General features: G+C 43.6%; 5 protein-coding genes across 8 annotated transcripts; 2 read left to right on the forward strand and 3 right to left on the reverse strand.

The window, feature by feature from the left end:
- Nucleotides 1–509: 509 nt before the first annotated feature.
- LOC108924122 (vesicle transport through interaction with t-SNAREs homolog 1B-like) lies at nucleotides 510–7,638 on the forward strand. Of its 2 annotated transcripts, none has more exons than XM_018735308.2 (6): nucleotides 510–727; nucleotides 4,760–4,815; nucleotides 4,906–5,100; nucleotides 5,790–5,963; nucleotides 6,041–6,102; nucleotides 6,272–7,638. In XM_018735308.2, exons 1-6 carry the CDS (start codon nucleotides 631–633, stop codon nucleotides 6,363–6,365), a joined length of 678 nt encoding a protein of 225 aa, XP_018590824.1. In that variant the 5' UTR covers nucleotides 510–630; the 3' UTR covers nucleotides 6,366–7,638. The 2 variants fall into 2 exon arrangements, with proteins under 2 accessions (XP_018590824.1, XP_018590823.1); XM_018735307.2 differs by having other exon boundaries at nucleotides 511–727; nucleotides 4,757–4,815.
- A 2,478-nt stretch (nucleotides 7,639–10,116) lies between these two features.
- Nucleotides 10,117–14,049, reverse strand: LOC108924123 (cofilin-2). Its single transcript, XM_018735309.2, has 4 exons — nucleotides 13,803–14,049; nucleotides 12,269–12,576; nucleotides 11,990–12,066; nucleotides 10,117–10,826 (listed from the first exon to the last, which is right to left on the reverse strand). Exons 1-4 carry the CDS (start codon nucleotides 13,803–13,805, stop codon nucleotides 10,714–10,716), a joined length of 501 nt encoding a protein of 166 aa, XP_018590825.1. The 5' UTR covers nucleotides 13,806–14,049; the 3' UTR covers nucleotides 10,117–10,713.
- A 1,927-nt stretch (nucleotides 14,050–15,976) lies between these two features.
- LOC108924021 (papilin-like) lies at nucleotides 15,977–28,605 on the reverse strand. The gene is made up of 17 exons (XM_018735118.2): nucleotides 28,563–28,605; nucleotides 27,896–27,961; nucleotides 27,397–27,508; nucleotides 22,524–22,584; nucleotides 21,908–22,010; nucleotides 21,627–21,757; nucleotides 21,252–21,375; nucleotides 21,075–21,155; nucleotides 20,741–20,913; nucleotides 20,477–20,600; nucleotides 19,672–19,798; nucleotides 18,435–18,639; nucleotides 18,191–18,344; nucleotides 17,735–17,909; nucleotides 16,927–17,011; nucleotides 16,448–16,574; nucleotides 15,977–16,335 (listed from the first exon to the last, which is right to left on the reverse strand). Exons 2-17 carry the CDS (start codon nucleotides 27,954–27,956, stop codon nucleotides 15,977–15,979), a joined length of 2,202 nt encoding a protein of 733 aa, XP_018590634.1. The 5' UTR covers nucleotides 27,957–27,961; nucleotides 28,563–28,605.
- A 17,440-nt stretch (nucleotides 28,606–46,045) lies between these two features.
- Nucleotides 46,046–50,935, forward strand: LOC108924078 (enhancer of rudimentary homolog). Its single transcript, XM_018735208.2, has 4 exons — nucleotides 46,046–46,161; nucleotides 47,803–47,890; nucleotides 48,063–48,183; nucleotides 49,199–50,935. The coding sequence occupies exons 1-4, from the start codon at nucleotides 46,159–46,161 to the stop codon at nucleotides 49,299–49,301; spliced, it is 315 nt and encodes a 104-aa protein (XP_018590724.1). The 5' UTR covers nucleotides 46,046–46,158; the 3' UTR covers nucleotides 49,302–50,935.
- A 101-nt stretch (nucleotides 50,936–51,036) lies between these two features.
- LOC108924076 (protein numb homolog) lies at nucleotides 51,037–96,702 on the reverse strand. Of its 3 annotated transcripts, none has more exons than XM_018735206.2 (11): nucleotides 96,680–96,702; nucleotides 67,209–67,345; nucleotides 65,293–65,367; nucleotides 62,165–62,197; nucleotides 60,709–60,783; nucleotides 58,355–58,495; nucleotides 58,053–58,257; nucleotides 57,503–57,799; nucleotides 52,901–53,044; nucleotides 52,599–52,730; nucleotides 51,037–52,317 (listed from the first exon to the last, which is right to left on the reverse strand). In XM_018735206.2, exons 2-11 carry the CDS (start codon nucleotides 67,332–67,334, stop codon nucleotides 51,602–51,604), a joined length of 1,944 nt encoding a protein of 647 aa, XP_018590722.1. In that variant the 5' UTR covers nucleotides 67,335–67,345; nucleotides 96,680–96,702; the 3' UTR covers nucleotides 51,037–51,601. The 3 variants fall into 3 exon arrangements, with proteins under 3 accessions (XP_018590722.1, XP_018590721.1, XP_018590723.1); XM_018735205.2 differs by lacking the exon at nucleotides 96,680–96,702 and adding an exon at nucleotides 96,552–96,673; XM_018735207.2 differs by lacking the exons at nucleotides 62,165–62,197; nucleotides 96,680–96,702 and adding an exon at nucleotides 96,552–96,673.
- Between the last annotated feature and the right edge of the window lie 9,689 nt (nucleotides 96,703–106,391).

Raw genomic sequence — 106,391 nt, forward strand, 5'->3', positions numbered from 1 at the left:
TTCCAAAAATGTCACGTGCGGCTGTCACTCTGGAAAACGGGGCGTGGCCACTGTGTCTATGGTAAGTGGTAGTAGTACTCGTTCGTACTACGTCCTTCCGCTTTCGCTTATGAATAGGCTTTATGGCTGCCTGTGGTGCTCACTAACCAGTCTTAGGAAGTATGAAGTATCGGGATAAAACAGTCTGAGTATGATACACTGCTTGGCACGCTTCATTCGACAAACAATTTTTTGAAAATGAAATAAAAAAAAAACAAATCTTAAACATCAAACGCTTTTGTAGAGTACTACATAACCCACAATTCTTTGCGGGCGGAGGTAAGAAGAGTGCCTGAAAAAATATTGTAAATTAGTATCAAGGATTGGTCCTTGAGGTTTATCTTTACGTTGTTTATGGCGTTTTAAAAGAAAAAAAAATCAGCCTTGCAAAATACAGCCATAAATTTACATTTTTTTTCACAGTTACGTTCATGAAATATATCGGACATCAATGGACATAAGGACCCCTATGAAATTACGGAAGTTGTAAGATAATTGCTTTGCTTTGGTTCGGATGTTCACGGGCTTCCGTAGGAAACCGTACGGTCTACTGTGAAAACTGAAAATAGACGTTCAAAAAGTGCTGCAAAAATGTCGTCGGAGGAGTTCGAGAAAATGCATGATATCTACAAAAGCCTTTATGACGAGCTGAAAGTGATGCCGGAGCGAATTTCTCGGTGTCATGGAGGTAAGAAGCACTGCAGCTCATACACGACATTAAAAATTTGTGTAGAGACGGAGGAATCATGTGTATCTGTATCATATTATATATATATATATATATATATATATATATATATGTGTGTGTGTATACGTATGTATAATTACATACACTTAATTTTTTATGACGGAAAGTACACGGTCACACCTGACTGACATTATTAGTTGAAGGCGTTTTTTTTTCCCATAACAAGCCGCCGGCTTGGGGGAGACGGGAGTCGATAGGTTAATAATATATATAATAATAATAATAATGAAGCAGGTGACATTTTAATCAGTTTACTTATTTATCAGAAATGATATATTCACTATGTAGTCTCTCGTGAAGATTTGTATTAGTGAACATGTGAGAACACTATTTTATCGCGTTTCAATTGACTGCCGCATTGACGCGAGAGTGGCACGTGCACACGCCACGGTGAGTTATTGATCTGTGTTTCCATCCATCCATCCATCCATCTTCCTCCGCTTTATCCGGGGCCGGGTCGCGGGGGCAGCAGTCCGAGCAGAGTACTCCAGACTTCCCTCTCCCCGCACACCTCCTCCAGTTCCTCTGGGGGAACCCCAAGGCGTTCCCAGGCCAGCCGGGAGACATAGTCTCTCCAACGTGTCCTGGGTCTGCCCCGAGGCCTCCTCCCAGTGGGACAAGCCCGGAACACCTCCCCAGGGAGGCGTCCAGGAGGCATCCGGAACAGATGCCCGAGCCACCTCAACCGGCTCCTCTCGATGCGGAGGAGCAGCGGCTCTACTCCGAGCTCCTCCCGGGTGACTGAGCTCCTCACCCTATCCCTAAGGGTGCGCCCAGCCACTCTGCGGAGGAAACTCATTTCTGCCGCTTGTATCCGCGATCTCATTCTTTCGGTCATGATCCAGAGTTCATGACCATAGGTGAGGGTAGGAACGTAGATCGACCGGTAAATTGAGAGCTTCGCCTTACGACTCAGCTCCCTCTTCACCACAACAGACCGGTACAATGACCGCATTACTGCGGACGCCGCACCGATCCGTCTGTCGACCTGCCGCTCCATTTTTCCCTCACTCGTGAACAAGACCCCGAGATACTTAAACTCCTCCACTTGAGGGAGCAACTCCCCCCTAACCCGGAGGGAGCAATCCACCTTTTTCCGACTGAGAACCATGGCCTCGGATTTGGAGGTGCTGATTCTCATCCCCGCCGCTTCGCACTCGGCTGCAAACCTCCCCAGTGCACGCTGCAAGTCTTGACTTGATGAAGCCAACAGGACCACATCATCCGCAAAAAGCAGAGACGAGATCTTGCGGCCACCAAAGCAGACACCCTCCGTTCCCTGACTGCGCCTAGAAATTCTGTCCATAAAGATAATGAACAGAATCGGTGACAAAGGGCAGCCCTGGCGGAGTCCAACATGCACCGGGAAAAGGTCTGACTTACTGCCGGCAATGCGAACCAAGCTCCTGCTCCGGTCATACATGGAACGAACAGCCCGTAGCAACGAGCCCCGAACCCCATAATCCCGAAGTACCCCCCACAGGATGCCACGAGGGACACGGTCGAATGCCTTCTCCAGGTCCACAAAACACATATGGACTGGTTGGGCAAACTCCCACGAACCCTCCAGCACCCTAGTGAGGGTATAGAGCTGGTCCAGTGTTCCACGGCCAGGGCGAAAACCGCATTGCTCCTCCTGGATCCGAGGTTCGACTATCGGTCGGATTCTCCTTTCCAGTACCCTGGCATAGACTTTCCCAGGGAGGCTAAGGAGTGTGATCCCCCTGTAGTTGGAACACAATCTCCGGTCCCCCTTCTTAAAAAGAGGGACCACCACCCCGGTCTGCCAGTCCAGAGGCACCGTTCCCGAACTCCACGCGATGCTGCAGAGGCGTGTCAGCCAAGACAGCCCCACAACATCCAGAGACTTGAGAAACTCGGGGCGGATCTCATCCACCCCCGGAGCCTTGCCACCGAGGAGTTTTTTGACTACCTCAGCAACTTCAGCCAGGGTAATGGACGAGTCCCCCTCCGAGTCCCCAGCCTCAGCTTCCTCTACGGAAGGCGTGTCGGAGGGATTGAGGAGATCCTCAAAGTACTCCTTCCACCGCCCGAGAACATCCTCAGCTGAGGTCAGCAGCGCACCACTTCCACTGTAAACAGTGTTCGTGGAACACCGCTTCCCCCCTCTGAGTCGCCGGACGGTTTGCCAGAATCTCTTTGAGGCCGACCGAAAGTCTTCCTCCATGGCCTCACCGAACTCCTCCCAAGCCCGAGTTTTTGCCGCGGCGACTGCCAGAGCCGCGCTCCGTTTGGCCCGTCGGTACCTGTCAGCTGCTTCAGGAGTCCCATGAGCCAGCCAGGCCCGATAGAACTCCTTCTTCAGCTTGACGGCATCCCTTACTTCCGGTGTCCACCACCGTGTTCGGGGATTGCCGCCGCGACAGGCACCGGAGACCTTATGGCCGCAGCTCCGAACCGCCGCACCGACAATGGAGGAGCGGAACATAGTCCATTCGGACTCAATGTCCCCCACCTCCCTCGGGACCTGGTTGAAGCTCTGTCGGAGGTGGGAGTTGAAGACCTCTCTGACAGGGGCCTCCGCCAAACGTTCCCAACAGACCCTCACTATGCGTTTGGGCCTGCCAGGTCTATCCAGCTTTTTCCCCCGCCATCGAATCCAACTCACCACCAGGTGGTGATCAGTTGACAGCTCAGCCCCTCTCTTCACCCGAGTGTCCAAGACATATGGCCGAAGGTCAGAAGAAACGACTACAAAGTCGATCATCGACCTCCGACCTAGGGTGTCCTGGTGCCAAGTGCACTGGTGGACACCCTTATGCATGAACATGGTGTTCGTTATGGATAAACCGCGACTAGCACAGAAATCCAATAACAACTCACCGCTCGGGTTCAGATCAGGGAGGCCGTTCCTCCCAATCACGCCCCTCCAGGTATCACTGTCGCTGCCCACGTGGGCGTTAAAGTCCCCCAGTAGAACGACAGAGTCCCCAGTGGGAGCGCTTTCCAGCACGCCCCCCAAGGACTCTAAAAAGGCCGGGTACTCTACACTGCCGCTAGGCGCATAAGCACAAACGACAGTGAGAGACCGTTCCCTGACCCGAAGGCGTAGGGAGATGACCCTCTCATTCACCGGGGTAGACTCCAACACATGGCGGCTGAACTGGGGGGCTATTAATAAGCCCACACCAGCCCGCCGCCTCTCACCTTGGGCAACGCCAGAATAGTGGAGAGTCCACCCTCGATCGAGTAGAGTGGTTCCAGAACCCAAGCTGTGAGTGGAAGTGAGCCCGACTATATCTAGACGGTATCTCTCAACTTCCCGCACCAGCTCAGGCTCCTTCCCCGCCAGTGAGGTGACATTCCAAGTCCCAAAAACCAGAGTTGGCGCCCGAGGTTTGGGTCGGCCGGGCACTCGGCCCCGACCACCGCCCAACTCACAATGCACCGGCCCCTTACGGTTTCTCCGGCAGGTGGTGAGCCCACCGAAGAGCGGCTCCACGTTATGGCTTCGGGCTGAGCCCGGCCAGGCCCCGTGGGCATAGACCTGGCCACCAGGCGCTCGCATGCGAGCCCCCCCCCCAGGCCTGGCTCCAGGGTGGGGCCCCGGTGACCCCATACCGGGCGGGGTAAACGGACGCCTTGCTTTTTCCTTCATAAGGGGTTTTTGAACCGCGCTTTGTCTCGTCTGTCATCCAGGACCTGTCTGCCATGGGAGACCCTACCAGGGGCATGTAGCCCCAGACAACATAGCTCCTGGACTCATTCAGGCACTCAAACCCCTCCACCACGATAAGGTGGCGGTTCACGGAGGAGAGTCTGTGTTTCTTTTTCTTAAAATTGATTTCGTCCAGGTCATGACCCGGGCTTTTTCAGATTGCTGCATCCGTTCAGTTTTTGGAGGCCAGAATTAGCGTCGTACAGCTGGGACCATCTGTGTTCCAGGGTTTATGTATGAATGCAGCTCACGCTGCTCCTGTGTGCCTCACTCTCTCTGGTGTGTTGCAGAAGAAAGGAAGAGGTTGGTGAGAGACTTTGATGAAAAGCTGGGAGAAGCAGAGGAAATGGTATGTGAAAATGTGCATGCCTTTTTCCTGTCACGGTTCTCTGTGTTTACCCACATGATCATCGTGTGTTTGCCTGCCTTGTGCTTGCAGCTGCAAGGCATGGATAAGGAGCTGGTGGTGGCACCTTCCTCCTTCCGGAACGCCATGTCCACCAAGCTGCGCCTGTACCGCAGGGACCTGGGCAAGCTACAGCGTGACATTAAGAGCTCCGACCCCATTCTGGGCTTATCTGGTCGGCCAGGCGACAATACCTACAGCATCTATGCTTCCCAGAATGAGCAAAGTGTGAGTTTGAGCCAAGCTCCCACAGCTACACTAGGCATGCGTACTCATTGATTCTGTGCATGTCCTCGTAGTCGGTGTAGTCTGTGGCTGCCCTGATGAACAGTGTTCTTGAGTCATCAGCAGGGCAACATGTAGTACAGTGTGTAAATAACTGACCATGTGACTGAGAGGATGCCACTTCAGCTCCCAGGAAGGTCTATGCTGTTGTACACATGAATACACTGAAGATTTTTAAGAAGAATTTATAGCTGCATGAATGTGTTAGAGCTACTGCCTTTGGACCCAAAGGTTGCAGGTTCAACTCGCACCTCTAGCTGTAGTACCCTTGAGCAAGGTACTTACCTTTAATTGCTCCACTAAAAAAATAATTGAACAGCTGTATAAATCGGTAAATAATTCTAGCTATCTCAATATTGAAAGTTGCTTTGGAGAAAAGTGTCAGCTAAACAGATAAATGTAAATGTAACATGTCACAGGAGTCTTATGAGATGTTCGTTGTACCATTGAGTTTTGTTTTTTAACACAAAGATCAGTGGGAGGGCAGTTGTCTGCTCCAACACGCACACGACAGACTCGGTGCTGTGTACAGTGTGCTTTGAACTGTTAAGAGACCTGTGCTCTGTTGTTCAGCCCCGACAGTCTCCAGTGTAACAGCAACACAGTAACACGGTATTTGTGTGCATGTGCAGACACAAGCACAGTCCCAGCGTGCCTTGCTGCTTCAGGGCACAGAATCCCTTCATCGTGCCACACAGAGCATAGAGCGAAGCCAGCGCGTTGCTGTGGAAACGGAGCACATCGGCACAGACGTCATCGAGGAGCTGGGAGAGCAAAGGGAACAGTTGGACCGGACTCGTGACCGGGTCAGTGAAAGCAGCGCAGTTTTGAGTGCTGCAAAGGAAACGATTTTCTGAAATTTATACTTTGTGTTGTCTTTTAGTTGGTCCATACGGGTGAGAACCTCAGCCGGAGTCGCAGGATTCTGCGTTCCATGTCTCGCCGGTGAGTGACAGATACAGTAGGCCCTTTGACATTTACAGCTCAGGTGAAACCTTTGGATAGTTGCAGCAGAGAGCTTTTGCAGGCTTGGCAGGACTTCTTTTATTCTCTCACCTGCCCCAACCTCCTTGTTTCCTACTCTTGTTAAGTGTGCACTTTCCATTCTCCACAGAATTGTGACAAATAAATTGCTGCTGTCAGTCATCATCCTGATGGAGCTGGCTGTGTTGGGTGCAGTCGTCTACCTCAAGTTTTTCCGCCATTAGGAGAGCTTGAGTGTTACCAGAGAAGATGTCCTGCATACCTGAGCCAGTCTTTTCTTGCACACTTCTTTGCTTATTCTCCCACTGGATCCTTCACTTAGCCAACAGATGAGCTGGAAAGGATGCTGAGCAAGATGGCCCTCCCCACAGTTCCTTTGTCCTTTGACTGGAATCCAGCACAATTGTACCAAAGGAACGTGCAGTGCTGCCGGAGCCACGTGAACTGCTTGATCATGTGCATCCAGAATGCTTCTGGAACTGGTCCGAAGTGGTCTTGAATCCTCCCTCTCTCATCTACCCACCCGGTGCCGTGTGCACTGAAATGAAGTGGTGTGCAAATGCGAAGCACATGGCTTTCACTACTGTTACATTGACCCCTCTTACCAACCCCTTGCTGTTTAATGAAAGAGCACCAGAAGTGTTTACCAGATCAGATGTGGTCAAGCACAAAGTGCTGCCTGCCTGGCAGCCAGCAGCCCGTATTCAGACCCCTTGTGTGGCAGTTCTTGTCGCATCTACACTTCTCAGCTCCTTTGGAACAAAAATGAGGGGAATGTATATATGTACTATGTTGCAAGCTCTGTTGATCTACCTATACAACCCACTAACCAGCAAAGCATTAATTTAATTGTATTTTTGTTTAGAATAAACTAATGTCTCTTGGGGTTGCCATAAGTGTGTAATGGCAAGTGTTTTCCCATTTCTGCTGTGTACAGGAGCATATACTGTATGATGGTGTGTTGGGTGTCTCAGGGCAGAATTTCAAATGGCATTCCTGTCTTATTTAATGACCAGTGAGGTGTCAGTTAGCCGAGTGTGGTCACTCCACCTACTGCTGGTTTACTGCATTGACTCACTAATCTTGGGAATGCTTACCCTGTTGGGGAGGTTTGCAGCAGCATTCCTAGGTAGCCATTGCCAAATGTTTTGAAAAGGATGGCTGTTTCTGTAGTGCACAACTCGACAATATTATGGGCAGTTTGCTTTGGAGTTTAATACTTTGCAAAATACATTTTTTGATATCTGTATGGTGCCCCTGGTTGACCTGCAGGAATGTAATGCACAGATGAAGGATACTTTGTAATATGTCTGATACTGATAGTAAGTTTTTAAAGTTGATGGAGTTGATGATTTCAGTGTTTTAATCATAGCAGTGAAATATTTTCAGAAATGAATCTTTGCCACAACTGTTCTCCTTTATTCTGATGAGAATGGGACATCACAAATATACAGTAGGTTTAAGTTTTATGTGGGGCAGTTGTAAAATTTGTCTTTAAAGACAGATTTTTTTTTTTTTTTTTTTTTTTTTTTTTTTTTAATAGTTGTGCGTCAATTCGGGTTTGCTAACTACACTGCTTCTATACAAACTTTAAAATCCAAAAGTGAGATAAAAACTGATTTGTCTTTTTTTTTTGGTTGAAAGTTTGTTCTTCGGCAGTTAGTGTCTGCTGCGTTCTCATTAGGTATACCTGAGCTGACTGCATTCCATTCCACAAAGTTTTTTGTTTATATGTGACTAACACCAGTTATGAGGTACATGCTGCGGATGCGTTGGGGCACATAATCAGTGATGTGACCTGGGGTCATCAGGTGTTTCGGGTCTTTCAGCATCAGACACCCTCGCCCAGGCGATCAAGCCCCGACTTGCGTTCCAGCAGCAACTAACCACAGATCCACTCTTTTAATACCACCTAGTGCTTCTCTCTGCTGCTTCAGTATCTGATCTGATAGAATTCCTCTTTGCCTCCCCTGTGATGCCCAGCACTGTTAGAGTTTTCCACAATGAGCGCTCTGCAAGTCCACATTAATATTTATTATAATAATAATCGTGAAAATATAAGATTTATTGTGCCATTAAATTGGTTTAATGTTTCAAAAAGTTAATCTCTGGCAAAAGTGTATTTTTTTTACTTGGTTTGGTGCATTACTGGATAGACTGCTTAAGTGTTATTTCTATAGAAGTGCATATGCAGGTAATCCTGTTTAGAGAAATTATTCCACTACTCAGGACTAAGGTGTGATTATAAATCACTTTGTTTGGTTTAGATGCCGGTATTTAAGTTCTTAAGTAATGTTTTTCTTTGATGAGATGATAATTTCCAGGGTGTAAACTGCCTCGTGCCCTGTGCTTCCAAGATGGGTTCCAATCCACCGCAACCCCTGCCTTTGTAACTAACAACCCCACTGCAACTGATTGTTGTTACTCAGTGAGTATAATGGTTTAATATTTTAGTTACTTCAGCTATTTGCTTAAAAAAAAATTACACAGTTAATACTTCTATCGGTAAGCAACATGGAGAAGGACAATATTATTGGATCACTTTTTGGGATGTAACTTTATGATCCACTAGAGGGCAGGAAGGGCTTGTGTATGCCAGTATGTTGTGAGTTCAACTTTGATTCTCTCGAACAGAGCTTTTGCTCTGCTCTCCTGCATTATGCAACCAAGACCAATGCAGCAAGAAGTATTTGTCTTGCAGATTTAACTGGAGTGTCTCATAATAATGCCATGCTATGTGTGTAGCAATTGACCTGTTTATTTTTCTGGACGATGGACATTAAACCGAGACCTTTGACCAACAGGCTGTAGGCCTACGGGTAATCAAGTTAGTTATACTGTATGAGTAGGTGGGAAAGTCCTGAGCCAGTGACTAAACATTAGACCCATGTATGGGCTCAACACACCTTTCATTCATCACCTGCAGACATGCTCTAAGCACACAAGCAGTAATTATTGTAGAAGTGCATTTCACTTAGTTTACATTTTTGTGTGAATAGTGTAAGAGTGTAAAATATCAGTGCAGCTCATAAAAGGCTTGCAGCTGTGTGATGAAAAGAAGGTTTTTAGAATTAATGTAGCATTTGTTCGAAACTAAAGGTCCTGTCTTTGCCATTGCTTTTGAGTAAGAACAATGGGGCGGAGCTTCCCTGTTGTCACCACCGTGATCGCTGCCACTTTTGCCATCTATGGATGAGAACGACAAGGCACAAAAGCATGTGTTTGCCATAAATAGTGCCGGCTGATGAGGATTACGCTCCAAACGCAGATCAAATTCCATGCAGGGTACGGCTGCCCCTGGACTCTACCCAGGTTCCAGTCCTACTGGAATAGAGCTCCCGCAGGCACCCGTCACCCCGAAAACTGAAAGCCCTCAGCACAAGTCTGTAAAAGGCTGGTTTAGGTTTTTACGAAATCCATGCATGGCAGTATGAACTTAGTCCAACAGATCAGGTCATAGTTATTTAAATTTTAACAACTGTTAAAAGGGAGTGAATGTGTACGTCAAATTAAGTTTTAATGTCTACTAAGAGCTTTCTCGTGGTAAACTGCTTAACACTAAATACCAGCTAAACCAGAGTTGGAACTATCTCTATGTGCTGTTAACACATTCCTGGGACAGTATAGCATAAGGGTACATGTGCGGTGGTCATTAAATAAACAGGGTTTAAAAAAAAAAAAAAAAAGTTGTTGTGCAGTTGTCAGCCACTTGGTTTATCGTAACGTGCTTGTTCTGCTAATACCAGAAACAATGTCCCTGCTGAAGCGCCATTCAAACACAAAGTTTCACCTCAACACACCATGGCTTCAGTGAGTGTTCTCAGTTCACAAATGGGGCTTAACTCCCCCAACATGCCACAATTTGTGTTTTTTTCCCTCCCACAGTATACATTCCAAAAAGACCAAGCAGACAATGGAACCTAAAACACTCCATTTAATTTCCTTGAAAATAATTTTCTACTTTATTTCAATACAGGAATTCATGTAGTTCTCTATATTTTTCACACACCTGAAGGATCTAAACAAGAGATACAAAAAGTGCTTTGTTTGCTTAGAATGTGATCTGCATAGTTAAAAACCCAGAGTAAAGAGGTAATATTGCCACACGTATTCTCTGACAAAAACTATCCAAGGCCGGCTAGTTCGATCACACTTGATATTGGCAAAATATTGAATGGTAGCCTTTACTATCGAGGCATTCCGATAGCATACTTGTTCAGCGCTAAGCAAGTCTATTGACATAAAACCATAGCTGTGAGCGTGTGGCACCAAATGCGTGCAATGCCACTTGTGCGCATGGACTGGCTGTCGTTCCTCTCGAGGGTGGTGCTTTCATTTTGGCTGTTGTTCTTCTAGCTCCGGGAGGGCACCTAGGTTTGAAGAACGCTCTGAACTTCAGCTGTGCCATCTGCTAGGACTGGGACACATTGACTGGCAACCACTGGTAGGCTTTTATTAAATTTGAGATGTCCTTCATGCAGGGAGAAAAAAACTATTCCAATGGGATATAAGCATGTGTAGAAAGTGCTGATAAGGTGGGAGTTCTGAAGTCCTGATGGCACTTCTCTCAGGTCACAAAGGTCTGCCCTCCAGGGACACAACCACACTTCCGCCGAGCTTGTCCGCAAGGGTGGATCGGTCCTGAATGTCATCCAATCCATTCACCTGCCATTCATGTTTGATGCCTGAAAGGAAAAAGACACTTAAGTGTTACAGGATTCTTTGTTAAATGACTATTAACCAAAAAAAAAAAAAAACAGATATACAGTATGTAGTTATGTTGGTCAGAGCACTGACAGTGTTATGAACACAAAAATCACTGCTTTCTCATTTTCTTGTTCTACAAAGTTCATCCCACAATTATGACTCCCACACCAATTTCAAACTTAAGCACTGAATTTTGTGGTACACTGAATTCCCTCAGCTGACTTCCATCATGCTAAATGCTGAGTTGAGGAGATTTACCAGTGAGAGCAATGGAAACTCACTATAGGATGTTAAGTGCTGTTTTACTTTCCACTGTCCTCAAGTATAACAATGAATCTCAGTTGTTGCAATTATACATTGAAGATTTGTTTCCAAGGCACAAATCCTCCCATTTTCTGAAAAGGCTTCCAGTATGACCTTTAGTTCCACAATCAAATCAAAGGCTAAAATACATTTCCATTTAAATGCTCTCTAAACACCCAAACTGATAACCAGCTAGATATTTTTCACACACACACACACACACACACACACACACACACACACACACACACACACACACAGACAGCCCAAAAATTAAGCACTGAAGCAAAAGTAACATTGTGTAAGAAGTAATTTGGAAAAATATTAGATGTGAATCTTCGTGAAGCAGCATTCCCCAGTGACTAGTCAGTGGTTTCATTCATAGGAATCATGAAGTACCAAGATATTCAAAATGACATACCGCTGAAGCACTCTGGGAAGGTCCTGTGAAAAGCCATAGGAGAAACTGTCCATATGCTACATAAATGTCCAGTTAATGGACTATGAAACCTCAAGGGTGAAACTGCAGCTCCTCTCAGGACTACGGCAGCTGTGGGAGGGTGTATGTTGCCTACACACAAAATACACTGCCGCAAGAACCATTCCATTACAAGCTGTGCAGCTAGGATTTGAGTAAATTTGGTAAATGACCTCCTATTGACAATCTCATCCTCTGCTGCCTTGAAAGGACTCACACGAGCGTCAGTTATGAACAAATCAGATGGTACACCGTCAGCGTATCGGCGTCACAGATAATTTTGAAAATGCTAAGCAATAACTTAGGTTACAAAAGTGGAAGGTGAAGGCAGCACTAAAGTCCTCTTGAGAACCAGCTCACCTGTAAACTTCTTCTTGATGGCATCTTTGGAGCTGGCATAGATCATCTTGCTTTTTAAAGGAGCATTTTCAGGGGCCCTGTCAGAGAAAAACAATGAAGAGACAAAGAACACCACATCTGCACCACATGCAGTTTGCTCACAGAGAGTACTTGCACACGGCCTGTTAGGTGAAGATGCGAAGATCTACGAAAATTCGTGCATTTTCCACTCCAAGCTGAAGAACAAACTAATTTTAGCCTGCTTGCCAAGTTCCTAATTCGATCAGGCAACCAACATACCAAAACACGAATACCAAGTCTTCTTTCTTAGACTCTTTCGTCTCGTATGTTGCGTCGTACAGGCCGTAGCGGCAGTCGTTGAGAGGCAGGAGCTTCACGAAGGAGGCGTACGGGTCGTCCACGGTCTCCCCTATGTCGCCGACCAGGATCTGCTTGCCCTGCTCTACGATGATGGTCTTCTTGTCATCGCTGAGGCAGAACAGCACAGCCTTCTTGCGCTTTTTGACATCTTCCGACGACGAGGACTTGCGCACCTTCATGTCGTTGAAAACCTTGATGACTTCATCGCTGACTGTGACGCCAGAGGCCTCGGTTGAGAGAAAAGCAATGTTCTGCAGTTGCCACCTCGGTCATCTACCGTGTGTCCACACTTAAGACAGAACTATACTACACCTGGGGTACATAATGGCACAAGTTGTGCGGCAGAAGTTGTGCTCAAGTTAGGACTGAATGTCAACAATGTGCACAACACTTTTTTTTTTTTTTTTTTTTTTTTTTTTTTTTTTTAAGTCTGGAGATCATTAATGGACTATGTAGTACAGATGAGGGAGAATGTCATACAGTCAGCTCACAAACATACCGACACGTCTCTTTTTCTCAGTTTGGCTCGTGTCACATTACTTCTACTTTATTACTAAGAATCTACTGAAATTTAATTCAAACTATTTTACAACCTTGTCTGTGCTGACCAACTATTTTTACCTCATATACAGCCTAATGGACTGAAAATAGTGAAAGTTCAATTGCTAAACTTTACATTTATCAGTGTAAATTACTGTTGAAACCCAGAAACTGCATTAGCCCGATAATAATTTTAATGACAGATTTGTTAAACGTCTCTTTAACTGGAGTATCAAAAATATGGTATATACATGCACACAAAACGTAATTTATTCCGAGTCTGAAATGGGAACTTAGCTGTGGAAGGTTACAATAAATAAATTAGCAGAAATAAAAAAGATTTTATTTATTCATTAATAACGTGTACATTCATTTGGCTGACTGAGGGGTGCAACTGGAACATAAGCGTCAGGAAGGACATACATACAAAACACATTTTGTGGTAAACGTGAACATTATAGTATAGTATCAGTATGATTTCCCCCCTAAAACGGTGTTCCTCACACGCAGCTCCGTGCAAACGGGATTTAATCGCTTAGTACTTCCACACGCACACTGACTTTCCAAACCCCAGCAGCAGCTCTTCCCTTCACCAGCCCAGTTACTTAGCATAATTACGTCTGTCTGTGGCGGTGACTAAACGACCCTCTCAGAAAAACCGAGAATACCGTTAAACAACGGAGAAGATGACTCGCCCGCGGGGCGCGAGGCTACAATTGCACCAAAATGGCCGCCCGGACCTCACGGCTCGTTTTATTATAGTGCCGCACTTGTAATCACCGCCATCGGTGAGTTTGGCGCGAGCGCGTTTTCCCTCGCGACCCGTCCCGCAAAGGCGACGTAAACCCACGCACGCGAGGCACCGCGCGACTGAAGAGCAGGGCTGGCCGCCGCGGGACGTCTCGCTGCTCACCATGATGTTTCCAGGCGGCCGGGGCCGGAGTCCGCGATGCACTGCGCGGATTAGGGCGGATTAGGGTGCGGGAGCGCGGCGGCGGGCGGCTCGCACGAGACACGCCTCACGGGCGCGGGGTCAAGCACCAAAATCCCACAGGCGCTTCTGCAGCCGCTGACGACTCGTGTTTTGCGCGGCGCGCTTCCAATCCTTCACTGCCACTTTATAAATCCGCTGTGTTGAGGTCGCTGTTTGGGACAACCCTAGGATTCCGTTCCAAAGTGTTCATTATTCCTGTTGGATAAAACAATACAGCGACTCTTTCCCAATACCACTCGCCTAAAATAATGAAATGTGTTGATTAATCTAAAAGAACACAGCGAGGCTTCAAGGTTTCAAGATATACATATTGTTACCATAACCCTGCGTTAGATTTTTAACCAAAATTCCACCCATCCATCCATCGACATGAGTAACCATCCGTTCAGTGCAGGGTCATGGCAGTCGGGATGCCTGACCCGAAAGGAGACGGGCCGAACCAGGGTGCACCCTGGACCGGACAGCATCCTTTGCAGGGCAATCACACACGCACTACTGGCGATTTAGCGTCCCCACTTCGCTCGAAACACATCTTTGGACTGTGGGAGGAAACCGGAGCAAGGTGAGGAAACCCAGTGGAACTCGAGGAGAAACCCCTGCTCGGACTGAGCGATGATCTAGGTGTACCAAGGCCCCGGCGCTGCCCGCTGGCCCACTGTGCTGCCCAGCTGTAGCCACTTGTTTAAGTTGTTAAAAATAGATTGTAAAAGTCTTTTGGGACCAAAGCATCAATCAATCGATTAAACAGTAACTTGAGCTTCAACTCTCAGTGACAAACTAATTAAAATGTCTCCTAAAACCTGTCCTCTAAGAACAGTGCTGCAAATTCCTGATTTATAGAGATATTTTCATTTTTATAAAAGTGTAAAGGTGCTGAAGTGGCTTTAATGCCCTATTCTGATTTGTTGTTGCATTACTGATGCTCTGCTTGACACTGGGGGATTCTGGGAGGTTCAACAGGTGATCCTCTAACCATTGTGGCAAGTGGGAGGGCTCAGAATGAAGTGGCAGAACTCTCTATTATCCAGCAGTTTGTTTTGTACTCTCTGTTGTGCCTTTGTTAAGGCTGTTTTTGAAAGACTTGGTGTTTGATAAAAGCAACTGTTTCAGAACTCTGTTTGTAGTAGTTCTATGGTGGGACACTGCTATATTAACCTTAATTTTTAATGGGTTATATTTAAAAAAAAAAAAATTGCTGGGTAAACTACTTAATCACTGATTTTATCTTGAAAACAGGGCAGTGCTCTATGGAGAGTCAATTTGATTTTTGTGAGTAGTCTGGCTTTTTCAGGACAGATATTTCTCAAATTCTCTGTACTTGCTTTTATTTGAACTGAAAAAAATGAAATGTACTGCACTTATTGTATTTTTCTGTGCGATGTATGTTGCTTTGGAGAAAAGAATCTTCCAGATAAATAAATGTAAATATAAATGATAGTAAACAGCCATTTCCTACATTTATCTCTCTATTCAGATAAAGAGAACAGGTCCAGAGGTCTGGAAGCTCTCAACTATAGTTTTTGCAATTTACAGTTAGCTACAATTATGACTGCAGTTGATACATGCATGTACCACTGTAACAATTCAGTGGTTTGAAACGTTATTATTGTTGCTTACAAGGATGAAAGCACAACCAAGCAATGAAACATTTTTATTTACGCTTTTTAATGACACCATAAATTACAGGAAGAGCAGTGAACAAAATTTTTAGGACTGATTAACAGAAGGCACTACGGTGAAAGATTTGATTCATGTGGTCAAAGCTAAATTAGTCAGATAAGCTAATTACTAATATGCCAGTTTAATCTGTGTGTGTTCAGAATTGTCACCATCCTCCACTGATGATGTACTTTATATTTTGAATGCTGTCTTATTAGCCGACTACACTGTTGTCCTTCAAGGCTATTTAATGTTTCTTGCTTCTCACCTTGGTGTTTCCATACTGGGATAGTAAGAGTGTGTGTGTGTCTGTATGCGTGTATTCTTCTGGACGGGGGAGAACAGAGCTGTTGACTACATGCTCCTTTCAGATCCCTTTCTTTCTCATTCTGTCAGAACCAGTAGACTGTGTAAGCCCAAAACTATGTGGCAACCTACTCTTTTGTATGGTAAGCACGAGATGAATGCTTGGTGCCATAGCCGCGAGGATGGGCTACTACTTTGACCCGGTAGATTCCAGGTCTACGACCATTTGTGGTACCATGACGCACTGCAGGCACCTTCCTGGAGTCACGCTCCAAATTAGGCATAGGAAGGGTTCTTGCCCGAGTTCCAACCACACCGTGGCATTGCCTCTGGCACTCCTCTCGAGTGGGGAAGTTGTTAGAGTTGCCGTGGCAACCACCGTACCAGAAGTGGGTGCAGTGGCCTGTGGCACTGTTGTAGTAGTAGCGGGAAGCCCAGGTGCTGCATGGACCAGGACTGGATGGCAAGGAGCATTTTGCTTCATGATCTGTAAATGGCAGAACATAAGTTATTCCCCTTTCAAAAGAATGAAAAATGAAGACATCAGATCAACAGCAGTGTTGATAACGGCATCCTGCAATTAAAGTTCTCATGCTCACCATCATTGGGACGGTTATGACAGCCCTCTCCGTTGGATCCAGAGGCAAAACCCAGCTGGTCATAACAGCACCCATAGGTACTTGTGTGACATTCATCCTTGGACTCAGCCTGGGACGTAGAACGAACCTAATAGTAAAATGAAAAATAAGAGAAAACACATGTACATTGAACAGGACTGACATACAGTTTCTTAGTAGGTTTCGGACACCAAGACGTTGTCTGGAAATAATGACAATGCATATAATACTTACAGTCTGATCTGTTTGTTTATATTTAGTGAAATGGAAAAATCCAAAAAAAAGTCATAATTCATCATTTTGTGTTAAATTTACCGCAAGAATCTGAGTATATCAGTAAATACACGCTAGGTGTAAGTAAAGACAATGGAAATACTTTTCATTCATTAAGACAAGAAGAAAGAGGTCCTCATAATGCAAAGGCGGTACAAGGAGGACCGTGGCATTGGAGTGACCCTTACTGTAGAAGTGTAAACATTGTCATCCTGACATCCCTCTCTATTGGGACCGTGAGCAGCAGTCACACCATCACGGCAGCATCCGTACCTGCCCAACACCGAAACACAGAAATCAGAACATCTTAGAACTGAAACTAAACCTGAACAATGAAAAATTCTCCATTAAAAACAAAGACATATTTCCAGATGATAACATGAGGGATAGACAGCATAAGTACAATGTTAGATCCCTGGCACAGATTTACCAACCTGGTTTGTACTTTATTCACCTGTACACTTTGTACACTTAGCTTTCAGCAAAAGGGCTCCTGTATAACAGAAATCCGCTACAATGGCTTATGAAAAGGTATATCTTTTATCATACAACGTGCTTATGATTCAGTACGACGGCATTTTTCCAGGTAATTTTATTTCCACAACAGCTTGAAAAAGAGTCGATATAAGAACGTCAGTCACCTTTTCACTCTTGTTATTTCAGTCAGTGGCAGGTTTTTAAAAGGAACTGTCACAAAGGGAATCTTTCTAATGGAGTTATTTTATGGAACAAATTAACCTTACTATGTGAGGAATGGATTAATATTCTTTCTTTTTACACTAATGTGAACACTCCTGTATATATCAGTGGACATTATATATAAGTGATACTTTACATTAGCTGAAAGGTAATGATGGTAAACAGCTTACATTGAATGCAAATTTTTTTGGAACTGTAATTGCTGTGAAAAAGTACAGAAACTCGATAACTATGTGGAACACAAACTCCTATGGGAAGACGACATATCATCCTTTCCAAGCATGGTGTCTGAGATACCTGCTCTGTGCACATGTGTCCTGTGGACAGCCCTTCCCATAATGTCCCCTGGCTGCAGTGTGCCCATCAGGGCAGCAGCCGTACTGGGACTGGCCACAGTGCGGGCCATGGATGGTGCCGTAGGGGTCGTACACCGTGCTGACGGAGGACGTCTCCGTACGATCTGGCCTGTAGACTGAGAGGACCACAGTGTCGCATGGCACACAGGTCTAGGGACAGAGTTCTACACAGAGAGGACCATGATTCTCATGCAACACAGGGAGGAAGTGTGGGCTCACACTGTAAGCAACACAGAGAGAAGATATGAACAATAGCTGAGAAAATACAGACAGTTCTTGAGCCAGAGATGGCGGCACCTACTTAGTTCACGTATGTTCAGACACAGCAGATTGATAAATACAAGGCAGGCAAGGGATAGTGAACCTAATGTAAGTCAATGAGAAAATGATGAGCTACCCATCAAGCGGCTGTCGGGGCACTCTTCTCTCTGGCAGGTTTGAACGTGGTGTGGGCGAGGCTGGGAGCTACAGGTGTAGTCTGGGACTCGGGCTCCACCCACTGTGCAGAACACCTCCCGTGTCTGCTCCCCTGTCCCACAGGTTACTGAGCACTGAGAGACAGGGCGCAGGACATAGAAGAAAAACAGGTTGTTTTCCTATTCCGAAGCATCATCTTCGGACACCCGATCCGTTACACTGACCTCTCCGAAGCTGGAGTATCGGTATTCGGCACACGGCTGCATGGTGCAGGCCTGCTGGCTAGGTGGGCGTACAGCATACACGGCACACACGGATTCCTCCAACACGCGTCGTCCCGCCCTGTCATGGGATACGCACTGCAAGCTGCGGGTCTGGACCCCCTCGCCACACGAGACCGAGCAGGTGCTCCATGCCCCAGTCTCGAATCTGGAACAACATTGGTAATACCCAGGAATAGAGATCAGGGTTAAAAGACTCGATTCTGCTCTGTTGGTTCAAAATTCCCCAGTGACTCCGCGCACCTGTTGACCACCATGACCGTATGGGATCCTCACCTCTTCATTGTTAAATCAACATAACATCAATGGTCAGCTTGACCATCTGTAGAACATTCAAGATATTTGCAACCACTGCCCCTAATTTTAGCACAAGTCTATTACAAAATAGATTCTACAAAAGAAATTTTTTTCAGTTCAAGCTGTATGAGCAACACAGGGAGCTAAGTGTTCTTTCTCTGGTACCAATGAACCTCATGATGACTGTTTCCAGTGCTGTTTTTGTGCTGTAGCATTGTACAAACCATAGCGGACAAGTATATTCACTCACGTGTATGAGCGAGTGCATTCGCGTAGGTTGCATGTGTGGTTACCTGGCTAGGTGAGCACACAGGTGCTCTGGGTTGGTTGTTAGGCTTGGTTTGTTGGCTTGGTTTTGCTGGTGGTATGGGTTGATGGTTCTGAGTTGATGTGTTAGATTTGGTCTGTTTGGTTTGATGGTTAGTTTTTGTGTTGGTGGGAGTAGGCTTGGTTGGTTTCTGTTGGTGGTTCTGACTTGGTCTGTAGATTTGGCTTTGTTGGGTGTTGTTTGGTGGTTGGTTATTGTTAATGGGTTGTCTGGATGGCTGGTTTGTTGGGTTAGGCTTGCTTTAGGTATTTTGTTGGTGGGTGTGGTTTGGTGTTTTGTATTGGTGGGTTAGGCTTGGTTTGGTTATTTGTTGGTGGGTTAGATCTGGTTTGTTGGTTTGGTTTGTGTTGGCGGGATTAGCTTTGGTTTGGTGGGTGGGTTAGGTCAGTTAAGCATCTTGGTTTCAGGGTATGAAGATGTATGTTGGTTATGCTGGGTGTTGTTCTCTGTGGTTTCGGGTTGGTGGCTGAACTGGGTCCTTGTGTATAGCCGTTGAAAAATACGCACGAGGTATAACATCTTTTCCTGTGTATCTTGAATGAATGAATGACTCACGTGTATGAGCGAGTGCACTCGCGTAGGCTGCATGTGCGGTTGCTCTGAGGCCTGGCTAGGTGAGCGCACAGGTGCTCTGGAATAGCCTCGTGGTTGCTTGTGCAGAACACTCGGCGGGACTGGTATCCTGGTGGGAAGGACCAGAGGTCAAGGTTTAAATGGTACTTTCGCAGTTTTTGACAAGCAGCACGTTAATTACACTGTCAAGCCCTGCAGATTTAGATTTTCTTTCCACACTGATATTCCAAACTCTGAGTACAATACTTTCCTCCTGTCTACTAAAATGGAACAAGGAGCTTGGAAGAACAGTGTCATTGTTGGGCATCTGGGCACAGATGTGAGCAAAATTAAGAATAATAGTCATTATGAATGGAAAATTGCTAGTTTCATGAGTGCCACTATACCTGTCCATGTTTACATTTGTTTGTTTTGTTGACTCTTTTCTGCAAAGCAACTTGTAATGTTAGTCTACCTACAACTATTTATCCCGTTGTACAGCTGGATAATTTTACCGGAGCAATTTAGGGTAAGCACCTTGCTCAAGGGTACTGCAGCTGGAGGTTAAATTCAAATTGGCAACCTTCAGATGCAAAGGTAGTAGCACTAACCACTACACTACTTGCTGCCTACATGTAATACACCAATATAAACTTTCAAAAATTTGGAAAAGGTGAAAATAAATAAATTATTCCAACTATTCAAAAGTTGTGAAAATTTCTCAAAGACTGAGCGGTGAAAATTAATTGCATCTGCCTCATATTGAGAAGAAAGGGGAATGTTTGTGTGGAAGTGGAGGGAGCATCACCTGTTCCACAGTCACTGCTGCAGTCTGTCCATGGTCCATAGCTCCACATGTAAACCACCTGCTGCCCTCCTTGGGGAAGGTAGTACTCGTACTCTATGCCATGGTTGCTCTCCTGAGTAATCAGCTAAGGGAGGAAAAGATGGGTTTCAAATCACTGCATAAAATCAAACCACTGGATGAACTGAAGGCATGAGACACTGTAGTGTATAATGATAGAACACTATTTCAGTGTTTTTATTTGTTTCTCTCTGGCTGTGTTCTAACCTCAATGACCAGCTGCTCTGTCGTGGGCCCCCGTGCAATAATAGTTTCAGGGACCATGTCACTCTCTGCTCGGCGCTTGTAGTACAACATGGTGCCAGCAGCAGGGATTGCTCGTGTAAAGTCAATGAGCCCGTGTCCATTCAGATAGTACGCACCATGTGAGTTCTTGATGGCTGGAACATCAGTAAGAACAGCAGCATGAAACATAAGTAGACCTAAATATGGGCACCCTGTTACCTATCACCAGAGTTAAAATGGCAAAGGCAGTAATGAGTCTATCAAAAGTACAGAAAATATTCTTTTATATATATATCTTCCCCCTCTGAGCACTTACCCAAATAGTTGCGTGAAGCAACCATTTCTCGGATACGGATGGTAGTGGCACCTACTGGGATGGTGACTATCTGATGGTAGCCTGGAGTGATAAGGAGCCCTCAGTTACAGGTTCATCGCAGTCACATCCTTCGGGAATGTGCTAAAGTACCGCTGGACTCTAAACACTCATACACACCATTGGGAAGGTCACGTGTGGAGAAGGTGTTCCGGACAAGGAAGCAGGACTGTCCATCGCCCCCACACTGTAGGCACGGGTCCTCCTGTTTAGAGGACTCCAGCACATTGTCGCAGCCCAACATCTGCAATGGAGAGAAGTGACATTTATGTGAGCCGGAAATGGCTCACATGGGCATTTCATAACATAAAGTGACATGTACAGTCAGACCCATTCTGAATCAGTAAAAGCAGCAACACTCCTCCCTAGGTATGGATGAGGATGGATTGACACCTAAAATGTGGTCCACAGCACTGAAGTTTCATCCCATTTCTCCTTTATCTGTGCAAAGGCAGTGCGGTCCGAGAGTTAAACTTGTGCAGACCTCAAACATACCTTACAGACCCCCTCTACACAAATGTCCCTACTGCCTGGGTAGCAAGGGGTGCCGTCCACCACTGCAGGGCGATGCCGGTAGAAGAAGGTGCCTCCTTTGGGGATGCAGTTCAGCTCACAAGGGTTCACCGCTTCAGAGAAAGACACAGACCATTTTTAGAGTTAGAGCCCATCCACTGTGAGGTATTAAGTAATGATGTCATCCACAGAAATGCCCCATCTCATCACAGCCCTCACTTTGATTCCTCTCAGCACTTTACAATAATGTCCCTGCATCATACCTCCATAGTATGGCAGCCACGTGTGGAGCCTCCCTTCAAACTTCACTCCATCGAATTGTGAACACTGCTGCTCCCGGAAATCCCTGGATCCTGGTGAACATTCCTTCATAGGACACAGCAAGGATGCAGTTGAGAACAGTTCTATACAGGGAACCAAAATTGGCACAAAACTAATAAAAAGTTTTATATACTAGGGGTGCAAAAATTCACAAGGTATTTGAGTGACCAAAATCTTAGCAATATTACTCAGTGCAGTTATGTCCAAATACTGGGGGCACACAGTAAAGCATATTTAACACTGTGTCTTTCAACGTCTATGTTTTATGTATGTGTGACAGTATATATTACTGTCAAATATTACTGAAATTTTCAAAAAAATGCAAAAGCATAGCTTTGTCGTTATTTTATTTGCCCTGTCAATATAATAAACATACAAACTATAAGCCTCACCGATTTTATACACCGTGAGTATGCATGCTAGCATTCAGTCACTTTCGTCTGCCAATCGGTTCAATAGACATCCTGTAAGCAGGTGGTTCCAGAATACAAATGTACAGCACAATGTGTGTGTTTCTATTTACATCTTGTACAAGTGCGATAGAGTGTGTGTTTGTACCTGGGTGTTGCAGGAACGGTAGGCTTTAGCTGGTCCTACACAGTTGCCTCTTCCACCTGTCCTGCCAGTCCAGAGAGTAGATCTGTGAGATCCCGAGCCCTGTCTTTCACCTTATCGCCTACTGGAAACCTTGTACAGTTACAGCTTTAAAAGTTCACAGTAAGTTACATGCTGTATGCCAAAATATACATGCCAAAGCAACTTTATAACACTTACTCATATCTGTGTCAATATGGTTTCACCCTCCAATAAACTTTGGTTGACTGAGTACACAGTAAGATATATTTAAATGTGGTAAACATAAATATTACTACGCTTTTTATGAATACTTGGATGCCTTTATAAAAGAAATATTGATAACGTTCAATTTCTGCATCAAATTTTGATGTGATTGCAGGTGGCAATACAATCATGAATATCTAAATTAATCACTTAAATTGTGGCAGGAAAATTTGCACGAGGAATGTTTGCTTGTTTGCCTACAACAATAAATGAATAATGATTATAAAATGATATGATCCAGAAGTCTCACAACAGATGATTACTTGGATTATATTCCAGTCATAAGTACAGAGCTGCTTGAAAGTTTGTGAACCCTAAAGGGATGGTCATTATTCTTCTGTAAAACAAAGTAAATTTATAAAATCTAAATCACAGTCTTTGTATTTTTTTGTAAGATGTATGTCACTTTTGAGAAAAGTATCTGCGAGATGAATAAATGTAAAGGTAGATGTATATCCTTAAATCTTAAGTTTAATTTATAAAATGAATAAATGATAATGATTTACACACCAGATTCTACTTACCTGCTTTGCTTAACCAATGCAATGTGGGGTTCACTTATTTTTGCACCTGCACTACTTCTGTGCTTCTACTACACGCATGATTTCCTCTAAAGCAACGTATGGGGGAGGCGTGGTGGTGCAGTGGCGCAGCAGATTTGGCTGGGGCCTGCTGTTTGGGGTTAGGGGTTCGGGGTTTGAGTCCTGCTTGGAGTGCCCTGCAATGGACTGGCGTCCTGCCCTGGGTGTGTCCCTCCCCCCCAGCCTTGTGCCCTGTGTTGTCGGGTTAGGCTCCGGCTTGCCGCGACCCCGCTTAGGACAAGCAGTTGTAGACATTGTGTGTGTGTGTGTATGTGTGTGTGTGTGTGTGTGTGTGTGTGTGTGCAACATGTGGAATTGGTGATTACACACCTATTATGTCAGATGAGAAAGACTGCTTCTCATGAAGTGACCATTTTGTGGTAAAACTACTGCACTCAAGGGGTTCACATACTTTCAAGCAGCACTCTGCATATGTTCTTAGTGTCCTGGATTATATTGATACTTTTACCTATTTTTGCCATATTTGACCATATCTTCGATTCATTTAATACTGATTCTGTTCACTGTCAGCAGCACCAGCCCTTGTTTTGACATTTTATGCTATACAGCGATATCTTGACTGACCAAACATATTCTGCTTCATGATTATCCGGTCCGGTGAAACAGGGAACACCCTCAACGTGACATCCACATGTTCAACGTAATTATGGACAAAAGTCTTGGGAAATGTTGGACAAGGAGCAACAGTAGAGCAGAATTCCCAGAGCCTCCAGGAATGAAGTGGATTCTATTGACCACAAGCCAGTGACAACTTTAAACACATCCTTTTTTTGTACCATAATGTCAATCTCCAGCCCAAGAGGAAACCAAGAAAAGACATAAAACATCGTCAAATCAGAGACCAAAGTGGGCTGAAGAAAAATTATTGTTACATATATTTATATGTGCATTAACACATGTAAACAGAATAATAATCATTATCTTCCCATGACATAAAAACTCATAAGTTATATAACCTATAACTGGGCAGCAGGTAAGGCAATGGTTAGAGCTCTTGCACTCAGTGAACCCAGTTTTAAATCCTACCTCCTGCTGTGGTCATAGTATTCACCCTGCTTCAATAAAAGTTACCTAGTGGTATAAATGGGTATATAATTTTACGTATCTTAACAGCAAAGTTCCTTTGGAGAAATATATCACCTGCATAAATAAATTAAAATAAATTATCAGTTAGCATCTAATAATCTGCACTAGTCTTTCTTGAAAAAATTAGGAGGCTACATGGAAATGACTACTGTTACTGTTCAGCTGAGATTTATTTCTGAAACCCTAATAAAAGCTGTGTCTCCAACAGATGATTATACCGTGGTTCAGCAGAGTATGAGATGAGAAGGGAGCTTTTATAATTTCTGGAATAAAGTGCAGTTTGAAGCAGTGGCTTTTGCAACTCAGATAAGCATCTTAAAAGATTAGGAACAAAAAACCCTAGTAATGTGATTCATCAGTTAACTCATTTTACAAAAAAGTGATATCTTCTAAACAGCAGTTAATGCCAGATGACATTTTTCTTTATTTAAGAACAGCAGTAGAGTAGGGTCATAGTTGGTCATAGCTGCTGTATTTCTTAATTACATTCTATACCGACCTGCATTAGGTTACACCCTTACTCGTTTCTTTCTTACTTTTTACATATGTAAACAGATTGTACAATCTGGTACATTTAAACTTATAAAACTGAACATGTCACTGCACGTGTTTTTAATTTTGTAGTTTGTTGTTGTAAATCTGCTGTCATTGTCTAGTTTGTGTTATTAATATTTTAGCATTGTATTAGCAATATTAGTATTATAGCCATTGCAGTAGAATTTATAACTGTACATATGCAGTAGAATTTATATATGTATGTCCTTTTGTGGGAATGACAATCAAGTTAACTTTAAACCAGAGTTGATCCCAGAAGCACTGGCCACAAGGCTGAGGGGATACACCCTGGACAAAACAGCAGTCTTATTGCAGTGTAGCCACACACACACACAATTTAGCAGCACCAGTTCATCTGAACTGCATGTCTTTGGACTGTGGGAGGAAACCAGAGCATCCGGAGGAAACCCACACAGACACAGGGCGAACGTGCAAACTCTGCGCAAACTGAACGGGGATCAAACCAATATTCCTACACATCACCCACATCTTGTGATGGAGCAGCACTACTCGCTGCAGCACTTTGCCGCTCACCATTTGCATCATTTGTTCTGTTCAAATATCCTGCTGTAGAAACGGATAAAATTCGCCTAAAATCTGAAAGGTTTGCTCGGTGAAAAATATAACAGTATTCACGCAGCCTGACAACAGTGACTTTAGCAGAACACTCCTACATTTATTCATTCAGCTGACACTTTTCTCCGAAGCAACTTACAACGTTAAGGTTACAATTATATACCCATTTATACTGCTGGGTAATTTTACTGGAGCAATTCAGGGTAAGTACCTTACTCAAGGGCACTAAAATCAGAGGTGAGGCTCAAACCTGCAACCTTTGGGTAAAAAAGGCAGTCGCTCTAACCACTACATTACCAGCTCTCTTCTTGAGGTGTGCTGCCCATCCTCTAAAATCCTTGTAGTGTCTCCTTCTCATCCCCACACAGGGACTCCGCAGCACTAACCTCAACACTTTCTACAGCCATAAAATAAATGAACTCGAAAAACTTGCCCATGTAACACTGTGCGGCATTCCTGCACGACTCTTTGGCAAAACTCATCCTGTGTCATGTTTCGCCTATGATTCACCCTAGGAGCTAAACCACCTTCCAAGTGATATCTTCTTTTCATGCTTTTAGCAAGACACGCTCAATTATACGCCGCAGCTCAGAACAGCACAAGCCACAATGCCTCATGAGGAACAACACATCGTCATGTTTGTGATGCACAAAAAAAGTCAGGTTTGGCCTCTACTTGCCTAAATTACTCTTCCAAAGCCTTCGCTCTAAAGCCTAGACTCTGCAGTTTAGATCATGACTCATACAACAGCTCTATTACTGAGGAGCCCACATCTGCTGCCCTCTGCTTCTTGATATTCATAAAGGCGTCACTGGCAGTCTGACAGGGAACTGGGAAACAGACATGAAACTTCTGCATAGTCATTATTGGCATCCTAGACCAAGAGCCCTGGAGGGTGTTTTTGTTTTCTCATTAAACAGAATACAGTGCCGTAACATCTTAACAGCTAAGCTAGAACTTTCCATCTGTGGACTGGTAAGAGGGCAAGGGTGGTGCAGTGTTCTGGAGCCTATCCCTAGCCTGGGGGGATTCATCAGCCTATGCAGGGCCACACACTCACTCTCCCATTGACATCCTAAGGGCATTTTAGCATCTCCTATTCACCTGTACTGCATGTCTTTGGAGTGTGGGAAGAAACCAGAGCACCTAGGGGAAACCCTCGCAGGCACGGCGAGAACATGCAAACTCCACACAAGCTGAGTCGGTTTTGAACGGGCACCGTCAGGTGGCAGCACATGTGAGTAATCAGTATTTTAAGACATTAATTGAATGCATCTAGAATGGACCAGTGTTAGGGTTCTGAAAAATGTACACTAAGATATATATCATGAGAAAATATGGTTTTAATTTAGATATAAAAAATGTTTGCAAAGAAACAGCTACAGTTGCACAAATGCTGTCATACTTTAGGGAGGGATATATTACTGTTGGATCGATTAGGTTTTCACACTTTCTTAAATAAGAGAAAAATGTTATAATTCAACTTTACATTCTGACTGACAAAGATTTTGTTTGCATAATAGGGCATTCCCGCACAATTTCCATTTGGCGTTTAATGCAAAATAAAACTGACAAGTGAAGAAGTCAGATGTCATACATTTACACATTAACAGGCTTGTGCCTAAATTAGCCATTGGAAATAACTCATTCGAGGAACTGGTGGAGGTGTGTTGGGAGTGAAGAGAATAGTCATTCCCATGTTAGGAAAAGAAAGGCAACATTTAACATGCAGTACGCAGTGTGATAATGTGACATGATCGGGGGATGTGTACCTCTGTGAGACACATCGACGGGTTCTGACGGCCACCCCAGTGCCACAGCTGCGGCTGCAGGAACCCCAGGGCTCCCAGGCCTCATAATAGTCTCTCCGTGGTGGTGTGCCCTCTGGTGCCTGGAGCAGAAAGCCACAGCAACGTGCTGCTTCAATTTGTTTTCACGCAGATGTACCCCTCGACATTCCATGGCTTACCTTTATGTATGTCTGTGTGTATTTGAGTTTGTGTGTGTGTCTATGTATAAGACTGTTTCTCGTACAGGACTCTAGTCTGTCATATATCTCTGTATAAGACTGTTTCTCTTATAAGACTTTGGTCAATTATATATCTGTATAAGACTAGTTCACTTATAGGACTCGAGTCTGTCATATATCTCTGTATAAGACTGTTTCTCTTATGGGACTCTGGTCTGTTCTATATCTCTGTATGACTTTTCTATATAGAATTCTGGTCTGCTATATATTTCTGTATATATAACATAGAACTGGTGTTCGACTCACAAAAAGAGCTGGATCAAGGAACAGCTGCAGAAGAGCAAGAAGCAGAAGGATCTTCATTCTCTCTGAAACATACATTCAGGAGTTAGCCATTGTGTGCAATAAAACAAATGCAAGCTTTTCTTCATATATTAAATAAATGATCTTTCAACCATTTTCATCGCCTATGTAGGAAGAACCATCAACTTCATAAATCTGCAGGCCTAAAATGTGCTGAATAAATTGTCATGTCTCACATGATCTTCAAGCTTGCAACACTGTTGAAAGTGATTAGCTAATGAGAGGAATACTGTTCAGTAGCGTTTATAATAGTTTTTGATCTCAGCAGTATCTTATGAAATTTTCCCTCACTGGTAATAACTATATACGTTAACTGGTAATAACTATATACGATAACTTCCAAGAAAGGTTGCTTCTAAAATAAAAAAAAAATACCTGGCTGAAACACCATCATTAAAATTGCTGGATATGTGGAATGAAATCATGAATTTATTTAATGATTCATAAAGTATATACGGATAATGCATATATGTATTAATTGTATGTGTGTATATATACATATTATATATATATATTATATATATATATATAATATATATATATATACACACACACATAGTATATATAGACCTTTGAGTAGTTAGTATGAAGTAGAAATTGTATTACCAATTATTGTTGGTCCTGGATGCTCACTGACGTCCCAGTCCGCAGTCGAGTCTGGTTCTGTTTCACCTGTCAGGCTCTCCGAACTCATTTGTTCTTAACTTCAGGAGACATCGGGTGTCATGTATCTGTTAACTCTTTCTGTTCACACCCATCCCTTTGCAGAAAAATTAACAGCGAAAAACTCATTTCTGGAACTAGCAATTTGGACAAATTTTAATGAATACCCTATGATAGGTAAATTAAATTTCATATAATTAGCTTACTCAGGATTTATAAATGAAATGTTTGACCAGTGGGGTTATTACAAATGCATCATGCTGTCCAATAAATTTAAAATTGCAGTCTATAAAAATGAGTAAGGTTAAAGTTGAAGATCTGTATACATTATGGCAAAACATCTACAGTGCAGGCCTGAAATTTTCAAATTATTCTACTGAAATTATTCTAAATATGATCATTCTATTAAATATTGTAAATATATTATTACTTTTATTATCTTACTAGAACATGTAGTGTTGCATATTCATACAATCCACTTGTTTGAATTGGAAGCCCCAACATTTTTATCTAGTTGCATTTAAAATGTCTTACTTTGTTTGACAGGAATGATTGTTTTGTTTTGGGGGTGCGGTGGCGCAGTGGGTTGGACCACAGTCCTGCTCTCCGGTGGGTCTGGGGTTCGAGTCCCGCTTGGGGTGCCTTGTGATGGACTGGCGTCCCGTCCTGGGTGTGTCCCCTCCCCCTCCAGCCTTACGCCCTGAGTTGCTGGGTTAGGCTCCGGTTCCCCGTGACCCCATATGGGACAAGCGGTTCTGAAAATGTGTGTGTGTGTGTGTGTGTGTGTGTGTGTGTGTGTGTGTGTGATTGTTTTGTTTTTTTTTTTTTCCCCCAAACAGCACCACAGTAGTTGTTTGAATTGTTATGTTAGTGTTTATTTCTAAAGTTTAATTCTGCTGAAAGGTATCTGGTCACTAATGTCTATTCATAGGTCTTTGAGGTTCATTGTATATTTAGTTTTTTATAGAGTGCATCAATACATTTGTTAACGTCTGATAATACAGCAGATATACCAAAAATAAAATCAGAAATGTGCATCTGGTCTTTTCAAACTGAGAAATAGTTAAATAGTAGTTAGAGAAGTGGAATTAAAAATAATAATACTTTTTAAAAAACTGCTAATTCTAAGAATCAGAGGTTTGGCTTTTCGTTTAAATATTTAATGTGCTGCTTTTCTGTAAGTGTTGGGGAGATTGTAAACTATGATGCGGTGTTGTTAGGGTGTGTCAAGCTAAATTAACCATTTTACAGCAGAAAGAGTTCTATGGTTAAACCCTGTGACTTTACTAAAAAAAGCTTGTAGATAAATTATAGAGTGCTAGCTTTATGAGTGCAATTGATTTTTTTGCAGACCACAGAGGCATCATTTTCTCTGATTAGTACTTTCTTGTCTTGAGTGGCATGCTTTGTATGAAAGTCGGCATAATTATTGTTGGTCTGTTAAAATACACATCACACTTTTTGATATGTGAAAAATTATTTATGATTCTTTGTATAAGAGTTTGTACAGTGCAGTTGGTAACATAATGTTTGGAGCTGCTGCCTTTGGATCCAAGGACTGCAAATTCAAATCCCACTTCCAGCTGTGGTAGCCTTGAGCAAGGTACTTACCCTGAATTGCTCCAGTAAAATTATCCAGCTATATAAATGGGTAAAAAATTGTTGATAGCTTAACATTATAATTTGCTTTTGAGAAAGTGTCACATAAATGCAAATCTATAATTTTCATTACATATACAGGTAAAAAATAAGCAACTTGAATAACTTGAAAATAGCAAGCATCAAACTCCTCATACTAGTAACTAACACGTTGAATCAGGAAGTGTATAGAAACACAACATGCAATTTTAAGGACAATACTTAAAAACTGCAATATATTTAATATTACAGTATTGAGGTATGGTCATGATGGACATTGGATTTCAAGTTGAATTCGTAGACATGGCTCGTTCAATAACCAGAAACAGTATAGCCCTGATTGACTCCTACATTCATCTATCTCGTGTCAAAGGTCTGAGAACAGCAACAGAGAACAGCGTTAAAGATGTTCCCCGTTACAGTGATAATACGGACTGAAAAATGTTCAGTCTATGGAGAAACAATGTAAAGCAGGCCGATTTTTCCCATTTGCTGGGATACAGTGGAGAAGCCTCCGCCGACCACAGGTACAACCCATGGAAGAAATTAAGCAATGAAACATCAAGCAATTTCCCCATCCTTCAAGCTACCATACAGCAACAATGCCATTATTACCTGTAAACTAACTTAGAAGTCCTATTTAATCTAGAATGTCCAGGAGAGGTTGGGAGGCACTGGCACTTGGACCCCCAGAGGTTTTTTTTTCCTCCCTTAACTTTCAGTTGGGAGTTTTTTGTTCCTTTTCTCTGTGGCCAGTAGGCATACTTACAGCTTTATAAAAGCATTGATAATGTATTATGCCAGTCTGTAGTCAACTGTCTTCTTTGTTTCTTTATTTGATGTATTTGTTTCTTTGCTCTATTCCGGTGTTCAAGCGCTCTGTGTCACTGCATGAAAAGAGCGCTCTATAAAAATAAATTGAATTAAACCTTTGTGATTTTGCTTTTAGACCTTTCGTGCGTGGGACCACCAAGTGGGCAGAGGTGGAGGAGCGTAGAAATGTGGATGGGGTGTAGTTATATTTGTTATAATTATCCCCTTTAGATAACCAGCCAAGTTGCGGTCAACCGGGGTGGGGGGGGGACACACCCTAGACCGGACTCCAGTCCACCGCAGGGCACCCCAAGGAGGGCTCGAGCCCCAGACCCGCCACACAGCAGGCACCACACCCCCCCCTCCCCCCCGCCCTTTGAATAACCTGTATCTTTATATAATTATAAAGTTATAATTGATCAGTTACAATTTAACTTGCAAACAGATATCGGTACATGTCATGTTTGCAGTTTGGTAGTTATCTCTCCATGAGGAAAACACTGGATAAGTGCAAGTTATCTTTAGCCATCCAGCAGTTTCTCAGCTTTTTGTGTACCCACTTACTGTACATAATCATATACCAATGAAGTGCCCTAAATTTGGACACATACTTTATTATGTGGCCATGTGGTTTTCCAGCCTAGCATGCGTCACAAGGTCCACAGAGTTCATCTCAGCAAACTCATCTCAGAAAACGATAAGGCAGCACAAAACAGTAGTAGAGAGAGTCTCCTCTCCATGACTTTAATAATTACTAAAAACGTGTGATTTGTACGTGATTCTACCCCGACCTGAAATCACTTTAGCGACATCGTTAAAGCTTTCAAACAACTCAAAATTTGCTGAGGTTTTGTTTTTCCAGTCAACTTAAAGGTGTCTCCAGGAAGGAAAGATCCACCTGTTTGACCCACTGCTTTCCAGTTTATCTGAAGGACTGAGACAGAGGAAAACTTCTTTTTGTTCTGTTCTTATATAGCTTTTTTTTAGTTCCCGTGTTTCACCACATTTTTCATCTTGCAGCAATTTCTTATTAATATTATTTGTCGGTGGTGCAGCAGGTTTGGCCAGGTCCCGCTCTACGGCAGGTCTGGGGTTCAAGTCCCGCTTGGGGTGCCTTGCGACGGGTTTTGTTTTTGTTTGCCTTTTAATCCTCTGTTTGCTTATCTCCTCTGTCTCTTTCTATCATTCTTTTTTTCTTTCTCTCATTCATTTCTTACTCTTTCTCTGTTTTTTGCTTCACTGGGTCACATGTTCCAGGTGTCTCACAACAGGGCAGACTGTACTTAGGTGTCTATTTAAAGTAAACCTGAGTTTCCATTTAAAATTAACATTATGGGGTGCTAATATAATTATAGGTTGGAAGTTCCTATTATGCTGAAATATACTAAATGTAAATCCAGTCTGTTCACAATTTCATTGACATCTGTAACTGAAGTCTTGTTAGTTTTATTTATTTATTCTTAGTAACTCACTAGTATTTTGTAGTTTATGCTATACTAGTTTATGTTTTGTAATCTATAATTATAGCTCTCTTTATACCTAGAGGATGTTAGCGAAGAATTGTTCCTAATGAAACTTGATCTGAGCGACAATTCATGGGTTTGTACTTCCTTGGACAGTCGAGTTAGATAATGGCTATTTATCACTTCTATGAAATATTGTTATTTGATATCCTTGATTTGTGTTTGCAGTTCCAATTTTACTCTGTATTGTTACCACATTCTGTATTTTGCATTGACCCAGTACTGACCCCAGGCTATTTTTCCCTGGAGAAATAATGGATCATATTGTGGATATGGACCAGTGTAACAGTTAAATTATTGAAAATCATGCAAACTCTTTCAGCTCTTCATATTTGTCTGAGAGTGTCTTGGACTCTGTTTGGTTTGGCCAAACTGTATAAATCTATAAATTTTGTGCAGGTACCAGTACCAAACATTGGTGTCTGGACTGTATTTAGGAAACAAGCTCTGTTTGGTTTCTAACCGTAACTCCAGAGAAACAGAGTGCCATGGTGACACAGGTGCCTCGAAGCTCCTGCGCTGAGGATTTAGATGTGTTTGAATCTGGATCAGGCTTTGCATTTGTATTTTCTCTCCGTGTTCGTATAGGTTTCTTCTAGGTGCTCCAATTTCCTGCCACAGTCCAAAAATGTGTTTCTCTGGAGAGGTGGTGTCCCTAAATCATCCTTTGCATGTGTATGTATGGGTGAATCAGTGTGTGGTGACTGCACTCTAATGGACTGGCATCCCCTCCAGGGCATACCATGCCTCTCTCCACATGCTCACTGGGGTAGGCTCCAGACCAAGGTGGCCCAGCACTGGATAAGTATTCATAGATAATGAATGTCTGAAGTCTGAACTTTTATTTAATTTGATTTTTAATTTTGTTGCTTTATGTTGCTGTTGTAAGATTATAACCCATTTATCTTTCTTCTTTATTGTAAAGCGCTTTGTGAATCTGCTTTTCAAACGCACTAGATAAAGTAAAAGTTTTCATTATAGTTCTTTTGATTTACATTTATTTATTTAGCAGACACTTTTCTCCAAAGCAACTTCCAATGAACTCTGTGTAGTGTTATCAGCTCACACACCTTATTCACCAAGGTGACTTACACTGCTAGATATACTACTTACATGGGGTCACTCATCCATACATCAATGGAACACACTCTCTCTGTCACTCACACTATGGGAGAACCTGAACAACATGTCTTTGGACTGTGAAAGGAAACCCATGCAGCCACAGGGAGAACATAAAAACTCCACACCAACTGAGTAGGGATTGAATCTACATCTTCTTACACCACCCAGGTGCTGTGGAACAGCAACACTACTCACTGTGCTACCTAAAGAGGTCATTTTTACTTTAGCTGATAGCTTTCTCCAAAGCAATTTTGGGATGCTAAGATCACAAGCTTACACTTATTTGCCCAATTACACAGGTGGATAACTTTACTGGAGCAATTGAGGGTAATTACCTTGTTCAAGGGTACTACAGCCAGAAGTAGGGCCCAAACCTGCAACCTTTAGACCTAAAGGCAGTAGCACTCACCACTACACTACCAGCTGTCCTGGGTGCTTCTTAGTTTAGCTGACACTTTTCTCCAAACCAACTTGCAACATTAACCTACAATTATTTACCCCTTTGTACAGCTGGGAAAATTTGCTAGAGCAATTTAGGGGAAATACCTTGCTCAAGGATAATACACCTGGAAAGGGTCCCTTGACTGCAGAGCTGAATGTCTTGGATAGAGGGTTAATTCCAGGATTTAGGTCAAGTCAGGGTTAAGATTGTCTGGTCTAGGCCAGCCAAAGGGAAAATATCTGTTATTAATCACTGCTAATGGTGCCAAGGACTCTGCTGACAATGGATGTTGTACATGTTGATGCTTTGTTACAGACTGAAATGTTAATGTTGGGTGAGAGTTTTTCAGTATATCGCTGCATAGATTTAGCGATAATCCAAGAATCATATACAATGATAGGGTTTACTTTGACATCTGTTTTCTAGAGTCTTTTGTTGGTGGATATGTTTATATAAATGATATCTGGCTGATTGGCATTAGCTGTGACATTAATTTGTGCAGGAAGTTCCAATAGAATGTTCTGTTTTGCAGGATTTCATGCCACTCCAAATTTCATCTCTACCATTGGCTTGACACTTGGAAGTTGTTATCCTTAGATAGAGCCCAGTGGATATATTTCGTCTAGTTGTTACAGATAGACAGGACATAGTATCCAGTGATTCAAAAGCGCTAACAATATGATAGACAGTGTCACATTCAAACAACCACATCGTTTCCTGGATGTTTAAAGATGCATTTTATGTAATATTTGACCTTCACTGTCTCATCTTGAATGGCAAAAATACTGGCTTTAAGTGACTGTGTGATGGGATGCCGTTTCACAGAGTAGAATGACTTCTGACTATCAGCATGGGCCTTCTCAACATACTTTCAAAAGTGTCTGTGCATTGCTTTCCCCTTCCATTTATGGTTACGTTGCTGGTTTTTATGATTTTGTCACATTTACTCTAGCTGTCTCCCAGCTAACTGTTCAAGCTGAGTTTGAAGGAGATTGCTTTACAGTCTTTTAGAATGGAATAGTTGGACTTTGTGAAGTTTTATTCTGAGAACACATATCACCTCATCCCCTCTTTTTTGAGATAAAGGGCATGGTTGACTATTGACCTTTGGTAAGTAACTCAATAGTTGTAAGCCATCTCCCACCTTTCTCTGTTGATAGGTATTACACTTCTATCTCAGCTTTAGCTTTTTGGCACTGATTGAGAGTGAGGAGTCTGTGTGTTCTTGTGTCCAGTGACTGCATGTCAGAGGACTTGTAGCTGATTATTGTATGAAACTGTACGTTAATATTGCAGTTGTATTTGCTGCCTTAATCATATTTTGGGAGTTTAATTTTTATCCCCTAGTTTATCCCCAGACTCTCTTTGCCAGCCTGGCAAATGCTGTGACAGCTTTTCCAATGTCCTTGTTGATTTTGCTTTCAAGTGACAGATTGCCTGTGATCATTGAGCTCAGGTACACAAATTCACGGACGACTTCCTGTTCGTAGTCGAGGATGCTGATGGACAGCTGGATGCTGATGTCTAGGCTCATCACCTGTGTCTTCTTTTAGCTGATCATGAGGCCAAACTCCTTGCAGGCATCCACAAAGCGGGACATCAATGACTAGCTTCTGCTAGGTGTGAGGGGCGACAAGTGAATGATGAGCAAAAAAAGAAATCCCTAAGGCAGACCTTGGCCTTTAGTAAGCGCCTTGGTCTTTGCCCTAAGTCTCAACAGTCTGAAGAGATTCCTGTCTGATCTTGTATGGAGATAGATGCCCTCTATAGTAGTTCCTAATGCGTATTTGACTATAACTGCAAAGAAGATGCCAAAAAAGTGTTGGAGCCAGGATACAACCCTGAGAATGTCAAAGGGCTTCATGGAATGATCTGGTGAGGCTGAGCAGAACTGGGGGGCAACCAACCTTAGCTTGATCTTAGCCAGGATCTAAAACAGGCCTTTTCTGCTGACGAGGTCAGACGCCTTGGTCAGGTCAATGAATATGATATACAGGGGTTTATTCTGCTCCTTGCACTTTTCTTGCAGTTGTCTGACAGAGAAAACCATATCGATAGTGGACTGTTCAGCTCTGAACCCACACTGAGACTCGGGGTAGATTCTCTCTGCAAAAACTTGGAGCCTCTTCAGGACAACATGTGCAAATAGCTTTCCCATGGTGCTGAGAACGGACATGTCATGATAGTTTTAAGAGTCGCTCTTGCTGCCCTTGTTCTTGTAGATGGTGACAATGTTGGCATCCCTCATGTCTTATGGTACGCTCTCTTCTCTCCAACATTAGCAAAGAATGTAGCTCTGGGATGAAAGTATCCTTGGTACATTTTAAAAGTTCTGGGGCAATGCTATCTTTCTCTGGGGTTTTTCCAGAAGAGAGTGCTTCCAGTGCTTTGCTTAATTCCTCCAGCATGGGCTCAGCATCGAGTTCAAACATAGTAGGTAGAGACTCAATGGTGTTCAGGGCTTTCTCTGTGACCACCATCTCTGTGGCGTAAAGATCTGAGTAGTGTTCTACCCAGCGTTCCATCTGCTTTGTTTGCTCCTTTAAGATCTCGCCTGTGTTCAACTTTAGTGGGGTGGTCTTGCACTGTGGTGGACTGATTTGTTGCCAATGTCCACAGCCTCCTGAATTTTGAAGCAGAGTTGGAGCCTGCAGTCATTAGTGCACCATGTGGTAACCTGTTGCACTTGGCTCCAAGCAGACCAGAGCACCTGTAGGTTCTCCTCACTGGGAGAGGACCTGTATGCTATCAGTGCCTGTCTTTTTTTTGTAATTTAGGGGCATTAGCACATCAAAACGGGCTTCAAACCAATCAGCGGACTCAACTGTCTTCTTCCCAAAGATGTACATTGCAGTATTGTAAATAGTGTCCTGTAGATGTTCCCATGTCCTGTTGATGTCAGTGTCAAGTGGGTGAGGCAAAGCTTCCTCTAATGCTTGAACAAACTCGGATACCTTTGTGGCGTCACGAGTCTTGCCAGTGTTATTGTGTGGCTTCCCTTCATTTTTGGAGTTGTAGAGTGTTAGCCGCTGATTGCTCACCTTGCTTCACACGAGCGAGTGGTCAGTGTCACAGTCTGCACTCTGGTCGCTGAGGGTCACACTGACATGTCAAACTGGTGTCAGTGTTGGAACTCATATGTCACCATGATACTTCATACTGTGGGTTGGTGTTGAAGAAGGTGTTTATGATGCATAGGTCGTGTTGGCAGCAGAGTTCAAGGAGGCGCTGATCATTTTCGTTCATCTTTCCTGTTTCAAACTGTAACAAACAGGATAGCCAGCGGTGGTGGTCACTGCCAACCCTGGCATTGAAGTCACCAAGGATGAATCATGGCTCCTGAGAAGGGACTTCACTGATGGCTGCACTAAGTTCGCCATATAACTTGTCCTTAGCTTCCTGGCAGGAGTTAGTGTAGGGGCATAGGCACTGAAGATGTTGACCAGGCCCACTGCTGTTTGAAGCTGGATCTTGAGCAGTCTCTCAGTTCCCTCAGTTGATGGTATAATGGAGCCAACTAGGTTGTTTCTAATGGCAAAGCCAACACCATGTTTCCTGGTCTCTTCTGGAGCCTTCTCATGCCAGAAAAAGGAGAAGTCTTTCTCCTTCAGAGTTCCAGACGATAACAGAATTGTTTCTTGAAAGGTGACAATGTCCATCTGCATTCTGCTCAGCTCATTGTTGAGCACTGCTGTCTTGCCAGCATCACTCATGTACTGCAGGTCTTCTGTACGCCCTGGATTTATGGACCTTATGTTCCAAGAGCCCAGCCTGAAGGCTGGATGTTTTCGGTGTTTCTTCGTTCTGCAGATGTAAGGTTAACAAACCACCTGTTACCTAAGCCCCACACACCCAGTGCAGCAAGTGGACTATGGCAAGGCAGCACCTGTTTGGGTGGGGGCTGCCCAGCTTGAGGTGGGTAGTAGCTGACCAATGAGATCTGTGGACCTCGGAAGCAACCCCTGGCACCTCACTTTACACCTATCAAGTGCAGAGGCTTATCACCTGTAAACTGTTGCTTCCCATATTGTGTCAGTGACGAAAAGAGATGCTGGAGTGTCCTCTTCAGGGCGCAAGCCTGGGCAAGTGAATTTCAGGAACCAGCTGATTCCCAGCAGTGGGTTCCCTCTCTCCATGCCAGTGACATAGTCCAAGGGTAAGGCAAAGTCAGTACAGTTTGGCACCAGTGTCATCACAAGAGTTACAAACTGAGGTTGATTACAACATCAACCTGCCTTACGGACTCTCCATATTTCTTCCTCAGAGTTTACTCCGAAGCCTTTCCCATGATTGGGCATGGTGGCAAGGCAGTGGAGGTTTTAAATCTGAGTTTTCCTTCACCTAGGTGGACTGCCTTTCCCAGGCTGATGAGTTCCATCTGCAACTGGTTCTGAGGCATTGGTGACTTGCCTTTGCCCCTTCTGTTGTCAATAAGAACAGTTTTGCCAAGCTTAGTAGCTAAACTACGCATGAAGGCCACGAACTGGGCTTTGGTTGTCAGAGGCTATTAGAGATGAGCGACAAAGGAGCATTTTATAGATTATCCCCACTACCACCTATGGCTGTGACAATAATTGAAACCACCTACTGTAATAATAATAATAATAATAATAATAATAGGAGACAACTGACATGCACAGTAGATACTACATCATGGGGGAGCTGCTTACCCTGTGTTGTGCTAATTTTGACGAAAGCTCATATTTTTAACTGAAATTTCTGTTTCTTGTGGTGTTTCTTGTAACACTGAGTTGATATTTTGTTATTCAATTTATTCAATTCAAATTTATGTAATGTGTGTCTTGCTTATGAGAAGGCAATCTGTATTGTATTTTCATGACTTTACAGCCTAAAAAAAATTTAGTTTTTTTTAACTTTAGATTTTGAGAAAAAATGTGCTCAGATACGGTTCACTTTATTTTTATAAAGTGCTCTTCCCAGCAGAGCACCGCCTCTCAGAGCTCAGATGAGGTCTGGGCACATTGTGTCTGTATATTGTACTATGAAGGTAAGACAAGAGGTTTTACACTTTTTTGAAAACTATTGCAAATACTTACCCTAGTACAGTATATTGAAACCTTTGTTGAGGAGAGTGATGCAAAAGACTGACTAATAGTGCATTATTATTATACCTCTACAGGGGGCACGGTGGTGCAGTTGGTTGGACTGGGTCCTGCTCTCCAGTGGGTCTGGGGTTCAAGTCCTGCTTGGGGTGCCTTGCGATGGACTGGCATCCCGTCCTGGGTGTGTCCCCCTCCCCCTCCAGCCCTACGCCCTGTGTTACCGGGTAAGCTTCGGTTCCCCGCAACCCTGTATGGGACAAGCGGTTCCAAAAATGTGTGTGTGTGTGTGTGTTATACCTCTCTAGATCTCTCAATAAAAATCTGGAAAAACTAATTATTCTGACTCAGTTTTCAGATGTTTTTCTTTTTACATAGTTACTCTAAAATGTTAATAATAAGTCAGTACCTTGTTACTTTGTAATCTGTGAAATCCGAATCCAAAACATGTAAACAATTTTTCAAATATGTCATTTTTATTTTTGAAAATGTTTTGTAGTATATTTCAGACCAGAGTAATGAAGAGCTGTCTTTACAAATAAATATTTTTATCACCCTTAATAAGATTTGACTGGGATACACCAGCAGTATTGATATTTATGAAAGCACTTAAAAAAACAGAGCTTAGAAACACAAATTTTATTGTGCAAAAGGAAATACTACAGAAAATGGGTTAGGTGTGTAACTTAAAAACTTGGACAACAAAGGAATCTTTTTTTAAAATTAATTTAATGACCTGTTACTGTTTAATGACTTGAGGTAAAGAATTACACGTATTCTTGTTGAATATTATTAACCTCTTGAATGAATACTGGACTGTCAGTTCTGAACTTCAGAGAAACAACAATATCTTTAAATACTGCATTTTTAGATTATATCTCACACATGCATAATTATCACATGGAAATGGGAATGAGCCCATGACACCCACAGACACGGATACGCAATGCAAACTGTTGAAATCAGACATCGGTTTCCAAATAAGATTATTTTTACCTACCTAAACATGACAAGGAGAAAGACTCTCAGTATGTACTGAGGTGAGGATTTCAGAGAAACCTCTAGTTTGGTTCTTTTATCTGACATTAGTCATTTTCTTCATCCATACAGCAGCAAGTACCTGCCACCATATATGCACTGCTAAACCCTTGGAAAAAACCAGAAGTGATTAAAAGTGGATATTATGGGCTTCAGAAGTGGATCCCTGAGTGCCAACGTGGTGGCTATATTTAGTATATCAGAACCACAAGCTCTTAGGTCCCTATTTCACTTCCCCTTCTCTGTTTTGACCACAGAACAGTTTGACCACACAGACCCCCACACCAGCTCTTTTTCTGGAGGAAACAAGCAAACAATAATTATGGGGAGCCACATGGAATGGAGAAGTCTGTACTTTAATCCAAGCAATGTTCTGTTACCATCTCCTCTTCCAGTGCAATGTGTAGGCTGGCTACTATTTTTACATGTTAAGTTCACTCATTAGCATTAACAGATGTCTACAGACTTTTGGTGCCAGAAATCAGAACAGTCCATTATGCAAGACCCCTAAAGTTGCCCTTTAGTTCTGCTTGTGGTCCATCCAAATGTGTTTCCAAATGTGTTTATGCTAAAACACAAGATGAGGGGATGAAAAAAGTTCCAGGGCTCATGAAAAATAAGAGGGCTCTCTAGGGCTTTGGAGAATTCAAGCCAGATGGTATTAGATGAAAATAGCAGCCTATGGTCCTCTTGGCTCTAGTGTGACCTGCGTAACAAGATCTTCAGGTATGAGTGTCACCAAGCTGTGGGAAACATGGATTGATCGCTGCGCTTTTGTGACCTCCTTTTTACTCAGCCCTGCGTTCCCTAGGGTGACATGGTAGCGATTTTCCAGGTCTTCATAATGTAAGAGGAAGAGAAAAGTTCCTAATGTGTCTAATGGTCATCTGAGTTCCAGTCGGCCAAATGTTGCCATCCTGACTTGGGAGGTAGAGATGACTACAGCCATAGGTCCTTTCCCTCTGCTATTCAACCAAGACAAAAGCTGATGTGTTCTTTGAACGTGTGCTTCTTTTTTCCAACATTTGCAGAACCGTTCTAGTTTCTGGGCTGTTTTGGTGACGGGCTACTGGAACTTTTGTGGAGTTCTGTGTAGGAGCTGGAGAAGGCGGGAGTGCAGATGGTTCTCTGGTGCTCATTAGAATATCAGAATTCAAAACAGTGGTGCAAGTCTGAGTCAGTCAAATGCTTTGGCAGAACCAATATGTAAAGGCAGTGAAAACCAGAACCAGTACATATCTCTGTGAATATATCCCGAGAGGCCGCATTTGGTTAACCTACAGCATTTCAAACCATTCCTCTCAGTGTTTTAAGCATTTAAATAACTCCGGATCCAAGTTCCCTTTGAACAAAACCTAAGGCAGTTTGCCTCAGTTTTCACAAGTGACCAAAGAATAATATACTACCCAAAGGAAAAGGTCTTTGGAAACTGTTTGCTTTTTACCCCACTGACAGTACCTACCAGCAAGCAAAGGGAAAACAAACTGCCTGCAGGGCTTTCCATGTGATCTGCATTGCTTTTATCTCCCATCCACAATTTATGCATCTTTTCAGCACAGGTCCAGAAACTTGCATCCACTTGCTTTTGAAGGAATTCCTATCCAGGTTGACCTTTCATGACAATTGACTCTTGCTTGGCCTACTTCTCTAGCTTTATCCACTGTGTAGGTTTCTTCACACTTAACCCTGCCTGTATTTGCTTGTCTCAGAGCTGGCGATTGAGCTTCTGAGCTTGCCTCTCTTTGGCATCAAAGGCAAACTTGGTGTCCTGCAACTGTGCAATGATCTCTTTGGCCTCTTTCATCTCCTGAGACAGCTGGCCATACTTCTCCGCTAGCTCCTTGTTTTCTCGCCGAAGCTCTACCACCAGCTGGCTGAGCTCTTCGGTCTGCCGCCCGCAGTGGGACTTCAGCTGCTCCACCTCTGACAGCATCACCTCCATGCTCTTCACCAGCCCTTCTAGTTTCTCTTTAGACATCTTGCTCTTTATCAACTGCAGGGTGTTTAGGAATGTGGAGCCGGGATGCTTCTACAGCTGAAAGAGCAAGAGAACAAGTATCTTGTCTCTGTGTGCTCCTGATGATAGTCTGAAGTGTTGGGGAGCTAACCAATTTACTGCCTTACTTTAATACCTAATCACCCCTCCTCCCCTCTTCTGTAGAAGTCTTCTCCTGGCAGCTCCCTCTTCTCATCTCCTGTGCCCCCTAATCCCCTTATAGGAGTTATCCTGGGAGCTACTCACGCAGGAAAGCTTCAGTTCACCCAGCACAGAGTGTGCGTAGAGGTTGAATGAATGACAGATTATTCCCCTCTTATCATCTCTTTGCCTGGTGGAGAACCAGATTAAAACCTGGACCCAACTCATGGCTAGCACCTTAAATGACCACCAGATACGTTTAATACACTAGCATGCATATACTTGTTTAACTCATCTAGCCTTTGTGAATAGAGCATAGGTTGTTTACATTTACATTACATTTATTTATTTAGCAGACGCTTTTCTCCAAAGCGACTTCCAATGAACTCTATGTAGTGTTATCAGCCCACACACCTTATTCACCGTGGTGACTTACACTGCTACATACACTAGTTACAATGGGTCACTCATCCATACATCAGTAGAACACATTCTGTCTAGAATTCTATTCTATTCGATTACATTTACATTTATTCATTTAGCAGATGCTTTTCTCCAAAGCGACGTACATCTCAGAGAAAATATAATTTGTGCATCGCATTAGAAGAAAGAGAGACATAGTTGCAGACATGTGATTCTTAAGTAAACAGTTTGTTTCTTTCCACTTTATGCATTGATGTTCATCGCACGAGTAGGTGCATAAAAGTCAGGATAGACAAATCCTGAGCACCTTCCTACAATTTTTTTTAAAAAAGGTACACAAACATTTACCTCGAATACAGGAGTAGCGGCTGTGTAAAAGTTTATCTGGGCATGATCATAAAATTATGGTGCATGAACATTTACACCTTATATGAGCTTGAGAAATCATGGGCAAAGTGAGTCCGGAAAAGGTGAGTTTTCAGACCTTTCTTGAATGTAGACAGAGTTTCATCAGTTCTGAGTGAGAGGGGGAGGTCATTCCATCACAACAGCGCCACAGCTGAGAACCTCCATGCTTTACCTTTCGTACGTGGGACCACCAAGCAAGCAGAAGCAGATGAGCGAAGCAGTCTGGTTGGGGTGTTGTGGTTTACCAAGTCTTGTAAACAGCTAGGAGCAATTATATTGATGCATTTGTAGGCAATAACCAGGGTCTTGAATTTGATCTGGGGAGCTATAGGAAGCCAGTGCAGAGAAACGAGTAGAGGAGATACATAGGAATGCTTTGGCAAGTCAAACACAACTTGTGCAGCAGCATTCTATATCAGCTTCAGAGGTTTGATGGCAGTAGCGGGAAGGCCACACAAGAGAGAGTTGCAGTAGTCCAAACAAGATGTCACCATGGCCTGGACAAGTAGTTGGGCAGAGTCAGTTGTGAGATAAGGATGAATCCTGCGGATGTTATGCAGGATGTATCTGCAGGTCCGGGTTGTGGTTTCGATGTGCTGAGAGGAAGATAGACTTGAGTCAATCATCACTCCCAGACTCTTAGCCGAGGAGGTAGGCAAAATGAGTGAGTTGTCCAGTTTGATCGATAGATCATGACAGGAGGACAGGCCAGGTGAGAGGTAAAGAATCTCTGTTTTGGAGAGGTTGAGTTAGAGGTGGTGATCAGAAATCCACGCAGAGATGTCTGACAGATAGGCAGTGATGCGTGCAGAAATGTCTGATGCTCCAGGTGGAAAGGAGTAGAACAGCTGGGTATCATCAGCATAGCAGTGGTATTTGAATCCATGGGAGGTGATGACCAGGCCAAGGGAGGAGGTGTAGATCGAAAAGAGAAGAGGACTCAGTACCGAGCCATGCGGGACACCGGTTGAGAGAGGCAGAGGAGAAGAATGGGAATTCTGCCAGACCACTTGATAGGATTTGTCAGATAGGTAGGACTCAAGCTATCTTAGTGCCGCTCCTTTGATCCCAAGATGACTAAAAGAGGAGAATAGAATCTGGTGGTTGACAGTGTCGAATGCTGCAGACAGATTAGATAAGATTCTAAAATACACACACACACACACACACACACACACACACACACACACACACACACACACACATTTTCAGAACCGCTTGTCCCATACGGGGTCACGGGGAACCGGAGCCTACCCGGTAACACAGGGCGTAAGGCCGAAGGGGGAGGGGACACACCCAGGACGGGACGCCAGTCCGCCACAAGGCACCCCAAGCAGGACTCGAACCCCAGACCCACCGGAGAGCAGGACTGTGGTCCAACCCACTGCGCCACCGCGCCCCCCGATTCTAAAGTATTCATAAATAAATGAAAATCTGTTTTTGAGAGGCTGATGACAAATAGTCATGATACTAAATAAGTTCAACAGTTCAAAGTATTCGCATATTCAGCGGACAGAATTCACTCAAATACAGTAGTGTTGCTGTTATTCAAGTGTTAATGTCACATAACCACTTGGCTGTTTTATTTAAGATTAACTTTAAAATTGTCTGCTCTTAATCCTGCACTGTTACATGTGAAGTGTATTGTAATGCCAAAATGGAATTAGATGAATTCGTCTTTAAAAGGCAGTATTAAAATTTGTTTCAGAAGTTCGAATTGTTTCCCACCTAATTTACAAGTTTCTGATTTGAAAAGAAAAAAATCACAGATATTAAAAGATCTAAGTTTATTTTTAAGCATGTCTGTTTTTTGAAGTAGACGGAATGTTTTCAGGTTCGTAAAGTTTCTGGATTTAAACTAGGCACTGTCTAGCCTTCACTAACCTATCAATTTAAGGATAGGCTTTCTTTTATTTCTGGTAAGCAAAGATCTTTTTTAGAAACACAGATATAGCACAAATCCAATTAGAAACAGCTTTAGAAAAAAAAAAATCTGGTACTTATCCTGTGCAAGACAATTTTGCATGTGTCACGAGAAGAGAAGGTAAAATTAAAGCAAAATAGAAACACGCAGGATATTATGTGACTCAGTCACTTTTAATTCATCGGTTAACAAGAGCAACAGAAACCACTGGAGACCAACCACACACATCTGCTCTTTTGCTGTCCAGTCCACATTACTGGGCTGGAACCTCGGCTGCACTGGAGATCGTTGCTTCTGAAAGTCATCAGGACCAATTGAGAATAGTAAAATGTTGTATCGACCTAAGAAAAAGAAAAAAATATATATATTTAAACACATTAAAAATTCTTTTTTTTTTTTTGCGGCAAAACACTGAAGAATCATTTACTACAGTTTTAAGTTATAATGATGTTCTTAAAGAATTGTTTACAGGTCTCTTGTTAGCAAGGTTTTAAGATAGATGAATGAATTAATTAATGAATGAATGAAATGAGTTTGGTTGCACATACATCATAACATTTTAAAAGCACAAAACATGTGCCTCAGCCAAATATGAAGCTATAAAATGTATGTAACGAAGAACTCTGCTATGTCATGGTTCTTCCATGTTGTTTGATATGTTCTACATTTTTATTTTTGCAGAAGACATCTCAAAATATACTAAGCATCACATTCTACAGAGTTAGGCACCGAAAATCCTAAGCCCTACACAGAAAATGAGAATTAAAACATGCACTTGACACCCAGAAAATTCAAGGTTCACATTGTCGAGGACGAGGCCCTTTAAGAATGACGACACTGGGCCGCGCGCTTCCACCTGAACATCGACGACCCTATTTTCCCACAATGCACTCTTTCACTTCCGGTTTCGCGGTCGCGTTAGAGTCTGTTCTGAGGACGTAATTGTGGAGCAAAGTAAATATCCCGAATTTCCAACTAAACCCAAGAGGTTGGTACAGAAAAATTGCAAACATGGTAAGCTGATTTTGAGTGGAAAGTACTCTGCTGAGTGAGTGTTTTGTGTGAGTTATATCGAGCCTCGCGGACTGGGTCGGAATCGATACCCTCCTCACCTCAGACAGTCAGTGTGTGACTGCGAGATAGCTACTAGCTTCAAGCTTGTTTTGTTAAGTTGCTTCACTAATACCTGCGGAAATAATTCTTCGTTTTGCCTTTGATGGCAAATTTTTTGATATTTCATGTTATGTAGAGTCACTATGCGGACGTCTATCAGCAGAGAAGTACTACTACTAGTAGTAATTAGACGTACTGTATGTGTTAAACTCCTTGAGTCAAGCATCTTGTATCATGTGTCACAGCTCTACAGACTTAATTTTAAATATGATGAAAGGTCTCAGTGTGTGTAACAGTCCGGTTCTGGGACAAGACAATTTAAGATGGACATACACAGGAACACCAACGTTACTTACACCACTGACTAAATTGTTTTCAGTCACCTTTTTATTTAGCTGACTTATGCTGTGTTAGTTACCTTTTACATTTACATTTGGTGCTATTATTTCTTCATTCTCTGATGCCTGCTGTCTCTCCAAAATGGCTTACAATGATTGTGTACATACAACTGTGTAACTCTTGCTGCATTCATGGTAAATTCCTTGCTTCGGGGTACACTGACTTATGGAACCTGAGTTTTTTTTAAATTGCAAAGCAACAACTAACCTCTGCTAACAGCACTGATTTATCCATTTGTACAGCAGGGTATTCTTATTGTATAAACAAGTATCTTCATCAAGGATACTATACGATCATATAGTAGGAGTGGAATTCTACCAAAGATTACAAGACAAATCTAAACAGGACATGAGCACATCCTTTATCTAGTTATGAGCTGTTTTACTGTCAGAAAATTTCTGCAGTGATTAGTAGTTACCATTTTCTGTCCAAACAGTTGTTACAATAACATAACAAATCCCACTGTACTCAGTCTCACCACAGTAAAGATGTTATTTTCAGACTATAAATTATAATAAAATTCTTTTTTTTTTAGCTTTTAAGATTTGCTCTGGTGGTGTTGTGTTGGTACGTTCCTGAAAAAAAAAAAAAAGTGCTCAGTTACCATAACTAGCACATTGGTTTGCGGAGATGACTGATACCTCCTGGTACTTTGCCACTGTGATGCTTGGTCAGGCTTGATTACCCTTTGTCATGAAGCACAGCCATGAGATTGGAAGTGCTAAAACATGGTTAATGCAAAACATGTGGACCTGTAATTTTCCCTCATTCTTTCTTTAGGACAATAACAACAAGCCGTTATTTTAGCTCAGTCCACACTTGCAGTGCAAGAAAGTTCATTTTTAATACATTGCAGTGGTCTGAAATGGATAGTTCTTTAGTTTTTGGCTTTATGATGTGATTGTTATAATGGTTAATCCTGAAGCTTTATGAATGTTTTTTCCCCCACAAAGATACCATAGTCACAGTTGGTTTGTAATTTAATTATAAATATTACATGAGGGCAAGCCATGATGTTAAGGCTCTTTTATGCTCTTTTACTGCAGTACTGCAACCTGTTTCTCAGACTGTAAGGTAATAGTGTTAATCCATTAGTAATAATAATGCTTAACTTTGACTAAGTTGAACTTCCGGTTGTTCCAGTCACACACAATCCTGCTGGTCCAGCCAACCAAGAGACCCGAAGGGAGAACATATGCTGACTATGAGTCGGTGAATGAGTGCATGGAAGGTAAGGGGACTGACCTAAAATGGATCATCATAGTCTCCGTAAGACTTCTGTAAGGTCCATCCATACCTGGCACTGCAAGGCCTCTGTAGAGTACACAGATTTCCAGGTCTCTGAACAGTCACTGAAATCAAAAATGTATAGTACACAGGTATTCTTTGTTCTGCCCCACTAGGTGTTTGTAAAATGTATGAGGAGCACCTGAAAAGGATGAACCCCAACAGTCCATCAATAACATATGACATCAGCCAGTTGTTTGACTTCATCGATGACCTGGCTGACCTCAGCTGCCTCGTGTAAGTGCACTTCATGCCATTTGAAGTATCACTCTTGGTCTGGAGTAGGATCCTGGTTTGATGTGATTTTACATTTTTGACTAGACAGTTTTAAATTTGTACTAATACATACAGAAGTTAATTCTCAATATCACCAAATTTTATATAATATATATATATATATATCCCCGCGACCCCGTATGGGACAAGCGGTTCCGAAAATGTGTGTATATCTGTGTGTATATATATATATATATATATATATATATATGTATGCTATTTTTATCTGATGACTCCCGAGTTGTTAAACATTTGAGGGACTAGTGTGAAATTGAAACTCCACAACAGGCCAGGAATGAATGGCCTTGATGTTTCTAGCTGTCGTGAGAGCTGAGAATTTATGTGCTAGCAGGGGGTCTCGGCAACTGTTACATCCCTGTTAGCAAGAGACCTTGGCAACTTGTATGTTTTCTTGTCAGGACGTCTCATTGATGTGTTAACATAAAGACGGGGCTGAATGTCATTCCGTAAATCGCTTCAGCACCTGTATAAGATGGTCTTAACATACCTTGAAACTGGTTCTTTGGTAGCAGATTTGAATCCCACCCTCAGCTGTAGTGCCCTTGAGCAAGGAACTTGCTCTGATTTGCTCCAGTAAAATTACCCAGCTCTATAAATGGGAAAATAATTAACTTAATACTGTGTTAGATCAATGAATAAATGTACATGTAATGTAATTGCTCTGGTCCACACCCATGCAGTTGTTCGTACTAAAGCCTTTGTTCAAGTCTACACATCGCTGTTGTCATGATGCTAGCTAGTTTTCTGTGATCAACATTCAGAAATTCTAGAAGTACTTAAAAAGCAAAATAGGCACTAATCCAAGAATACAAGAGCAAGCTGGAGTTGCAGTGGTCATGGCAAGCTGACCGTACCTTGTTTGTACAGTGAAATGATCACTGGTGAGTATGAGCATTAGGTCCAGAGGAGAATTAGTGGTAGTGCGAAGACTGAACCTACCATCCCATCACTGCAGGTACCGTGCAGACACACAGACCTATCAGCCTTACAACAAGGACTGGATCAAAGAGAAGATTTATGTGCTGCTTCGTCGCCAGGCCCAGCAGGCTGGAAAGTAATGGATGCATGGTTACTACTTTAATTACTTTCGTTCAGACAGGTCAGTTCAGTTTTTGGAACAAGTATGGAGATCTTTTGGATATCTGCCCTCAAATTTGAAGGAGACATCTATTTAGTGGCGTATATCAGATGAATGCACATTAATCATGGTAACCATTCTACCTGTGTTCAGGAAGTTCCTTGTTTTTTATGTACCTTTGAAATGGGAAGTAGATGTTGCCTTGGCCTTTTCTTTGAGCAGCTATGAGGATGAAGGGAACTGGAGAGTGTGTTCATTGAATTGTCATACCATTTTTATTGAAGTCTGAGCTATTTGGTTATTCTCTCTATGCCGTGAAACTAGTATGTATTGTTTTTTGAACTGTAAGAGTAAACCTTATTTTACATTACTCTGTATGTAGATCCTATGTTGTAAGAATCTGAGTTTGAAAATATGGGATGCGAGTGCTGCATTTCAGTGGGTTCCTTTCAGACAGCATAACCGCACTTCTACTTGAGGAGGCATGTTTTCACTTCTGCCTGGAAATGTAATTTGTCTTTTTTTCCATTTATCTCCATTTTCATTATATTTAGTGATTTAAACTTGTGCCAAAAAAAGCATACTTTAAAAGTAACAAGTAAATATCTTATTTTAAACAAGACAGTTTCATTTTATATCTGCAAATCTCATACTGTGAAAAGCATGGTCATTCTCAGTTCTTAGGTTTCCATCTAACAGTGCAGCACCTGTTTCAACTGGGGTGTAGTAAATAAAGGCGCGCACACAAAATGCACTGTAAAGCACCTGCTTCTCTTGCTATAGGGGCTGCAGGTTTCATCAGTACCTTGTGTGTTTTTACCCTGCTTTTGTAGAGCAGGGATACTGATCAGTGCACAGCCCACACCAGCTACACAGCATTCCTTTAAAAAGTGTTCATGTAAATGTCTTCAGTTTTTTAAAATTCTGGTTTCTCTCACTTCTCCTGCTCTGTTTCACATACTTTTAGCTCTTCCATGTGATAAATCACAAAAATGAACAGGTCCATATTAAGTTTAGGCCAAGTCAGGATCAAACTTCTAGCGTTCACCTGAAAATAAAGGCAATTAATGCAAGCAGGACTTGATTTTTATTCCTTAACTGCTGCTAGAGAAACTGCATTTTTATTCCTGTTTGTAAAGCATTCACCACTAGAGGGTGCAAGACATGACTGCTAAATTGACTTTTCTACCACCACTTTATTCAGTCTTATTCCGATAAACCGAGATGCAGTGGGAAGAAAATTACAAAATGGGCAAACAAGAGTATGACTCCCATTCAAAAAACAAAAACAGATGGAAGTTTTCCACATCACATGGGCAGAACAGAACTCTCCATTCTGACACTGCAAGGCTCCCACAGGGCCTACAGGGAAAAGTTTTTTCCAAGAGTAAGGAATGCTGACAATACATTTAAAAAGATCAACCAAACAGACCAAAAATTAAGGACACAGAGTGGGGGGGGGGGGGTTGGACTGTCAACTATAAATTAGGTTACGCAGCACCAGCTGCATAAGCTTCCTGTAAATCTGTACACTGCAGTGTACCAGACGCTCAGTGGGCTTCCATCAATGATTGTTACTGCACTAACAATGTTGTACGATAAAATCACAATGTATTAAAAAAAAAATAGGGGGAAAACACTCATGTAAACAGCCAACCCTTGTCTGAATTCCACATATACATATTGCCAAAAAAAAAGCATAAATCAATCTGTATGTGTATATATAAACACCCATTCTGACAGTGGTTAGCTTGCACCTTTGGCAAGATTATTTACAAGTCTTTTAAATTCTTCAGTGTTTTAAAATATAATAAATGCATAAAAATAAAGATTTTGGCATTCTCATCTTCATCTCCATTCTTCTGTGTGTGCCATACTGAAATCCCAGAAGCTCAGTCTTTCTGGTGAAGTCTGCAGGGCAGTGCAAGCGTAGAGCAAGGGCTAAGGTGGGAGAGCACAAAACGATTGACACTCGACCACCTTACCCTGCAGCCCCAGGGCTGACGGGGGAGGCCAAGGGGCAGCCTGTGCCACACTTCCACAGATTTGAGAAGCTTGTCAACATAACACATAAAATGAGTTTACAGTGATGCAAATCAGAACCTGGAATGCAGTACTATTCATTCCTCAGGTATCCTTGCTGCAAATGTCTCCTGGTGACATCACAGGCGTCCCAACCTTCACCTGCTGCTTAGTTTTGTGTTGCCTGAGGAGGGGCTCGGGCAGCTCCCCCTTCACTGCCTTCATCTCCCCCTCCCTTGTTTTTGGAGCCTCTCGGTCTCAAAGCTGGATCTCAAATGTTTTCTGAAGCTCAGTTGAAAAGGGGTTTGTGGGGGAGGGAGTGGTGCGCTGGCGGGAACGGCTCTCCAGCGCTGCCCACTGGGCCTCAAAGGCGTCAGCCTGCGGCTGTGCAGATGTGGCCTGGGTGGGAGGAGCCCAGCTTTGTGCCCCATTGAAGGCTGCACTCCCATTAGGGTGCAACGAGGACTGGGGCATGCCATCAGTGACGGGAGGCAGCGTAGGCTTGTAGAAGGGGCTGGAGGTGGCGCTAGCATCGTACTGGGGGAAGGGTATGTGTGGGGCTGGTACAGGTTGGGGTGGGGTGTGTGTTGGCGTAGGTGTGCCAAACACATTAGCCACCATCTGGGACGGCGTGATGCCCACAACCGGCACGCTTAGCTGGCCGTACGGCAGGCCATTGGGCATGGGGTACGAGGCTGGAGCAGGAGGTGGGTAGGAGGCTGGGGAAGGAGGGGGGTAGGCGGGCTGGTGAGGGGGCAGTAGGGGCACAAATGAGGCCACCGGGACTGGGGTATGATGGGCTGGCGGTGGAGGTGTTCCCATGCTGGGGGTAGGCTGCTGGGCACGCACTGATTTGGACACCTCCTCAAGCCAGCGATCTGCCTCTGAGGGGGTGCGTTTGTGAGAGGGCGGGGCTGCTGAGGTGGAGCTCATCGGTGAAGGGGCAGCAGTAGCAGCAGGGTTCATCAAGTCTCCTGCAGATTTCACAGAAAGAGATTTATCGCTCCCACCCCAAAAAAATGAAAAAGAAATATTACAACAGTAATAATCCCACCACTGGGGAAACAATGTGATTTTCCCATTAGTCAAGTTCCAGATAAAGGAGAATTTTTTTTTTTGTTCCTTAAATGAATGCCTCACCTTTCTTTCATAACAGAAATTTTAGTAGGCTTTTTTTAATAATCTATTAAAATATGGATTTTTTCCCCCCAACTATCCGCCTATTCAGAGGTCAGAGGCAGTACAATTTGCTCACCTGGGTGGGTTTGGCTCGGCGCTGCTGCAGGAGTTTTAGCCCACGGGTTTGTATCTCGAGCAGGCAGCGGTGGGGGCAGTACCGGGGGGGCCGTGTTCAGCACGTGAGCTGTAGGAGGGCTAGAACCATTCACTACAAAACCAAACAGGAGCACTGTCAGAGAAATAACACTGGTTTGCTTACACATACACACTGGAGAAGAGGCAAGAAAAAATGGTGGACCTTCAGCCAAGAACATACTTAGGATAAATGCACCCTTAAGCTTCCTACACTCGAGCAAAGGTTGGTATACAGGGGGTTACCTGGCACAGCTGGTGACTGTGGGGAAGATGTGGGCTTGGGCATGGGTGCAGAGGAGAAGGGGTCTTCAGGAGGGCCGCTGAATGCAGATGTGATCTGCGTGCATAAGGAGCTGATGCTGTCCCCCTCTGGTTCCAGCTCCAGAACTGTGAGAGAAGCCGACAGCAGCAGGAAGACATGACTTTCACTGCATTATACATACAGCCAGGCTTAAAAAAAGGCTTTCGTCTTCAAAAAGCAGAACTGACTTCTGCACAGATGATCAGCATCAAAGTACCAATATGGTCAACTGGAGCTCTATACCAAATCAGCCACAACATTAAAACCACTGACAGCTGAAATGAATAACACTGATTGTTAGTTACAATGGCACCTGTCTAGGGGTGGGATATATTAGGCAGCAAGTGAAGTCAGATCTTGAATCTGATGTGTTGGAAGCAGGAAAAATGGGCAAGCGTAAGGATTTAAGCAACTTTGACAAGGGCCAAATTGTGATAGCTAGATGACTGGGTCAAACCTGCCAAAATGACAGGTCTTGTGGGGTGTTCCCAGTATGCAGTGGGTAGTACCTACCAAAAGTGGTCCATGGAAGGACAACCAGTAAACCAGAGACAGGGTCATGGGTGCCCAGGGCTCTTTGATGTGCGTGAGGAGCAAAGGCTAGCCTATCTGGTTCAATCTCTCAGAAGAGCTACTGTAGCACAAAATGCTGAGAATCTTAATTCTGGCCGTGATAGAAAGGTGTCAGAACACACAGTGCATTGCAGCTTGCTGTGTATGGGGCTGCGTAGCTACAGACCAGTCAGAGTGCCCATGCTGACCCTTGTCCACCGCCGAAAGTGCCTACAATGGGCACGTGAGCATCAGAACTGGACCACGGAGCAATGGAAGAAGGTCGCCTGGTTTGATGAATCACGTTTTCTTTTAGCTCATGTGGACAGCTGGTGTGTGTGTGCATCGTTTACCTAGGGAAGAGATGGCAGCAGGATGCACTATGGGAAGAAGGTAAGCCAGTGGAGGCAGTGTGATGCTTTGGCCAACATTCTGCTGGGAAACCTTTGGTCCTGGCATTCATGTGGATTTTACTTTGACATGTACCACCTTCCTAAGGATTCTTGCAGACCACATACACCCCTTCATGGCAATGGTATTCCCTGATGGCAATGGCCTCCTTCAGGAGATTAATGTGCCCTACCACACTGCAAAAATTGTTCAGGAATGGTTTGAGGAACATGACCAATAGTTCAAGGTGTTGGCTTGGACTCCAAATCCCCCAGATCTCAATCCAATTGAGCATCTGTGGGATGTGCTGGAAAAACAAGTTTGATCCATGGAGGCCCCACCTCACAACTTAGAGGACTTAAAGAATCTGCTGCTAATGTCTGGGTGCCAGATACCATAGGACACCTTCACAGCTCTTATGGAGTCCATGCCTCTACCGGTCAGAGCTGTTTTGGCGGCACAAGGGGGACCTACACAATATCAGACAGGTGGTTTTAATGTTATGGCTGATCGGTGTATAATTTTCTGCTTTGAAGATAAACTGTGCTTTGTTACAATCCATTAGCCACAGTGACAACAAAATAAAAAAAAATAAAAACCCCTTTCCCCCATTTTGTCAAACATGAAGCAAAACAGAACTGTACAAAATACATAAAGTTCTGTACCTTGGGTCCCCAACTTACGAAAACAGTTTGGTCTGAAAGTCTGTCTGTAATTTGGTATGTGCTTAACCCCAAAGTTACTTTTACTACATCACAATCAAAAGCTGAATAATGCATACATAACTTGTTTCACAAATGACTAAAAATAAAAATACATCCCCTTCAAAACCTCTCATTTACTGCTCTTGACCCATTCATTCCATACGCATGTCCAGTTTGTCTATTTGGGCCTTTTAATTTATTCATCTACAAAATGAATAAAAGCTCAAAACAGGTGTCCCCTACACATGTACAGGTAAAGTTCTGTAAAAGTCTTGGATATAGCATCAGCAGAGAAATAATACTTTGTCAAAATTTTCTTTTGAACATTTTTATTAACTTTGAGCAATATTAAAATTAAACCTAGAATGACAAATAAAAACATTCTCCAAAAATTCCTACCGAATGCAGACTGTTTATTGATTAATTATAAAAATGTGTTTCTCATGTTCATCTCCAACACTGAGAAGCCACAGACACTGGGTCTAAACACTTCTATGGTGTTTTGCTGCAAACTAACAATGCAGAAATGCAATTCATCTTTGCTTTGCACGAGACAGAAATTTAAGAAAATAAAATGAAGAAATAGAAAAACTTAAGCTAGAGAACATTCTTTGACAAACCAGCTCGAATGTTTCTAATAAGATACCAGCTTATACTTAATATATCAAAGTTAGTGAAAGAGGTTGGCCGCATATCCAAAATAACCTTGAATACAAAACAATGTGGAATTTGGCTATCGATGCCATGGAAGCTGCTATACTCTTTCATGTACCCTAATTATGCATTGTACCCCAGTTCACTCTATGAACAGTTTCACTGTTCAGAATCATTGAAAACAGTATTATTTGAACACTTAGTAAAAATCCTTCTCATTAAGCCAAAGGTTGGAGCAGTAAGAAACTGCATCTCAGAGAAAACCAAAGGTTTAAATACAGTGGCTCCTTGTGTTATAAACGTACAGATTTTCAATGTATGAATAATTTCCAGATTATTTTTTTTTTAACTGTAATTTCTTCACCCGAAAAGTTTTATATGTTGGGAAGTGGAGATCTCTACACCAAAACAGTACAGGAGTGTGAATACAACACTCTTCCACAGTGTTAGCTAATGTGTCTTGATCAACTAACAAGATGAAAAATGTTACAAATGTTTATAGGATGAATCGGTCAACAATCCGTATTAAACAGGATGCTGTGGAGACACTATATTTTCGTTTATCATTTTAGTTTTAACTTTTCTAAATTTTGAGGATAATAAGAATGTTAAATAACACCAGACACAGACCAAGTCCTCAGCTATAAGAGCAACCACCCCACCTGTCAGAAAAGAAAAGCTGCACGTAGACCCTATTCCATCGTACCAGGACACATTTCAGCACGAGTGCCCAGCACATGGCTGAGGAGAAGCACACGTATGAAGTAATCAGACTGAATGGGTACCCATGCTGCTTTGACAAATGCTGCGTTCATTCAAGGCGTCCACCAGCCAAAGACATATCAACACACAGATTACACTGCCTCCAGAACGTGTCCAAGATTACATCCCAGCTGCTCCACCCACGTAGAATACAGGTGGCTCACAAACCAGATAGCACACTGTGGACCACGCTCTCCAACCAGAAGCAAATCATCGTTGACCTTGACAGGACGACTGACACCTACAAAACACAGCGCAGCAACTGAGCGTCACTACGTGCGACAGGACTGCAGAGTTGTCGATGCGACTACACAAACAAGCTGGCAGTGAGGAGACAACCCGCGATGACTCATATTGACACATGAAGAAGCCACTGGACATACCTTTGATTGAGACAGAGTGAAGACTCTGGCCATATTCAGCAACAGACAAAACAGGGAAACCTGGAAACCTGATTCTCCAGACCGAAGTCAATAAACTGGTATGTGGACACCGACACGGCTTACGGTTTAATTAGAGGTAAGGAACGCACAGGGGGGATCCCAGTCGGAGCCGGCCAGACGTGTACTTCTTTGAATCCCCATGACGTTGAAAGCAGAAGGTAAAGGTCAGAGGTAAGCCAAGCTGCCAATTGCGACTGCCCACCTATCAAGGTCAACCCTAACCTATTTGAACTCATCATTCACACACACTACCTCTTTTATGACTTTGACTGCACTGAATAGGGCTTATCTGCGGTGCCGAGACATTCGCAACTAAACCACTCAGTTCCGTATGTGCTTAGAAACCAATCTAACCCTCCAGGGCTACCTATCTTTCCTCTTATTTATAATGTTAAAATAAGTCAATTTTTAAAAACCTAACCTATGAATAAATCAAGGGATGTTTAATATTTACCTTTTGATTGTTTTCTATAATATAAAAGATTAAATACTGCCAGAAGCTGAAGAACACTGCAATGTTTAAGGGATGAACAGGTCAACTGGTAGGACTGATTAAGAGAATTAGGTGATTGCGGAGATGATGTTTTTTGATTTTCAGTAATCAAATTTTAATATTGTTCTAAAAAAATGAGAAAAAGCTATAATTTTTCATCACTAAATATACTGATTTTTTTTATTTAAGTTTTTACAGAACCTAACCAGTGAATAAATCAGGATGTCTGTATTATTAATGTTTTACTGATTTGGAATTAGTGGCAAAAGTGACTTTGAATTTGCGAACAAATAAAGATAGACAGACAGACACAGACAGACTTTCAGACCCAATTGTACTTGTAAATTGAGGAAGCAGGATACTTACACTGAAACTGACAGAACCGCTGGCCCAATTTTTACAGGTGAAAACACATGCAAGTTGAGCCTGCAGTTCAGTCACGGTACAATGAAACGTCATTTGAGATCATTACTCATCAGCGGGCTGATATTCGCAAGTCTAATCAACCAGCATCTACTGCATTTCCTCTCAGTGGGCATAACTGACCCGAGCCCTTCGCAGGAAAGTCAGACTTCCGCTGCATGGTGGAGGGCAGCTCATTCATGCGCAGGGACAGCTGTCGCTTGAAGGGTGAGGTCTGGCTCAGTGCAGGGAAGGCCCGGAATGAACCCTGGCGGGCCAGTGCTTCAGCAGGCGCATGTCTGCGTGGGATGGCATGAGGGTTGGCTTCCGGGGCACCCAGAGAGGAGGGAGGCATCGGTGGTGAGGAAGCTGGGGAAGGAGACCCCTGTACGGCCACCGCTGGAGGGGTGGAGCTCACTGAGACAGGGGTCTCTGTGTCTACTGCTTGTGGAAAACAAAGCAGGAAATTCAGAATACGTTAAAACTGTGTAAAACACTTTAGCTGCTTGTGTGGTTATATCATCAATGATTTTAACTATAAATGTGTTTGCACCCCACATACTAATAGCTTGAGTTCAATGGTAAAGATATGTTCCTAGATTAAAATAAAATGTAAAATTGTACCAAATCATACCCCTCTGCAAAAAAAAGCCACAAAGAGACACACTACCTACACCCAAATGCAAAAACTCACCCTTCTTGGCAACTTGGATCTGCCTCAAGGCCTCCTCCCGCTCTGCCTGCTCAGTTGCTGTGGTGATACGAAAGGACCCCTCCCGGGTAAAGGTGGTTCTGTTGGCGTCAAAGGTGGCTGTTACCCCGCACTCCTTCTCCCTCTTCTGCTTCCGCTCCAGGCACGAAGCGAATGCGCAGCCTACCGCGTGGCTCAGCCGCTCCCCCTGAAGGAAGCAGAGTACACCCAATGTGGAAGAACAGTGAAGACAACTGATCAGAGAACTACCACTGACGGGAAAGTCAAGGGTGGCAGAATCTCACTGAGTCTTTGACTGCCATAAAACAGTGGCAGATCCAGCGCCGTGTGGTTCCATCCCTGCATATGTAGGAGAAGGCACGCTCACAGTTCCGGTCTGGGGCACAAAAGGACACCTTCTCTATAGTCTGGTCCAGGATCAGATCCTTAGGAGACAGATGAACAACATTATCAGGGTTAGTGTTCACATCACCATCACCCTTGAGAACTCTCACTCTTACAAAATTTGACAAGTATTTAGGCTGGTATACCAATTCAAATAGTGTCACCCAATATGCTAACAGATAGCAAACATAAACAGCAAGCACTGTCTGAAGTTTTTCAGAAGTACAGGAGATGTAAAAGAAGCAAACAGAAGGTGACCGAGCTGTAGATGATCGTACAGCTTCTACCAGATTTGAGCCTGTCAATGAAGGCCTTTCTGTCCATCATCCTACTGTAATCCTCTATGTAACACCTCCAGCTCCAAGATGATATGTAGTTGCTGTTTGTTCTTCAAGGTAATATACAACTTGCTATTTTTTTTTTTTTTTTTTTTTTTTTTTTTATTTAATTTCTTATAATCATGGTTTCAATTGTTGTAACAACAATTGTATTGGATATTAGTGAATTTTACATGAAGCAATTGAGGAACTGCAGGAGTGTACCAGTGCCTTGGTCTAGATTTAGCCACAGTTCTTTGTTGTAAATACTCCTGTAGGTGGACTTAGAATGGCCAGCCACATGCATGAGACATCCCAGATCACAAGAGGAATGGGCTATCTTCCCCCCATTCTGTGCAATTTCCTGAAGGACTGCACTACTCTGTTTCTAACACAGCAGCTGCCTCCCACCCAGCTGAGCTGTCTAGGTTGTTAACATTTACATTTATTCATTTAGCAGATGCTTTTCGCCAAAGAGAAATTACATTTCAGAGTAAACAGGGCGTGGTGTAGTAATCTGGCTATAGTACCCTTGAGCAAGGTACTTACCCTAAATTGCTCCAGTAAAAATTACCCAGCTGTACAAATGGGTAAATAATTGTAGGTAGATTAACATTTTAAAACATTTTGGAGAAAAGCGTTAGCTAAATAAATAAATGTAACCAAAATGCTTTTTTTTTTTTTTTTTTTTTTAAAAAACAACAGACAAAGAGTTGTAGATAGAGACAATTCTCAAGAGTCACTGGGTCCAGTGGCACCATTTTTGAGGACAAACATTACACAAATAGCTGTATACAGAACTCATTAGGAGCCCCCCCATCTGCGCATTCAACTTGTGAACAAACTATAACGTCAATTAAATTCATAAATTGGAGACTAACTGTATAATCAAACATACAAATATACTCTCATCTTTCAGTCAGCAAACATCTGTGACATTCTTTATAGCATACTGAGTAAATATAACCACAGTATACAAGTTCTCTACTCTCTGGCACCATGGCATGTAAAGATTCCACAGTCACTACCATCTCATCACATTTCTCTTTACACTGTTCAAATGTCATTCACATCTTACCATTTTTATGTTTATGTTTCATGATGATGATTTTATCATGATCAGAACTATCAGTTATGCATATTCTACAATTAGTTTTATGCAATTAGCTCACACTTTTCTCCAAAGTCACTTGGACTTAGATGCAGAGATGTTCGACAGGCAGGCAGCGACGTGCATGGAAATGTCTGATGCTCCAGGTGGAATTGAGAGTAAGAGCTGGGTATCATTGGCGTAGAAGCAGTAGTTGAATCAATGGGAGGCAATGACAGGGCCAAGGGAGGAGGTGTAGATTAAGAAGAGTAGAGAGCCCAGTATTGAGCCCTGTGGGACACCAGTTGAGAGAGGCAGAGGAGATGAACAGGAGCCCCACCAGACCATTTTATAAGATCTGTTTGATAGGTAGGACTCAAACCATCTTAGTGCGGCTCCTTTGATGCCAAGCTGACCAAGAGAGAAGAGCAGAATCCAGGGGTTGACAGTGTCGAATGCCCCAGACAGCTCGAGGAGGATGAGGGAAGGGAAGCTGCTCTAAGTTTACTGGAGAGCATCAGACACTGCAAGGACCGCTGTCTTGGCGGAGTGACCAAATTTGTGCCGTCTGGTGTGTTTCTTCATTACACAGAAACACACCAAACGGCACAAATTACCAAGAATAAATTACATCCGCTATCCAAAAGGAAGAGGACAAATAGACACGTGAATTTACACAAGGCATGTTAAACCTCATGGAATCCTGCAGTGTTATATTGGCATGAAGGACAAATGAAATTAGAAGGATCCACCAGGTGGCAGACGTTATTCACAAATGTTGCAAGCCTTCATCTGATGGAGTAGATAAACTAACACACGTCTGAAGAAAAGTTTCTGATGTTACTACCTTTGTCTTGTCATCAACGACTCGGAGCCCATCGGCTGATACCCACAGCACAGCCTTCACTGTTTTCTTCCCCGCCTGAGAAAATGAGAGAGGGGGTGTGAGTTGCAGCAGAGGAAGGCACATCTCCTCCACAGTGTCTTTGCTGGAAGTCCCCACAGTTTCCTCTACCACACACGCAATTGCTTGAACAGGCCTGAAATGCACAAATCTGACGTTAAACAGATCATGTGGGGGCAGAGGGGAGTGGCTGGCAAAACTGGTGTGTGGGAGGGGGTCTGACACTACAGCAAAGGAAGAAATGCAAACAAACTGGTGACCCTGAAGGTCAAAAACAACATTAACATACTCAAGAAATTAAAGGGTTTGTGCGACCCAGTTGCACTCAATGAGAGCAATTTCTGTTCCAGAGGAACAATGGGGAGAAAAAAAAAATAAAGACAAGCACCTGTCCTGGGCCTCCACTCACAATCCATTACATTACTTCATTTAGCAGACGTTTGTCTCCAAAGAGACTTCCAATTAACATAATATAATGCTACCAGCTGACACCCTATTCGCCCAAGGTGGCTTACAATGCCAGATACACTACTTACAATGGGTCCATACATCCACACATCAGTGAAAAACACTCTGTCACTCACACACTACGGGTGACTAAGAGTCACCAATCTACCTAAATAGCATATCTTTGGACTGGGAGGAAACCGCAGCATCCGAAGGAAACCCACGCAGACACAGGGTGAACATGCAAACTCCACACAGACTGAGCGAGGAATGAACCCACGTCCTCTTGCACCACCCAGGCGCTGTGAGACAGCAGCACACCACATTAGACGCATATGTTTGCCTATCATTGTGGAAGCTTCGGGGGGGCCGGCGGGTTAAGCTGGTGCCTGCTGTGTGATGGGTCTGGGGTTTGAGCCCTGCTTGGAGTGCCTTGCAATAGACTGGCATCCCATCCTGGGTGTGTCCCCTCCCCCTTCAGCCTTGCACCCTTTGCTGCTGGGTAAGGCTCTGGCTCACCAGGACCCCACTCAGGACAAGCAGTTGTTGACAGTGGATGGATAGATGTGGTAGCTTCACTATTCTTGCCTTAATACAACCGATACCTAACCTATCCCCAGGAAAACTCAGTAATAACAATAAATGCCATTAGTAATCTGCAATAAATCAGTAATAAAAATGTAAGACATTTTACATTTTTGGGATTTCTGTTTAATGGTTTAATATTTTTAAAGGGACAGTAAACCTTAGGAAAACATATAGGATTAGGAAAAAAAAACACGCACGCTCACACACCCTTTCTATTTGCCTTGCAAAAGAGGAAAATTGCACAACATGCAGGCTTCACACAGGTCCACTTCCCACTGTGGAACACAGCATCGCCGTCAGCGTAGGGCACATATCAGGAAACGGAAAGAGGAACAACAAAAGACAAAACACACAAAACACTTACTTTTGTAAAGAAGCCCTTGAAGAATTTCCTGTCCTGGAGTGACAAATGAGGGGGGGAGAGGTTGGGAGGAACAAGGCAGGAAAACATTACTAATGAAGGGGCTGTGGGTTGGTTGTGAGTGTGTGAGGAAGACTGTTTTGAGGGTTTGGACCCAAGGAACAGAAAGGAAAGTGATTGCTCTGGTTTCAGGAAAACAGGTGAATCAGTGAGGCAAAAGACAGATCACGTGAACGAAATGGAGGAAGCCGTGTCTGCGTACGTGCGAGAGGTCAAGTGAGAGACCCATCCTGTCGAAAAGCACACCGTGTTCATATTAATCAGTGTCCGAGATTATACGTGAATATAAACAGGGTTAGTACAGGAAGGATTGCAAGAGGAGACTGCAACCCTGAAACCAAAGTACTGATCACACCCCTCGTGTAATGATAATTACATAAATGCCACCCTTCCATCAACCTGCTGCTGTTGGCATTTTCAGACAATGTACTGCCATGAAGGAATCCTTGTAGCGTGAGGGAGCCGAAGCACCAGAAGGAGACAGCCTACAATGCGACTGTGTGAGCAGCGCAATAGCTGGAGCCGGGGGACGTGAGCATAATGCACTGGCACACAGTTTGTCAAAACTGCACCTGGAACCAGGTTTGTGCATCAGCAAGAGGGACAAAGCCCCATCACCACCACGAAAAGCCACTGTACAGACACAGTACATGGCGTCCCACAGCCGTGACGTCGTCATACAGGGCGGGCAAAGAAGCCAACAGAGGGGGCACTGGAGAAGAAAGGGAGGGGGTTGAGCAGCCTGGGAACCTGTTGTTTCACCGTCTCTGTTTTCCCATCTCCTGTCATTTTTTTATCGGTTTTTCATTTACTTTCACCCTATCCTTATGTGGTATAAACTGATTAGTAGAGATCTAGGCCAGATATTCACTGCGATGGAGTAATTTCCTATGGAAATCCTGTTTTATTTCACTGTATCTTATTTATTATTATTCTTAATAATAATAATTATTATACTTTAACTATACCCTCCTTACCGGTGCCAGCACTGTTGATGTATCCACTGCATTGACTCATGAGGTTACCTATAGTGCCTCCAGCTATTTCTTTTACACATAACCAAGAAGAAAATTTAAAAGAGAAAGCAAGTGCGATTAGTGACATGCAAAGTTTTTTAAAGTCTGTTTGCCAAAGATTTATGATTTAATAAATCACTGAAAGAGGCAAGGGAAGTGGGGAGGAGATGTATCATTTCACTTCAACCTGCTTAAAAAAAACAGAAATGAAGTGTGAAACAACAAGTAACACACACACACACACAAAAAAAAAAAAAATCACATGAAAAACGGGACGTGAGCAGAAGACTAAGACAGAGCATCCGGCGAGGAACAAGAAGTAGGAAAAAAAAAGCTGCAGGGTTTTCTGGCACGTCCTACACACTTTACTCACCCTTTGCATCCCCCACCCATTACGCACAAAAGCTACCCCGATGCAATTTTAGAAGTACAAACCCTCTTCCTAATGCCCGGAATATGTCTGCTTCGGTCTAATTCCTGAACACCATATATAGGGCCTCCCTCTTCTCCGTCATCAGGAAAACTCCTCAACATCCTCAGTGAGAAACGCAACAAAGAGGGCAGGAGGTCAGGGGCAGCAAGAAATGGCAAATCTCCTCCCCCGACGCCACGCACTTGGTAGCCTGTCTCAGCTCTCAGACGCTGACTCACAGCTCTGCCTCTGTGGTGGCAAGCAGCAGCTTTCTGCACACGGGTTCCAGCTGCCTTGCTGCACTCTACCCAACCTAAACTCTGCACCGTCACCCTGGCAACTATTCAGTCAAACAAACTTGTATTTATTAGCAGCAGCTAAACTGATACAAACTGAGATCACTGTTGTTACCCTTCTAATTTTATTTAGCTCTAAATGTCATCTTTGTACATACAAACGCAAGGACCTCATTTTGGTTTAATTTTGTAAGATTAAATTTAGTGGGAATTTGTCAACACATGGATCTATGCATATTTTATTTACAGGAATGTGAGCAAGTGCTCAGAGATAGATAATGTTTTGGGCAAATGAAGTTCATCTGAGAACAGATGATTTTTCCCCATTTAAAAAAAAAAAAACAAAAGAAAAATCAAACTGATTTAGTCACGGTCTCAAAACCCTTTTCGGTTTGTCCAACCACATAGCACGCTAACTAACCAGCTGTGTCAGCAGACAAGATGAAGAGAAAGGTGAATTTTTCCTCACTCCATGGGCAGAGCTTTCCAGCAGACTCTGAAAACACAGTCACAAGGCAGCAGCCCAGTGGAACTCTGTACAATGGTGTTGGGCCACTGTGCGGGTATAAAGTGAACACTGCACCTCTGGATCCTCTTTTCCCCCTGAAAGAGCTCAAGTTATTTTAATCTCTCATTAATGAGGGCCTGAGCTCCCCATGATGGAGGTCACTACATGCCTCAGGGCTCCTTCATCTCGCCGCTATGACTGCTTAACACTCCGTCACTGCCATCATGCTGCGTGATGGGGCAGCAGCCCTGGCAATGAACTGAGACAAGACCTGCAGCATGTTTCCTGGGTCAGAACAGCTGTAAAGAGTAGAGGGTCTGATTTGTGTGGGTAGGTGCTGCCTTCGAAAGGCCATGCACCCCCAGGCTCCACACTCATGCCGGTAGGTCTTTCTGCTCTTTAGCTTCTGTTACTGCTGCCAGTGGGAGATTTTTACATAACATATAACTTGGTAATGAAGCCTGAGTCAAGACCATTAATGGTAGACTACAGTATTTCATATTTTTGAATCAGTATTTACAAGTAAAACAAGTTTTATCAGAACAAAATTAAACAATAATAAACAGGAAGAGAGGGGGGGGAAAAAAAAAAAAAAAGTTTAAAGTTTGTGTTGTTTCCAGATGCACAGACTGCTGTTGTCACATAAGAGGGAGTTTATCCAGAGGCAACTGAACCTGTCCATATAACTGCTGTTCAGGTTTATAAAACAAAGATTAACACAGAACAAGAAGTATTAGTCACACTATTCTGAGACAGAGAAAAAGAGATTATTCCCAAAAAGATCTCCAGTTTTCAACATACCACCAAGTACCTTGTGCTGTGAAACATGCAGTACGTACCGTTTTTAGCCTCTTGACAGCGTCCTCACAGATGTGCATCCCACGAGACTCCTCCACCTCTACATGGCCCAGGTACTGAAAGAAGGGACAGAATGGGGGAGTAGAAAAAAAGTGTTAGGAGATCTGCAGACACCCAAAGCTGCCAGCTAAAGGCTGGAAGCCAGTGGCCTGATCTTACCACTGCTGCCCCCCAGCTGCAGCAGCTGCCATGACATCAGACATGGAGTCCCTTGGGACAGCCAGTTTAGGTGCAGGAGACATGCCATTGTGTACGCAGTGAGACAGGAAGTCCTCACCCATTCCCTTACAGTAAGAAGGCCAAGAGCTTGTGCTTGACCCTGCCACACAGACTGCGACTCCATAGTGGCATCTAGAGAAACACGGCACCCCACCCAGCACTGACGCACTCCTAACCCTATCTCCACCTCTCCTGCCAGATCCGAGTGAGAGGAAAATGCCTTCTGGTGGCTCATCCAGTACTGCTAACAGATGAATGTTGTACAAGGTATTTCTACAATTCCTTCTTTCTGTCTGAGAAAGAAAATAATTAACTGAACCTCTAAATGAAAAGTATCTGTTCAGAAATGGTATTTCTGTGGAGAAAAGGAGAACAGTAAAACATCTGAAGAATCTGCCCCTTTATTTAGCAAATGGGAATGGTGGGAAATTACTCCAGATTGAGGGGTGGCACCTAGAATGCAATAGTAAACAGTCTGTCCCACTATGTTCTGCCATGGTACCATGCCTGTAAGAGTCAGCATCACTGTGGTACTTTGTCAAAGGTGTTTGGTGTTACATGAGCTTGAGTGGTGGGTGTAAACACTGGCATAATATATATGAAGGGGACAACTGGTAGCATAGTGGTTAGAGCTACTGCCATTGGATCCAAAGGTCGCAGGTTCGATCCCCACCTCTGGCTATAGTACCCTTGAGCAAGGTACTTACCCTAAATTGCTCCAGTAAAACTACCCAGCTATATAAATAGGTAAATGATTGTAAGCATGTAATAACTGTGACCTTAACATTCTAAGTCGCTTTGGAGGAAAGCGTCAGCTAAATGAAAAAATGCAAATGAAGGGGATGAGCTCTAAACACTGGTAGTGATGTGAATTAAGGACATCCCACACTCCTGTATTGTTCTGGTGCATTTTACTGCCAACTGACAGCTAGATGCATAAACACAGGACAATGTCATTTTGCAACAGGCAGAAATTTTAGCAAACAAATTAGTGAAGAACATGCAATTCAAGTTTACCAAATTAGATTTAATCTTCACACATTCATAACTCAACCTTCAAAAAACAAGTGAAGGCAACACACATTGCCTGCAGTCTCATTCAATGCCAATTATTAACCGAGTTACACAAATATATCCAAGTTTCAATACAATATTGGGGGGAACACAGGTGAAGGTCTATGACCAATTAAAAAGGAAACATGTAAGATTCAGAAGTCTTGCTGAAGCAGGGATCAACAGCTAGGGTCAAATTAAAAACTGATATAAGGTCAAATACACTGTACTCGAGATATAATGAAAAAAAACAAAAAAATACACTTAACACATGAATGTTTGTTAAATATACTGCTTTAACTACCCAACATTAACTAAATTGAAGTACCTGCTAAGCGTGTCAAAGGCAATGAAAAAAATCCCTCTGTGGATCACATTTTTCCCTGCCTCCTTATAGCCCTCACCTCCTGTCTCAGAGTTTGATTATTTCTTTCCTTTTTCTGCTTCCCATTAACCTATGTGCATCTGGGAATTAAACTCTGTGAAGGAGATGGTTAGTGTTTCCACATGTGGCTTGAGACTTATGGACTTATGAACTTATGAAACAGAGCTGGTTGGAACTCAACAAGCTGTTGTGCTTTGATTCTGCCCCCTGATTTGATTTGTTGCTAGTCCTGATGCTCACCTTGACAGCAAAGTTGCACTTCCCACTGCGGACTGCCTCCTCATCTGTCTGCCACTGGTGTGGCCGGCTAGACTCCGGCATATACACATCTTTCTTCCGCCGGAAGCTCTGCCGTAGCTTGTTCATGGCTGAGCCACCTGGAAGAGAGAGAAAACAGAGCAATGGGATGAGAAGAGGGGTCAAACAAAGAAAGAAGGAGTGAGAAGTGGATGGAGCAAGAGATAGGACAGGAGGATGGAGGGAGCATGGAAAACAGCATGACAAGAAAGTAAGTGGAGAAAGACAGAGTGTGGAATCACCATTTAGTGCTCATATGCTCAACACCCTGTCACTCCATCACTCTGTCCTTGGTGAATAAGGTGTGTGGGCTGATAACACTATACAGAGTTCATTGGAAATCGCTTTGGAAAAAGCATCTGCTAAATAAATAAATGGAATGTAAATATGCATTTACGTTTATTCATTACACTTACATTTTTTCATTTAGCAGATGCTTTTCTCCAAAACGATGTACATCTTAGAGAAAATACAATTTGTACATTACATTAGGAGAAAGGGTGACATAGTTGCAGACACGTGATTAAGTAAACTTAGTTTCTACTTTGTGTACTTATGTTCATCGCACGAGTAGGTGCACAAAACTCAAGACAGACGAATCCTGATCACCTTCCTACAATTTCTCTTTTTTTTTTTTTTTTTAAAAAAAAAAGGTTATCTGGGCATGATCAAAAAGTTACGGTGGATAAACATTTACAACATACATGAGCTTCAGAGATGATGGGCAAAGTGAGTCAGGAAAAGGTGAGTTTTCAGACCCTTCTTGAATGTAGACAGTTTGAGCAGTTCTGTGTGAGAGGGGGAGGTCATTCCACCACAACGGAGCAAGAACCGAGAACCTCCGCGCTTTACCTTTCGTGCGCGGGACCACCAAGCGAGCAGAAGTAGACAAGCGAAGCGGTCTGGTTGGGGTGTAGCGGTTGATCAAGTACGGTAAACAGCTAGGAGCAGTTCTGTTGGTGCATTTGTAAGCAGTAACCAGGGTCTCGAATTTGATCCGAGTAACTACAGGAAGCCAGTGCAGAGAAACGAGTAGAGGAGATGCATGGGAACACTTCGGCAAGTCAAACAACTCATGCAGCAGCATTCTGTATCAGCTTCAGAGGTTTGATGGCAGTAGCGAGAAGGCCACACAAGAGAGAGTTGCAGTAGTCCAGACAAGATGTCACCATGGCCTGGACAAGTAGTTGCACAGAGTCAGTTGTAAGGTAAGAACGGATCCTGTGGATGTTATGCAGGTTGTATCTGGAGGTTCGGGATGTGGCTTCAGTGTGCTGAGAGAAAGACAGACTTGAGTCAATAGTCACTCCTAGACTCATAGCCAAGGAGGTAGGCAAAATGAGTTGTCCAGTTTGATCGATAGATCGTGACAGGAGGACAGGCTACCTGGGAGGTGAAGAATCTCTGTTTTGGAGATCAGATATCCATGAAGAGATGTCCAACAGGCAGGCAGCAATGCATGCAGAAATGTCTGATACTCCAGGTGGAAAGTAGTAGAAGAGCTGGGTATTATCAGCATAGCAGTGGTATTTGAATCCATGGGAGGCTATTATCGGGCCAAAGGAGGAGGCGTAGATCGAGAAGAGAAGAGGACCCAGTACCGAGCCCTGCAGGACACCAGTTGAGAGGCAGAGGAGAAGAACGGGAGCTCTGCCAGACCACTTAATAGGATCTGCCTGAAAGGCAGGACTAAAACCATCTTAGTGCCGCTCCATTGATCCCAAGCTGACTAAGAGAGGAGACTAGAATCCGGTGGTTGACAGTTTCAAATGTTGCAGACAGATCAAGGAGAATGAGGACCGAGGAGAGAGAGGTGATTCTAGCTGAATGGAGAGCACCAGACACCGCCAGAAGCGCCGTCTCCGTGGAGTGACCAACTTTGAAACTAGACTGATATCCATCGAGGAGATGGTTCCGGGTGAAGAAGTCAGACAGTTGATCACAGGCTGCCCGCTCTACAGTTTTAAACAAGACGGAGAGGAGGGAGACTGGTCTGTAGTTTTGAACTGAGTTGGGATCCAGGGAGGGTTTCTTTAACAGAGGTGAAATGACAGCAGTTTTGAAGGGAAACAGCTAGAGGAAAGCGAGAAGTTGATAATCTTAGAGATGAAGGTGGAGCTTTGCTGAGAGATGTTCTGTAGGAGTGACAATGGGATCGGATAAAGCAAGCAGGTGGTGGCTCTGCATGATATCAGGAGGTTGGAGATTTCAGATTCGGAGAGCGTGACTTCGCAGGGAGGTCCAACGCAAACCGGGCAGGGCGATGCTAAGAACTCGTCCGTGATTGCATTGACTTTGTCTCTGAAAAACAAAGTCATCAGCAGTGAGAGGAGGAGGGGGCAGTGGAGGACACAGAAGGGATGAGAAAGTGGCAAAGAGTATGTGTTGTTTTTTAGTTGCAGACTGTATTTTCTTGTGGTAGAAGGAAGTTTTAGCTGAAGAGACAGCAGAATGAAAAGTAGCTAAGAGTAGTTTGTAGGCATCCAGGTCCGAGTGAGTTTTATATTTTCGCCATCTTTGCTCTGCAGCCCAGAGTCTGATCCTCTTAGCACGTAACGTATCAGTCAGCTATGGAGTGGCACTGGGGGAAGCTGGTCTGGAAGATAGTGGACAGAGTGAGTCAAGAAAGGAAGATAGGGCAGAGAGGAAAATGTTAGTGGCATCGTCTATTGATAGATCTGAGAATTGTGCAGCAGAAGGGAGAGCGGACAGCGTGGCAGAGGCAGAGCAGGAAGGTGAGAGAGATTTTAAGTTGCGGTATAAGGTGATAACGGGTGCAGAAAATGGCGAGGGATTAGGGGTGAGGCAGAGTTACAAAGAAAAGAAGTGATCAGAGACATGCAGCGGAGTAACAGAGAGGACAGGACATCCACAGTAATGGGAAAAGACAAGATCAAGGCAATTGCTTGCTTTGTGAGTAGTAGGGGATTGGGACAGGGAGAGATCAAAGGACTGTAGGAGCAACAGAAGGCCGCTTGCATGAATGTCATCAACATGCAGGCTGAAGTCACCCAGGAGAATCAACGGAGCATCGTCCCCTGGGAGAGAGCTCAACAAGATGTCAAAGTCATACAAGAAGCAGCCAAGAGGGCCAGAAGAGCGATAAAGAACAACCACAACAAGAGTGACTGGGGCAGTGATAGAGACGACATGCTATTCAAAGGAGGACAGATCATGCAGGTGGAGAGGGAGAACAGAATATTCCCACCGGGGAGAGATGAGCAGGCCTGTCCCTCAACCTCTGCCGGAGGGACGAGGGGTGTGAGAGGAGTAGTAGTTAGTGGAGAGAGCTGAAGGTGTGGCTGTGTTGTCTGGGGTGATCCAGGTTTCAGTTAGGGCCAGGAGATCCAGTGAGAGATGGGAGGCATAGGCTGGTATGAAGTCAGCCTTTTTCACTGCAGATTTGCAGTTCCAGAGTCCCATGGAGAAATTAAAGCAGGATGGAGGATTTGACAGACGAGGATAAACCAGGTTATTGTAGCAGCAGGAGCGTCCAGGTCTCCGATGGTGGAGACATTGCACACCCTGGTTGCCGTAGACAACTGTGATGGCCGACATGGTTGAAGCAACATCCCTCGTAGAACACAATCATGGTGGCCTTCCTCGGTGGACTCCCACAGGTAGACTCCCACAGGTAGACTCCCACAGGTAGACTCCCACAGGTAGACTCCCACAGGTAGACTCCCACAGGTAGACTCCCGAGTCTTTGCACCCCGAGTCTTTGCACCCCGAGTCTTTGCACCCCGAGTCTTTGCACCCCGAGTCTTTGCACCCCGAGTCTTTGCACCCCGAGTCTTTGCACCCCGAGTCTTTGCACCCCGAGTCTTTGCACCCCGAGTCTTTGCACCCCGAGTCTTTGCACCAAGAGGCTGCCACAACCGCTGCTGCTACGGGTCACCAGCTGCTATTTAAATCAGGCTAATTCCAGTCAGCTGAGATTCCTAATCGAAATCAAAACTACTCCAACAATGGCAACCAAAACAAACAAACAGATGGGACTAATCAATGTAAAGGAGCAGCTTCCCTCTGTGATATAAAAGCAAAATAACCGAAAACCTTAAGTGCAACTTCAGTTCAGAGGACAATGACAGAAAGGGTACTGGATTTGATTGGGCATCAAAGCCTTTAATATAAGCTTCACATTCCTACACAATCAATTATAGACTATACAGAGGGGTCAGCCTATTTACATTTACTTATTTAGCTAGTGGTTTTAACCAGTGACTTAGAATTTTAAGTTTCTTACAATGATTAATCCATTTACACAGCTAGAGTTTTTGTAACTGGTGCAACTCAGGGTAAGTACCTTGTTCAGGGATACTACAGTTCAAGCGATGTGGAATTCAAACCCAGGTCGTTTGAATGGAAGGTGGTAGCTCCAACCACTAATTTAACTGCCACCTCCAGGTATGTGAAACCAATAGACACATTTTTCAGCCCAAACAATGATTCTTCTATGCAGCCTATAGAATAACCACAATGCCTAGGCTTTCCTGTGATTATCACTGGGAAAGAGGTAAAGCTTCCCCAGCATCCCCCCGCCACTTTGGGAGGCCCCCTGTCCTTCCCTTCGTGAGAAGAACAGTAATCCTGTAAGACCCACTCTCTTCCAATCCCCCAGGGTACACTGCACTGAGCTGAGCTAAAGTGAGAGGACCTACATAAGATGTGTGCTGCAGGCACTAAATACGAACAGTGGGAAATTCTGCTACTATGGCGATTGATGGTCCAACATATAAACACACAACTAGTGACTGCGTAATGCGACTAATTTGGACTATGACGCTCAAAACGGTTAAATCTTTACCAAACGACACTAGCAGATGCTAGCGTGTGCTAAGAGCGGGAAGTAAAAAAAAAAAAAAAAAAGACAGCAAAATGCTAAGCAACAGAACTGGCCTGTTGAGTCCTAATCCAGTCCATGATGTGGACACAAAATAATCATCCCCACCCCCTCCTAACACCACCAGCCCACCACATATTCCAGGGCCTAAGATAATGAGCCGGTCTAATCTCCAGAGAGCCACAGAGACCAGTGGTGGCTGATACAGAAGTGGCCTTTTTGTCTTCCGTGGAAGCTGCACACGCTGCTCAGTCTGGTCTGACACCATGCCAGTGGCTGCGGTGGCAGGGAAGGGGAATGCAAGACAAGGAACTCACAATGCAAGGAACAATTACACGCCGACCTAAGGACACCGGGGGGGGAGAAAAAGGAAAGCACTCAAAGGGCACTGCTCTGAAGGATTTATGCAGGCTCCCTTCTGCACTCGATTATTTAGGTCACACCATTTCCTGGCTCACAGCAGGCTGAAGTCTTTCTGTCACCACTACAGCTCGATCCCTTTCCTCCTTCACGCTCTCTCTCTCTCTCTCTGGCTCAGTGGGAAATGATTAACATGTAAAACAGGCTTAGTTCAGTCAGCAAAGGACACCGGAGCAATAGGAGTGTTCCCGAGCCTACGGTTTTCCCACCATCCAGGATGTGAGCCCAGCAGCTTGGTTTGTGGCATTCCTATAGAACGCTCCATTACAACAGTCACGTTAAACAACCTGTGCCCAGTGGTTTACAGCAGGTGTGCCAACCCCTACAATTCAGCGGCCTCTGATATGAGTATAACCCAGGCATCCTACATGCTTTACTCTGACACAGCGCTGTTCTTCACTGCAGTTCCAAGGCTTGCATGTTTTGCATACGTGATTTGGTGAATGCATACGCAAGTGCACATGCCTGCTCCAGTAACCCAGAGCCCCACACGCAACAGATTTGTTCGCAATCGGGCACAGTGACATGCTACTTGTTACTCTTTGAGGGGAGCAGGATGCACGTGTGCTGTAGATGTGCATAATCTCTCCAGGCAAGGGCAAATTAGATTAAACCCTTCAGTCAAGCACAGTGCCCAAGACTGAACGAGATAAAGAGGAAAAGGATCACAGCTTGCAAGGCAATGATGTAAAGTGATAAAGTGATACAGGGTATGATTCCTGACTACTTTTAGAAAACCTTGGTGTGGTCCCATAAACCAAGAATAGGGGTATGATGTTCCGCAAGAGGGGGGGGCGTGGTGGCGCAGTGGGTTGGACCGGGTCCTGCTCTCCAGTGGGTCTGGGGTTCGAGTCCCGCTTGGGGTGCCTTGTGACGGACTGGCGTCCCGTCCTGGGTGTGTCCCCTCCCCCTCTAGCCTTACGCCCTGAGTTGCCGGGTTAGGCTCCAGTTCCCTGCGACCCCGTATCATATGGGACAAGCAGTTCAGAGAATGTGTGTGTGTGTGTGTTCCGCAAGACCTAGACATGGCGTCTCTACCTGTTCTGTTTATAAACAGGCAGACACACATGTATAAAGCTGAAATTTGTGCAGAGCTCCTGTCAGCGAACAGGTGTAGTCCGCAGAGAGTGTAAAGCTGCGATCAGGACTATTACCCTTTTGTATATTTTATTTTAGTAAGTCTTGTAGTGGTTATGTGACAGTGAGAAATCTGTGCAGGGGGAAGGGACAAATTTATAACGGGGAATCTATCAAAACTGTAGTTTCTCCCAGGACTGCTTTTATTGAAAAGCCAGCAAAAAGGAAAAGAAACACTTCCCACAGAAGTGGAGCCCAGTGCAGTAAATGTCTGCATACTGCAACATTACTCAGAAGTACAATCCAAACCATCCCACTTCAAAGGCGTTACTTCCACATTACTGATTAGGAAATCCGATTATTAGAGAATCCAAGAGGACTCAGAACCCAGAGGAGAGGTGGAAGTTTAGGACAGAGGTGAGGTAAGGACAGGCAGGAAACAGATCTTCACAATGTTTGAACAGGAACTGCCTCACCTGAGCCTGGTCTTAGCATAACTGAGAGGGTGGTGTGGGGTGCGTAAGTGTACATTCGTGTGTAATTTAACTGGTGGTTTGTAATAAGGATTTGCCAAGAGTGAAGAACTACAGCAGCATCCATGACACTACTAGCTGTGTAGTGTTCACTGGCTTCCCTACTATTTATAAATTACCTGGCACTTACCTATCCTACTAAAACCCAGCTGTGAAACAATAGTTTGTAACACTCTACTCAAAAACAACACCAGGAATTTACAAGCTGACCAACATAAGTATCTGAAATCCTTTTCCCTTGTGCAGACAAAACATTGGTCTGACTTGTGGATGCTTTTTGTCATTCACTACATGAACCTGGTAAACAAAATGTTATCTATGCTAAATAAGCACGCACAGAGCTAAATACTAAAGAGATGTGCTTTTGAAAGAGCAAGTGAAAAAGGCAATTACTGCACTTTAGAATACATCCAGAATGACACGGCTCCAAAGGCAGAACCCGAACAGCAGCAACGACGACGACAATAACAGCAGCGCATAATGAAGCGAAAAAGGAAACTGGCAGTTTAACCTTAGGAAAGCGCAAAGTCTGATTGAGAAACTCAAATTAAGATGAGCTCCGTGAATGCCATCAAATTACAACAACTAGGTCTGGATTTTGGGCTTCTCCCAGTCAAGCACCCTTAATGAAACCTTGGGAACATCTCGTCCAAGACTATCAATATTGCGCTTCGGTTTCTACAAGCCTGTATTATTGAGAGAATAGATCAAGCTAGCACACACCTCCATTGCACAACAGCTCAGGAAAGCGCAAACAGCAGTAGAGAGCCTAAATTAGGTTGTTTCCACCGAATGACTACAAGACAGACTGTCAGTACGGTTCTACTGAAACCGTAAACACAAACCGCAGCAGCCAGCCCACAAACATCACCGCAGTTTGAGTGAGATGAACCAGGCCACAAAACAGTCCACACACCCCACCCACCTGTGCTTCCTCACATGCTAGGGTCACTCACCACCCCGTGTCAGATGGCCATACTGGCTCGCATGAAGCCACTCAGAGCAACAGCAGGAAGACACCGTCAAGCAAAGCAAACCAGGAATGCCACCATCGGTCACAGCCAATAAATCCTTACTCGTCACTCGGTAGAGATGAAAAACAGACCTGGCCAGGAAACCCACGGGAGAGATATTTGGATGCTGAGAAAGGGAAGGCAGAAGAAAGGCAACCCTTCTGTTTCACCTCTCCAACTAAAACTCCTCCTAGAAAATCTCTCCAAGAATCTTAAACTTACTGGATGCCCACAAAGTGCTTGTACTTGGGGAAAAAAGACGACGGAAAATGGCAGCACGAGATGTTACCCTCTGTCATCAGTGGAGACTATTCTAGCAAATTTCACAGGATGAGAAACATAATTTAGTTTGAACTTTGGTTTTCTTCTTTTTAAAGTGTCTGTATCTGCGGTTAAGCCTCCATTACTAGCATGTCTTTAGCAGCAAGTCCGATTGTTGTGCACCTCAAGAAAGAAGGAGGAAGAGTTTCCAATGAGGGGCTGCGATGTATTTCAGCACTTTCACAGCTGACTTCACCTTCACAAATGGGGTCAGGACTTGCAGTGGGAATGAGTCATGTGATGGGGGGGTGGGTGTAAGACAGCATGAGAAGTAACTCCAGGCCCTAGTGTGACTAGACTTGCTGGCATCATCTCTGCATGCTGCTGAGCTGTACTGCCTCTAAAGGGGAAGGCAGTGCTGCAGGAATGTGGAGGGGTTACTCAACCTAGCTTCCTTGCCTCTCCTCACCACCCTTCAAAGGCTATACAGATTTGGGCCTGACTGCCTTGATCATAATCCGAGGATTGACTAATTCTCTGATCCTCATAAATGTGGGGGTGGCTGGATTTGCACTTCTGAGAGACAGCAAAGTTAGCCCTTTTCAGAAGAAAAGCACAGTAGGATAAGGGAGGTCCCCACCTTCCTCTGTAGCCTGCCCCCACCAAGTAATTCCCATATGGGTTGAATTACAGTGCAGGCACAAAAGCAGGAGAGAATGTGTGCTTGCCCTGGCATCAATGTGACAAGAAACTCTACACCCACCTTAGTCTGCTGCACCCCCAACATCCCCTACTCAGACATATATTAATAGCACTGCCATTTCCCTTCCATCCTGTCTCTCTTCCTCTTACCAAACTATTGCTGACCACTGGACTCCTATGATGTGCGCACACACAAAAAATAAAGAACAAATAAATGTCATGGCAGTAAGGGAAAATTTCTGTATAGCATGCAGTTATAAATCCAAACCATGCTTGGGCACTTAGTATTTTATAAGCTCTTAAAAAGGGGGGAAAAGAAGAAAGAAGTGAAAAAGAAGGAAAGGTTGACTGAACAACCAACTACGTAAAAAAGGAAAAAAAAATAAATAAAGTTTCTTTTAGGGTCAAATACTGATAACCAGTGGTGGTACAGCAGGTAAAGCTGGTCCCTGAGCTGTTCAGTGTACATGGATTTGAGTCCAGCTCAGTTTGTGTGGCATGTTTGCATGTTTCTCCGTGTGTTTGCACCCCGAAGAAGGCACTGACAAAGCACTTCCATTCCTCCCTTGCCTAGAGAACCAAGCGAGGGGTTGCTGCGACTCAACTCGATGGCACCTCCACACACCGATAAAGTGAACAGATTTGATACACCAAGGATGCAGAAACAATTAACTTTCAAAAATACAAATTATCTTAATATCTTTATTCCACACACTCTGCTAAACATCTCTTTCTCAGTCTTAATTGTGCACATCTCTCCTCTAATGTTACTACTGGGAACATCTTCCATTAAACAGGCTAAAAACAAATGATAATGGCAGAGTGGTGTCAATCTGTAAATTGACATTGTAAAAATGCAGAACTGAGTTCATCTTGAGTTACAGGGCTGCACTAGTGCTACAGGTCTCAGGGAACAAAGTCCCATGAACCAAAGCTGTGAGATCTGTGCCCAGTCCCTCAAAAATCTGTAGGACACGGACAACAGTAATTACATTTACTTATTTAGCAGACACTTTTCTCCAAAGCGACTTCCAATGAACTCTGGTGTTACCAGCCCACACACCTTATTCACTGCAGTGATTTAGACTGCTAGATACACTACTTACAATGGGTCACTCATCCATACATCAGTGGAACACACTCTCTCTGTCACTCACACACTGTGGCTGAACCTGAACAGCATGTCTTTGGACTTATGCGAGGAAACCCACGCAGACACAGGGAGAACATACAAACTCCACACAGACTGAGCAGGGATTGAACCCACGTCCTCTTGCACCACCCAGGCACTGAGACAGTAGCGCCACTTGCTGTGCCGCCGTGCCGCCCATAATGCAACTGTTACGCAGATCAAAGTCTGAATAATATGCAAACTGCCACTGTAAACTCAGTGCTTATGGGTCTGCTATATGTCATGTTGTTAAGTGAAGGAGAGCAACAGCTCTGGAAAGCACAGTAAATCACAAGGGGTGCAGGGGCAATAATGGGACAGATCTGTGCATCAGCAAACTCTGAGCACAGAGTGTGATGCTACACTGCTTGGCGTGCTGAGGTTCAAAGGACTTGGACCCAGATACCTCCAGCCCACCCACACCATCAGCCGATTAAGCTGTGGCCCCAGAGGCTCCCGAACTGAGACTTAGAACCTCTGATGGAGCAGAACAGTGATGTACTCATCAAGGGGAGGGAGTGAGCTAAAGAAAAATACCAAAACCTGGCTGTGAACCAGGTAAACTAAGCCACTCGTAGCTCACATATTGCTACACCTCTCCCCCCCAAGAATCCAGACTGTTGGGATCAAGCTGCACACACAAATGGGCAGAGCTGAAACAGGAATCAGGGACAGAGCTCTGCCGCAAGCCATTTTCACAGTACTGCACTGGCAGGTCCGGCTGGAGCGTCTTTCCCATTTTCCAGGACTGGGGCGGGAACTGGCTGCCAGGAAAAAGTGAGTAAATCCAGCATGAAATACACAGCGAGGCAAAACACCAACTGGCAGCTCAAGATAGCTCTCCCACCACACATATTATTGAAAGGTCTGTTTCAAACCAGGTTTACAACTTTAACTGGTAAGCACTCTTCATCATACAGACTTGAGTGGAAAAAGAGAGACTTCCTCAATTATTTTGTTACGAGTCCTACCAGACCTCAGTTTTGTGCATATTTAACATTTACTTCCACTCTTTCATACTCATAAACACAAAAACCATGGTAATAAGTGAAAGTTTCTGTCCAGCTTTCTCTTACTATGACATCCCTACCCTTCAGCAAATCAGTGTAGCTCCAGACAGGCAGACACTCCAGTTAAATTTGCAGCAGAGGAATAAAATACCTAGATTGCTCGATTTGCTCACTTCATCTTTTACACAGCTCCCATTCAGATGGTGAGAATTCACTAATTACCTAGATTGGATGAGCCGAAGCTCACGCAGGTCAGTCAGCGAGCTAATCTAGGGAACACGCTCCTGTTTTTGGCCTACTTACAAAAATGTGCCATGGCAGGTGGTTGGACTTCGCAGATGCCACCCAATCATCCCACAAATCAGCAAAATGCCTCACGTTGTACCGTTACGCTGTTTACAGCCAATGTTTAGAGACACAGAGAATCAACACAGATTCCACCTTTCTCAGAGTCAACAGTAAAGCACTATCCACTCCCAGTGGGACCCTGCAAGGACACAGGCAACAACACAAGGAGTGCACAATGAAAAAAAACTCTGCTCAATCCATCCTAAAAAATATAAGCTCTTACAACGTTTATATTTCTGTGAATTTACATCAGTAGCCTGTTACAAACATCTGAATTACAAATTTTCAAAAGACAGAACATTTCCCAGTATTTTTAAATTGTATTTTCTTTACCATTTTAAGTAGTTCTCAGTTGCAAAAAAAAAAAAAAGCCAGCATTTTGATTTGCACCATCAGTTCACAGCAAAAGAAACTCAGAACAGAATAGAATGGTACTGTTTGTATGGGGGGAATGATTCCACAGAGCTGGGAAGGGACAATTTCATCCCGATGCAAATGGAATTTTTTTTTTTTATTTTTAGTCATTTTAAAACTGACAATTTTTGTGTTAATTCAAGTTAATAAAAATATCCCGTGATAGAGTGGCATCCCATCCACTGTGTACCCTGTCTCACACCTAATGGTTCTAGGTTAAAGGAAGTCTGAGAACATGCACTGGACAAGGGGTTGATGAAAACAGAATAGTACAGTTGACCCTAACCCACATCACGGCTTTGATTTTTTTGTGGGTCGGCAACAAAGAATTAAATGGGAATTTTTTGGGAGCTTTGTGCAGAAAACCATGTAGCACTGCAGACGGTGCGCTTAACAGACGAAAAGTAAAGCAGTTTAGTAAGTCATAAATGCATAAAACATATGTACAGTATTAATGTATTTAATTGTTTAATAACATAAATATACACCTTCAAGTTAATTTCTGTAAAAAGTTAGACTTCACGAAGAAAATTGTGGATATCCATGCTTCGGAACACCAGAATGGTCTCAGTGATGCGTGTACAAATCTCCTCCCATGTAGTGATCTTGTGTCCCACGTTCATCTTGCTAACTTTGTGTGTTATACCTTACGTAATCATGGCTCCAAAACGTAAAGCTCCTAGTGTTTCAGAAAGTGATTCCAAAAATTTTCTCGGGGTTGGCTCACAGCAACCGCCCCCCAACCCCCAAGCTGGAGATACTTGCTTTGCTCACCTAGGGGGCCAAAAATTTTCCATGATTTTTCCTCATTACAGGGGGGCTGAGCTCCTAACCCCCGTAATGTGGGAGGGTCAACTGTACAGTCCTACAGCAAAATTTTAATCCCTTGTACCTTTAACTGATCAGGGGTTCTGATCCATTTTCTTACATAACTCATGAATAAAGTTCATTAGAATTAAGCTTTTACCGGTTGTGATGTGGCAATTGGACTTACAAATTACTTGAGAATCTCCATACTGAATTACAAGCTTACCCCTATTTATAATAATATATCCATTTCCACACCTGGGTAATCCTTACTGGATCAACTCAAGGTACTTCAGTAAGAGATGGGATACGAACCCACGTCCTTTGAATGCAAGGCAGAAGCTCTAATAACTACACCACGTCATGCCCCAGGGAATGAGAAGCGTTAAATCAATAAAGGGGTACAAGAACTGAGTTTAATTATATCTAGTACTCCAGTGTTCGATTTTTACAATAAGGCATCTTTGAAGACTGCAGCTATTCAAGTACGCCTTCACTCCTTGTCATATAAACCACTAGGTTTATGCACATAGCCCTTCAGGGATGGAATTTGATGATAAGTACTGGAGGTAGGGCACAGACTATGAAGGCAGAAACTGTATCCTTTGTCATTTGGATTGACCTGCAAATTTCCCTCAGGACAGGCATGGTGCTCCCAACAAATCAGAAAGGCACATCACGTGACTTCAACACAAAGCCAGGAGGCTGCGGTGAGATGCTTTCAGTGACATAGGACAAAATTGCAGCACTTTGTCCCAAGCCTGAGCACTCCTGCTCACCTCTCTCTGTCCGCTCTTCTGATGGAATCAGAGGTCATGCATCATACGAAGGTATATCAAACCGGGTTGGACAACTGCTCACACTGTTCCCCTCCATCCATTAAAAGGTGGGTTAAAAAGCAGTGTGGAAGGCTCTGGAAAGTTCACCTAGGGTGAAACCCTGGTGAGCTTAGCAAAACATTTCCCTTTGAAGAACTGTTGCTTGTTATAATTAGTTTTGCATCTTGGTTATCTTTGTGAGCATCGGTGCTGAGACATACCTGTGATCAACTTACACACACACACACACACACACACACACACACACACAGTCTGAAACCACTTGTCCCAGGCAGGGTCGCAGCGAGCCAGAGCCTAACCCTAACCCGGCAACACAGGGTGCAAGGCTGGAGGGGGAGGAGACATACCCAGGACAGGACGACAGTCCATTGCAAGGCACCCCAAGCAGGACTCGAACCCCAGACCCACCGGAGAGCAGGACCCGGTCAAACCCGCTGCGCCATCGCAGCCCCTCTTGGGATCAACTCAGCCAGCCCTAAATTATTCCTCTATGTATTTTTGTTTGAACGGTCATTGTATCTTTGAGTTCTTGGATGTTTTAGTGTTTCAGTCTTTCATGAGTGTTGAGACTTTATAATACACCAAATCAGGTTAAAAAACCAAACAAAAAAGCACTTCCATAAAGTGTGAGAACTAGAAACGTGTTCATGAGCCCCAACCACAGCATGGACATGGGACTCAATGAACATAAATATCTGTCCTCTTCGTGGGGTACCTGGAAGAACTATGTGACTTCCCATTGCTGGCAGTATTTTGCATAGCACAAACTACACTTCTACCAGGAAAACAGAAATACCAGTGTTGCAACCTATGCATCATGCAGCATTGATACACAACATGAAAAACTGCTTTAAGTGAACTACCAGCCTAGCTAAAACAGCTAAACTATTATGCTGTGCAAAAAAAAAAAAAAAAAAAAAAAAAAAAAAAAACTTGCATTGGCAATTTAACTCAGACAGACTTGCATCGCAAATTAACTTGGACAAAATTCAATAAATAAATTAATTTACTTAAAGCACACACATTTCTCTCTGCATCTGTCACTTGTAGAGCACAGCTACAGAATGGAACTCCCGCAGCAGTATCCATGTGTCTGAAACCATTATCTGTGACTTGAATGCATGATGCTTTAAGTATTTTCTCTATAGAAGCCTGTGTGCGTACATGCACTGGTGTGGTGTGTAGCTCTTTTACTTCATATATGCCAAGCACTTTGTAGATTAGAAACATCTTTTTTAAAGAACTGAAATTTAGTCTCGGGTTCCCTGTAACCTAGTCAAAAACAACTGTGCATGTCAAAAAAAAAATATTCTACGTACTGAAAATACACATAATGTGAGAAAAACCAAAAAATGGTGACTAGGGCTGGGCACAGCATCTGTCTGCTTCAGCTGTACTTTGAAATCAATATGGTCTTGTGTGCAGTTTTTATAAGCTAATAATAATGGAAAAAACTACTAAAACATAACAAAACCTCAAGAAATGGATGCCAACTGCTTGCTCTAGTCAGGGTTCTTACGGATGTATGGAGTATTTTTGTACACATGCTGACTGAGATAGATAGAAGTGGTAGAGCTCAGGCCACAAAGCGTCTATGAGAGTGGTAAAAACATCCTGGCTCCTATCTGTGCTGAAGTAAAGGTTGCGCACTGTGTGATGCCAAGGTCACAGCAATGCAGGAACTGGAGGACTAGCACTGGCACCGAGCTGAGTGCAATGAGCAGAAGGAAGGAAAACAAGGCCTCATGATTCTGCACGGTGACACCAAAGCCCAGTGCAGAGGCTGAGTCATGACTTATTCATGGCCAAACCACGACCTCCACAATATGCTCAGTGCGAAGAGGGAGAGCAGAGAGCTGTGTGTTGAAAAAGGCCTACTCCTGTTCCCTGTCTTCATGCAAAGTAAGAGGAGCCTAATCTATATTTTAGGTTCGAACAACAAAAGAGAAAAGAATTAGCATGACCGGTCTTCTAATTACCCACTTAAATAATGCACAACACCAAAAACACAATACAGTGAAACCTTTCACTTCCCAGTCACAACCAAACATACACACAGAATAAGAAACCGAGCACGATACATCTGCAAATACTGTAAACGGCACAGAACGACATGTACTAAGAATGACTGTTCTATGTGCAGACCACTGGATATATCGTGCACGCCGTTTAATACGCAGCGGTCAGGAAAAGAGTGATGTGGACCATGTTTTAATCAGACCATGTCTGAAGTGGTCTGTCCAAACATTTGGTTGAACCAATCCCATACAATACATGGTAGAGGATACTAGAAATCAAGGTCATTACACCAAATGAAATGTTACTTTAACATCTGACTGTTAAACATGGAATATTTACAAATATAACAAAATACATATACAAAAATAATTAACAATATCATGAAGTTTTATATACCGCACATAAAAACACTGCTGTGATATGAACCTGCCACGGTTTAAATTAATGTGCACTTTAAAAAGTCTAATTTAAACAAGTCTGTAACTGTTATACTCCTGTAGAGAATCATCCTTATGATGTCGCTTCCGATCTGACCAGCCCTGTTGGAGAAACGCATGAAGCTGACTGCCTGCGATGTCCCACCTGCTCTTTCGCAGGAAACACTGTATGCCTTGGGACAGGGCCCAGTGGCGACACACAAAATGCATCCAAAAGCATAACCAGTTCAACCAACTGAAACGCACTGTAGAGTGGGACACTGCCAAGGAAACATTTATATACAAACACACACACACACATAAAAGATTTCAGTCACATCGCAGATGGCTATACAAATGGCCTTTAGAAAATCATGCTTTTTAAGGAAACAGCATTTTTAAATTACATAATGCATATCCACCCTTATAATCAGTTCAGCCCTAGCAGAGGAACATTAATGAAATATAATAGAGAACAATCCCACCACAACAGCAAAATTGTTTATAATTCTATAGTGTAAGCTCCAGAGCTACATCATAGGAAGCAGTATGCTTCTAGTGGGGTCTCCCATGGTGACCAGGTCTGGAGTGAAGATCCAGACTAACATGATCCGAAAAACCCCTATGGTGAATGTGAACAAGACAATGTTTACCCTGCCTGGAATAGGGTCACCGGGACCTACCCCTGGAGCCAGGCCTGGGGTAGTGTTCCTAGGCGAGCGGCTGGTGGCCGGGTAGCCCATGTAACCGAACCGGGCTCAGCCCAAAAAGGCAATGTGGGGGGACCATGTGGGCCCACCATCCGCAAGGTCCAACATGGTTGTCGGGTGTAATGCCTTTCAGGCAGCAATAGGGAGCAGGGTGGTGCATGGCATCACAGACCCTTAAAGCAGAAACTGGCTCCTGGCACATGGAATGTAACCACAGTGGGGGGAAAGAGTCTGAACTGTTGCAGGAGGTTGAAAGATACCAACTAGATATAGTTGGGCTCACCACTCACAGTGTTGGCTCTGGAACCAAACTCCTCAATAGGGGGTGGTCCTCTCCTACTCAGGAGTTCTACAGGGTAAGAGGCACCGGGCAGGTGTGGGGATATTCACAAGTCCCCGGCTGGCTGCCATACAGTTGGAGTTTGTTCCGGTGGACGAGAGGATTGCCTCAATGCGACTTAAAGGTTGCAGGGAGGAAAACTCTGACTGTTGTGTATGCACCAAACAGCAGTTCAGAGTATTCGACCTTCTTGGAGAGAGTGGGTGGGGTTCTGGACAGGGCCCCACCGACAGACTCCATAGTCCGGCTGGGGGACTTCAACACTCACACTGGCAATGACTGGGAAATCTGGAGGGGGGTAATTGGGAAGAACAGCTTGCCCGGTGTTCGAATCATGTTACACCATGTTCGAACACAAGGCTGCTCATAAGTGTACGTGGTACCAGAGCTCCTTGGGCCAAAGGTCAATGATTGACTTTGTAGTCGTTTCATTTGACCCGAGGACACATATTCAGGACACTCAGGCAAAAAGAGGTGCTAAGCTGTCAACCAATCACCATCTGGGGGTGAGCTGGATCAGATGGTGGGGAAAACTGACAGACAGACCTGATGAGTCTACCAGGTCTGGAGTCTAAGCGCAGGGGTGCTGGGAACGACTCACAGAGGACCCTGTTCGGAATGATTTTAACTCCAACCTCCATGAGAACTTTTCCCATGTCCCGGAGGAGGTAGTGGACATGGAGTCTGAATGGACCCTGTTCAAAACCTCCACTGTGGAAGCAGCCAGGCGCAGCTGTGGCCAAAAGCTCATTGGTGCCAGTCACAGCAGCAACCCAAGAACTCGCTGGTGGACACCGGTGGTGAGAGAAGCCGTCAAGCGGAAGGAGGAGGCTTTTACATCCTGGTTGGCTCTGGGGACTCCTGACTCAGCAAACAGGCACCGGCAGGCAAAAAAGGCAGCAGCAGCTGTGGTTGCAGAAGCAAAATCTGGAGCATGGGAGGAGTTTGAGGCCATGGAAAATGACTTTCAGTCGGCCTCAAAGAGGTTCTGGAGAACCATCCAGTGACTCAGGAGGGGTCGGAGAAGCTTCGCTCAAGCTGTGCTCAGCAAAGGTGGAGAAACTCTGACCTCAAATGAGGATATTGTTAGGAGGTGGAAGGAGAGCTCTGAGGAACTCCTAAACCTGAGCGATATGCCTCCCTTACAGGAGTCAGGGCAAGAGGCTCCCGAAGTATCAGAGTCCATTTCCCTGGTGGAAGTCACTGAGGTAGTTGGAAAGCTCCGCAGTGGCAAGGCACCAGGGGTGGATGAGATTCACCGGAATTGCTTAAGGCCCTGGATGTTGTGGGGCTGTCATGGCTGACACAACTCTGCAATGTTGCATGGACCTCAGGGACGGTGCCTTTGGGTTGGCAAACTGGGGTAGTGGTCCCTATCTTTGAGAAAGGGGCCTGGAGAGTGTGTGCCAACTACCAGGGTATCACACTTCTCAGCCTCCCTGGGAAAGTCTATGCCAGGGTGCTGGAAAGGAGGCTCCGGCAGGTAGTCGAACCTTAGATTAAAGAGGAACAATGTGGATTCCGTCCTGGTCGTGGAACAGTGTACCAGCTGACCAGCTTTTTACCCTCTCATAGATAACTGAGCGGGCATGGGAGTTCGCTAATACAGTCTACATGTGTTCTGTGGACTTGAAGAAGGCCTATGACCGTGATCTCTGAGAAATTCTGCGAGAAGTGCATCAGCTGTAAGGGGTGCTGGAGCCACTGCTGCAGGCTATTCGGTCCCTGTACACATGGAGCGAGAGCTGTGTCCGCATACTGGGCATTAAGTCAAGCTCATTCAATGTGGGTGTTGGACTCCAACAAGGTTGTGCCTTGTCTCCAGGAGTTTTCATGGACAGGATATTAAGACACAGCCAAGGTCAGAAGGGCATTCTATGTGGGGACAGGAAGGTAACGTCTCTGCTTTTTGCGGATAATGTTGTCCTTTTGGCACCGTCACATGGATGCCTCCAGCACAGACTGGAATGGTTTGTAGCCAAATGTGAAGCGGTTGGTATGAGGATCAGGACCTCCAAGTCGGAGTCCATGGTTCTCTCACAGAAAAGGATGGAATGCCCCCTTCAGATAAGGGGAGAAAAGCAGCCCCAGGTCCCTACCTTCACCTATGATCATGAACTCTGGGTAATGACCAACAGGATAAGATCACGGATACAAGCGGCTGAAATGAGTTTTCTCCACAGGGTGGCAAGACTCACTCTTCATGACAGGGTAAGGAGTTCGGTCATCCAGGAAGAACTCAGCGTAGAGCCCCTACTCCTCCACATTGAGAGGAGCCAGTTGAGGTGGCTCGGGCATCTGGTAAGGATGACCCCTGGGCACTTCCCGTTTGAGATATACCAGGCATGGCCAACTGGGACGAGACCCTGGCTGGAGAGATTATATCTCCCAGTTGTGGGAGATTCTGGGGATCCCCCGGGGTGAGCTGGAGGAAGTTGAGTGGGAGAGGGATGTCTGGGCCTCTCTGCTCTCCCTACTGCCACCGCGACCCTAAAGGACAAGCGGCTAAGAAAATGGATGGATGGATGGACGGATGGATGGATGGACGGACGGACTGAAAGTACAGAATGTTCAACCATTACACTGATACTTTTGTGTCACATCCAATACATGGAGTTGAAGGTCAATATTTAGTTAATCAGAATCCATGAACTGGATTGATAGGTTTTACAGAAACATTGTGTGCAAACCGACTGGAAGTGCTGGCCAAGAGGATACCAGCACGAAGCCCTGTGATGGGTGAAACCATGAGCACATTGTACCCCTCCATTACAGTCATTGTACAATCTGCCTGTCCGATTGCTCATTGGCCCTGCCATGAACTCGGATGGCTTCTGGCAGAAGCACAGTGACGCAGGACACTTGAAACTCAAGAAAATCTACACAGTTCAACCTCTACCCAAGGATTTGCAGGCATAAAAACAAATCTAACCTCTTCAGTCTATTATCACATTCACAGAACCCCCGAGGTTACCTTTACCATTTCAGGAAGCAGGCAGCTTCTACTAGTGCGCAATACTGTATTTGAAATGTGTTGAGTTACAAATACATAAGCAAAAAGGCTCTATATTTTGTTTTGTGATATTTTGATCAACACTGCATGACACCATTGTATTTTCTAGCAATTCAAACTCAGAATGTCAAACGGGTAAAGTAACACACCAAGGGACACAGATCTAGAGCTGCAAAGTGACCATTCCTGCTTCCTCTGTTCTTTGGTCAATAAAGAACCTGAAGTAAAATTCACAACACAATAACAGGAAACCAGTGTTCTTTCACTGGTTGTATGACTCCTGATGTTCAACAAGAAACTATTAAAACAAATGGAATAAGGTGCACCCCTGACAACCAGCTGTGTAAATGGGTAAACAATTGTCAGTAGCTTTGGAAAAAAAAATCATCAGTTAAATGAATAAATGTAAACGTAATCAAGCACCATGTAGAACACACACTTTAAACAGAGGTATCAATTACTAGCTCAGAACAACAATCTTAAGAATGATCATTCAAGGTCTGATCTCCCAAGGTATGTTAAAAGGATGCCGACCCTATTTGAGGGTACAGCTCATAATGCCTGCCTTACAAAGGGTTTCCAGAAACTGAACAACATTCTTAAATTTATTGGGGGGGGGGGGGGGGGGGGGGGGGGGTATTTGCATTTACAGGAATGGGACCAGAGGTGTAGGAGGCAGTGTTGGTTCCTTACAGTTCCTGGGATGTAAGGTTTGGACAAGGATTCAAATCCAGCTCTGTTTGAATGGAGTGTGTTTGTTCTCCTCGTGTTCACATGCGCTTCCACCTACATTCTGACAACAATCGTTGCTGGTGAACTCTTGACTCTAAACTGCAAGTAGTATGTGCGTTAGTAAACGAGTGTGTGATTACTCAGCGATGGACTGATGTCCTATCCACAGTGTAATCTGTCTTAAACTGTATGATTCAGGTATGGACTGCAGACCTCTAGAACCCTGTTTTGTACAAGCAGTTATTCATAGTGGATTGAAAAATGAATACTTACAAGAACAATGGTGAGGAAAAAATAGATCATAGTTATCATAAATATAAACTGTGAGCTAAACAACAAAATATTTCACTAAATACACTGGGTTTATGCAATAGCAAGAAAAAAGAGAAAAGTAAGACAATCTCCTTGCTATGGTAAATTTTGCCAGACACAACATGTACGACAGCACAGAGATCAATCTCGGCTGAGGAAGCCTTACCAGAAAGCAGTAAGACTGTTCTTCCTCTATATAAGCCATTCAGTCACTGTGAGGGTGGAGGGCTGTATGAGTCCAATTCTATCTGCTCTTAAAAGCAATTCTGCACTCTCCCCCCCCCTTTTTTTTTGTTTTTTTTTTTTAAGAAACTGTAGAAAAATACAGACACACACTGTCTGAAACCACTTGTCCCGAGCAGGATTGTGATGAACCAGAGCCTAACCCGGCAATACAGGGCGCAAGGCTGGAGGGGGTCCGACCCAGGACAGGACGCCAGTCTGTCGCAAGGCACCCCAAGCAGGACTCAAACCCCAGACCCACCAGAGAGCAGGACCCAGCCAAGCATGTTGCGCCACCATGCCCCCCCTAGAAAAATATATATTGGCAATAATTTTTCCAGAACTTTCCACATAATAGGTCATTCATTTTACATTTTAATAAAAATCATGTAAGAATAATAAACATATGCATTTATAATACATTATAAATATAAATGAGTAAGTAAATGTATAATAAATTATGTATTTATAGAAATGTGTATTTTTAATATATATATAATATTTTTTTTTTTTTTTTTTTTTTTAAACAAAACAGAGGTTTTACTATGGAAACTGTATACCAAGGAGGTTTTAACAACTAAAGTAAAATTTACATTTGTAAATTTACAGTAAGCATGAAAGTCACCGGAACAACTTAGCTACCACAAGACCCCCAATCACCCAAGAGGTTTCGCAACATATTATATTTGACTTTGATGTGTAATGTATTGTCATTTTTACTTTTCCATGTATATTTTAATTATCTGAAAGTTTTTGGTAAGCACAAATAACAATAGTACATGCATCCTATCATTTTAGCCTGCAAGCACAGCTAGTGAGCATTCTTATAGAGTAATCGCAGAACCACCTATGACCTGAAGCCCATCCACGCAGATTCTGTTGGTATGATCTGTGTGCACTTCCACCTCATCATCATGGCCCGTAGGTGCAAAAAAAAAAAAAAAAAAAAAAAAAAAAAAATCAATGAACGTTTATTGCACCAGTAAAGGACCAAGAGCTACAACCACACAGACTCTTTGCCACCTTCTCGTTCCTACTGTGTCCTCTGCCACCCCCTCCTCCTCCTTTTCTCACTGCTGATGACTTTGACTTTGTCTCTGAAAAACAACTCAATGCGATCACAGACAAGTTCTCAGCATCACCTGGCCTTGCTCGCACTGGACCTCCCTGTGACGTCATGCTCTCCGAATTCAGCCACTCTCCGAATCTGAAATCTCCAACCTCCTGATATCATACAGAGCCACCACCTGCTCGCCTGATTCGATCCCATCGTCACTCCTACAGACCATCTCCCCGCAGCTCTCCACCTTCATCTCCAAGACTCCTCGCTCTTCTCTGGCTGCTTCCCATCTGTCTTCAAAACTGTTCTCATTTCACCTCTGGTAAAGAAACCCTCTCTGGATCCTAACTCAGTCCAAAACTACAGGCCAGTCTCCCTCCTCTTCTTCCTGTATAAAACTCTAGAATGGGCAGCCTGTGATCAACTATTTGAATTCCTCACCTGGCACCATCTCCTTGATGGATATCTGTCTGGATTCAAAGCTGGTCACTCCACCAAAACAGCGGTCCTGGCAGTGTCTGATGCTCTCTAGTCGGCTAGAGCGGCCTCCCTCTCCGCGGTCCTCATCCTCCTCAACCTATCTGCAGCATTTGACACTGTCAACCAGCAGATTCTACTCTCCTCTGGGATCAAAGGAACGGCAAGAAGATGTTTGAGTCCTACTTATCTGTCAGAGCCTATCAAGTGGTCTGGCAGGGCTTCTGTTCTGCTCCTCTGCCTCTTTCAACTGGTGTCCCCGCAGGGCTCAGTACTGGGTCCTCTGCTCTTCACAATCCACACCTCCTCCCTCAGCCCTGTCATTGCCTCCCATGGATTCAAATACCACTGCTGCACTGATGATACCCAGCTCTTCCTCTTTCTACCTAGAACATCAGACATTTCCGTGCGCATCGCTGCCTGCATGTCAAACATCTCTGCATGGATGTCTGATCACCACCTCCAACTCAACCTCTCCAAAACAGAAATCCTACGCCTCCCAGCTGGCTTGTCTTCCTGTCACGATCTCTCGATCAAACTGGACAACTCACTCATTTTGCCTACCTCCTCAGCTAAGAGTCTAGGAGTGATTATTGATTCAAGTCTATCTTTCTCTCAGCACACTGAAGCCACATCCCAAACCTGCAGATACAACCTGCATAACATCCGCAGGATCCGTCATTACCTCACAACAGACTCTGCCCAACTACGTCCAGATCAAATTTATGACCCTGGTTACGGCCTACAAATGCATTAATAGAACTGCTCACAGCTCTCTACAAAACTTGATCAACTGCTACACCCTAATCAGACTGCTACGCTCTTCCACACATGCCTGCATGGTGGTCCCACGCACAACAGGTAAAGCATGGAGGTTCTTGGTTTTGGCTCCATTGTGGTGGAACGACCTTCCCCTCTCACTCAGAACTGCTGAAAGTCTGCCCACATTTAATAGGGGTCTGAAAACTCACCTCTTCCAGACTCACTTCACTCATGATCTTTTAAGCTCATGTAAGCTGTAAATGTTCATGTACCATACCTTTAAGATCACGCCTAGATAAGACTTTACACAGCTACTCCCGTAATTTAGGTAAACGTTTGTGTATTCCAAAAAAATGAATAAAAATTAGTAGGAAGGTGAAAAGGAAGTGTCGATATTCTGAGTTTTATGCAGCTACTCATGTGATGAACATTGGTGCATATGGTGGAAAGTAACTGCATTTAAGAATCACACATCTGCAACTATGCCTCTTTCTAACATAATACACAAATTGTATTTTCTATGAGATGTACGTCGCTTTGGAGAGAAGTGTCTGCTAAATGAATGAATGTAATGTAAATGTACTTCCATCTCTGTCCACAGCTGTCCACTATGTTAGAGTCCTGTATTTGCCACCACACCTTTGCCAGGCATATCGTCCATCACTGTTTTTGCCTTTGTTGGACAGATCTGATGATTTTGCCATAAATAAAACATGACTAAGTTTTCACATGGGGCTCCATGATCACCGTGAACAGTGATGAGGCCATCCTGACATGCACACAGTGGTGTGTAGGCATGTGTGGGTGTTTCCTGTAATGTATGCATATTTATCTTGATTTCCATACAACCTTAAATAAACACTGACATCTAGTCAGCCCTCAGTGTTTTAGACAGACTACGAATAGCAAACTTCATTTAATTAATAAAATAATACCCAAGATACAGGGGGGTGTGGTGGCGCAGCAGGTTTGGCCGGTGCCCGTTGTGTGGTGGGTCCGGGGTTCAAGTCCTGCTGATCTTGCGACTGGCGCCCTGTCCAGGGTGTATCCCTTCCTCCTTCAGCCTCACGCCCTGTGTTTCTGGGATAGGCTCCAGCTCGCTGCTGCTCGGGACAAGATGTTGTTGACATTTGTTGGCTGGTTACCCAAGATACATAAAATATACCCATTTAATGACCTCAGCACTTCAACACACCCGAAGGATCAAAGAATGGGGTTAGGTCTTCTCATCAAATCACCGTTATATGAATTCTCTTTGTGAGAAGATTCAAATCAAAATTATTTCTTACAGAAACTAAATGATCAGTTCTTGGACAAAAAGTGACTCCTAAATTATCAAACCAAAATACAAGGTATTTTTATGCATGACAATAACTGCAACATAACAAAAAATGTTATTTACACAGTGTCATTTAATGTTGTATTCCATTTATAATCAACAACCACTTGTCAACTGCACAGTCATAGTGGTACAGATTCTACCCTGCAAGCACAGCTAGTGAGCATAGTACACTAGAAGGAGCCATTCTGAAAATCTGGCTCAAGGATCTTTATGACACAGAAATTAAATTTACAAGAACACTTTCTATGTCACATTGCAAAGCACAAGAAAAATGTGCTGTTACAGGCACAGTTTAGCATTACAACTGCTTGACGCAACCTCATTTTCAGTGCCATTACAAACTGCTCATATGATCGTGGCATACATGCACATGGGTGTGTGGATGTGGAAGCATGAAGCTAGGAAAGTCCTGAGGAATGAGGCCCAGCATTTATCGATGATCATTTAATCCATGCTTACTTTGTTGTTTTTCTGTTGAATGACTGCTCTGAAACAATAACCGGTGACAGCAGATGTGTTGTTGGGAAGCACCTATTTGGTTTTAAGAGTATGTGTATGGTTGTACTGCCTCTTGAATCTTTGTCAGGATCACACAAAGCACATTTATGGAAGCACAATGACATAAAACGGGCAAACGTCACTGAACTGAATTTATACGCCCACTGTATACACAAAATTGTATTTACAGAAGCCATTTCAACTGTACAGGACCAGCTTATGTGGGGGATTAGTGTATAGATGTCTTATCTTCATCTTTCATTTTTGGGTTTGATAACACAATTCTCTTCCATTCACAACACATTCAAAACAAGGGGTTGTAGAAGAACCTAACAACTACATTACTAAATAACACACCCACAGAGCCATCTCATTTAAAACAGTTCAAGATGAGTAATCACTCAAGGGGAAAACCAGAACTGGAGTCACTCACTGCACTATGCAAAGTAAATCAATGATCTTGTCCCAACAATAGTATCAAATACTTCAGTTGTTCCCAGCAGAAAGTCTGACCCCATACCAGATTTGCGATCCCCTTTGTTCGGCAGTCCTAATGCAGGGTGACGGTGTTTAAAACATACCACACTCCTCACCATGAAGTGGAGAGAAACTCATATGGACCGTAACCAGTGCTTATTTCACAATGGTTTGAATCACTTTCTTTGGTTTGCACCACAACGTGAACAAACCGGTCTGTCTGTCTCTCTCTCTGCTTGAAAGTCTAACACTATTGCTCTGTAACGCTTACTGAAAGCAGAGGTTTGGATACTATCCAGGGTGATGGCAAAAAACTGCACATGCTGCTGCTCTACTGCTACCAACACCTTAAAATCCATACCTGCTCTTTTGCCACATACCAACAGATGATATGAAAATTACAGCACTTTGGGTGTTTATCTCATTACTTTGAGTTCTTTACCCATTAAACTTCTAAACAAAGCAGAGAAAAACTTGTAGCAGTGCAACAAAGAATTAAATGCCTGTTTCCCCCCCAAAAAAAGCTCTTATGTACAACAGTAAAGTGGTTTTCCAAGCGTAGTTACACAGCTAAACCACAGTCATATTTGATAAAAATTAAAACTGATATATTTCTCGAAAGCTTATTGGTGCACTGCTCTACTACAAAAAAATCCCAAATGCATCAGACAAGGGACTATTCCTTCAGCTATAGACAATGACCATCATCTGCACTGTTATCGGTGACAGTGAAATGTGCACTGTTCCTGTTTCTACTAAAAACATCAAAAAAATGCAGCTAGCTCATGTTTCACAAATTTTATTGTAAAAACACCCATTAAGTCAACAGAAGCCCTTTAATCAATATGCATGTAGGCCAACACTGAATAAATCATCTATTGACTCCAATACACTATTACATGAACATACCTTCTTGGCAAGGGAGTATGCTCCCAAAAGAGTCATGTTTGCAAAAGACAGAAGGCATGCATCAATATGAAAAGTCTGCATATGAAGTAATGCATATTTGTGAGCAAAAGAAATGGCAAAACAACTCCAACACATAGCATTTAACTTGCAAAATGCAAGATAACCACTTTAGTGATTTACTGCTACTTAATCCTTTTACTTTCTGTTAAATCAATGAAATTGATCAGAGCATGGCATACCAGCGATGACAAGAGAAAAACTGCACACCCTCCAGACGTCAGCGAGCAAGACATTTCGTTCACCTTTATTTAGCTGATACCTTTGCCAAAGATGATTTACAATATAGTCAACTTTAGAAAATTTTGCCCATTTATACAGCAGGGTATTCTTACTGAAGTAATTCAGCATTACAACAGGAACGGGAATTTTAACCACAGATCTTTTGAGTACAAGGTCTGCTTTAAGGCTTGCAGACAAGTATTACTGCAAGTATCACAGGCCCTAAGTAAGACACTAGCAGAGGCAAGCCCATGAACTGAACATGAAAACGATGAAAGCTGAAAAATATAACGCCAACCAAAAGTGAAACTGTCCTGAATACCCACTTTTGAGGTCCTGCACTCATTCTGCTGGGACTCAGAATAGTGCACATTAAGTGACATTAGTTTCCATCAAACAGGTATCTAGGGCAGCAGGTGGCATAGTGGTTAGAGCTGTCACCTTGCAACTGAAAGACAAGGGTTTGAATCCCAAGTCTGCTGGATAATCCCTGAGCAAGGCACTTACCTTCAATTGATACAGTAAAAATTATCCAGGTATATATACACACACACATTTTCTAAACCGCTTATCCCATACGGGGTCGTGGGGAACCGGAGCCTAACCCAGAACTCAGGGCGTAAGGCTGGAGGGGGAAGGGACACATCCAGGACGGGACGCCAGTCCGTCGCAAGGCACCCCAAGTGGGACTCGAACCCCAAACCCACCAGAGAGCAGGACCCGGACCAAACCACTGCACCACCGCATCCCCCTTTCCAGGTATACAGTAAACAGAAAAATCATTGTAAGTAGCAAAGCATACAACAATGATGTAAATCAGTATGGTGAAAACTGTCAGCTGAACTCCTTATGCATGTCAGCCAATAAAACTCATTCTGATTCTAAATGAAAAAATATCTGTCCTGCCAGGTCTGACCACAGCAAGCAGTTACAAGCATGGCATACAGTGGTGCTTGAACATATGTGAAGCTATCGTGTTACTTAGTTTTGCCATGAAATGGTTATTTAATGAGAAGCAGTCTTTCTCATCTGCCATAATACATGTAATGTATAATGACCAATTCCATATGTTGCTTTAGAGGAAATCATGAGTGTAGTAGAATCACAGTAGTAGTGCAAGTACTAAAATAAGTGAATCCAAGTTGCACTGGTTAACTTAAACTTAAGTGGGTAAGTAATATCAGGTGTGTAAATCATAATCACTTATTAATTTTATAAGATTATCTTAAAATTTAACATTCACATTTTATAAGTTAAATATTTCATAAAAGAATAATGACCGCATCTCTGTAGGGTTCACATACTTTCAAGCAGCACTGTAGTTGTACTATTCACACGATATATGGAAAATAAAATCATCATACTTCAGAAATTTTTACACATCATGCCATATATTCTAGAGGTGGGCAGATTTAAATTTCATACACTACACACATTTAACTCGGGGGGAACATACATACATAATAAATGCGGATATTATATCTGTTTGATATGTGCACTGCGTGCTAGTGTGAGAGGCTTTCACTCGCTGAGGTGTGTGTGGGTATCTATCGGTCGGAGAGGTTTCATGACCGAGCTGCCGCGCCGGTCTCTCCGGGAGGATGATGGAGACCACCTCAGCGCTAGGTACTACCCACTCACTCACTCACTGGACACGCGTTTGAAACAAACCGTCTCCAGTTCACCGACGGAGTGCTACCACTGACTCCGTCCGTGTTTCGCCTCGTTTCTCAGAAGCGAGAAGGGCACGTCGTCAAGCAGTTCCCCATGTAGAGCCGCGCGCCTGCTAGTGGCTAACGGCAAGCTAACGACTAGCTAACGGAAAGCTAACGACCACCTAACGGCAAGCTAACAACTAGCTAACGGCAAGCTAATAACTAGCTAATGGCAAGCTAACGGCTAGTTGTCGCGAGGAGCAGCCAGTCTAACAATCTCCTTCCCGCTCTCTCATGATCGTCCATCGAGCTGAGTTGCCAGTCCAGCCGCCCCGCTCGCAACTTCAGTCGTTACCGCCTTTAATTTTTTAGGATGTGAGCTCACTACCTAGTAGCACACCTACCCGCTGGGAAATATGCGTTATGTGACGAATTGTGAACCATGTTGTGCTCCGTCGCCACCCCGTTAACTTGCGCACGCTCAGCTAGCTGAAAAATGCATGAAGTCCGAAGCCGAAGGTGAGGTCAGGTAGCTCCGCGATCCGCGATCCGCTTGTCCTTCAACTCGAAGACGCGCACGGTTAACCGACGTTCGTAGAAAATGCTTAATCCAGCTACTGCTTACCTTATTATCCCAGGACCGTGGACAGCAGATATTATCTCGAAAATATTTTTAATTCCTGGAAGTTTATGTGGATAAACGACAAATGTCACACGACCCTCCCTGAGGTTCTCGAATTCCAGTCGTTTTACCTGCATCTGGAGTACGGCTGTCGGCCGCTCCTCCTAACCCCGCCCCTATCCTTAGTCCCGCCTCCATTTTGCTCCAATTGGATAAGACTAAGGTTCCACGCTAATACACAGATTGTCATTGGTAACATAATTGATTGACAGCTTCAGAAAAGCGAGCGACGGATCGGCGGCTACCGTCTGAAAAAGTATGACTCGTTTGTTTAGGTGGCAGAAATATGCCCGTTTTGTGATTCATTCAAGAACAGTCAGTTTCGGGGGAGAAAAAAATTACATAAGAATAGTCCGTATGTAAAACCAAGACATTTAAATCATTCGTCGATTAAACTTTTTCTCCGGAAGTCTAATAATTACCATTTTAATAGTGTACATCTTTTCAATAACTTTAAAATATTAGCAGTCAGTCTATTCAATTTGTATTCCATGTAAGTCTTTATATACTGTAACTAGCTATAATTTTATATATTTCATGTTAAGTGTTAGGGGTGTGGTGGCGCAGCAGGCTTGGCCAGGTCCCACTGTGTGGTGGGTCCGCGGTTTGAGTCCTGCTTGGGGTGCCTTGTGATGGACGGGTGTCCTGTCCTGGGTGTGTCCCTTACCCCTCCAGCCTTGTGCTCTGTGTTGCTGGGTTAGGCTCCGGTTTGCTGTGACCCCACTTGGGAAAACTGGTTCCAGGCAGTGAGTGTGTATTAAGTGTCGGATGAAGTCCTACAGCTGGGTGAAATTCCATCCATTGTCAACAACTGCTGGGGGGCGTGGTGGCGCAGTGGGTTGGACCATGGTCCTGCTCTCCGGTGGGTCTGGGGTTCGAGTCCCACTTGGGGTGCCTTGCGACAGCCTGGCGTCCTGTCCTGGGTGTGTCCCCTCCCCCTCCGGCCTTACGCCCTGTGTTGCCGGGTTGGGCTCCGGTTCCCCGCGACCCCATATGGGACAAGTGGTTCTGACAATGTGTGTGTGTGTGTGTCAACAGCTGCTTGTCCTGAGTGGGGCTGCATTGTGCTGGATCCTTACCTGGCAATGCAAGGCTGAAAAGGGAGGTGGCACATCAGAATGGGACCCCAGGCTGTTGCAGGGCTTGAACCGCAGACCTGCCACACAGCAGCCACCAGCTGAACCCATCACACCCCCCTCTGAGCAAAATTGTAAAATTTTTACAAAGTACTGTGTGTGTTTTGATACATGCAAGCAGTCAGCAACTGTACAGTGTTTCCCCACCTTACGAAGGTAATTCATTACTGAGGTGAATTCTCGTAACTCCAAGAAGTAATTGTCAGTAGTTTTAATGCTAAAAATGTACCAAAAAAAGCTTAAAATTAGTAGTAAATTAAGTTTAAACAACTGAGGACAGTCAAGTCATCCTTAATCTAGACTTAATTTATCCACAGTGCTTCTTCCAGTAATGTCCACCGCAATACATTCCTACCTTTTACAATTACAGGCTGAAAAATTCTACAGTTTACTGAAAAGAAATACACTCCTATGCTGAAACATACGGAGGCTGAAAAGAGGCAAACTCCCCCCTCCCATCCTCACTACCTTCTACAGAGGGACGATAGAGAGCGTCTTGACCAGCTGTCTCACCGTGTGGTACGGGAGCTGCACAGACTCTGACCGCAAGACCCTACAGCGAGTGGTAAGAACAGCTGAAAAGACCATCGGAGTTTCTCTTCCCACCATCGACTCCTCGCACAAAAACCGCTGCATCCTCAAGGCCGCCAGCATTGTGGACGTCCCCTTTCACCCCTCTTATGGACTCTTCGCCCCGTTTCCATCTGGCAGGAGGTACAGGAGCATCCATGCCACCACAAGCAGACTCCGCAACAGTTTCTTCCCTGAGGCAGTCAGACTACTCAACACCTCGCTGCCTCCCAACGCTCGCTTGGCACAGTCGAACCGCTAACCCAGCACTACACTACAGCACAACTGCCTACAGCTCACAGCCGCGTCATATCCGCGTCCACGTCCTGTCCTGTGTATTTATTGTCTTGTGCTATGTTCTGTGTTGCACCATGGTCTCTGGAGAAACCACATTTCATTCCACTGTACACAAGCTGTATAGAGGAATGAAATATAAACAACTTGAAACAGTACGCGTGGGTCAAAATGCGTATTCTATAAGGTGCTGGCCGGGTGCCGCACATGTACATTTAGGGTAATCCAAGGCCCATCTCATTGGAATAACCTCATAGTATATGGTGACGCACAGGCTTCTGCTGCGATATGCCTGCATTTTGAGGTTTATCCCTACAGACTAGAGGGAATAACCGTAATACCTCATAGTCATTACACTCGTGCCGAGTACCTTCTGACAATACTCAGGTAAAGTGTGACGTCAGGTTCCCTAGCAACCCCATTCTTGGGTCCTGAAGAGCTGTTTTAGGATGGGTTTTCCCTCTACCGTTAAGTGATTGACAATATGCCGGCAAAGTGCCTTCATCATTTGCTTAGCAACAGGCGTAGCAACTGTATCTTTGTGTCAACACATTCAGAATATCAATCTTTGGTAAGAGAGCATATCGATACATTTTTTCAGATTAGTTCAGTTCCTGTTTAAATGCATAAAAATACATCCGATTTCCCACCTGACAAGAAAGTTGAGAAATTGAAATCCTGTGATGAAAATATCAGTAATGAAATAATGAAAATAATGATAATGTCTCAAAAATGCTACGTAATCTGTCAAGTTAGTTCTTGTGAATTGTGCTGTAGGACAGCTGATAGTGTATTGGTTAGAGCTACTGCCTTTGGATTTAAAGGTTGCAGGTTTGATCTCCAGCTGAGTATTCTTGAGCAATGTACTTAACCTAAATTGCTCCAGTAAAATTACCAACCTGTATGAATGGGTAAATAATTGTTGGCTTGTGATAACTGTAACCTTACTATTGTAAATTGCTTTGGAGAAAAGCATGAATAAATTAAAATATGCTGTAACAGTATATGTTGTCCTCTACGTCACACCGTGGTCCAGGAGAAATGCTGTTTCACTTCGATTTATGCACACACACATTGACAGAAACTGCTTGTCCCAAGTGGGTTCGCAGTGAGCCAGAGTCTAGTCAGGCAGCACAGGTTACATGGCTGGAGGGGGGGCACCCAGGGCGGGACGCCAGTCCATCACAAGGCACCCCAACCGGGACTCAAACCCCAGACCTGCCAGAAAGCAGGACCCAGCCAAATCCACCACGCCGCCATGCCGCCCCCTCTGACTTATGTTGTAAACATAGTGTGGAAGTGAGAATAAAGTTGACTTTGAAATATCTCCTTAATGACTTTGATCTGGTAAGATAAGATAAGATAAAACTTTATTCATCCCGAAAGAAATTCTTGTGCCAGAGATCGCTCACACAGATTAACCACAACAATTAAATATAAGTAAAAGTAAAAAAAAATTAAAAAAGTACACAAAGTAAGAAAGCAAAGTGAAAGGTAGGAAATGACACAACATGATATTACACCTTATATTACACACACACACACATTTTCAGAACCGCTTGTCCCATACGGGGTCACGGGAAACCGGAGCCTACCCGGGAACACAGGGGCGTAAGGCCAGAGGAGGAGGGAACACACCCAGGACGGGACGCCAGTCCGTCGCAAGGCACCCCAAGCGGGACTTGAACCCCAGACCCACCGGACAGCAGGACTGTGGTCCAACCCACTGCGCCACTGCACCCCCCTCCTTATATTACATTATTATATAAAAATTTAAAAACAATTTAAAACAATTGCACATGATATTAAATGGTTATATTGCCAGTAGTGTTGAAGTAATGATATTGCACATAATTATACAAATATACTCGATGTCTCGATATTACCACTTTACTCCCTACAAAGGTGGAAGAGTTCTACAAATTGATGGTCACTGGTATAAAAGACCTCCTATGGCGTTATGTGGTACACCTCGGTGGTCTTAATCTACGGCTGAAGCTGCTCCGCTGTGCTTCCAACGTGGCATGCAGGGGATGAGAGGCATTATCCATAATACTGAGTAGTTTCCTCAGCATCCGCCTCTGTAACACCTCCACCAAAGACTCCAATTACATCACAATCTGTGTTTTGTTTACATTTAGCTGATGCTTTTCTCCAAAGTGACTTATGATCTTAAGCTACTTGCAATTATTTACCTATTATTACAGCTGGGTAATTTTTTACTGGAGTCAAGTCAAGGTTAGTGCTTTCCTCAAGGGTACAACAACTGGACCCGTGACTTTTGGAGGGAGGAAGCCGCTCGAAGTACCACACTACCAGCTGTCCCCTTTATTGGTTATTAAATACGAAATATTTATTGAAAAAAAATTTGAAAGCCTAGTAGTTACCGCACTAAACTTGGATGCCAAAAATTTGTTACAGAAAAGGTTAACATCACCGACTGCTAAAAGGGAATAATTAATGCGATTTTTTATTTTTAAAAAGGCAAGGTCTTAGTCATAGCATCATAATACACAAATCAAAATATGAGGCAAATTACCCTGCCTTTTTGTCCATCTTGTGCTTTTATTTCTTCCCCAGCCACCCACAGGCATTCTGGGATAGCTGACTGTTGGGCTGCTATGACAGACACTGAGTCACCAGAGCTGCATCCCTCACCGGGACCAGTAATTGATTGAGCGGAAGGTTGATCATCAGTGTGGAAATAAATCTGGGTAAAGGGCGATGCACAGAATGTACGCCCCGTGCTTGGCATTACAAGAAGGGGTCCGGCACACATGCGCACATGCACACACACACACACACACACTCAGAGAGAGAGAGAGAGAGAGAGAGAGAGAGTGAGTTAATAATATTACATAAAGAAGGTAAAGACTTATAACAGAACAACACTATACACATGGAAGGTTTTCAGGAGTACTGATACGCTATGAAAGGCTTTATGTTTAACTTATGGGGTTGCAAGCCAATAGGATAAGGATAAAATATATATAAAAATATAAAGTACCCAATATACAAAAAATAGTCACTAGACTATTTATTATATGTATGTAGAGGTATGTTCTATACAAATGCAAGGGAATGTGAGTAAGACATATGATGTGATAAATAGATATAATTATAAATATAAATAGCGTTGTGTATTGCACTGGTTTACTCTCTAGGGGGATTTAGCTGTTCATGAGGTAGATGGCCTGAAGAAAGAAACTTGCCTGGCTGTCCTGGTGCTCAGTGCTCTGTAGCGCCGGCCAGATGGCAAAGGTTCGAAAAGGAAGTGGCCTGGATGCGAGGGGTCTAGAATAATATGATTTCAATTCCACAACAGCCAAAGTCATTTACCGATGAGGCTGACCAAAAGCCCGTTTTTTGGTATTAAGAGTCTGACAGCCATTTTTTTTCATGTGAAATGATGTAATTGATTAGGAAAGAATGAGAAATCTGCGGTCAACATGCCGGCGCACACTGGTACGAACGGAAAGCGTGTCATGTGGGTTCTGCACGCTCAGTCTGCTGGATGAGCAGTCTGTCTTTTCTTTGTTCCCAAGTAACTGCTTTGCGTTTTGGCTTTTAACCACTCAGCAATGCTGTTTTCAACCCTTTGTGGTCATTTAAACTGTGGCTGTTTTTAAATTGTTTTTATATGGTGTAACATAAACTCACAACACACATTTTATTAAGCAGATCTTATATTTTGCATATATATATATATATATATATATATATATATATGCACATATAGCTATATATATATATGTGCATATATATATATATATATATATATATATATATGCACATATATAGCTATATATATATATATGTGCATTTATATGCACATATACAGTATATCTATATATATACCACACTGTATATACATATAAATATATATATCTATACATATTTATATATTTGGCATTGCACATATATTTATTATTCACAATTTTCCACCCAAAAGCATTTTCCCATCTCCATATCCTCTCTGTGGGCTTTTTTTGGTGAATAAATTCAGACCCAACCAATTACCGGTGTTATTGATAATGATGAAATGTTAAAACAGATTTTCTAATTGAACACTCTTCATTTACAGATTGTTGAAGATTCCTCTTTTTCCATTTCTCATAGGAAGTACAAATTTTTAAAAAAAATCTAATAGTGGTTTGAGCAGGTGGAATGATTCGGGAATGTTGTAATGTTCTGAACTTTGACCTGGTGTTTTTTCAGCGGGTTAGTTTCCACATCACGTTACAGTTTACGCTGCTGCCAGAATAAAACACGGAAGTAATATCTATTGGTTTGTTATATATAATCCTGCAAAAAAGCTTCTCTCACAGGCTCAGAGGAAGTGTGTTAACGCAGGTTTTCTCTGTGTGACAGGAAGATTAGGGCGCTGTCTAGACGGCAGCATGTTTTTGCACCTCCATGAGCACCATTTTGTCTTTCTCTCTCTCTCTCTCACACACACACACACAAACACACACACACACACACACACACACACACACACACACACACGCAGAAAGACTATAAACAATTGCCCTGTAATTTTATGGTAATTCACAAGCAGCTAGTTGTCGAATAGTTACTGTATTTTATACTACAGTAAATAACTTTTCTGTGGTAATGAATTATATTTTGTTTTACTTTCATTCGAAATGAAAACAGTTACGGTACCAAACTGTTTTTCCTTTTTTAAATTTACAGACGCTAACCTGCTGCAATAATCCACTAAATTATTGCTGTCTTTATGACAGTCAACAGCTGTCAATCAAACGGCAATGAATACTGTATACAGATATGCCGTATGTAACTGGCCGCATTTTCGTGCTACATACCATGACTTTGAGGCAAATTTTTCAAACTCACTTATTACTAATTATGCTGGTCGAACACAGACTTATTGAAAACTTCTTTCCTTTGGCTGTAACTGGTCAATGTCATTTAAAAGATATTTTAGATACCTTAAGTACCCACAAAATCATGTGTAACTACTAACCAAAACATGAATGTATGCCTGTCACAATCGCAAATGATTTAAAATAAGATTTTATTATAATAATGTGGACAGTCAATTCATGCAGAAATATAGTGTAACTCTCTAGAAGAGGCGCAGAATGTTTTACAGTAATGAATAACCAAAGGACTTCAGAGAGCACTGTGAAGAGGTACTTACTGTACATTAATACAATACCACGCTGTAAACACATTTTTAGCAATGTTGTACCGTTCATAATGCATCAACTTACGTTTATTCACTTAGCAGACGCTTTTCTGCAAGATGACTTATAATGGATACTATGTAGTGTTACCAGCCAACACACCTTATTCACCGCGGTGACTTACACTGCTTACAATGGGTCACTCAGCCATACATTAGTGGAACACACTTTCTCTCAGTCACTCACACACTATGGGTGAACCTGAACCTCCTGTCTTTGGAGAGTGGGAGGAAACCAGAGCACCCGGAGCAAACCCATGCAGACACGTGGAGAACATGCAAACTCCACACAGACTGAGCAGGGATCAAACCGATGTCCTCTCACACCACCTCGCTGTGCCACTGTGCCGCCAACCTATTATATCAGCCTGTTTGCCAATAACACAGTACACCACTGCATTGTACAGATATTTTACTCTATGAAACTGATCAGAATGCAGTGCGTGACTGAAAAGTAACCATATTTACAGTGCATTTAATGTGAGGTAATAACCTAAGCGATCTCATCTTCCCTAAGATCCATTCAAGTATTGGTCTTTTTTCCGAATCTTTGATTTTCTTTCTGTCAAGGAATAAAATTAAATGCTTTAATTTGGCAATCTGTTGATGATTTGGCCATTTGTTGAAATAGAAAAATTCAAGTTCTTTTTTTTTTTGGTAACTCAGGTGCATTCTGTAAAAAGTGCAAAACAGGTGCGGACATCCAGCGCATCGTAGTGCGTGTCTCTCTCTAGTGTTCCCCCTGCTGTTGTAGCATGTGCACTGCTTCCTGCCGAGAAACGTGCCTGTCTCACTGCTTTTACCTTTATTTACCCTGTTTAGTAGACACTCTTGTCCAAAACCGACATGCTTCTCAGGTTAAACAAAAGTGCGTCCAGAAACGAACACCTTAGATAGAATAGATAGAATGGAAAATTAGTTATAATAGAATAAATTAGATAGAATAAAATGTATGTAAAAAACACTTTTTTTTTAAAGTACCCTGGTTTATGCCGTGGCACGAGAAAAATTGACTGCACTCAAGAATCACGTGTTTGCATTTAGATCTTCTGTTGGTGTAATGAACTTTTTCTGTTGTTTCAGAGATGTGCGTCGCTTCGGAGACGTGTCTCGGGTGCTGCACAGTAAGTACATAATGGAATGTGCTACGCCAATAAAAATGATACATTAGTTTTACCACTACTTGACAGTACCACACACACACATATATTTTTCGAACCGCTTGTCCCATAGGGGGTCGCGGGGAACCGGAGCCTACCCGGCAACATAGGGCGTAAGGCCGGAGGGGGAGGGGACACACCCAGGACGGGACACCAGTTCGCCGTAAGGCACCCCCAGCAGGACTTGAACCCCAGACCCACTGGAGAATAGAACTCGGTCCAACCCACTGCACCACTGTGCCACCACGCCCTCTGCTTGATGGCACCAAGTGATGCCAATTTACCTGGAACTGTCAAAATACCACACAGCTAATGCCCTGTCCAGTAACTTAGAACATGGGACTGAGGGCTGGAAGATGACCATAAAATGACAGAAAGGGAAGCATCAAAGGGCACAATGTTGGTCCAAACAAATGAGAGGAAATGACGAAAAGCATAATTTGTGCTGCTTGTGCCACAGAGCATGAGTGACACCCAGTCTCCGCGTCTGGACCTTGCTGTCCCTGGACCTTCGGTACGGACAGATGGGCTACACATGCGTGGCAGGGCTGAGCGGGGTCTACATGCCTTCTACTATGTTCTACAGTCCAGATTTTTATTTCAGGGTGCCATGAAATCTTCCAGAAAGGATTTGCACTTCAGCTCATGCTGTGAGTTCAGCCAGAAGGTATTTGCACTGAAACTCCATACTGCAGCTGAGATGGGGGGGTTGAGCGACTATCTGAGTTGCTCAGCAAGTGATATGAAGACCCTGCTGACCAACAGCCTATAGGCCCTGAATAGAGCAGATGTTTCTCCTCTGTTGTTCACTGCTCCAGCTGCACCCATCCTCTCTCTTGCTTCTTTTCTCCATCCCCTGTGGATCAGTATACCAGAGTAACCAGGCTTCTTTGAAGGATCACGCTAGTAAAACCAGAATGTGGGAACACCAAAGTATAAGGGACTCTGGTTCCCCGCGACCCCGTATGGGACAAGCGGTTCTGAAAATGTGTGTGTGTGTGTTTTGACTGATTTCTTTAATTTTTACTCTTCTCTTTTATTTGCAATAATATTGAATTAATACATAAACATTGAGTATAATATGAATGTGTGAGCATTTAAATGCACACACACATTTTCAGAACCGCTTGTCCTATACGGGGTCGCGGGGAACCGGAGCCTACCCGGCAACACAGGGCGTAAGGCTGAAGGGGGAGGGGACACACCCAGGACGGGACGCCAGTCCATCACAAGGCACCCCAAGCAGGACTCAAACCCCAGACCCACCCGAAAGCAGGACTGTGGTCCAACCCGCTGCACCACCGCACCCCTTGAGCATTTAAATGCATGGTAAGTAATAGTTACAGAAGAGCTGAACAAGCACAGGTACACAGTTTTATATAGTAATTAATGAAGGGAAACTGCCATTTTA

This window comes from Scleropages formosus, chromosome 1 (genome assembly GCF_900964775.1).
Source record: "Scleropages formosus chromosome 1, fSclFor1.1, whole genome shotgun sequence".
Lineage (NCBI taxonomy): Eukaryota > Metazoa > Chordata > Actinopteri > Osteoglossiformes > Osteoglossidae > Scleropages > Scleropages formosus.

Coding starts and splice junctions, on each gene's coding strand:
- LOC108924122 (XM_018735307.2), top strand. CDS start 631: ATGTCGTCGGAGGAGTTCGAGAAAATGCATGATATCTACAAAAGCCTT. Junction 4,816..4,905: donor TGGGAGAAGCAGAGGAAATG/GTATGTGAAAAT, acceptor TTGTGCTTGCAG/CTGCAAGGCATGGATAAGGA. Junction 6,103..6,271: donor CTGCGTTCCATGTCTCGCCG/GTGAGTGACAGA, acceptor CATTCTCCACAG/AATTGTGACAAATAAATTGC.
- LOC108924123 (XM_018735309.2), bottom strand. Junction 12,067..12,268: donor GACTTGGTATTCGTGTTTTG/GTATGTTGGTTG, acceptor TTTCTCTGACAG/GGCCCCTGAAAATGCTCCTT. Junction 10,827..11,989: donor CATCAAGAAGAAGTTTACAG/GTGAGCTGGTTC, acceptor TTTTCCTTTCAG/GCATCAAACATGAATGGCAG.
- LOC108924021 (XM_018735118.2), bottom strand. CDS start 27,956: ATGAAGATCCTTCTGCTTCTTGCTCTTCTGCAGCTGTTCCTTGATCCA. Junction 22,585..27,396: donor CGTCGATGTGTCTCACAGAG/GTACACATCCCC, acceptor CTGGACTGGCAG/GACAGGTGGAAGAGGCAACT. Junction 21,376..21,626: donor GTGTAGAGGGGGTCTGTAAG/GTATGTTTGAGG, acceptor TCTCCATTGCAG/ATGTTGGGCTGCGACAATGT.
- LOC108924078 (XM_018735208.2), top strand. Junction 47,891..48,062: donor GGTGAATGAGTGCATGGAAG/GTAAGGGGACTG, acceptor CTGCCCCACTAG/GTGTTTGTAAAATGTATGAG. Junction 48,184..49,198: donor GCTGACCTCAGCTGCCTCGT/GTAAGTGCACTT, acceptor CCATCACTGCAG/GTACCGTGCAGACACACAGA.
- LOC108924076 (XM_018735206.2), bottom strand. CDS start 67,334: ATGAACAAGCTACGGCAGAGCTTCCGGCGGAAGAAAGATGTGTATATG. Junction 62,198..65,292: donor CTGTCAAGAGGCTAAAAACG/GTACGTACTGCA, acceptor TTGTCACTCCAG/GACAGGAAATTCTTCAAGGG. Junction 58,496..60,708: donor TCGTTGATGACAAGACAAAG/GTAGTAACATCA, acceptor CTGTCTCCTAAG/GATCTGATCCTGGACCAGAC.